The 108,981-nt window shown below is 45.5% G+C and overlaps 1 protein-coding gene across 1 annotated transcript; it reads left to right on the forward strand.

Annotated features, from left to right (window-relative positions):
* Positions 1-28,923: 28,923 nt before the first annotated feature.
* SMOX (spermine oxidase) lies at positions 28,924-84,569 on the forward strand. The gene is made up of 7 exons (XM_075047613.1): positions 28,924-29,078; positions 59,328-59,562; positions 64,076-64,302; positions 72,717-72,890; positions 75,488-76,187; positions 82,617-82,777; positions 84,108-84,569. The coding sequence occupies exons 2-7, from the start codon at positions 59,355-59,357 to the stop codon at positions 84,243-84,245; spliced, it is 1,608 nt and encodes a 535-aa protein (XP_074903714.1). The 5' UTR covers positions 28,924-29,078; positions 59,328-59,354; the 3' UTR covers positions 84,246-84,569.
* The last annotated feature ends 24,412 nt before the right edge of the window (positions 84,570-108,981 follow it).

Below are 108,981 nucleotides of genomic sequence, written 5' to 3' on the forward strand. Positions count from 1 at the left end.
ATGGATGCCTACATTTAGGAAGCTGAGTCCTGCCCCTAGATTCCAGGTAGACACCTAGTGCTAGTGGGGTTTTCATCTGAGAACTGAACCCCGTTCCCGCTGACTCAAAAGGACGTTGACTACTCCAAGCCCTGAAAGAGAGGAAGCATTTCACAGGGCATGCTGACACATCAGCAAGAGGTTCTTTCCTCCCTATCGTGGTGCAGGTGACATATCCATACTGTCGTTGCCTTGTAGGTGATCTTCCAGCTCATTCACAAGCTGCATCCCTTTGGTAACCTGTGTCGTCCCACGAGATGCCAATACCTGAATGCAATTTTGGCTTGCTATAGTGCAACAACTAGCAACGGAAGGTATGTCAGGTAATGCCCTCCCTATGGGATGGGGTTCAGGTATGATGTGTTCCTGGAATCAGTGGCTGTAAACATCCCACAGCCGTGTGTGAGGTGGAAACAGCCCAGAAAAGAGATGCTGCTCTCTGGCCCAAAGGCTCTTTTCATCCACCTGGTGAGCTTGGTGTTGGTTATATCTCTGTTTGTTAGTTTTGCTGAACCAGAATTGAGATTTGGGACCTGCCTTGGTAGAGACATGCTCCCAGAAAAGGGCTTCGGACAGTGATGGAGGGGAAAGATGAGCACCACCGGGTTCCCTTGTAATAATGTCTGCATGCAGAGAGGGTAGCAATAAATGCAAATTTAGTTAAAAGCCTTCCATGCCTGAGGTGGGGGAGGCTCGTTTCATTCCAGTTCCCTTTGGCAGCCGGAGTAAACTTGGATGTTGTCAGCAATAATAAATGTTGCTAAGCAACACGTGATCCCAAATCAGCTTCATCAGCCCAGCCCTGTGGGGAGGAAAAGACAAAAGGGATCTGAGCAGAGAATATCAGCAGAAAACACCTGGTAAGGGGATGGAGGACAGAAACAGCCCCGGTCACCCTGGGGACAAGCCCATCCCGATGCCCCCATCGAGGGAGTGAGGGCAGAGCCAAGGACTGGCTGTGGTTGTGCTTCTCCCAAGTACAGCATCACAGAGAAGGGCAGGGCTGGGCTCCATGCTGACCGGTCCCTAGCGATCGATCCCTTGCCGTGGGCAGTGCTGGCACCTCTCCTCGCTGGCTCGAGGTCTGGTGTTATCATCTCTGGCTCGTGTGCCACCACGAATGTGGCGTTGGCTTGGGGAGAGAGACAGACAGACAGTCTGCAAAAGCCAGAGGCCCAACGACGCCAGCACAGAGCTAGCTGATATCCAGAGGGGTTTTCCCGAGGAAGAATAACACAGGAATCGACCTCTTTTGCTTTTCCATTCCTCTTGGATAAGCAAGCCGCCTCTCCCCATTGCTATAAGCTCACACTGGATGCTCACCACAGCTCATGTAGCAGGGCGAGCACCGGGGGGGGTCACACATGTGTCCCCGAGCACCTCTGTCTGAGTCCAAGCACTTTTCTGCCCTCCCCTGCACTGTCAGTAGCTCTTCAACCTCCTGACTTAGATCCTTGAGATCTTGCTTTAGGCCTGTCTCATTGCAACAGAGACGTAACCGTGCTTATTGACTCCTTCCCGTGCAGGTTCTGGGGGCAGGAGGGAGGATGGTTCAAGGCTTTCCATCCCCATCCTCATCAGACGCATGTTTCCTACTGCTGAGTCTCTTTCTCCACGCCTTTCCTGCTCAGATACATTCATTCCCGGGTGAAGCTGTCTCCAGTGCGGGTGAGGTGCTCGGAACTCTCACACAGGAATTAAGAACACAGGGAAACATCACAACGGCTCTGCGCTGCGCCAGTGTCCCCCGTACCAGAGGACCGGGAGCAGGGAAAGGTCCAGAGAAGGGCAGCGACGGGGGCAGAGGCGTGGAGTGATATTCCTGCAGGGAATAACCAGGTAGGTACTTCTCAGCTTTGAAAGGAGACGACTGTGGGAGGACACAAGAGCAGTCTAGAAAGTCATGGGTGGTCTGGAGAGTGTGGGCAGGGACTAGCTAGTCGCTGTCTCATACAGCTCAAGAACTAGGGGTCATCCGACGAAGCTGGCAGGACAGACACTTTCAGTCTCTGGAAATCCCAGAGGTGATTCCTTCACCTTGCCTGCTTCGGTTGTGTTTCAATTACTTATTAGCTATTCGAGTAAGTGAGATGGTTGCCAGGCACCCCCTACAACATCCACCTGGTGTGGAAGTGCACTTCCCAGTAGCAAATGAGGCTTTAATGCTGCCTTCCAGGACGGCTGCAGAGGACTCCATGGTCATTACATACACTGCCCTAAGTCACTCCTCCTCAGTCGCATCCCCCAGTATGAGTTTGGAGCGGGGCCCGGTGAGTCCAGAGTCTCTTCTCACCCTCTGCAATGACTCATGGCTGGTGAGGGAGGGATCAAAACCCATGGGGTTTCGCAACAGGACTGGATCCTGCGTGATGCAAGAAATCTGAGTTACTTGTCACCCGTTGCGTTGCTGACTTCCTTTTCGCCATCCAGTTTGGTTCCAGTTCTCCTTTGCCTGCTCTCACAGAAGCAGCATGTGTTTGGTTTTTAGCATCGCCGCAGGATATTTTGTTTAAAAACATTTACCCTTGTTTTCCTGGTTGATTTGGTACAGCTTTAGTTTTGGTCCCAAGCCAGCAGTTCTCAAATTGCACCCACTGGGCAAGCGTCGCGGTGTCCTGGGGACCAACATGCATCGTGGGGCTTTTTAAGTGGACACAGCGGCCATGGGTATGGTTTCATGGGCTGCCCAAGATGCCCTCACAGACCCCAGGGGGAGAAATGTTGTTCTCAGCTGTGTAATGTTTTACCTGGTCATTAACCTGAGGAAGTGAAGGAGATGAGCTTTTGTCCCTGGGTAGCTGCATTGTGTCTTCCACCCCAGCAAACTCTCCCCTGGGTGTTCACACCCACCTAATTTGACACACCACTGTATAGATATAGATGGGTTGACCTGTATGGAGCTCTCTGGGAGAACTGATAAAAATGTTTGAGGATCAGAATATTCCATTTAAAAAAAACCCCAAAACCAATACCTGAAAGAAAGTGCATGCAAACAAAACTTGTATTTTTTTCCCCTACTAATAGCATTTGATCTCTACCTGGTCTCTTTCTGATGCTGGTGCTCCGTGCTGACTAAGGTAAATATTCTGCTGGACCTCAAATCAGGGGGAACTGACGTGATCGTTGTGGGCACCTTAATTTCCACTGTTTCTTCTACATTTTTAACATGCAGTCTGTGAACTCTTGCACCGTGAGCTGCTGCAGTGCTGCTGCAAATGGTTGGCAGGGAGGAGCAAGATTTCCACAATGGTTTCTTTGTGTGCCCCAGTTAACCTCTTACCAAGGAGGAGTGAGCGATGGATGTTCATGTCGAAGACGGGGAGTCTTTGTGAAAGGAGTGGTGGCCACTAGAGGGTGGCCATGTCATAGCTGGTGCTGGCCCTGGGGACACTGCCTTCTGGGGCAGCTCTCCGCACTGGGAACCTCATCAGGGTAAAGTGACTTCTGGCTTTGGGGGTGTGACCTGCCCAGGTACAACATTTTTGATCTGAACGAGGTTTCGTACGCTCTGGTGGCTGATGGACAGGCAAGTAGTTTTCGTGTCAGAGAAGGTGTAGAGGTGTTTGGACGTCTGGGAAGGAAGAAAAGGAAAGGTGCGAGAGTTGGGTAGTTGTCTAGGCAGGGCCATGAGTAACGTCATAGCTACTTGCCACGAGTCTCCCGATCCTCTCAAGTTAGGGGTGCCAATGCAACATTTCCATCAGCTCAGAACTGCAACGCCAGTTTTCTAAGCTCCAGGTTTTTCATCTGCTTGCATCATGACCTGACTTCACTTCTAAGCCAACACAAACACTGCTTTCTGGGTTATTGCTTGAAAGCCACGATGCTGTCAGAGAACATAATGAGTCCTCCGCCCCTCACGTTACTGCAGGTACCGGTGGTCGGACCAGTCCTGCTTCCAGCAGATACACTGCATAACCTGAAGGACAGAGTTCCTCAGCTGGAAGTGGCCCTAGGCTAAGGCATGGTATGGACTATCACTGAAAAGAGACAAAATAAATTCTCCCCTCAGTGCCTGGCTCTCTGCAGCTCACCGCAGGTCCCCCAGGCCATCCTGCCAGCCGTGGCCACCTTCCAGCATCCACTTCCCCTCCTCTGCTCTCCTGCTGCGGGATATCTTGTGATAAAGCTGATTTCCTCGTTCATCCTCCCCCCCTGTTTTGACTCTGAACAGGAGCTCTCTGTTCTCCTCCAAGGAGACATTGGCAAAAGAGCACATTTCTTCCTTTCCCTTTAGCAGCCCCTTTCCTGCCCCCGATCTGTCCCCACCATCCTCGCTCCGTCACTTGATGCTCCCTTCTGCTTTGGCTCTTTCTTTGCTTACCCTTCCCCTGGCTTCTGGTTCTCCTCCTCACAGCCCAGGCACATTTTAATCTTTCCCATCTGAAACAACTCTCCCTCGGCTCCCATTTCCTCTCCAGCTCAAGCTGATTGCCACTTCTGTGCACATACGATGCCAAGACCCAGCTCATGTCTTCACTAAAACCTTGGCCTGCGTCTGACAAGACCTCATGGATTTTGGGTTGTGCCCAGCATAGTTAATTCATTCCTCCTGTGCTGTCTTGGTGTCTTTTTTTGAAGCCTGAGGACACCACTGTGTCTGCTGACACAGTGAATTTGTCCCCTCTTGCTTACACACATCTTATCCCAGCCCCTGAAAACTGTGCTATGTCAAAAATCCTGCTGATCCTTTCCGTGCTGTGTCCTCCCCACCCCTCCGCACAGCTGCGGGTCTCACCCACGGCCCTTGGCATCTGCTACCTTCATCACGACATGGACGCTCTGTGGCCGACGACCGTCTTTCTGTACTGAATGGTTCACCCCTGCTTCTGTTCAGCCCACGGCATCTGCAGCCTTCTTGCTTCGTTTTCAGACACGTACATCTGTGCTCTCTCCTGCACTGCTCCTCCAAACGCAGGTGGGGAGAATTTCTTTTAAACATCCTTGTTCTCCTTCAAGTATCTTCTTAAAACGCCACAGCACTGTGATGGCTACAAAATGGAAGGTTCGGGAAAACCCAGCGTTGTCTTTTTTTCTTCTTTGTACTCGCTTTCCTTCATGTTGGTGTCTACTGGTGGTCTCTGACCGCAGGTGCTTGAGTCCTGGGCTTGAGGGGTTTTGAATGAACAGGAGCTTGAATGAACCTGGAATTATGAAGTATCTCTAATTTAAGCATCTCTTTTGCTGGAGCTGTGATATCAACAGAAATGAGTCTGGTTCCTTGGGGTGTCCCAGACAGACAAAGCTGTGGGACGCTGCCTAGAAAGGACACGTAGGTGCTGGGAAGACAGATGGATGTTTGCATGGCAGGCAGGCTGTTATTGCCAGCCAACACCAGCTGGTCTCAAACAGGATCTGCTGGTGATTTTGTAGTTCAGATTGAGCCTCTTAAAGGCTTAGCTGTGTTTGTAGGAAGGGCTGCCTGTGTTTGTACACCCCTGAACACATTGCAGTTCTGTGCTCCGATCACCTCTTTAGATGCTCTGATAATAACAAAGCAGCAGGGAGAGGTCTCACACCAGCTCTGCAAGTTTGTGATTTCTGCAATCAGGGGCAGAAAATACTTGACGAGTCCTCTAACATATCCCACCTTCCGAGGCTATGGATTGGGATCAACACACTCAGCAGCACTTCCCATGGGACTCCTGCCTTGGCTGTTAGAGGTTCCTCATGTGTCAGTGTTTGTAAAATTAGCCTGGCCCTCTGGAGCTGGTTCCCATCCCTGCTGACTTTGCAAACATTAGGCAGACACGAATGTTTGCCCAGCAAAGCACGTGTGAGATCTGCTCTGAGCAGTGAAGACATTGCTTCCTCAGCAGTGTGGGTGCTGGAGATGGTTTGCCCAGCACCTGTGCTTAACACAGAGAGAAAGAGAATAGGGAGAGGTTCATAGAGGATACCACTGCTCAGACATCTCTGCACTGTCGTGTTAGCTGTCCTTGGGGCTTTCATTCAAGGAAATCACCCTGGAGAAATTCAAATCTCCTCTGCTGTTTTTCTCTCCTCCAGTATCCCTGGAGTCTATTACAAAAATACTGGCATCTTCCTCCCCTTTCGAAAAATGCAGCCCTCCAAGACCATTTGCAAACACTGCATGCTGAGTCCTATCTCCTCAGTGAAGCAAGAAGAAATGTGTTACTAGAGCTGCTAAAGCTGCTTTGGCCTCATGGGCTTCCATGTTCATGTGTTTGGCAGCCGCTTTGTTTTGAGCCTGTATGGGATACGCACACCCTCATGCGAAAGGGCTTCAGCTGCTTTGGTCCCTTTTAGGGAGAATCTGAAAGATGGTTCCCTGGTCTCAAAAGACAAGTGAATGCAAAGTGAAGTTGGAAAAGACTTAGGACACCAAGATGCTCAAAATTTGGTAGTGGCTACCATATCACTAAGTAGATGAGGACTCATCAGGCTGGAAAGGAGACATTCTGAGAAGGGTTATGACAGAGGACTATAAATCACTGGGTGGTATGGGAAGGGTGGACAGGGAGAGCATGTTCACCATCTCTAGTTGTACGAGAATTACAGGTCATCAGGTGCAACCAGAAATTGCAAGTCCACAACAAAAACAAACAAGAGGAGGTGGTTCTTCTCGCAGTGTATAATTCAGCTGTGGAACTCCTTGCAACAGGATGTTGTGGATGTTGAAAATTGATGGGAGTTCATAAAGCAACTAGATAAATTCATGGAAGGAAAATTCACCATGGGTGAAAATATGAAAACACTCTCTATGGCACAAGAAGCCACAAATTGTTGAAAGCTGACTTGATATTTTGGGGAAGTATCTCAAACTATTTGCTGTATTCTGACACTCTTCTCTAGACATCCACTCTTGGCCATGGCCAAAGACAAGTCACCGGGATCAATGGACCTTGATGGCCATTCTGATGGTCCCACATCTTTCTACCTGAATACCTGATGGTAGGTTAGGGCCCCCATTACTTTTTAGGTCTCAGGACTTGTGAGGATGCTGCAGGAGTTTTGGTGGTATGCTGTGGGAGTTTCTCCTGTCTTCCACAGGAACCATCACAGTGTAGATAGGTCTAACTGCATCTATACTAGAGTTTGGGCACCTGCAACAAGGCTGGTTGTCATGAACATTTCATTGTTTTCCTGATTCTAATCCACAAGAGTAATCTCAGCAAGGCTTAGACCAAACTTTGTTATTTCTCTATTTGCAGTTTTGAGCAAGTACTTGTTTTATAGCTGAGATACCATCCTGGTTTCAGCTGGGATAGAGTTAATAAGAGAAGCTTTTTTTGCTTTCTTCCCCAGCCTTGTGTGGACTAGAAGGATTGGGCAGATCATGCAGCACCTTTGGGACCTGAAGGCAGTCGCCTGCACTTGTGTATGCTTAGCCTGAGTGCCTCAGTACTAGTAAAACATAAATACGCATCCCGTTCCCAGTGCCCATCCCCAGTTTTATCCATGCCATCTCCTCTCTGTTGACTGTACAGTCAGGCAGAGATGCAGTGATTGGGGTTGATCCACCTGAAAAATAGGTAAACAACAACAGCAAGTGTGGTTGTTTTGAAAGCTGTGCTGGTTGCAACTGAGAGGACGAGGCAGTTGCAGTGTGTGATGATGGGTGGGGAGGGATGAAGCAGGCAGCAATACCTTCAGCAGGTTTTTCTGCAAAGTCTTGGTGCCGTGAAGCCACAGACTCAATGCACGTTGGCATTTGCGCAATGCCATTAGCAAGCGTGATGGATTTTAAGGCAGGTTGTTGTGATCTCTGGCTTCAAGTGTCTCAAAATAGGACTTGTGCTTTGGTCAAGAAGAATGGGAGCTTGACGTAGGTTTTAGTTTCCTTGGAAAACTGGCTTCTCAGCAGGGAATACAGGGGAATCAGCAGGGATGGAAATTGCCACCCTAATTTAAGGACGTGACCAAAGCAAGCTGGGCCATGAACTGTGTGCTGTCTGTGGTCCATGCTAGCTCCGTTCAACTTGGTGACCTTTAAAGGCTTAGCACATTCCCTTTGGCTACCAGTGGGTGACCTATCGAAGCAAAGAAAGAGGCGCCTGTGCCTGGGAAGCTCCAGGCTGTTGAGTTTCCCCATGCAGAGCCTGGCTCTCCTCCCGTTTCCCACAGATCACAAGGGAAGAGGGAAGTCACGATGCAGGCACTCACTGTTTTGACGGCTACTAGTCTCTGCTTTGCTGCAGCTGCAAATTAACATCAGCTTCCCCATCTGGCTCCCCTCTGCAGGGCCAAGGAGGACATTTCATGCCAGAGGTAGCCCGGGACAAGCCGAGGCGTGCACGTTGCTGACAACTCCTGCCCTGTTCAGAGCCAAAAGTGAGAGGTGACTTTGTCCACAAGGTAAGACACGAGGCTGATTAGTTATCCTTGTGACAGCTCTTGCAGATTTGCAGGGTCTGAAGGCTGGAGGTGAGGGTACAAAAGAAAAACTGAAATTTGGAGGGCAAGAAGAATTTTTCTCAGTCCCTGGTGTCCGTACCCTAGGCAACATCATCCCATCGGGGACAGTGAGTCTCTCTGCTGCCTCTGAGCAGCATCAGGGAAGCCACAACTGAGCAGCATTGAAGGTGGTGGTTATTCCATCTAGAGGCCAGTCCCAAGTACCCCACTGGGACACACCAGCTTCAGATCAGTGGAGACCTCCTGTTGCTTGGGCTGACAAGGAAATACTTTGATTCAGCAGTTACCTTCACGTTTACCTTCCCAAGAGCTAAAAGGAAACATTTCTACCCAAAACTCTTCAGATCTCTCTTCCACTGCTCAGATCAAAAATGCCTGCCAGTTCCCAGCCACCCCATTAACCTCTGAGGGAGGGCTAGCGTGGGAGCTGCTCGCTGCAAATGCGGCATCAATTAGCCTGTTATGAGCTAAAGGATGTTATTGGGATTCAGAGGCGTGAAGTTCAGAGGCCACGTACTGAGCTGCCTAGTAACAGATGGAAATTTGGAATAGCTGTAGACTGCAACAAACGGTGCTGCATGTAATATATTTTAAAGTTGAGATATCAGGAGCCTTTGTAGAAGGAGGGCTGACCCAGTGTGCAGAGTCATGGGTTTCTATGTGCCCAAGTGCAAGTTTCATCAGGTAGCATAAAATACTCTTAGATTGGAGGTTTTTCTGCTTTATCAGGAGATGGACACCATGAACAGAGGACTTGGGAGTCCAGGATCCAGTGCGCTGATCATAACTCGGCTTCTCTTCTCTTTAGCATGTATAATGTGTCCTGCCAAGTTGCACTAAGGAGGCACCTGAGGCTAGTTTAATGCATTCTCTTATAATGAGTTAAACCATCCCTTGATTTCACTCCAGTTTAGATGTGCTGCTTGGTCAATGCTCAGGCAGGACATCATAGGCTGAATGTTTGAAAAAAATCCACTTCCTCTGCTGGGGCAACATTTTTTTTTATTAGGCATCAAAATAAGTAGCCAGATTGACAAGAGAGGTCTGTGTAGGGTGGGAAGGACTCTGATATGCTCTGAAAATGTGATCCAAAGGCTGTCATGGTTTGCAGTTCTCACCTTTGCTACACACTGTGCTCAAAATCTGTGCTCTGCTTCGGTGCCTAAGCGAGATCTGAACCCTTTGGACGATGTAGACATCTGTGTGTGATTGTGTGTGGTTATGTATGCACGTGCACGTCTGGCCAGGGTTGCAAAAACGTTGAGTCCTCACAAATTCAGCTGAACTGGCGTGGAGCTGAAGGACAGTCATGATGGTCATTTTCTTTTGTTTTCTTTCAAAAGACCAGAGAAGGATTTGCTTTGGCGTCTTAGCCAGAAGCCAGACTGCACCACCCCAAGTCCTGCCAGGCTCTGCCAAGACAGATGGTACTATTTGGCCTTCTGCAGTCACTTCCATTTTCACCAGCAGCTTTATAAACGTCTTTGGGCAAAGGGACATAATATTGCTTCATGTTATGATACCTGTCAGAAAAAGCCTCCCGGAGACGGTCCTACGTTACATGACTGCTCTCTTGCCCATGGTGGGCTCTGCTGCAGGAAGGCGATGAGTCAGGCTGTGTATTCTGCTCCTTCTGCTGACCTAGAAGGTCTTTGGGAGCTTTCAGCCTCCCCAGTTACTGATCTAACTAGCCAAATTGAGTCCAAACATGGAGCTTTCCCTCCTGACCTTTCCAGCCTTTTCCTGAACCTTTGGTTTTATGCTGCCCTGCTATAAAGCTTAACAACTCCTTCTATAGAAGGCAGCAGAAAGGCTTCAGCAATGGATGAATATGCATAAAAAATTTGGGAGAAATGGTACTTTGTGGTAGGTACTATTTCACACTTACGTGCTAGGTACTATTTCACACTTACGTGCAAAGACTTGCCATTGGAATTAATTTCCCTTACTTTTAGCCATATGAAAATCAGGTATGGAATCCAAACGATACCTAGGCTCAGAGGATGGGCTGAGGCTTTAGCCCCATGCTTGAGACAGTGCTGAGCCACTTCACAGCTTCAGCTGTGGTCTGCATGGAGAAGGTCTTGCTTGCAGTGTCCAAGCCATGTGTTTCACCTGCAGCTGGCTGCTTGCTTCGGTCCGAGTTTATCCATAAAGAGATGGAGGGGGAGGAAAAGGGCTTTCCTCTTTCAACCCGCTCACCCCTGGGATTTCTGCCTCTGCTGCTGAACCCAAACAGCAGCCAAAGGTCACAGTCTCAGTCCTCAAATGTCTCAGAAGAGGAAGTGCTGTACATGCTGAAACCGTCTCCTTGACAAAAAAGCAAGACAAACACTGCAGCTGGTGTTTAAATAGCCTGACCTTGAGTAACACGGGCTTGCCAACTTTAAGAGAAAGGTAAATCTGTGTTTGGGGGTAGGAAGGCAATTGCAGGAGGGAATGGTTTGGCTTGCAGAAGAGGTGAGGGGCAGGTGCCCAACTGCCTAGAAGACCAGGTGTACCTCCACTCCACATGGTGACAGGACAAGTAATGCTGTGTAGGTGCCCAGCAGAGCGTGTATATGTGCATTGCCAGGACCTCTGGGACAGCCAGGCTGGCAGCTGGTCTCCCAGCAGTAGATGTAGGTACTGAGGTTGACCCGGGGGTGAAACCAGCAGCCCACCTAGCATGGTGACAACTGTGAGCTGCAGCTTATATTGGGCACTGATAAAATAACCTGACTGTGGGGAAGTGCTGTCCTGGCCCAAGTTTGTCAGCGCTGGGCTCATGCTGGGGCTGAGGAACCTGTGGTTGGGGGCTGCACGCAGCCTGTGACTTCATTTCATATGCCTTGCTGCCTTGTTAGGGCATCATGTCTTAAAGCATTCAAGTTGTAGATTGGCTCCAGCCAGCCTACATGGTCTCCAGCACTATCCCAGCATGTCTTGCACCATCTGCCATACCCATATGCCCACAGTTCTGTCCAAGGGCACTGAGCACATACCCTGGACACCATGCTGGTAGGTTGTGACACAGCCCTCACAAGGTCTTTGAACTGAAAAGAAAAAAAAAAAAAGAATAATGTCATTTTGTGCACAAAGGCACCGGGCGACCCAGAAGACACTTGCAGCAAGCACAGTTCAGAGTGGACGTGGTTAGTCTCTGCCAGGCAAACAGTATAGACAGGAGCCCACAGCATTTAGCCTGGAGACCAGAAACTGCGTCCTGGAGAGGGTGACTTTGGCAGTACAGAGATAGTCCAAGTTAATTAGATCATTTGTAGCTTGTTCAAGGAGCATGAAGGAGCTATTTGACCTTTCCTAACGGAAAAAGTCCAGAGCCTTGTTTTACAGAATAAAATGGGAAGGTCTAAGCCCTAGAGAAAGTATTTAACGCTCAACAAATGTGACTGGCCATATGGATAGTTGACCTGTAAGGCCCTCGTTTGCAAAAAGAGGTTGAAACAGGGTAATTGGCTGTCCTGGCCTGGTTTTGTTTGGGGGTTTCTGTGTGTTGTCTTGCAATGGGAGCAGTGGGAGCAGTGACAGCGGGAAAGAGAACGGGAAGGGACCCTGACTCCCCCTCCAGGGAGCAGCCACAGCCACCCTGGCTTTTTGATTTAGATGTGGATATAGACAGTATATGTGGTTATAAATGTATAGCTGGCCATGAGTCTTCTGGATAAAAAAAAACCCACCAACAAACAAAACCTTGCATAAAAGTTCCTGGGGAATTTGGTGGACAGCAAGTTGGACATTAGACAGCAGTGTGCTCTTGCAGTGATGAGCCACAAATAACACTGTATTAACACGAGTGCAGGTTGAGGGAAGTGATTATTTCCTTCTGTTCAACACTTGCGAGACACATCCAGCTACTGTGTGTTGTTTTGGTCTCCCTGGTAAAAGACAGACACTGACACAGTGGAACGAGCCCAGTGAAGGCCATTGAGATGGTCAGGGGGCCAGAGTACAGGAGATACAAGGAGCGGCTGAGAGAGAAGGGTTTGTTCAGCTGGCAGAAAGGTAGGGCAAGATGGTACCTTATTGCTGTTTAGAGCTATCTAATGTGAGGGTGCAGAGAAGACAGAAGACTTGTCTTGGGAATAGACAATGGAAGGGCAACATGCAGTGGGCACAAGCTGCAACATGGGAAATTCCAATCACATAGAAGGAAAACCTTCTTCCCCATGAGGATGGTCAAACGTGGAACCAGGGCACTGAGAGGTGGGGGAATCTCCGTCCTTGGAGATATTCAAAACTCAGCTGGAGAAGGCCCTGAGCAACCTGAGCTAACTACCCCTGCCTTGAACAGGAGGTTGGACCAGAGACCTCTGGAGGTACATTCTAAACTAAAATGTTCAATGATTCTAAGACATGTGAATATATGTGTATATAGACAGTACGTGTAGATACACACCTCAGAAGTGATTACTATGTGAGGTGAGATGCCTCCTGGAGTTATCCATAACACCATCACTGTGCAGTGTTCCCTGATCTGTTAGCAAAGGCAGGGTATGAGGGAGTGAGTAACTCACTGTAGTAATAGCTTCTGGGATGGCATCCCAAAATGAACATTGAATGTCACTTCTTGTATCACTGCTCCCTTAATGCTCCTTTACAGTTTTTCATTATTCCCTTGTTCTGACTAACCTAAAATCTGAAATGTTGTTGTGTCCCTCCTGGGCCCCTTTAATTGGGTCACCAGCCTATTCAAGCATGAGTTCTTATCTGGCACTGTAGCTAAGTGATTTGGAGAGGGGGTGAGAGGGGAATTGACTGCCATCTCTCTTGGCAATTCTGTTTCCTCCAGCAAGAGCAGCAGGAGGAGCAAGCCTGGCTCTCCTGGACTCATGCTCCACTCCTTTGTCTCATCTCCATCCACTTCATCTTCTCTCCTGAGGGAAGGCACCAACTCTTTATCCTATGGGAGAAGCTATGAGCCTGCTCTGGCTGCATGCAACACCCCCAGATGAATCCTCTGCTTTTTAATCTGCAAACTCAAAAACCCCCTCCAATTGGCACCAAGTGCTCTTCCAGGACCATGACAATCCTCTGCCACTCTTCACATCAGGGTAGAGACTGCTGTTTGTTTGGTGTAGGGAGTTGGGTCTTTTCCTCCCTTGGGAATCTCTGGTTTCTGGAGAGTCAGCTAGGGTTATCAGACATAACTGAGATGTCTGTCCATAATTGTTCTGTCGTTTTTTTAAATATGTCTGGCTCAGCTTCCTTGTGGGGTTTGCAGTCAAAATACTGCAGCACAGTGCTATTGAACACAGTCCCCAATGCAAAGGAAATGATAAGCCTAAGAAAAATGGCAAGCTGAGATTGTAGACTTCTCACAAATGTCACTATTATTATATCGCTGATAATGTCATTAAAGACTTCAAGCTATGAGAATAACCTGTCCTTTTCTGCCTTGGTCACTATACCTGCCAATATGTGCAACAACTGAGGTGAGGCTTTAGAATAAAAATGTTTCCATTCTGCAAATCAGGGCTACCAAGACCAATAAATGATGCAGGAGTTCTGCAGGAGAGAAGGACTCTGTGCATGGAGCATCTTGAATGTGTTACTTCCCAGGCTTCACACAGCTGATGGTTGTGGGTTACTGTCCCCTCACCCGTGCTTCATCTGTACACATGCAATTGTTTGCCAGAGCTGCTAATCCTTGGCCCTGAGAGAAGGAAAAAATGGGCTTCTACCCTGTTAGGAATGTAGCTTGGTGGGACCATATATCTCACAGAAAGGCATGGCTAGCAGATGAGTTTGAAGGGTTCTGGGCTGTCAGAGTGTGAGTGTAGTCAGCACTAGAAATTTCTTGGAAGAGTAAATTTCATATATGTCCTTGCTGGCTACAGAAATATGTTTTTTCCCTTCCAAATGGAAATCTCATAACATTTTTGTGTGAGGCAGTGCCAAACTTGAGTGCTTCCAGACTCAAACATGAACCCCAGGACCCAGCACTGAGAACTGGAGCTGGTGTGATTCTTGCCAGTTTTAAAGCTGCTATTTCAAGCTGACAAGAACTGTGCTGGTTTCAGATGGTGGCTTCAGGGATTTCTAGGGGTAAAAGAAGGAGCAATGACCTCGAGCAATCCAAACAGATTTAGGTCTACTTAGGTCCTTCAGCTGGATGGCTCCTTGGGCTGCCTGACTGATGGGGCAGTGAAGCTCCCCAAAGGACAGTCCAACAGCCTGGAGATAATGTGAGTTGGGATTGCACCTGTAGTGAGCTGCCCCAGAGCTATGAACCGCCAAGCTTACCCCAATATTTGACTAGGACCTATAAGACAGACTTTTGTAGAAGCCTTGAGCTCATCAAGTCATCAACCTGGGATCCTGATTGCAAATCTACAAGCCTGGCTCCCTGGAAGTAAGGACAAGTCGGTTTGTACAGAGCTCCTCATACATCACATGAACTGGCAGTCAGGTTCCCAATGGAAATTCGTCTTGTCCAGTGGAAACCTCTCCCTGCCTGTGCTCCATCAAAGGTTCACCAAACGCAATGTGTTTTCTCTGAAATGTTCAGCGTTCCATGAATCTGCACATTCTGATGGGAAAAATGTTCGTCTGGAAAATTCCCAAGCAGCTTGACTGGGTCTGCGTGGTGTGAAGCGTGGCTGGGAGTGGGGTGGTGTTGAGAAACGTGACTGTGTCATGCTGTCCATCCCATCTCTTGGGTGTAACCTCATCCCAGACCTGACTAACCTGTCACTCCTGGCTAAAGGCTCTGGCTTTCTGTCCCTGCTCCCGGCTTCCCTCTCTCTACTCAGCTTGTTTCCACAGATGTCTGCCATGGAGATGATAGCTTTATCTTGGTCTCTGAAGGAAACACAACTTCTGTGAGCACACTTTACATATGTATGGAAGAGAAGACCGTCTTCACCTGTGCCCTTCTCTACTTTAACTTCTCTTGAAGCGTTTGACCAACTTCCAGCAGATTTCATGGCAGAAGAGTCATAGATATAAAGCTTTTACAAGTTTGCAGTCAACTTGTACCAGAGTCAGATCACAAGGCACAAATCCACGTGGAGACATTGGGCATTATCAGCTCTGCTGCATATCGAACTACTCGTTCTTGCTCCTCTTCTCTTTCTGTCCCTGCAGGGTGAGTCTGAGGGGGCTAGGGAAGGTCCATGGTCTTTATCCATGGCTGGAAGAAGGAGGCTGTAGGGTTGTCTGTCTTCTGCTTCCTGTGTGGGGTCCATAGTAGCTCTCCCTGACTGTGAGTCAGGCTGGGTCCCTCCTGTTTCCCCTCTGGATGTTCCTCAGCAAAGAAGAGACCTGGTATTAACTGCCCAGGAACCTGTTCTCCAGATCCTGTGCTGGCCTCCAAAGCCCTCTGAGGTTCTGCAGCTTTACAAAAGGAGGAGATGTTAATGTTTCATGTTAATGAAGCACTCCTGGCTTAGCTAGCCAGAAGAGTATGCTGTGGAGACAACAAACATTCCTGCTTGAAAATTCATGTGCTCCTCTAGAGATTGCAGAGAGGCTCCAGGAGTAACCAGCTCACATATTTGAAAGTCATAAGTCAGTCCTTCCTCCTGCTCTTCCCCACAAGCATGGCATTTAACTGAAGTTTTAGGCTTATCTGCTTCTTTCGCATAAAGCACCAAACTGGAGGCTAGAAGATTCAAAGGATTCTGATGTGTACATGACATCATAAAACCTGGGTTCCTCCTCTGATTGAGCAACTGCAAGGGTGGGCTTTAGGAAGGATGCCGAAGCTCAGGACACTCCTGATGACAAGGTGTGAGTTGGCAATGTCCCTCGTCCTAGGAACAAGGATGCCAAAGTCATTTGAGGATGGAGTCCATACAATGGCTCCATTCTGCTGGTGTATGGGGGCTAAATGGTGACTCTGCTCCCAAATGCATCTCTTGAGTCTTGCAGGAAAGAAGGATTTTGTAACGGAGTAGCAAGCCCCTGTACAGAGAGCCAGAGATTTCTTTGGAGAATATCCTGATGCTGCCAAGCTCTGTACCTGCTCCTTTTTGCTGCTGAAGGCAGCAAACTCCAGCCTCGTGGGACCATGGGCTTTCATTTGCTTGTTTTGCTTTGCGGCTCCATGTTAATTGTTATATACCACTGTATATCATCACTTCTATGGTGATTGTATGCCATATCAAGGGTATTACAGTGAAATCAACCAGATTAATGAAGAATGAACTCTGATGCAACCAAGCAAAGTGCAGTGAAGATAGAGCAGTTCGATGCTGTGCTGGGCTGATTGTACTGCCCTCTGACCCTGCTCTTCTGGAGACACGACACATCTGCTCCTCACGCTCTCGGTTTTAATAGCCACCCCCTCCCTAACATCAAAATATGCAGCTGCCTGACAGCACCAAAGAGGCTTTCACAACCTTTCGCATGACAGCGGTGGATGTGGGGAAAGGTGGTGATGTCAATGTGGTTGCTGCAGCAACCCAACGTCAGGGTGCATGCACCCTTTCCAAGAATGTGGTTGTGGTGCAGACCTGACACAGAGTCAGAGCTGGAGCCCTCGGATGAGCTGGGTGAGATCCAGATGGTGCTGGGGCTGTTCGGAGACAGACGTGAATGTGCCTGCCATCCGGGTGACTCCCTCTGGTGCACTGCTGTGGACACAGGGAAAGGACTTCCAGAGAAGAGCTGAGCGTGTGGGGCAGTGACTGGATCTCTACAGTGGCCCAGCCTTGTCCTGGAGAATGAAATATGGGGATCAGCACAATCTTAAACCAGACAAAGCAGGGTGAGGAAAAGGGTAGGAAGGAGCCACAAAGGAATTTGAGGGGGACAAGGGGAATCTGTGAAGGACAGTATGATTAAAGACCTGATCCTGGTGACACACGCCACCTCTGGGAGTGGCCACCAACTAACCTAGGTGTCAGTGGCATTTGACCAACAAGCATTCAGTTTCTTGCTGAGTTGGTTTGACTGGACAGGGAGACCCAATGGCTGAAGAAAGACAAGAGGGTGCTCTTGCATCCCTGACCCATGTCCAAAACAGAATGGAGACCTCCATCTGATTAGAAGAGCTTTAATTAAAAAAGATTGAAGGAGAAGCAGGGTTGCCCAGCATGGTGTCACTGAGCTGGTTAGTCGGGCTGCAGCAGTGCTCGCCACAGGATGGACCCTAGGCTCTGAACGGGTGAGGGATGCTGGCTTATCTCTGTCTTGGGGCTAACAGAGAGGATCTCAGCGGAGGGCAGAGAAAGACCATGAAGCACCAGACACGGGCACTCCCTTCTCCTGGCAGGTTTGAACTTCCAGGTGTAGAGCGTGGTGGGCACGGGGAAGCCAGCACATTGTGATTGATACCATGATTAGACCATCCTCTGCAATCTCCTTGCCGGATCCCTCAGCGACAGGTCTGCAGAAAGGTAGCGCGTCGTATTGCCATGGCTGGCAGAGCTTACAAGGGCCGGTTGGCATGGTTTTGGGTTCTTCTAAGTGCTGCTATCTGGGACCTGTGGGGACCTAGTTGCAGGGCTCATTTGGTCATACAGGACAAAGCCTGTCTCAGTTTTGGCTCTGTGTTGGCTCAGGCTAGAGGTAAGAGGGTGATAGCTGGCCTTCCTCATCAGGGTAGGGGTCTGGGGAGCCCAAGGGACTAACCTTCATGTGTCAGGACCCCACCTCACCCTCCTTTCCTCTGGGAAAAGCACCCTAGTTGTTCTCCTGCTCTCTTCCCATATGCCAAACACAGGAGGTTGCCTTGGTCACTAGACCCAAAGTGGAAGGAAGGCAGTGATTCTGTGGCCCCGTTATTAGCAGGGATCTATGCTCATGGGATCCCTTCTGGGCAACAGATCCCTTTTCTGTCGCATGGCTGGATGTGCTGGGGTGCTCCTAATATGTCCCAACATGCACCTCTCACCTACTTCATTGTGTGACCCAGTGTGCGGCTCTCAGATGCCCATGCTATAAAAAATGGCCATTGCTTAGGCTGCGTTGACCTTACGTGGAGATCATCTCAGCCTTGTTTCTCACCTCCACCTTTACCCATCGCCATGCAGATCTCCTCCCTCCACTGCAGCAGACCCTTCTGGGAGCAGATTTAACTCCTTAATCTGGCAGAACGCTATCCCACTGTCCAGGGACAAAGAGGATGAGGGGAAATAAAGAACACCCTTCTAATGCAGGAAGCTGTTAATTTAACTCATCACATCTGCTAGACTTGGCCCTTAATCTGAAAAGGTACCAAAATGCTTTCTTGTCTACAAAGAAGAACCAGGCATGTCACTTACACCCTTGCATAATTCAAACACATCTCCAGGCTCCCCACTGGATAGCAGCCAGGAGATACTTTGTCTTGACTCAGTAATGCTCTCTGATGTCTGGGATTTACTAAAAAATAAGCATATGTATCGAATTACCTATGTACAGCAAGGAAAAGGTTCAGCACTTTATTGCCTCCTGAACTCACATCTCAGTTCCGTGAAACAAGGGCGTATATTGAACAAGACAGGTGTGCCAAAAGATCGGTCAACAGGCTTGTCAACTGGTCTTGATTTCAAGTCCCCCATTCCATTAGGATCCCAGAGGAAAACCTCCAAAGAAGTCCTCCGCCTTCCAAAAACACAAAGGCAACAGACTGAAAGGGCTTTCTCAGAGTTCCTCTGGACCAATAACTATTAGCCAGATACTCTTTTTTTTTTTAATGTAAAAACCACACTATGCAGGCAATTGATCTGCTGTTTCTTGGTAAGCAAGGATAATTAGATCGTCCTAACTATATGCTGCAAAGTGCTACTATAAATAAAGGTCAAACGCAAGACACTTCCTGCTACTTTTGCTGACACGTGGCTGCCATTTAGTGATTCATAATCTCTACACACGGCTTGGCAAACAGAGAGGATTTTTTTTTTTTATAGGAGCTGTTTTCCACTTGTGCAAGCACAACAAAGCATTTAAAGGGACCCACTTCGATCCAGCTACACAACCAGCGAGTTTCATCAGAAGGTAACTAAGACAAGTAGGACCGAGGTTTGTAGGTTGAACTATGCACAAGAGGGAGCTGATCCTCCACTAGCTATTAGGGGTCTTCAAGCTGAAAAAAAGTTTAAAGCTATGCCTATTTTTGCGTTTATATAACATTTTTCTTCTGTATATCATGCTGCCTTGTGCAGCTGCATAAACACTGATACGATTGAGTGGCAGAGGGGGAAAACGGACGCTGGGAGATAAGAAAACCTGACAGCGTTTGGATAGGATTGTAGTGGGCTGTGGTCTTCTGGTCCACAGGCTGGGCTTTAGTTGTGAGATGGACTCTAATGAGATTAATTTCATTATCTGGACAGGAATAGGAAAAAATTGTACATGAATTAAGCGCCTTTCCATGTTGAGTCTGTTCTGTGGTTTGTACAACGCCTCGGTAGCAGGAATATCACAGCAGCCTTGAAGTACAGCAGCAATTGCAAAAGGTGAAAAAGACCCTTTGCATTTAGGAAGACAGCTGGGCTTAATGTGCTTGTTTCATCAAACAGGCGTTCTTATTTTTGAAGATTTATGTTTAAGTTGTCTAGGACCACAGTTATTTTATTTGAGATGACTTTTGTCTGTTTGTGCAGAAATTATGTGTAAGATTCAGACAAACCTGAAACATCAGGACTTGGAAAGCTGCTGGGTATTTGGATATTTGGCATAAATGCAGAGAAGAGGAATGACTTTTTAATGCGCTCTCACTGTTTCTTAGACTGCATTAGAAACCTGCCTCATCTCCTATTTTGATTTGTTTTAATGACCTGATAAGAAGTTTCCAGTTGGAGCTGGACTGGGACGTATGACCCAGGATGTGTATCTGTGAGCAAGTAATTCCATGAAGGATCATCTTTCACCTTTGATGGTTGGACTATTTCATTTCCTTTCGGTAACCTTTTTTTTTGGTGTGTATTCATGGAAAGTTCAGGGAAGTGGTTTGAATTCTGTCATTTGAGTGAATTCACAAGGCAGTCACTTCGGTGTTTGCATTACAGCCCAGCTTAGAGTTTCCACCGTGTGGGCACCATTTAGATGTGCAGCAAGAGCCAGTCCTTGCATGGGAGCCAACAGCTGAAGGAAACAGGAGAGAAAAAGCTGGTTGGGGAAGGGAAATCTGGAGCGAGCACCTGAGTGGGAGACTTGCAGTCCATGGTCCTACTGAGTGAATCACACTGCTGATGTCATTTATGAATGAATGACATTTATTTAAGACTGTTTCCTGGTGAGGAAGAGGCTCAGCACCACACAGGTCACCAGCCACCATAATGAATCACTGATGCTGTTTGTTGAGCTGAGTCACTTGCATGGACAGAGACCTTTTCACAGAAAACGTTCCTGGGTGAACAAAACCTCCACCAATTCAGTAAAAAACTCCAGGTCCCTTCTTGATATCCTTTGTCTGATGAAAGGAGCATTTTGCTCAGTTGAATGTACCTCCTTCTGAGGATCTGGTCTGTGGGGGTGTCTGGGTGCAGAGCGACCTGAGGTTTCCAACCGGCAGAACAAAGGCAGGGGATCATGTTTGCAGGCTGTTTGTTCAGTGTCCCGGTAACAGGACATTGGGCACCTGGAAACCTTGGCACGCAAAAATTGTGTTTCATTTTCATTTTTCTTTTCTTCTGAATCCTAAAGCGACTGAGGGGAAAAAAAAAAGTTTTAATCTTTTTTTTTCTTTTTAACAAAAAAGCAAATTGTGCGAGGTGGGGAAGAAGTTGTCCCAAGGGCAAATTATCACCTGCTCACTTAAAACCCCCTTGAATATTGGCTCAGAGGAGATAAGTGAAAGCAGAATGTGGCCCTAGATAGTGAAGGAGCACATGAAGATGGTTTGGAAAATCCTGTGTGCCAGGGACAGAGTGGCGTGGGAACAGCTGTCCAGTATCTCAGCCACCACAAGAACTAGTGGCCAGCAAATGAAGTTAATGGGATATGGGCTCCAAGCAAACCCATGGAGGTGGGTCCTCATGCAATGCGTAGCTGAGATGTAAATTTCTTGCTGAAGCATATTGTGGATACAAGAGGACTCAAGAGGTAAATGGGCAAATGGAAGAGAGATATGCTGGGATTTACTAAGCAGACGAATCCCACCAGGCTCAAGACATCCTTTGAGCAGAATATAAAGGAGGCAGGGAGAGTTTTGGGGAAAAGTATCGTATGTGTTTGATCCATCCTTGAGTGCCCGCTCATGGCCCCTGGTTTTATCTATTTTTTTCATCTTGTTAACTTGAAACAACAGGAAGCAGAATGAGCTTAGCCACCAAAGCCACTGCACCTCGTGGCATGTGATTGGAGTTGGGAACAGCATCCTTGGTCACATGCAGCAGGAATGTGTCCTCCACATGTCTCTATCTACATAGTCTCAGGTTTTGAGATGCCCTGAATGCTACCAGAGAGCACCTTATGAGGATGCTCAGCTTTGTCCTCCATTTTCTCTTCCAAGTCCCTTCCCACCTTTATCTGTACCCACCAAAGCAGCTTCCCAGGCTGCATAGACCCTGGGCCAGAGCAGTGTGGCTGTTTTTATGCTCTTAATGTGTCCCAGCAACACCGGGCAGCCAGCCTAGCATTTTGACTGAGATTTTGACGGCTTGCTATTACCAGTTCCCTTCTTCCATTTCTCTTCCAGCAACGCTGGGTAATTTTACCAGTTTTTGTTAAAGTCTTGTTTTGCCCTTCCTTTGGGGATTAGGACAAGGGACCTGTGTCCACAAAAGTGATTTGGGTGCCAGATCCCTGTCAGTGCCTGTCACCAGCTGTAGTGTGCTGCTACCTTTCTCCTTCCCCACCTCAGAGCCAGGCAAACACATTCTGTCCTTTTGGGATTATATCCTTGAGATCTGAATGTCACAGCAGGCTGCATGGTTTAACACAGGAAACATTTGTGCCTGCTATTTAAGAGAAATAAGTTGCTCATGTTTCCCTGGGAACCAGCCTGTCAATCGAGCTTGCTTGACTCCTCTGTCATTAAAATAAAATGTGAAACAGTAAATGGATATGTTGCAAGTTGTGGAAGGGTAAAATGCTACCTGGATGTATTTCGTATCCAAAATACGTACCCTTATGTAAAGAAGGAGCTAAATTTGAGTGCTTTTTCAGGTTATTTAGATGGATCGTTATTCTTCTGGATTACTTTTGTTAGCAGTGCTGTATCTTCACGCACAGAACTTGGAGGCTGTCTGTAAAAAAAACCCTGTGGCTCAGCAGTTGTCATATTATGTCTGTGTGCAGGTTATACCTAATACTTGCTCCCTGGGCCCCTTGGCACTAGTTGCCTCTGCGGCTTGTGTGTGTATCGAGGCTGTGTTCTCTATTATACTCCTTAGCCTATTCCTTCAGAGCTTTTCTCTTCGTCCCAGGAGTGCCTTTGCTTCTCATATTGTGCAGGTTATATGAGGGCTTATCTTCAAGACCTGCGACTTTTAAAGACTGCAGGTTATCTGTGGGGCAAGCTATTTTTAGGAAACACAGTACCAGGATGGCTCATAGCACTTGGCAGCGTACACGTGCAGAACACAAAGGCAGCCTCTGTACTGGGCAGCTTGTGAACTCGGCATCGTCAGGAGCTGAGAGACAGGCACGGACAGACAGCAGGGCACAGCGAAACAACAGGGCTGTTTTGGTCAGCGAGAACGGCTGCAGTCTGCGAGTAGGCATCTGTGGGCATCGCAGCGCCCGGAGCAAAGGCAGGGGAAGGGAGGCAGGGGCTGCTGAGACCGGGATGGAAGCGGTGCGGAGGGCAGGAGGACTTTCAGGATCATTCACTGGCCTTTGCGGGTCTCAGCCCTTGGCCCTTAAGGGGGAACATCCAAACCAGCAAGATATTGGCTGGAAGAGAGAGATATTGGCTGGAAGTACTGCTGTCACCTGGCCAGTGCCAGAGGTAGAAAACGAGACTCGTAGGACTAGTTCTCGCTGCAGTTGCCATTGCTTGTGCTTTCCTCTGTTACCTGCTGTGAGATAAGGCAGGAGCTGCGCTGCTATCATTGGCAAAGCCTCCTCCCACATTTCCACATTCAACCCTGTTCCTTTGTACCTGCCAAATTTTCATTTCCTGGATTCTTTGTGTTCAGAATAGTTTAAGTGATTGTGGTTTCATGCAACCTATGCTGAATTGGCCACAAAGCAGAGTAAAGGTCCATAACTGCTTTCATAAGAAGGCACACTAGGTGAGCTAGGACTTTCCTGGGCGTAACTTAAGAAAGATATGCTAGTGGTGTACAAAATAGCAAAAGACTCGCAGAGAAGTCAGCTGTTTGCTGTCTCTTCCAATATAAGAACATGGGGGCATCAAATGAAGATAGCAAGCTCCAAGCAAATCAAAGGATGTGTCATTGATATGGTTCCTCGGTGGAACTCCTTGCTGCAATGTGTTGGGGTCATCAGTATTTACTTGGGGAGAGCAGACAAGCTCATGAAAACAAAATCCAAACAAGATTACTAAATACAGAGAAACCATGTCTATCTCATGAAGTCCCTGAGCAGAAAGTAACTGGGAGCTGATAGGGGTGACTCTTCTTCTTCCACTTGTGGAGGCAGCACACTGGTCTGGACAGACATTTGTTCTCACCTGGGACAGTTGTTCAGCTGAAGGTCCAGGAAGGATTTGTCTCCCGTGCACTTTCTCTCTCCAGTACGGACAGACAACAGCCTTGCCTGTACTGACTCAGGTTGTTGCCATCATATATCCCAGACAATCTTGCAGCACTTACACAGTCCAGGTAAGGCATAGCAGTTGTCCAAGCTCCTTCCTGAATGAGCCAGACGTTGTGTACAACGAGGCACTGGGAGATATCCCGGCTGTAGGACAGCACAGCCCCCGGCCAGCACGCGGGTGTGTGTTTGTGCGAGGCTGTGTGAGTGTCTATGAGACAGTCCCATCTTTTAACCTGCTTTCTGCCTGTGCTCCAGGGAAAGTATTCCCAATTTTCCTAATCCAAATGAAGCCAAAGGGGTACTTTAGCTACGAGAACTTGCAGAAGTGGAATCATGAAGGATTTTTAAATTTAGTCAGAGAGAAGGTTGTGGTAAGAATAAGTATTTGGGACTTGAAGCTTGATGGATACAAGCTAGAAATAGTGACACATTTCAAGCATTCAGGGCGCATGCTCGCTACACCAATTTATCGAGGATTGCAATGGATCTTCCACATGGAGATTTTTTTTTTCTGTTGTTGAGATTGGATACTTTTCTCAGCAGCTATATCCTTCCAGGAATGCATGTAGGAAAGTGTTAAAGCCTGTCGCTCTCAGGATATTAGAAGAAATTATTGTTTGAGCTGTATCGTTCTGGAAATCACCTTCCTAGAAGGGAATAAGGAAGAAAAAAACCTGTGACGGGAATTTCAGGAGTTCTCCTCCTCACCTGGGCTTGTTTTGTTTCTAACCATAAAGGTGAAATGGATGGTTGTCCTGTGTCTAGATTATCATCACAGGGAAATATTTATGATAGATTGTCAAATGATGACTGAATACCAAATGTCATTATTACTCATTCCCATGAATTACTGCAGCTACGCTGGAATGGGTGGAAGGTGACAAGGCTTTTTAGCAAAGGGCAGACACTCTGAAGTGACTTTTGAAACTGCCTGTAGCCTGAATATACTTTCAAAGAAAGGCTGCTGGGCTTTCAGATTCCCTTTGTAGTCTTGGTAAAGCCTTTTATTGACTTATTGTCAGGGGATTGTGAGGAAAAGGGGAAAAACATTCACAAGAAGCGATACTGTTTGATCTTTGCCCTTCCTCGTTGTGTTTATGATCAGTAGTCTTGCTTCAGATAAAACTTCTAGCGGGACTTTGTATTTATGTCAGAATGTTTCTCTCTCCTGCACCGGACGTGGTTTTGCTTTTTCTCCTGGGAATGTGTGTTTTTGTTTCACTATTCAAGTGTTCCTCAAGTGGGTGAATGAATCATGGAAATTCCGTATTACGTATGGATGGAAAGATAATGAAGCATTACATCTGAGCCCTCACAGTAAGTTTGCTTTGTCTACTTTGCAGGTAAAACGGATTAGTCTCTCTCTAGTAAACAAACAGTGTAGAGGATGGAAAAGTCAGCTGGGCTGTCTGGAGTTGTTGTAATGTAACTATTTAACACAGGTATTTCCAAACTGTACTTAGTGTACTGCATGGGGGAACACAAGCAGCTCTGCAGTTGCACATCGCTGAGCCCAGAGCAGGAGCCAAAATCAGCGCCCAGGAGTCCTAATTACAACGATTCCTGGGTTAGAAAAATTGGAAAACTCCTGTTCTAACCTACATATTTTGTGTTTGCTTTTGAGTTATATTTTAACTTGACAAGGGTCCTGCTAGATGTCAGCGTGCAAGTGGATCCCCCAAAGATTTGAGCATGTTCCAAATTTCTGACATGCAATGAGGCCTTTAGACTGCAGATGTGCTCTTAAAGCCAACTCCGAATCTTAGCAAGAGTGGGCAATTTGTAAAGCATAGCACACCCTGTGGCTTGTATCAGGTGGCTTTGCATTGAAAGATTGCTGACTTCAAGTGGATAACGGCACTTTTACCAACATTTTTAAATCCAAGGATGAAAAACGCTGCGTGAGAGCGGTAAGAGGCAAAGCCTTTTTATGCTGAATATCAGGAATGTGGTGTTTTGGAGCATGGAGGGGTACTGAATGCTGCCTACTTTTCATTTCCACTCCTGCTCTCTTTTCCAGGCAGCTGGATCTTTATTTTTCTAAAAAAAGCTTCATGCCAGGCTTGATCCTCATCTCATCTGACAGTTCTAGGAATGGGGTATTATGTTGGTCAATAAAGGACAATTGCTTAATGGCTTTAAATCATTATTTTGCTTGGCAGAAAAAAAAAAAAAAAGGATCAATCCATCCCATAGGTCCCCTTGACAAGACTTCAAACACCCCCAAAGCCAGAAGTACAGCTTAATATGGTGTCCAGGTATCCTTCTACCCTCCTTGTGCCCACCATGAGCTCTCCAGACTAGTTTGCTAGCCTCCCTTCCCCATTTGAATGTGTGTGTGTTGAAGGACATGAGACCTGAGCTATTTCTGTCCGGCCCTGGGAGATCTTGCTGTAGTGCAAAAAACCCCAACAATCCTCCCAGAAAGAGACCTTCCAGGCAATACTACCATTTTCTTTCTTCATGCTGATTATGTCTCTGGCTTGCAGCTCTTGGCAGTCTTCTCAGGTGTGTTGCACAAGGAGGTCTTTCTTCCTAGCTTGTGGGTTACACTCTCTGGACTTTTATCATTCACTTTGCATTTCATTCATAAACCTGTGGTTCATGGGTTCTTCCCAGGAAGGATGCTCTATTTACCTTGAAGGCCAGCTGCTCACAGACCACAAGCTAAGAAAACAAATGTCAGAGGCACAAAAAGTGCTTATTTTAGGATTTCATCAAATTTCTTTGGAACTACTGTCTGAATATGGCACCAGCGTCAGCCATATCTGTCAATTCCTCCTTCTTAATGCATCAAACACTGTATTAAACATGCGCTTGCAATGCATTTTAGCTTTATTTTCCCACAGGTAATTGCATTTCTATGTACCCTCAAAATGTCTTGCAAGCATGCCTAGGGCTTTTGAGCTGACTGGGCTTTGTTGCCAAATTTAAACTGGAGAAAGAGGGTAGAGCCCAGGGGACCCCAGCTACTCAGAGCTTTCTAGATTTAGTTCAAATCCTTCAAATTGCAGCCAAGCGAGCTGAGAGCTAGTGCAGTCCTGCAGAATGGTTGTTTATTTGCTATGGAGGAAATAGAAGTGCCATTCAGTAGGAATTGGCTCACCAGCTTTCCCAGCTGCTGGATGACTAGCATCTCTCATGGGTCAGCTTCTCTGTGGGAACAGGGAACACCAGCCTGTTCTTCACCGTGGCTCCTCCTTGGCTACGAACAGATGTGGCCTCGATTAGAGGCAGCCCCGGGGGCAGGTATTGCTCAGTGAGATGCTGAGGACCACGGGGAGGAAATCCCGGCTTCCCCTCCGTCCCCTCCAGATAGGTAGCTCCATGTTGGACCATCAAACTGACCCTATTTCCTCATCATCTTGGACTCTGTCCAGTCTGGTGGGAAAGGCTGCTCTTCCCAGCCAACATAACCAACCTCGTTGCCAATTCCTTTTTCCAGATATAGCTGGTTAACACAGGGATATGGCTCATTTCCCCGAAGTCCTTTAATTCGCAAAGCTCTGCTTCCATCTGTAGGCTCGGTGGAGACCCTGTGCTGAGGCTGCATGACATGGGTGAAAGGCCAGAGCTGCTGCTGCTTCTTCGTTAGCATCCCAGTATGCCCAGCTTGGCCCAGCAGTGCTGGCTGGTTCCTGCGGTGTGCTGGAGGGGGACAGCCATCCTTATGGGTTGCAGGCTCAGAAACCACGTTTCAAACACAGCGTGTGGCCATGAGATGCCCGTTGTCCTACACGGATTGTCAAATACTACCGTGGCTTCAGCATCTGGGTCCTTCGAGGTGCTTTGCCGGTATCGATTCCGTCGGTGACAGCGGCAGTAACGGGCAGTCAGAAGAGCGGAAGGTCTGAAAGAAAATGGCCTGCAAACACTGTATATACGAAATGGAAAAGTTTGCAGAGTTATTTAATATCTGGTTGAAGCTGGGAAACCCAAACCCTGTATTATTCTTGCTGTTTTCTCCAGATGTTTCGGCTGGCTAAGCAACCTCACCCCAGTCGTGCAGGTGCGAACCTCCGGCAGGCAGCTGAGCGTGTTTTATAAAACCTGAAACCGCTCGAAGGCAATTTGCAGACACGGCTATTTTCATCCAAGGCGCAGTCTTTTCTCCAGACTTTTTCCTCCAGACATCCAAAAGCCGTTTCAGCCAGCGTCTGTCTAAATGGGCAGGCTGGGGGACGTCTGAGCGTTTCGGCTCTGCTGGTGGATCCTCATCCCGCGCGTCACACAGTGCTCGTTCCTGGTTGCAAACTTTTTTTTTTTTTTTTTTTTTTTGGAAAGAGACTGTCCTTTAATAAAAAGCGCTGTTTACGGGGCTGCTGCTTGGAGGCGAGGCTGTTACGCCGCAGCCGCATGAGAGCCATCGAATTCAGAAGCAGGAGAGCCCTGTCCCCTCCGCTTTAGGGCTCCGAACGCCGTTTCCCAGCTCGTTACACCGTAACGGGATTTTTATTTTTTTTTTTTGCTTTCCCCTGCCTTCGGCACAGGTCTGTGCCCAGGGGTATTTAAGAGTATATATCCCATATCAGCCGAGGTGGTTATGTCTGAGGGGCACTGCGGGCTTAACGCTGGGATCCCCAATGCCGTCCCTCACCAGCCCTGTCCCAAAGGAGGAGAGGAGGATTGATTAACCCCGGGTGGTTTTTTTTTTTTTTTTTTGGTTTTATTTTAGCCGTTTCGGTGGGTTGGGTTTGAGGTTTTCCTTCTCCCGGGCAGGCTACCGGCGGGGGGGGAGAGCACCCATGCGCCTCACAGGCCGCGCCGGGCCGGTGCTTTGCCGGGGGAGAAGCGGGCGGAGAGGAGGAGGAGGAGGAGGAGGAGGAGGAGGAGGAGGAGGAGGAGGAGGAGGAGGAGGGGGCGGGGGGATCCTTAAGGCGGAGCCGGGGCGGATCGAAGGGGAGGCGGCTGGAAAACAGGCCGGGGCTGGTTCTCGCCTCGCAGTGCCCAGTCAGCCGCCGGGAGCCGCGCCGGGAGCCGCTCAGAAGCGGGGAGGGGAGCGAGGCGCTGAGGCGAGCCCGGGCGGGCGGCGAGACCCCGTCCCCTCCGGCCACCGCAAGAGAGAGGTACGAGGCGGGTGAAGAGGAGGAGGAGGCGGCGGCCGCCCCCTTCCCGCCTGCCGGGGGGTCCGTCCCCGTCCCCCTCCTCAGAGAGCATGGCGGGCGAGGGCTCCCCTCAGCTCCCCTCAGGGAGGCACCTGCCGCGCTCCCGCCTCTCCCTCGGCCGACCCGCGGCTGTCAGCGCCGCCGGCGTCGAGGGGCTGGCGGGAAGGCCGGCGCCCACCTCAGCGCTGGTGACCAGCCCGGTTCTCTCCTCCTTCGTTAAAATGGCCAAGGAGGTTTCCCAGCCGGCGGTGGGGAGAGGGTGGCCGCCGTGGGGCAGAGCTGGGACGGGGACGGGGGGGTGTCTTTGCCTGAGGGGTCTGCCCCGCTGCCCCATCCCACGCCGCCAACTCCACAAAATCTCCTCGTAAAGGTGCTCGCCCTCGTTCCTCAGCCCCGAGGAACCCGGGTGGGTGCCCCGCCGAGCCCAGGTGGAGAGCAGGAGGCTGCGGGCGCTGCTTTTATCCCTACCTGCGTTCTTGGGGAGGGGGAGAGGACCACCGAGGGCAGGGCGCCCGCCGGTGTCTGCGGTCGTGTTGGGGGTTTTGGGGTGTTGTGTTGGTTTGTTTAGGTTTTTCGTGTTTTGTTTTTTTTTTTTTTTCCTTTATTTCCTCCATGTGTTTATGTCAGCGGATCGCCCGCACGCGATGTGCGTCTGCGTGCGTCTCCGCTTTCTCTGCCTCGGCGTTTCAGGCGATGACATGAAGAGTAAAGGTTAAGTAGGAAAAGTCACCATAATCTGATGTGTGAGGCGGGATGTAAATTACGAGCTGTGAAAGCTTGCAGTTCATTTGCGTTTTGGTGTTTCTTGTTTATACAAAGCTGTTACAATACTGGGGGCTTGGCAGTTCATACCGATCTCGTGTTTTCAGTCAAATCCATTGACTTCTGCAGAATTGCTCCGTCTTTTAAATCGCTGCGGCAGATGAGGGATTAGTCTCGGACGCACAGTAGCGAAATGCACAAAGCCAATTGTCAGTTACCAAACCTGGCCTCAAAACAAAGCTTTTTAGCAATTTACATCCTCAGCCCCAGAAATACAGCCGCTCAGCTGGATCCTTGCTCTCTGATTACCCCTAAAAAATCGTTTGCATGGTGTATAGGCACGCTGTCTCAAATCCAGTGCTGGGACCAGCTGTAATTGCCCTGATATATTAGATGTAAACACAAGCTTTATGTAAAGTGAAACCGTATGTATCGGCTAATGCACATCCACTCTGTGATCCTGCACAAATACAGTCGAGCCCAGGGCTCTGTCCTTAGCTCACCCTGTTGATCCACTTTTCCCTTAGCCTGTATGACACAGTCCTGTTCCCGGAGTTACCAGATGGGTTTAGTGGAGGAGGAGAAATCAGCCTAGGACCATTTCTGTGTGTTGTGCAAGAATGCTGTGTGTTTTCAGTCTTTTACAAATGTTTTATTGACTTAGTGATAACACTTTGCTCTTCTAGGTCCTTTTCCCTTTCCAGATTGCTAGCCCAGCGCTTACTAATCTTTTATGGCGCTGCTGTGGAACAGATGTACGGTGTTTTTCAGTGAGTCGCAAGGTCCGTAGTTTCAGCTGGCTTTGCCTCTAAAAAGACAGTACTGCCTTTCCCTTGTACCCCCATTGTGGAGTGGGTAGCTGGACTGGGAAACAGATTTGGATGACTACCGAGCCGGCAAAAAAACGTTGGTCTTGGGTCTGACTCAGTGCCTGGATCTGAATCATCACATAGCTGCTCAAATGTTTACCTGGGCATCTTTGGGTTTAGAGGCGCATCTAGCTGTTACTTTGGCCAAACTATATGTGGAAATGGGTGTAGAGGTCTGGGTCTTTTAAGTCCTGAAAATACCAGCTGATTTTGGGTACTGTGGTCGTTTATCCTTCTCAATCCTTTGGCTCAGTGGAGCAGCTGCTCTTGAGCTGTACTGCTTTGTGCCATGCTTTCTTGCATGATGGCAGAGCGTGTGGCCGGAACGCCATGAACACACCACGCGTGTCCTGGGAGCCTCTGTCCTCATCTCTGCTGTTGCTGAAAGCGCTGCTGGATAGCCCTCTCCAGTTTTCACTTGAAGGGCTTTCTCTCTGTTGTGTCTCTTGCACCAAAATGTGCCCTGACTTGCTGTCACAAGTTAACTGTGGTGCCTCTGAAACACAGTCTTCTCCTGAGTGGGGTAATCTCAGTTGACTTGGTGGGGATGGAGCGGTTGAGGTAGAGTTTGGAAAGCTCTGTGAAACTGCTAACATTCCTCACAAGCAGAAGGATACCTATGGTTTATGGGCTCCCTAGAGGACCCTCTGGTCAAAAGGTGTGATGGTGCTCTTTTACGGGTCTCCACCTTAGTCAAGTAGTATGATTTGGGCTTTTCACAATCCTCTATCTGCAAAAGTTAGCGGGACTCCTGCCCATCTCTGCCTCAAGCTTGGAGGGGTATTCCTGCATGTAGTGTATTCCTTCTGCCTGCTACAGAAGTATAGCTGCCTGTCCTCTCAACCCCAGTTGTATTGCTTCATGGTTTCTGTGACTGTAATCCCACAGAAAAGTAATCCCTTTTAATGAAATCTAAGGTTCTCCAACTAATTTCCTGCTGGCCCAAATGAGGGTCTAAGGAGAATGCTGATGCTGACTCTGAAGTATGTGGATTTACTTACTTTGTATGATTGAGTTATATAAAAGAGAAATAGAAATTATTTTCTCTATGCCCTTGACAAATACTAAAACACAGCCTGTTGTATTTCACAAATCTAACTGCTGTCTCCTTCTCTCAGTAACCGTAATTAACAGACCAGAAAATGGAAAAATGTAGAAATATCTTTTCCCAGTGGCCACAAACATTAGTCCTCTCCAGAAGTTAATGAAGTCAAGTCTAAGGAAATTAAATAACTGATTTTTTTTAGCTCTGTTGGTGAGCTAAAACACTGTGTCAGAGTGGTAAGTCATAAATTAGAGAGGTATAAAGATTACCTCTTGGAAACGAAGTTGGTGAAGAATGGATTTGAACTCTTCCTTCTCAAGAGAGCATCTAAACCATCTGACTTCAGGATCTGTCCTGCTCTGCTTGGGTGCAAAAATTAATCTATAGCACAGCAGTAATGTGGGATAGGGATACTAACTCACTATGGCTGGTGAGCAAGGTGCTCTCTCCTGGCTGGTAGGAGCTGGGGCTCCAATCCTCTTGCACACCAAGTGTGCTAGCAGGTCTGTGACACTGTAAAAAAAAAATGAATGCAACTGATCCCTTGTATGATGGACTCCTTAGAAGTGAATAGTTTAACAAATGACATCACAAAACGTTGTGGTGTTTCCAGACCACATTATTGTCCTTGTGTGAAGGAACATGAACATTTTCAGCCACCTGGATGATATGTCCTATTTTCATAAGCTCTTGTGGATGTGTTGGCTTTGTGTCCAGGTGTTCCAAGCTCACATAGAGGACACGTGGGTGTATGCACACTAATATCACTTGAGTTTATAGTAGTCACCATGGAAATTGGTTACAAATCCTTGCTTTTTTTTAAATCTGATCTTTCTGTGGTTTCTTTTTATTTTAAGAAAAAAACCCAGCAATACTGTGGGTGGGAATATGAACTACTTGGCAAATAAAACTTCGTGGCAACTCCCGTTAGCACCATGTGCATTGGGGCACCTGAAGAGCGTGTTGATGTGGTGCAGCTGTTTCATGTGATGTGTGGCTCTACCCTGGAGAGTGGCTTTGTAAGAACTCAAGTTTGAGGTCCCATATTTGTGTCTGTGTAGAGTTGTGAACACATTCTGGGGAGCCTGCAGGGTTCAACTCCTTCCTGCGCCTTCTGAGAGTCCACTGCAACCTGTAATAAAGCCTCTTGAGGTTAAACTTGACACAAGCAACTGTCTCTTCTTAAGTAGGATATCATCAGTTGGTGTTGCACCGGTATTACTCTTCAGTTGTCCACGGTGTATGCTCTTTGTGGAGTTCATGGCAGTGTCCTTTACCTTCACCTGACAAGAGTGTGTCCATCACATCACCAAAATATACAGCATGTTCTTTATTCGTTGTATGGGAAGAAAAGGCTGTGACTGCTGGAGCCAGCACCCTTGAGGGACTGTGGGGTAAGGGTTGGACTGCTGGAGGAAGGCTGCAGGTGGTGGGGATTCAACCAGCAGCCCTACGCTGCCCACCCTGGCTGTGGATAACACAGCATGCGGGTTTTTATAACAAGCTGTTTGCAGGCTCAGCCTGACAGCAGCATGACACAGACCTTTGCTTTGGGAGGTTCACTGTATATACTGGTGACCTTTTCATCTGGAGATCTTTAAATGCAGTAGATTTTTAAAAAGTGGTGTTGCTTTGGTTAATTTTAATCATGCCCTTGGTTTTAAGTGCAATTTTGGTGTGTGGTTGTTTTTTTTTTTTTTTTTTTTTTTTTTATGGCCACTGGAGTTTTTGTTTTGTGACATCTTGGGGCCAGGGACATGAGGTTGTAAGGATGGATGTAGCAGGGAGTTTTTTGGCACCAAGGAAGGCCTGGATTGCTCTGAAGGTAGTGTGAGATAAGCTCATCAGCAGGAATGTAATGCAAGAGGGTGTCAAAAAGCCCCTCCCTGCTGTTCATGTTGGAGTTTGATCCCTGAGCTATTTCAGGGTAGTTCTCTGCTACCAGGCCATCCTTTAAGTCTCGGTAAAACAAGATGGCTATTGTTAGTGCTCTCAGATAACTTAAAATGATGGTGGCTGGGAGACTGCTGGGTCTGAGGGAAACAGATTTTGTAGCCCCGGAGTAGTGATTTACACAGGGCTTTGGTTGTCACATATTCCTTCTTTGGAGCCGTTATCCACATCATCCTCTGAGACCACATTTATCTCTCTTCTGAGAGTAGGAGGATGGAGGGAGAGAGCTGGAGGCCATGGAGCAGATCAGTGGCAGAATGGAGGTCACAGTGAGCGAGGCAGATTCTCAGCTGTGGGGAGCCCAGCGAGCTGATCTGACATAAGTAAAGAAAATTTCAGCTTGTGAGAAATGTTCAGTTTCGGTCACTTGCATTTCTTTTATCCAGTAGGTCTTTAAAGGTCTGCAAACTCTGTATAAAGGCTTGGAAATGTCATTAAAATAAATTTTTTCTTTTTTTCTTTTTTTTTAACCTACTGAGTTCAAAGAAAGGAACTACCTTTTAAGAAATAAGGAAATATTTTTTTTGCTGGCTGATGAAGTAGAGAACTAAATGAGTGTAGATAATTTCTGAAGAATGGATGGTTAGTTATTCATTTCTTCATCATTCATTATTCTGCATAATGCCATATTTTTCATAAGTGTGTCCTCTAGATTTAGCTGAGTGGCATTTAACAGTGTAGGTTGCTGGCATGTTTGGAATGACTGAAATATTGGACAGGATATGATGATGTTTGCACACTTTGAGGGGGGAAAAAAAAAAAAGGCACTTTAGTTTGGATCTTTTCTGTTGTGAAGTATCTACTCATGCTACCTTGTAGCTAAGATATCCAGAAAATACCTTGTGCTAAGCTAAGCAGGTAGTCCTGGCCTATCCCTAAGCTGGGAATTACATAGGAAAGGAGGAGTTTCTTTTCCTTTCTAAGAGTTCTATTCAGTTTAATTCCTTTTGCAGGGCAGGTTAGGAATGGTTTTTCTTCCAAAGAGATTGTACAGGTGTAATATTCAAGTGTGCTAACCTAATGTTTCTGTTGGACAGACAGACATTCAGTCTGAAATAGAATTAAAAATTCTTCTGTCCCATGGGCATGCATGTTCCAGGATGTAGGTGTAACCTCCTGCTTTGATCTCCAATCTTCTTCTAACAGGATTTTCTTTTTTGGAATCAGTTACAGTTGTGATCCCAGAGGACTCTGCCAGGAAGATGTGCATCATTAGTGCGTCTAGGAATCCTTTGGTTGAACTCCTAAAAATCATAGACCCTTTCGGAAAGTCTGGGTCGCTGGAAGGAGTGTCGTTTTGCAAGACCCTGGCGTCAGCAGTGAAACTGCATTAAGATATTTTCACTGTGCTGTCCTGTCTCCGACTGCTTGCTTCCTCTCTTGCATAACTGTTCTCCACCCCCATCAGGGCATAGTCTTACGGGTGACTTGCACACATTGAAGGCACTACTTCTAGTGAAAGGGTTGGTCCTATTCTTGTGCATGTTCTGGTGTGACTGGGCAAGAGATCTTGATCAGGGAGCCCACACACCTGGCAGCAGATTATTACTTATTTTTATAGGGTTATTTTTCAGTTGGATCCAATCCCTGGCCTGTCCCATGACTGCTGCTGTCAGCACTACACAGTCAGTCAGGACTGTCCTTCTTAAGGAGAGTGCAAACTTAGATCTAAGTTTCCTGGGGTTGCAAAACCGTGCCCTCAGATGTGCTGGGGTGTACTCACAAACATGCACACACGTGTGGGTTTTTCTGCCTCGGACCACTTCTGTCATCTTGCTCACTGCGTGCTTCTGCAGACAGACGTGACTGAGATCTTGGAGACTGGCTTTGCATTTACAAGAATGAGCCGGGAGGAGTTGTGGGGGATGCACAAGGAAGCAAAAAGTCCGAAAACCTCTGTACTGCTGAAGTTGATATGTCAAGCTTTAACCCTGAGATAAAGGTTAGTACTTTGGGGCTTGCAGTTTACACTCTGCTGCTTGGATGGTCTGATCTCACAGGACGCTATGTGCCTTTAATTAATGCTTGCAGAAGCACAGTGATTCCAGTAATGTAGTAGACTAAATTAAATGTCCCTTTTGTAGTCATGGGGAGCTCACACCATTGCTCCAGTTATACAATAGCATGTAGTGCCTCTATTTGGACTTTGAAGAGAACTTGACAACGGGCTGAATGTGACCATGGGCTTTAGAGTTAAGCACTGGGTCATTACCCTTTTTGTCCCCCTATTCCCTTGGGGTGGGATCCAGGACTGTGTGATAGACTCCCTGCGCAGCACAGCAGAGCGTTAGGAGGGGATCCAAAGTTTTGATGAGCGCTGCATAAAGTCAGCTTTGCTCTTAATAGCTGGCTGCCACGGGCAAGCTGGCAAGAAGCACTGAAGGTTGCAGATTTGGGGATGCCTGAAAGGTCAGTACTAACTAGGTGTTTCTGCATGAAGAGTTTATGCAGGTGGGATTTCTCATGCCAGGCTCCCAGCCCAGCAGAGAGACAAGGGCAATTGCTGTGCACAGGATCTCGCAGCATTTCTCTGACGTATTGTGGAAATACTAGGGAAGCTCGTGTGCTCTGGGGCTGTTGCTACTAGGTTCTGTTGTCATATTTCTGTTAGAAACAAAGAACAGCAAGGCTGGAAGGGACCTTAAGTTGTCTAATCTGACCTCCTGCCTCAAGACTGGGTCAGATCTATCTAAACTTTCCCAGCAGATGTTTATCCAACACAGTTGTTAAAAGCTTCCAGTGATGGACTTTCCCCATCCTCCCTGGGTGATCCTTTAACATCCTTCACTGTTCTTACCATTACCAAGATTTTCCTAGTTTCTGACTTTGATTTCTTGCGCTACAGTTGAAAATTGCTGACCTCTTGCCCTTTTGTTACTGTACAGAGCGAGCTGTTCAGTGCTCTGCGGTAGACTTTGGGAATGTCTGGGCCGTGTCCTCCTTGAGCTGCAGGGCCCCAAACTTGCTTGCAGTGCTCCATCTGGCACCTACGTGTACTCAGCTGACAGATACAATTTTATAACTCTCATATGTAGACTTTGGGGTGTGATGGATGCATTTTTTTTTTTTTTTTTTTTTTTTTTTTTTTCTGACAGCAGCACAGATAAAGTATTCTGTCATGGAAGGTTTCATTATGGCTTTGTCTCTTGTGACCAGCAGGTCGAGGGAGGTGATTCAGCCTCTCTACTCTGCTCTGGTGAGACCCCACCTGCAGTACTGCGTCCAGCTCTGGGGCCCCCAACGTAAGAAGGACATGGACCTGTTGGAGTGAGTCCAGAGGAGGGCCGCAAAGATGATCAGAGGGCTGGAGCACCTTTCCTATGAGGACAGGCTGAGAGAGTTGGGGTTGTTCAGCCTGGAGAATAGAAGGCTCCGGGGAGACCTTATTGCAGCCTTCTAGTACCTGAAGGTGGCCTACAAGAAAGCTGGAGAGGGACTTTCTATAAGGGCATATAGTGATAGGACAAGAGGTAATGGCTTTAAACTGAAAGAGGGTAGATTTAGATCAGATGTGAGGAAGAAATTCTTCACTGTGAGCGTGGTGAGACACTGGACCAGGTTGCCCAGAGAAGTTGTGGCTGCCCCATCCCTGGCAGTGTTCAAGGCCAGGTTGGATGGGGCTTGGAGCAACCTGGTCTAGTGGAAGGTGTCCCTGCCCTTGGAACTAGATGACATTTAAGGTCCCTTCCAACCCAAACCATTCTATGTTTCTATGACTCTTTACCCAGCACAGAAACAGGGCATATGCTCTTCTTGCTCAAGTGCCATCTCTTCCACAGAGATGTATTATGGATCTTCACCAATTGTTCCAGAATAGTGCCTGTCTGTTGTAAGGTGAAGGTCCTTGCCAGCTGCTCTCACCAAGTCTTTCCCCATGACTAGCTCGATTGCAACTTGGGCAATTGTGCTTTCCTGATCTGACCTCCCAGCTGTAGTTCACGAGTGACCTTCTGTTCTTCCTCCCTGCAGTGGCTATGCTCTATGCATCTGATTTTGTATGTACTATCCCTTCCTTTCTGTGAAGGATACAGTTATTCATGCATTTCTAAAGCTGGTAAAATGCGGCTGTGAAGATTATTTTGAGTGGAGAGGTAGCACTCAAACATAAAACATGACAGAAAATGCAGCAGATAAGCACTAGAAACATTACTTACCAAGGTAAACTGGGTAACAAGCCAGCCAACATTAAAGGAACAATTAACTGTTTGCTTGAAGGTGATTGTTGTTTGATCATTACAGTTTCAGGAATATTATTCCAAACGGCTGTTGTGTGACAGAGACATAAATCTGAGGGCTGCTTGTCTGTCTGGGTGAATTTGGGTCTTGCTGCTTCCAGGTGGACAGATGTCCACATTACACAAAACACTGTAGTTTGCATTCATTGACCTTCTTGTACATCATAGTTGTATCTGTTTTGTCAGGTTTTAGGGGGTTCATTTTACAGGATACTCAGAGGAAGGTGGCAGTTTCATTTGAACTGTATCTAAGTGCTTCACTTTGCAGAGTGCTTCACTTTATTTTGGGAGAAAAAACCCCCAACTTGTCTATGTGTATTGTTGCAGGCATTTTCTTTAGATCTATTAACACCTCTTACACCTTTCAGTGGGAGAGAGTAGGAAATATGTATGAAAGGTATGTCTACATACAGGGAGCCTTTGTCCCGAGACAACCAAAGAAGCTAACACCAAAATGAAGGCTGGTCTGGACAGGTCTGAAACACCTCTTGGCATTGATTCATGTTTATTGCAGTGGGAAGAGCAGGTAGGGAGGAACAGTCTTGATTTTGTTTGTTTGAACTATCACTACGTATCTTCTTTAAATTCCTCACAGTTTTCTTGCAGGGCTTTTGTATGGTAACTTGTATAACGTGAGTCTCCAGTTTCTCTTGTTCTGTGCAAAATAGCAGTGAAAGCTCTAGTGTTTTCTTCCCCACTCTTTTTCTCCCTTAATTACAGATACAGGGATCTTTAGTCATGTGGAAGGTATTTTATTGACAGCTTTTGAGTCTAAAGTACTTGTTATCACTGAACAGGTGCAGAGTGCTGTAGGCTACTGGGCAAAATCCCTTGTTCAGTGTTTCTTCATAATGATTTCTTAGAACTGAAGAGTAATTTAGGGTGCATAGGACATCTGGAGCTCTCTCATCTGACCTCCTGCTCCAAGCAAGGCCAGAATTGTAGGTAGGTTTCTTGTGAACTTTTCTGATCAAGTTTCATACCTTTTCCAGTCAATCGTGGCAGGTTGATGCCATGCTTACTGCTCTCATGGCGAGGAATATTTTCCTCTTGTCTGATCAGAATTTCCCTTACTGCAAGTTGTGCCCATTGTTTCTTGTCCTTTTGTTCATACTCATTGAGAAGAGCCTGGCTCCATCTTCTCTGTAACCCCCCAGTTAGGTAGTTGAAGATAGAAATTAGATCCCCCACTAACTGCCATTTCTTCTCCAAGCTAAACAAACACTGTTCCCTCATTCTCTTCTCTTACATCATGTATTCCAGTGACCAGACCACCTTAGTGGTGCTCCACTGAACTCTGTCGAGTTTGTCAATGTCTTTTCTGGGGTGTGCAGCTAAATTAGATGGTGCTCCAGATGCAGCCTCCTTGGTGTCAAGAAGAGAAGAAGAGCCATTTCCCCAAGCTCTTGGCTATTGTCTTTCCCAATACAGCCCAGCATGTGCCTGGCTTTTGTCGCTGCAAGGGCACACTGCTGATTCCTGTTCACCTTATTGCCCACCAGGACCCCAGGTGGTTTTCTGAAGAGCTTCTCTCTAGCCAGCCAGTCCCCAGTTTGTGCTGACAATGGGTATTTTTTTGTCCCGGGTGCAGGATTCTTACTTCTATTTCTCAACTTCATGAGGTTTCCTTCAGCCCATTCTTCCAGCTTGCTGGGCAGTCCTGCCCTCTGGTGTATTGACCATTCACCCCAGCATGGTGTTGCTTCTGAACTTCCTGAGGGAGCTCTCCATCCTGTCATCCAGGGCGTTAATTAGGATGTTGAACAGTTTCAGCGTCAGTACTGGCTGTTCACTGAGGAACACCATTTGTAAAGGGCTGCCAGTTAAGACTTCATTCTGTTGGCTGCTACCTTTTAAGCTCAATGATCCAACCAAATTTTAACCACCTTGTGTTCTACCCATCCAATTTCTATCCCCCCATTTGTGGGGACTGGTTAAGCATCTCTAGGATGGTCACTCTTAAAAAGATCTGCTAATGAGGGAGTTGCTTCAAAACAGTGAAAAAGTTGTGTTCAGACTGGCTACGTGGAGCTTTTCTATGGGGGAAGTGTGCTGGAAGAAGAGGAGTGTGAAGTAAAAGCACATGGGATTCTAAAAATTAGTTTCTGGTCTCTTTTTCTGTGTTGATAAGGCCATGGGCTCTTGTGCTTTCCATCTACATTGATGGCCATTAGCTTGTTTTTTAAATAGAGATTAAAGCCAGAGTGTTAAACTCAGAAGAGCTAAACTCTGAATTTTTCTTGCTGGATGTAGGAAGAAGGAGGCTTCCTTCAGGCTGTGGCCTGCCTGCTTGCCTGGGCTAGTTTGTTCTTAGGAACATGTCTGTCTTAAATGGATCCAGCTTAATCTCATACCTGGTGGTTTTTATTTTATTGTTCTCTACAAGATTCTTTCCAGTGTGCTTTTATAAAAAGCGTATTAGCTGCACAGCAGTGAGCAGCTAAGGGCAAAACTTTGCAAGGTGTAGCTAAGTGCTTTCCATGTATCATCACTGCAGGCTGAGGTTTGCCTTTATGCATCTGTGGGACATTCTTGAACCTTGCAGTTGTACCTCTCTAAAATGCCAGGGTCTTTTCTGGAGTCTTGCTGTATAGGAAGTTGCTCCCCATTTTTGCATTTGTACCTGTGACTTCTTTTTCTTAAGTATTTCCTCTTGTTGATGTTGCAACAGTCTGCCAAGATCATTTGGAAATCTAAACCTGTACGCCATAGTGGTTGCAGATTCTCCCAGCTGAATCATCTGTTGCGCTTATGGCCATACATTCCAGTCTATCATCCAAATTTGTAATGAAAATATTGCACAGCTCTTATGCCTGGCTGGACCCGCTTTCCAGTGCCCTCCCAATTAGATAGCAAACCCTTGATAATTTTGCTCCAAGAACTATGTTGTCAAGCAGCCATTTTGTGGTGATTACATCTAGTTTATGTTTTCTTAGCTGTATCTTATGGGAATGTCATGTGGAACAGTGTCATAATAAATAAAGATTGCATTTCTGAATATCCTTATCACTTCTGTACAGGCAGACATTTTTTTTCCTGCTGGTGCATAGGTCCTTTGTTGTTCCATAGATGTTTTTTGAAGCTAGAAGGGACCTTGAAGGTGATGAGCTCTGCCCCTGTCCGCACTGAAAGTTTGAATGTGCAAGCCACGCCAGATTTATCAGGAGTTTCGTAACGGGACAGTTGCAATATAATGGCTCCAGGAGATCAATAGGAAACAAACGTGATGTGTTTATGGGTTCCAAACTACATTAAACAATTACTTGAATCCAGTCTTCAGAGCAGCCTTTGAACGCATCCCAACCCTTTTTCTGCAAGGGCTGGAAAAATAAAGAACGTGTCTAATCTGTACCAGATATCAGCCAACAGTTATCTGTGCCTACGTGCTGTTACTCAGATCTCGTTAGCTATCTAATTGGATAATAGGCAGTACACTTCACAACTACATAAGTATATTAAGCTTAATCTGCTTTGGAGCAGTAGGGAGGGGAAGATGCGCTTGGTGACAAATGGACACAAAAAGATGCACAGTGGAGCAGCGGTGTAAATGGTCCTGTGTCCCTGTCACTTCATTTCCAGGAGCTTTCTGAGGCAGAGGCTCTGTATGTCTGCAGCATTTACATTAATATTTGAGTCCTAGAGCAGAGAGTTGCAATATTTTCAGGCTTTGCTTATGTTAGCCAGGCAATTTTACTTTTAAAAGCACAGTTTTTCTAGTGGTTAAATACCTTTCAGAGGTGTCTTTTAATAAAACACGTAGGATAACTTCATCCCTGTTTTTAAATCCAGCGTGATGTAACAGAGAGAAGCATCCTGTGCGTGTCTGGACACTTGGATTTTGCAGCACATTCCTGGTCCTAAAGCTTGTTTCCAGTATGTGAAGATGCGCAGTGGGCAGGATCAGAAAGCTTGCACAGGGATGGGTGTGACTAGTTCTTTACATGGAAGAGAGAAGCTATTTGATTACTGAAATACTTTTCCCTTTCTTTCCTGAGAAGATGCAGTTACTGCATTTACCTATTTTAAAACTTTTGGAGGGGATCGACTCTTTTCAAAGCCATAATGACAACAAAGTCAGACTCTTGTAGAAGATGTGTGTTTATATTTTCCCAGCAACTAGCTTATTTATTGAAAGATGTGGATATGAGCACATTTTATGAGTCGTCACCACCTATTATATTCTCAGGAGAAGGTATCTGCAGGGGATGTTTCTGGGTACAAAAGATCCATCTGCCAAGGGGATCTTCAGCTCAAGGTAATAGGAGAGTGACTATGTGAAACATGTCCTGTCCAAATGTTTTGTGGGTTCCCTTGGGATCGATGGAGGGTTTTGACACAAGGCTCAAGTTGAACCCAACTTTTGGCCCTATATCTTGGGTGAAGTGCCTAGGGCTTTTCACCTTGAGCCTGCTTACCTCATCTAAAAGTTATCTTCAGCTTGTCATGCTGTCCAACATCTGTCTGTAGCAGGCAGAAAAGACAGTAGTAGACCTCTTAATCTTTAAATGTCTTAAGCAAATGTAAACTCCGTTAAGTGTGTTTATCATCAAGCAGCTCGTTTATCAGCTGTGCAAAGTACCTTGTGGTTCATTTATATGGAGGTTTGGAGGATTCTCTGGTGTTTCCTGTCTTGACATCTGTGTTTTTGTGCCTAGCAAAGGTTAAGAGTTAGGCACTTGTCCATGTGAGAAAACTATTCCACTGTAAAGCAGGGTGTGAATTTAAAGCATGCTGACTTTCCCATGGAAAATCTTATTTAATAACAAAAGCCCTAAATCACTTTAATTTTGGATGAAGGGAAAAGATTGCAGGGTAATGGTTTTGGTCCATTTCAGTGTAGACAAACTCCCAAACCACCAATTTATTTTGGATGAACTAGAGAATAGCTGTTGAATGCAGAAGAGTTTTTATAGTTATCCACACCTGATTTAGTGCCTGGACTAAAAGCGTGGTCAGCAGGGAAAATGGTATTTTTTCCAAAGGGTAGTTCACATCTCAGCATCTAAATTACTGGGACAGGCTCTGGAGAGAGTCTGTGTCTTTGTTTTCACTACACAGAAAGCCTGCCCTCCTAGCTGAGACACTGATGGTGGGTAGCTACAGGTAACTGTTCGGTTCCGTTGCTGCGTGCCTGGGACAGATTTCAATTTGAGGCATCCAGAAGGAATACCAGAAAGTTGTATGTTATAGATGGTCTCCCCAAAGTGTTAAATGAGGTGAAGGTTTCTGTAACAATATACACTAATAATACCTTTATTTCCCACCCCAGTCTGCTGTGTATTGAAGTAAACTCCCATACTCAATCCATCATCAACTTTGAGTTGGGCTAGACTTTGACTTATTAAAGGGTGAGGAATGCTCTGTCATATGCAGTTGATAAGGGAAGTCCATATTAAATTGTCAGTGGCCTTTTTTTCCCTTTAGCTTTGGCTGGAAGAAAATAATGGCATAGGTTGCTTTCCTCCTGCGTGGGCAATATCTAGGCATGCCCAGCACTTCCAGGATTGTTTTTCAAAACCAAGGTAGCCATTATGGTGGTCCTGTCTGGCTGCTGCCTGCTGCAGATTAAACCCACACCCAGTAACTTATGAATCAAAAGCAGAACACCTGCTTGGTTGGTCATTAGTGTCTTCTTCATGAAATGTTTTAAAACCAAAACCAGATGTGCAATGCTGTATGTTTTCAAGAATGCAAGGTGGTGAGATTTGTGATGCTTCTTAGCTCTTTGGGAGGATTCATCTTGTGGTTATGGCTGAGCATGGATGAGCTGTCCTTGTAGAGGGATCCACAGTGCTCACAGAGTGAACGTGTCACTCTAGGTCTTTATTAGGGTCTTTAAGCACTATTTTAAGTTTCCTGAGCCTAAGTCATAGAACATCTTATGTCTGGAGTCAAGGCCTTGACTGTGACAGGCAGTCCTTTGGAAAGCTGTGCAAAGATCCTCGTGTCTCTGAAAAACAGCAGCCTGTATTTCAGAAAGGGACATTGTGAGTGAGGAGAACAAGTTTCAAATCACATGTCCCCCAGCAAGTACTGTTCTTTCGATAGGAAGACTTGTTGGAGAATGTTAATTGAGTCCCTTTTTAAACGAAGGAGGCTTTGCTTCCTTCCCAAGTTTTCAAAACAAATTTTCCAAATACAGAGCCTATGTTTCATTCAAGTGTAAATCTTTTCTCTTTAACCTGGAAGTTATCCCAGAAAAAAGCCTATCCATTCACTGCAGGACAGACCCTTGCGGTTGCAGTGGAAAAAAAGAAGTGGATCAAATTGTCCAAACAGGAAGGGAATTAAGAAAAGACTTTGCTCAGTGAGTAGAGCTCTCATTTAAGTTTAAATAGTTGTCCTACAAACTCCACTTTATATCTCTGTTGCTTCTGAAGCATTGCACAATAATTGAAGTGTCTGCTAAATTTAGAAATGACAAATTTTTCTTGCCAACGTGCCAGCCTATCTGTAGGCTGTATGGATTTCAGCATGTAGTTATAGGGCCGATGCAAACAGTGATTTGAAATTTACTGGCTTGTTATCTCTTCTGACTTCCACATAGCTCAGTCCTGGTGGGTATCTAATACTTTACACTGATTCCTTTTCATTTGAGGGCATTAATCAAAATGCTTTTTTGGCACAGCTAGGTGCTAATGCTGTTTTACATATGGTGAAGCTGAAGTATTGAAAGGATAAAGCGTGACATGCTGAATAAAATGAGCTCCCATCTAAACACATTGAAATTGTGCTATATTTTTAGCAACTTAAGGGTAGGATTGTCATTCTTTTACCCCCAGTCACATGGGAAGGCTGTGGAAGAACAGATAAATTGCAAGTGTCCCAGTTCTGGTTTCTACTGTTTACCACATGACAAGTCTTCCTGCTCTGTGAAAAATCTCTTACATCTAAAATCTCTCTTTTTTTCCTCAGCCTGTGCTATTTAATTTTTCTCTTTCTGAGCAATGTTTTATCTTAATTCTGTAAAGCTGTTTGAGACACAGTTTCCTGAAGAGGAGCAATGCAAAGTAAACTTCCCTTTGTTTCAGTAAAATGTCTTAATTATCACAGAGAAGAAATGTTTTTGAGTTCAGGTGTGTCAGGAGGAATGAAAGGCACCTTGCAGAAGTGATAATCCATCATTAGTGTGCATCCCATGGCACTCCAGGCTGCAGTTGCCTGCAGGGCACTTACTAACCTCAAAGCACAAGAAGTCGACTGGTGGAGGTTTTCTGTTGGAATCTCCAGACAAAATTTTATCCTTGGGGTTTGTATTGAGGTTTGCATCAAGGTGGAAACAAAGCCAAAGGTGTCAATGTTGTGTTTTCATCTCTTTCTTCTCCCACCCTTCTTTTGCTTGTCTTTCGTGAGCTGTTTCTGCTCTCTGCTCTGTTTCGGTGTGCCTAGCACTCAGGAGGAAAATCACTCAGCAGGGTGAAATGCTTCTGTTGCTTTACAGCAGGGATGCGTTCCTCTATATTTTTTGTAGCAGTCACCGATTTCCTCTGGATATCTCTAGATGACCTGAATGCAGACAGTGTATTGTTAGGAGAAGGTCTGTGCTTTTGTATTGAAACATTTCTTGTTGTCATATGCAAACCCCCACACCTCAAGCATGATGGGGAAAATGCCTGTCTTCTTCAAGGCAAGCTTCTGGTGGGTAAAAATCTCAGAAAGCCAGTCTGGCAGCCATGGCCCAGACTTCATCAAGATCTCGGGACATGCTTCTTAACCTGAATTCCCTTTCCTTGGGCTCTCATCTGATATGTGAGCGTGTTTGTGCAGACAGCGGGATGGAGAAGACAGTGTGTATCGCAGCGTGCTAAAGGCAGCCCTGGTTATGTGTCTGCTGTCTTAAAGCTGGAGCATATGGTTTGCATTTAATGTTCCAGCAAAGCACGAGCCTGGGAGAAGTCCCCTCAATACATCTCCACCTGGACAGACATGCTTTTCCTGGAGTCACGTCTAGTCTGTTCCAGGCTGAAGTCAGTCCAGTTACTGTGGGAGTAAATCCGTGAGGTGTTTGGCTTTTCTAATTTTGGTTCAGATCCCTTAGTGTTTCTGTTGCATTTAATGATTTTCCCTGTGGCTTGAATGGTAAAGATGTGGTAACTGCTTTGGGGATGGCTTAAAATCAAAGATTCAGTGTGGGTGTTGCTTTCAAATAGAGAAGGAATGATGCTATTTAGAGAGTTGTGCTGCTATTTCAGGGCAGTTTGTTAGGTCTGGGTTCTGAGAAGTGGTGAGAAAAAATAATTGCTTTTGGGCTAGCGTGTCTCATATGGTGTGTCCTGAAATGATCCTCATGTGCACATTGAGTTGGAACCAGTACTGAGCCTCTCTGCATGCAGATTCATTCCCTGTCTCACCCTCCTATTACACAGGATGGGAGGAGAAGAAAAGATTCCTGTTGAAACTTTGCTCCCAAGCTTGGTGCAATGAATTTAAAACCCCAACCGCAGAGAATTCCCAAATGTAATATGGACATCAGTGTTTATTTGACTGAGACCCCATTGTGTTCCGAGTTGTGCAAACATGGGCAAGCTTCCTATTTAATTAAGGCTGGTTTTATCAATTAAGTTTCCCAAACAATCGGAGAGAGAAGGAGGGTAATGAAGATAAGATCGCATGGTTATGCAGATGGGATAGTGTACAGCTCTTTTTGGCAGTCAGAATACAAGTTCCGTAGGAAACTTGTTTGCAGCATTGTTCTGATCCAGTATGCCAGTTTTTTTATTTTGTAACCTCTTTTTTTCTGTAGTTTACTGTCTGTCTCTCCTTCCTTTTACAGTCCTGAAACACCAAGCTTTGTTTCCACAAGAAGCTTAGCAGTGGCAGACACCTCCCAATACTGAACGTGATGGAGGAGCTGGAAATAAGGGGAAGATTCCCACTACAGGGTCAACCAGGGTGTGGCAAGCTTGTAGAGACACAGTAAAAGGCAGGCCAGTTTGGGTCTGGTTGTTGCTTGTCCTGGTTAGCTCAACGGCTAACCTGAGCTATTAACCTTCTGTCTTGTCTGAGGCTAAGACAGCCAAACTGCATCTTGCTGTACTGATTTAGGTTCTGGCCAGCTCCCAGTGTTGATAGGTCCCTGATGGTCTATAGGATGTGGAAACATAGTGATTTCTACCACAGGTGTTAGAATTTGTGGCTAGATCACGATTTCTATCATCAGGGTTAAGAGAGGAATCGCATTCCCTGCAGCAGGGTGAATACCATGCTAGTGTCCTTATTTTCTCCAGTTGCTCCTGATGCGGTAGGAGAGTGTTCTGGCAGTGTAAGCTGTCCCTGGTGATGGAGTAGATGTTGTGGGAAGCCTTCTGTGTAGGTGGGCCCTTGAACCTGTCTCTGCAATCTCCCCAAATAAAGGGGATGCTGATATGTCAGCTACAGCATATACTTGTTCTGTCTTCGGGGGATTTGTTGAGCAGAGGATTTACTGGATTTGCTCCTCTGTTGTGCAAGGAACATGCTGAAGCTGTGCTTTTTGTCGCTGCTGTGAAACTACTTTTAATTGTGTCCTGTGTAATACTGTAGCCTCTAGCACATGAACCACAGCATTACAGTGTTCTGATCTTACTAGCTGCATGAGAAGCGCCATAGCCCAGACCGCATGGCGCAGGGAAGTCATTGTCAGAGCTGCAGACAAGCTAACCAACTTTGTGTGAGCAGAAAAGCTTCAATAAAAAGGGGAAGGAAGAGACTTATGCCTCCAAGACTGTCCCAAAAGCTCAGCCAGTCTGACCGCAGCTGACCCATCTTACCATCACAGGGTGCCCTTGCTGTGTGTTCCTGAAATGCCTTTGTCTTCATTCTCAGACCATTTCTCTGGGAATCATCTGGGGATGGTGACTGCCTCCTACCACTTCCATGGGAGCTTCTGATGGTGGAGGAAACCATCTAGTCCTTAATTTTATTCCCATACTGTAAATCAAGATGCTGACCCACTGGCCAAGGTGTATTCCAGCAGGCTGTCAGAGCGGCCTTTGACGAGTAGTTCAAGATAGTCTGCTCCCATCCCAGCATCTGAGAGCTGGCTGAGCCTGCTGTATTTTCACGGTACCCTTCAGCCAGAGGAATGCACTTGAGAATCGGCTATAGGCCAGCCAATTATTTTGATTTATTTTACTTTCTTTTCCCTCAGATGAGAAGGATTTGAAAAACATATAATGGTGCATTTTATCAGTGAGTTTTAAATGGTGTGATTCATCCCCTGTGTTCTTGGCATGATGTTCTTTGGTTTATTTTTTGGATATCCTTGCAGTTCTGTTAGTGCCAAGCTCTGTATGGAAGTGCCCTATGGCAGACAACCTGCTTTGCCCATATGTTAGCTTTAAAAAAACCCAACTCATAATAGGAAGTCTTATACTGCATGCCAAGATGCTTGGGGCTTGTTAAATATATTCTACTTGTCAACAACTACCCAATTTAAAAAGTAGCCTTGGTGTGAATCAGCTTTGAACAAGTTCATTTGACTCAAGGGATATTTGCAGGCATTAAAACAAGTTGGATCACAGTGGTAAAAATGTGCAGTGGTTTACTGATCAAAAGCACCATCCAGTGACCCTTTTTTATTTTTGTTTTGTTTTAATCTCCTCTAAACATTCAAAAGTACAGAAATTTTCCCAGTTAGCAAATTTTTGGTGACTTTGTAGAGTGGAGGAGGCTTACTGGGGCAAGTGTTTCTGGGAGACACTCGGTGTGTTACTGGAATACTTGCTGCAGTTGATGTCAGTGTGCAGGGATATGGGTGTAACAAGACAAAGCATCCTGACACTTCTTTGCCTGAAGTCAGTATTATTCAATGAGGTTCACTGGCTGCAGCAGCAGATTCCTCACTGGTATATAAATCACATGTGATGTTTGTGTGCTCTTCAACAGGTTAATTTATAAAGTCAGAACTGTGGCACCCATTTACAAAGTGAGCTTTGCTCCCTTCTTGCTCCATCTTTGCTGGCTTGTTGTCTGAAATTGTCTGCCCAGCCTGCTCCCCTGCCAGCTCTGCAAATCATCTCTCAGCGGGGAGGCTAGTCCGCATGTGATGGGTTTGGGAGCTGGTGGCTTGTTGCAATGCTTCCTGGCCCTCCTTGTCTTGAAGACTCAATTAGCACAGATGCTGTTTGGTCCACATTTCCTACTCTCCGTGGGCTGCTGGTCTGATTGCTCAGAGATTTGGACACTAGCTAACTAGCTAACTTTTCTTGCAACACAGCTTCAGATAAGCTGCTCAGAAAATCAGGTGGCAAAGGAGGTGCCCAGTGCCTCTAAGCTAGCAGGAGATCTTATCATGGAGCCTCTTCCACCATCTTTGCTGATTCAGAGATAATTATAAAATGTCAGATTTGACAGTTTATTCTCTCTGTCTTCCCCACATTTTTCCTGGATGGTAGTGTTGTAGGAAGAGGCAAAGGGGACAGCTGTCTTGGATCACACTTATGAAAAATATTGTTTCTTAGAACAATTTTTTGTTTTTGTTGAAGAACTTAAACAGTTCTGCTTCCTCTTCTAGGCCAGCAGTGCAGGACCACAGAGTAGTGCTGTCATCGGAGCCTGTAGCCTGTGTAAGGTCTGATGGCCTCAACTCTGAGATCTAGCAGCTTTGGGCTGCTTCTCATTCATAACTAGTGGACTAGTTTTACAGAGGTGGCTCTGGGTGGTCATCCTTATATGACACAGGTAGGTGAAATGGCTTGCTGGAGATCCCACAGACCATCAGTGGTCACACTAGGAGTAGGAGTCCATTGTTTGTTGTGTGTGCATTGAGGAAGCACAGCTTCTTCCCAGCCTGGGAAGAGGAAACAATTTAGTATGGCCCCATCTCTGTTTCTCCTGAGATGTGAGGAGGTGGTATTTCTGGAAGTGAGGGGGTAAATGAGGATAAGGCTTGCAACGTTTTGTTACAAGAATAAAGGCTAGGCAGCCCAGCTAAGGTCATCTTCTCAGGCTGGAGGAGACCTGAGTTTGGACAGGCGAAGGTTAATGCTGTAATTTCCCTCTGTTTCTTTTGGGATGTGTCCAGAGAAAGAAGAGTGCAGAGTCAGCCTGAAGGTCTCTGCTACCTTCAAAAAACTGATGCCGAGGATGTTTTGGGTGCAAGGCTGCATGTTTGGCATATGGGTAAAACAGGAAGCATTTTGTTCATGCTGCTGTTTAAGAGTATGCGTGGTGTGTTATTAACGCGTTTCCTTCCTTGATGTCTGATCCAGCTCTGCATTCACTGTCAGTCATTGGAGTGGGTCAGTAATTTGTAAATGGGGCTTGTAGATGCTAATGTAAGATCAATGCTACTGAACTGCAGCCTTTTTAGTGCCTCAAGCCACATTTGATGGCTTGGGGTTTTACATGGGCAAATTTTAGTGGATGGTAGCATTTGTCTTCAGTTCCAACTTGTTTTTCTCTCACAGCTACCCCTGTAAATTCCAGCAACTCTCTGGAAATTGAACCATTTCATTTTGGCTTCTGCCTGCAGAAATATAAGGCAGGATACCAGCTGCTCATCTGCAGCAGGACTGCTGTCTTGTTTTTGTGAAAAGCTGTCTGGATTCTTTGTACCACCACAGTGAGAAAGATGAGCATGGTCATCTCTCCATCACCAGGGCTGGGGGGCAAGGGTGAGGCACACAGGATAAATGGGTTGTATTGATGCTGTGGGATGCAGTAGAGAGGGTGCTGCAGAAATGATGGAGATGGTCCACTCAAAACCTGCTTGGGTCCAGGGAGAATTGCTCGCTAAGGTTCCCATGTCCCTGTGCAGCATCTGCAAGGCTCCCGGCTCCAGTCAGGCATGAAGAGGTGATGAGGAGCAAGGGAAGAAGTTGCACTGATGGCAAAAGCAGGGATTTTGGATCTGTCTTGCTTGTTTCAAGTACTGGAAAACACTGCATTCAAGGAGACCGTGCTGGTGATGGTCCTACGTGGACCAGGAGGTTGGAGTAGAGCCTTTCAGGTCTGCTTCTGATCAACACTTCTAGTTTCTGTGAGCTGTCAGAACAGGTCTCCTCTGCCAAGACCTGCTGCCTGCCTACGCCTGCGAAAGAGGGCAGCAGGACTGGTCTGGGGCTGAGTGACTTGCTCCAGCTGCCCACGTCCAGTTGGCAAACCTGTTTAGACTAAAATACTGAATTGGATAAAGCCTGAGTATGAGGATGATGATGAAATGCCGCTTTCCAGGTGGTTTCAGCCCAGCGGTTGGAGGCAAGTTTCCAGCATGTGCAGGCGTAACACGAGTTAACCTTGATCTCGTTGGTGCGTATGCTGTCAGTGACACAGGTTTATGAGCTTGGGAAGGGCCCAGGTATGTACATAGATGGCTGCAGACCATTATCCTGCTCCTGCAGCTCTCCAGGTAGCTGAGTAAACGAGGTGTGTCTGCTTCCGATGCAATAAACCTCCCGTTGCACTGCATACGCAACCTTGCCAGGTTGGTGTTTGCACAACTACTGTCCAAAGGCAGTTTATAACAGCAGGTTTGTTTCACTCACGTATCTGACTGACGTGGAGTACTTAAGTTCAATTAATAATGCTCCTGCCTTCTGTTGAAAGGGTGTCCAGGCTTAACCCGTGCTGATATCAATGGTGATTCTGAAAAGGACTGTGAGTGAGTTTGGCGTGCAATCTTCTGGATTAAAGAGGAGGGGGCTATGTGGAGAAGTTAAAAAAGAGAGATATCTTCCAATTTGACATGTTTACAGCCTGGAGAGCTTGCAAAGAGCATCTTGAAATAACAGGCAGCAAGGATTAATGTGCTTGCTTCTGAGAAGGCTGATGAAAGGGGAAAGGAGGGAGAAGTTATAAAAATGCATGTTTGTTGTGCCAAGGGCCACGGAGAACCACGGCTAACAGCGACAGGAGGTGCTGGTGACAGGCAGTGCTGGGGCAAGCGCAGCAATCTCCTTCCACTTCATTTTTCTATCTACTCAAAGATACAATCTGCTCTATCCTGACCTATGCTCAGTGGACAGCCTGAGTCTGAAGCCTGGAAAGGTGTTAAAGGAGATAAAATTGGTCTCATTAGAATAATCCTTCCAAGCACTTCTCCCTCAGCTTAGAAAAAAAGATGCATTAGAGGTGATAATTGAAAAATTTGTTATTGCAGTTACTTAGATAAAAGTTACTCATTACAGCCATGCAGTTGCTCAGTACAAGCAGTGCTAGACTGCATAATGAGTTAATGGCCTAAACACTGGAGTGTCTTCACATCTTCTAAATAAGTTGCCTTTCTGTTACTGTTGTGGAGCTTTTGCATATGGGCTCTGCTAACAGTGCTTTCAGATAACCACTCTTCTGTATGCAGTTGATGAAATAATAGAGATTATTACATCTATTGAAAAAAGGCTTTTGAAACTCAATCAAAAAGTTTGCTGGGGTTTGTTTGTTTGGGTGTTTTCTTAGTTTTCTGAGGCCCAGCAGATGCCCTGCACTGGGTGGTCTGTGCAAATTTCCATTCCTTAGGCATCACTGGACACCACCTGCATGTGTGCTCTCTATCTCTACAACACTATGCTAATAACGCATGTGGTCATAGACATACAGTTCTGCATCATGGTAGATTCCTGAGGTGCAAATGCCAGAAAGTTTTGCCTTGCAAATCTGCCCTGGACACCTCCATCGAATAGGCAGGAGCATTCCTAGCACCACAGCTGTCTCTTCTGGTGGGATTGGAGTGAAAATGTCTGAGAGATTGGATCCTGATGTAAAAGGTTCAAGCGATATCATATCTGTCTTTAGTGAAAAGTATTTCAACAGCTGATTAGTGTCACTGTTAAAAATAGACACCTTATTTCTGTTCTGAATTTTTCTAGCTTTTGCTCTTGGTTGCTCAATCTCACTTTGTCTCTGCTTAGATGGATTTAATCTTTTGCTGTCAAGTATTCTCTGTTTGTAAACATTTTCAGACTGTGATGACAAACCTGCATTATAAACACATGTGTATGTAGTGCCCCTTCATGTGTTGATAGTATCTTGAATAGTTGCGCTTAAAATAATAAATTTCATTATTAGTAGTGTGTTTATTTCTTGTGCTTCCTTTTAGTCTTTCAACTGAAATGAAGTCTTGTTGTTTTTATCGGAGTTCCTTTCAAACAAACACAATATTGTTGTTTAGGTTTCTGATTAAGGATGATGCTTAATTTCCATCAATTAAAAACCTAGAGGGAATAAAATGATTCTGGTAAGTTTTCGTCTGTTTATGTTGGAGCTGCTTGGTCTGTGCGGTCAGCAGGGAATTTGTTTGTGTTGATGATGCATTTCTCACCCTCCAGACTGGCTGTTACGCTTGTTAATGTGAAGACTGTCAATTCAACACTGTAGAGAAGGACTAAAAAATTCAGGCAAATACTGTGGTTAGGAAAGAACACCAGGTCCTCGTGCAGGAGTCTCAGAATAGCAAGTGGAAGTGCAGCCACTGGCTGCCTCTTCTGAAGGTGCAGTTCCTCTCAACCTCATTTTAGCTGTCAAAAGCTATTTTGAGATCAGTAAGTATGTCATGGTAATATGAGGTGATAGATTGAGTGAAAGAGTCAGTGCTGAGGTCCCCGTGTCTGCGAGTGCATGTCCCTGGAGGCTTCAGGTTGGACTTGCTGTACGCTGGTCCCATGAATGCCCCTTAGTGGCTGCGGATGCATTTTGGCTCTCCTGGAGTGCATCTTGTAGTTTAGTTTCATCCACAAGGAGTGAAGCTGTTCAGCTGCTTCAGTACCACTCCACAGCATGAATGAAAACGTGGAAAGTGGAGGTGTTGAGGTCACTCCAAAGCAAACTCCTGATCCTAGTTAACTGCTAAGATAAGAGGACTCAGAAAGGTTAGGTGATTGTTTTAAACTGGTCTGTAAGCTTCCTTTCAGCTTGTCCATCCTAAGATAGGTATGCCAAAGATCAGTGGGATGGATTACTCCTCTCCATTGCCTGAAAGGCTGCAGACAAAGATACAAGTTGGACACCCAAGTAATGAAATGGGGCGAGAGGAGTCCCACCTGGGATGACCATGATTGTGGTCAGTGGTATGCCAGGAGCTCACAGCTACAGCTCGTGGGTATAAGACAACCTGCTGTGTGATACAAAGTCTGAAGGGAGAGGAAGGTCACTTTTTTAAGACTAATCAATCCTGGTGGAAAAAAAAACCAAAGCAAAAAAACCGCCAACCAACCACCAGACAAGCCTTTAAGCACGCAAGCCTTGTTTTCAGTATGTTGCCTTGCCTAAGTCTTTGTGTCATCACAGCTAGGACAGTAGTACCACAAGAGTATTTAAGTGAGCTAAGAATAGCAGATTTCCTTGAGAAATGTTTTTGTTTATTTTGGTTTTGTGTTTTTAAATTCTTGGAGCCTTGGTGACCTTTTTCTTAAGGGTCCTAGAAGAATAGCCTAATCAGAGAGTATTGTTGTAATAAGGAAGGCAGTTGTGAACTGCCTTAATTCTCTGGCTTTTTCCTTGTGACATGCAAGGTTTTACTGGCAAAATGAGGAAAAAAAAAAATCATGAAGTGGACATACCTCTGAACTTTATTGCTATTGCTGCTGGATTAAAGGTAGAGGAGGCTAGCGTGACATTTGCATTCATGCTGGTTTTAGGTTGCCATTGTCTGTGGGGCCATTGTAACTTAAATAAGTAGAAGGCACTCTGCATTAAAGAGGATATAACCAAAATGTATCTTTGTTAAAAGGATGAAAGAAAGGAATCTGTTCAAAATTATTTCTTAAGTTGTTGCTAGGATAGCAATAGGTGTGAAGTCCTGGTGAGAGCTAACAAGGCTCCTCTATGTGGATGAAGAGTTGTTTCCCTGGGAGCAGTCAGTGGGCTGGGTGCATAACTAAGATCAGCAGAAATTAAGGGATGGGGAGTTCATAGGATTGAAGGGTACAAATGCAAGGAATGGAAACTCATGATTCTGGGTGGGTAGAATGATGTGCATCTTTGAAAAGATATTTTTCTAGGGATTTGCCTGCTGGGAAACAGCAGTTGAGCTCAAGGTTGTTGTTTGTGGGTTGTTTTTTTTTTTTGGAGGGGGGTTGTTTTTAGGTATTTTTTTGAATGAAGGAAATGGATGGTGGTGAGAAGGGATGAATGAAAGGTAGTGGCACCTAGGGAGGCAAGGGCAGAATGGTGGTAGAGACTGAGAAAAGGCAGCAGGTCTGGAAGAAGTGGTTATTTAAATATCATGAGTGAGACACTTAGATGCACAAGAGGTAAGAGGATCAAAGCTATTTTTTTTTAAGACAGAAGGAAGATGTGTAGTTGGATTTTTTTAAATTTAATTTTATTGTGGATAGCCTGTGCCTGTTAGCTATCTCAAAGGAAAGCTATAAGCAAGACAAAGCAGGAGGAATTTTACTGTTAGTCAAGCTATGATTTAGTACTACCCATGCTCTTAGATGGACACAAAGTAAAATTACAGCCTCAGAGATTCACAGTACAACAGCTAACACTTCTTAGCCTGTGATTTAAAAAAAAAAAAAAAAGGAGAAAAAAAAAAGGAAACAACCCTTTTTGGCAATCAAGAAAAAGTACAAAGCCAAACTACCTTTGTGTCAGAGGACCTAGTAATATTCACTGGCTCAAGCCGTGGCTGGTGGCTTGGCAAGTACTGAAGGCAGAACATCGCACATAACAGACCATGTTTTATGTGCTTGTCTTACTTATGAGCCTAACAGAGCGTATAATTGATACTGAAATAAAGTGTAGTGGGGATTCATATATTTATGTTGTCTGTTCTTTTCACGATGGAGTATGTATCCTGGTTGGAAAGCTCAAGCTCTTGCTAAATTTTAATTGCCTTCCCCTGCCGATCATACGGTAGAGGTTGTTGGCTAATTAAGGGTAGCTTCTAAATCAAGATTCTGTACACACAAAATACCCTGTTATTTTCTCATCTGTCTAGGCAGGTCACCTAATCCAATATTAAAATGCTGAAACAGGAGGGGAAAACATTTTCTTGAAGCTTTCATGTGAAGAATTCACATGAGTTTGCCCAAGCCAGGATTAGGAAAGCTGTACTTAAAGAACTGAGCTAAATGGTTCAATTTCTATAGGATGTAGATGGCAGAAAAGATGTTTATTTACTGTGGCAATTAAAATAACATGCATCAAAGTGTTATCTGGAGACTGGATGAGAAGTAGAGAGTGTTGTAGAATGTCTATGGGTTGTAATAAATCCCGAAGACATTTCCAATAAGAGTTATTTCAGCTGTGAGTTTATAATAGCTCACAAATGAGGAAGGACTAGTCAGATTAAGATTTATTTCTTCCTGAAGAAGAGATGACTAGGTTCATATATGAAGGTCTTTAGCACTGAAGAGAATGTGAATGGGGAATGACTGTTCACTGTTTCTTATAACATAGTTTTTGGGGATGTCCTCAATTTTCATTGGATAGCCATTTTGAAACCACCAAAAGGACATTAATATTTGCATAAGGCTAAGAGACTGTGGAGCTCCTCACCACAAAATTGTTGCAAAGACCAGAAGTATAGAGGGATTCAAAAAGGAATTGGCAAATGCAAGGGGCAGAAGTCCCCAGGGTTGTTATGCTCAGAGGTCTGGACATTAGCTCTACCTTATAATGTCCTTATTGGACTTACTGCTGGAAGCTAGTATGACCAGAAGAGGGTCATTCCTCTTTGTACCAAGCCCAGACTCTTCAATATGACTTGCTGAAGCTCTGAATACAGAGATCCCAATGTTCGGGGCCCATCTTAAAAGAACCCAGGGAAATTTCACTTCTTACCTTGTTAGATTAAAAGTCAATAAATAGGCATGCTTGGGCGGGGAGGTAAAGGACTAGTGATTGACAGCACCCAAGAAATGTAGTGGCTTCACTCAGCCTCAAGAGAAGATAAAAATGATGGTGGAAAAAACATTTCTTTGTAGGAAGCCCAGCTCCTTCCCATTGTCCTGCACTAGTAAATAGAGAAAGTGATGTTTCCTTTTTGGTTCAGTTTTTAACTAGAATGTTGACCCTCATCTCTGTGGTGTGTGTTTTTGTGTCTGTTGAGGGGTGGTTTTGTCTTTCATATCAGCCTCTGACTGGTGAGGATTTAACCTACACATCATTGAGCAGTTCCCAACTGACTTCCAGGGGAGGCCCTCCATACCTGGAGTGCCATGTTCCTGTTTATCTTAACCTGTTCTGCAAATCCCCTTTCAGAGTGGATTAAGATAAAAAAGAACAAAACACTCCTGTCACAGGTGAGGAAAGTCCACAAGTGGAATGAATCAGCATCTAAGCCAAGTAGAGACAGGTCCTAAGGTGTCTGGAACTGGAAACTTGACCCATCTCACCAGCTGCTGTAGGGAAGGAGCTTTGCATCCTCCACCCTGCTGCCTGCTCTAGATCTTTACTATTTCTTGTGGAACAGGGAAGAAATTGTTCGCTGCTACTTCTTCAAACTGTTGTACTGGTTTTGAATCCAGCTTGCTCAGAAGTAAGTCCCGTGCCTGATTTTAGCTGCTCACAGCTTTTCCACTTGTCAGATGACCATGATTCATGACTCTTACCATGGACTAGAAAGCATTGGATGCTTGGCGTGTTTGACTTCAGCTTGGAAATAACTCTCCAAACACCGATGTCTGGCTCCCTATGACAAATATCTGCTAGTTGAGATCTGTTGGTCAGGAGATGAAAACAGTGAGATGATTGATGGAATCGCAGGTAGAAGTTTTTAGCATGGCTGCAGCCAGAGCTGGCTCAATGTCACCTGTTCCGTTGTTCAGTGGCAGTTGGAACAAGCTGTCTTGGCAGGAGCAGAGTTTGTTACAGGCACTGTGCTAATCTCTCTTGCAGGTGAGCCCCGATAGGCTGGATTGAGCTGAAGTTGTTCCAGTTGAAACTAAACATTTTCAAAATAGTTGTCAAGAGCTCCAGTAGGACCACTTTACTTTTTATACCACTGCTTAAATCGCTGCTGACTGCAGTCTGGTGTCACCTCTGTTACAGAGAGCAGGAGATGTTTGGTCAACATACACAAATGCTTTAAGATCCCGGAGAAAAAAGGGACTTTCCAAATGAAACCGCTATTGTTGTGTACTTCATTAGTACACGTGATCATGTACTGCAATAGTCCAGCAATGTCTTAAGTGCAAAGGTTTGACTCTTTTCCTGGTGATGCAAGAGAGAAACAGGAGCCTTTGAAACTGGCCAAGTGTTGGGAGAATTGGAGAAGAGCTCAGAAGCTGTATCCAGCCGCTTGGCAACAGGTAGAGGCAGCACACTAGCTCCTTGGATTTCTCTGCGTTCAGTAAGCATTGGGTAGTGAAGATGGTAAGGCTAGGAATTATGTGTAAGCTTTATCCAAATCATTGGGCACCAGCTGATTCAAGGGCCGATGAATCCTGGGCTGTGTGTTTATCCTTTGCAAGTTAGGACTGATGTCTGCTTGGGCCAGTGGAGTATGCGTCTCTGTACTCTGTTTCTTCGTGCTTTTGAGGGCAGGTGTGAACCTACCCAGAGCCAGATGACTAGACACTGACATTCATGTATAAAGATGTCCTACACTGATGATCCCTGATCAAGGTTCAACCTTAACCATGGACTCAGGCCGTGTACTAAAATAAGGTAATGGGACTCGAGAACTAAGGGTATACGTGGTTAAAAATATGACTTCTAGGAGTTTGCAAATTAAAATAGGATACTGCTTGGAGGAGCAGTTGGATCCATTGGGTAGATGGAGGTAGAATTGGACTAGTCAGGACTGGTATGGGTTTGAACCTCTCCATCAAAGTCTGAGGCTGATCCTGATGTGGCAGGACAGTGTTGGCTCCAGGGGCTGCATCATGTGGCTGTGAATTTTTCAGCTGGCCCTTTTTGACTTTCATCAGTTGAAACATTTTTCTGTCTGTACCATTTCTGTAATGATCTGTTTGATATCTGATCTCCATGCTTTGAGCTAAATCCTCTAGTCCCATAGTTATATGATCTGAAGCTTATGCTTTGTGGTTGCCACAGAGGCAAAGTGAAGCTTCATTGCTGTGTTGTTGGCACTGGGGATGCTTGTCGGCACTGGGCACGCGGTTTTCTTTTTCTTTTTTATTTTTTTAAAGTCTTTACCACAAAATTGCCACTTCTGGAGGTTATATAAAGAGATGGGAGTTTCAAAATCCTTTGACTTCTCCGGGAATAGTCTACATGGTACAAGAGGGTGGAGATTTCTGGAGTTTCCAGTACTGGTGCTCCAGGCCAAAAAGTTGTTGCATCCCAGTTTGACCTCAGTTATCCTTACTATGCATCCCATTTTGAAGGCTGGGTCTAGTTCACAAGTTTTCTTTCTTTCCTGCTGGACTTTTTTTTTATAGACTTCCTTAGGATTTTTAACTGCAGAGAATAAGTTTGAGCCGAGTTCACTGAACACGCTTGTTTGTTTTTTCCATAGGTTCCTTAGAAAGAGAGCTTGGACGGCATGCAAAGTTGTGAAATATCTGCAGACAGCACGGATGATCCTCTTAGTAGTGGCCTACGGAGAAAACGACAGCCTCGAATAGTAGTTATCGGTGCTGGGCTTGCAGGCCTGTCAGCAGCAAAAGCGCTCTTGGAAAGCGGTTTCACGGATGTAACTATCCTTGAGGCGACTGACCGAATTGGAGGCCGCGTGCAAAGTGTGAAACTCGGTAAGAGCAGCATTTTGGGTATAATGCGTTGGGCTTGCTTTATTCTGCTAGCAAGGCTTTGTGTTGTCATTAGGTTAATCTGACCTTGGAAATGTGCCTTTTCAGTCAAGGTGCACATGCAAAAGGTTATTTGAGGTTTAATGTTGTCAGGAACATAAAACCTTGGGCTCCTTTCAGGGTGGATGGGTGAATCTGAGCTATCTTGTGCATCTTTTCTGAGGGAGGGCTGCTCCAAACCCATTCTTCTATAAAATAAAGACCTTGGTGATCGTTTTCATTCGTACAGGAAGAGCTCTGTTTAACAGGTCTGTGAGAAGCGTTCTGTGATTAAATAACTGTATTGAGACAGTTTCCACCGTTTTCAAGCTTGACTCTTGACTAGGAGCAGTCAGTAAATCTCCTGGCTAGCAAACGGCTGTTTCTCAGTGACTTACATCACTTGCAAAGGGGTGAGCTCCAAGCTATTCTGTTTCACAAATAGCCCCATTCATTTCCCTAGAACTAATTTACTGTGTAGGGCACTACCCACTGTGAATCAGGCTTCTGGAAAAACCTCTTCAATGTACCCTTTCATCCTGATTTGCAGCTTTCCTACCTCTGTGGCTTCCTTTCTCAGTGTGTAATAAAGGTGCAGACACTGGATATTTTAATCCCATGTCAGTTGGGAGGGCTTGTAAAATCTCTAAATGCAAAACTACTGGAACAAACATTACCCTTTGCAGCACAGTACTCAGTGAAACTTTCCCTGGTATCTAGAAGGGCATTGCGTGTCTCTTCTCCACAGGAGGCAAAATGCTCTTCACTTTTACTGAATTGCCTTCCTGATTTCAATTAACTAGCTCTGTTTCTTGATCCCACTCTATATTTATTAACTTTGGCCTCTTGCTGCCCTCCTTTCTTTTTTTGTCAGGTGCTTACATCACTTACTATATTTTACTTGATAAACTCACTACAGTAAATAAACAGCAGGGTCCTATGAGCTTTCAGAAGGGAAATGAATGAAAGGGCAGTCAGACAAGTCTAATCTCCAGGGTTTGAATAGGGCACTTTACATTCTGCTGAGACTTGGCATAGAGGTTAGAATGGGAAGTGTGTCCTTTACTCACAATACACTGTATTAAAAATAGCCTGGATCATGTCTGTGATAGGAGGGAAGTGTTAAAGGCCTGAAATCTTCAGGGAGTAATAGATCATTTTGTCAGTGCACCTGTGAAATAGTTTTGTTGTACTAGTATTGAGACCAATCCTCTCACCTTTGGGCACCTTCACCAGTTACTTATATCTTTGCTTTTGCTGGGAATCTACCTCCTGTTCATTAACACTTCTTAACTAACACGAGACGAGAGCAGGCTTTTCAGTCTGGTGGGGATCTTGCAGTTTGTAGATGTAACTGTTAGTTGCAGAGCAGAGGACTGGAATCCAAAGTTGATCTTTTAATACCTTTCTGAAACTACAAACTGTCTGTCTTTTCTTATCTTCTGCAAACTATCAAAGTTCTGCTGTGTAGGCATGGACTGCAGTTCTCTCCCAAGGTGGGTCCATGTTCTGACTCCTTGTGCTCATTGCAGATTCCCATGCCAATAATTTTGGAGCTCTGTTGGGTGGTGAAATCTTCAGAAGCAGCATGTACTCGGAACCTCCTTAATCCTGGTACAAGGGCAAAAGGGCAGCATGGTCCCACGGGGTGTTTTCTTTTTCTGTACTACCTGGAGCAGCAAGATTGCACCTCGGGCATGCAAGACCTGCTCTTTTATCAGAACTGGCTAAAGCTTACAAAAAAACTGTTACAGAAGTGGTTCTTCTGGGTCTTCAACACACAACCATTTTGATCTGCTTGTCTAAATGGCATTTAAATGTTAAACTTCTCTAGCCACTCCCCGGTCTGCACACTTGACTAAAGATACGATTTAGATCTGTGGCACCTTCTCAGGGTTATATCCTAATACTTCTACTCTCACTGAGCCATGCCGTGTCTTGTAGGGGACAGTATTTTCCCTCAACTGCATAGAGTACATTGCTACTCAGCACAGGGGAATAATTTGGATTTTCAGAGGTTTGGTTCATCATTTCTAGCACAGGTGAGGCAGAGGGTTTGTGTGTTTGTAGGTTGTGTTTCTTGTATGTGATCTATAACACCTGTGTCTGCTGCAGATACTTCGCCACAGGATGCCCAAGGAATAGTCAGGGCTGCAAAGGGAAATGTGAAAGTTCCCATGCGTATTTAGAAGGCTTGATGCACAACCTGTGCCTTCCTTTGGAAAATTGCTGGTATAGTATATTGTTGTGTATAGGCCTGTTTTGACTGCTGCTTGTGTCTCAGTAATTATATTCACAGAATAGGAAGCAGATTTTTTTCTATTTTTTGTTGTATTGGATGATTCATTCAAAGTAGATTAATAGTGAAACTAAAATATTTTAAGGCCCTGCAAGTAAATCAGCTATCTCTGTTCAAAAAGATGTTATTTAATTTTACACTTTTAAATAATTTATCGTGTAATGTACACTAGGTAACAACTGGCTTATCTGCTTGGTAGTGATGATAGTGAGTTTCTACAGGCAAGAATGACTATTTTTAATTTGTTGGTATTTGATTATATTCCACACAGCTACTGAAGACAGGAGAACTTGGAACACATCATAATTGTTACTGAGCACCAATACAGTGGGACCTGCTGGCATATTTTTTTCTCTCAAAGATGAGGTGCCCTGTAAATAAGGGCTATATACAGGACGATTGTTAGTGTAGCAGAGAGCAAGCTCCTGACATAAAGCAGCAGGCAGTATTCCTGCTGCTGATCTGGCTTGTGATGACTCGCAGGAGGATTGCATTAACAAGGTGACTGCCACATGCAATATTTATGAGCTTTGTACCTTTGGCTGCCAACGTACAGCAGTCATTTCCGCTAGGCTGGGTGCTCTGGGAGTGTATTGGAGTTTGTGGCGCCTTAAATATTCACACGTTTGTGACTTGATGCTGCACACTCTGAAGCACATGCTTTGTTTTAAGTACACGTAGAAATCTTGCGCTCTTGAGTCCTGTAATGCATATTTTGAAGGGCAATCAGCATGCTCCTTAATGATGAGGCGGTTGTCTGCTTGAAAGACAAGATATGTGGAGCTTCCCTTGGAGGCAGTGTCTCAGCTGGAGAGCAGCATTTCTTCGAGCTTTCACCCGTTAAACTTGACTGCATTATAGCAATGCTGCAGTGTCTTTCTGTTTGAGCATATATTTACATGTTAAACAGTATACGATGAGTGGTAACTGCATGATCCTTTCTTCATCAAGCAGCATCCTATTAACTATCCCACTTAATTCACGCACCTCTGCAGAGCGAGCTGCACAGTGTGGTGTTGGCTGGGATGCTGGGAGAACACAGCTTTGTCAGACTTTAAAACAGGTAGCTTTGGACTTCTGAGAATGTATAAAAATGTGGGTGGAGGACATGACCCAGGGTTATTATTTTTAGCACCTCCTTTCAGCCACTGAACATCTCCCTGTGCTATCAGCCCAGTTGTGGCAGCGCTGGCTTAGGAGGGGTCAGAGCCCTGGTGCAAACCCTGTTAGTTATAAGGAAGGGAGAGAGCGGGGCTGACCAAACTCTTTATGTTTTGCAGGCAGAGAGTATAGGTGATGAAGACTAAATGTATTTGGTGTTTAACCTTACAGTGCATCTTTTTAAAGAACCTGATTTAAATTTTCAAAGACAGAAGTAATAAATTATAACCTATTTACTTATTTGGGGAATGGAAATGCATTTTTGTATTGCAGTTAGTCTGCGGTATATTTGTAAATAACATGCATTTTTAATCATAGGATAAAGTTCAGTATGCAGGCCAATGTTGCTATCCCAGGGCAATCCAATTTTTTCCTGTATCTCCCTGCTGTAGATGCTTTTCTTCCTGTGTCTGGGTATCCATCCCCTCCTCTCGAATACAGTGGATATTTGAAGTCTTTAGGTACTCTGTTCTTTCCCTACGACTTTAATATTTATGTAAGTATATTTATATGTCCTTTTTGCAATAATACAGTGTGGCTTCTTACAGCTCTTTTCCTTCCCACACCCCCTTCACTAGTCCATGGCTTGTGCTGCAGCCCAAGCAGTACATTCTCTGCTTTCTGGTCAAGTTCTTAAATGCAGGTTTAGAGAAGATGTTTTAGAAGGGCCAAGTAGCAAGGATAGAGCAGCTAGCAACAACCATGATAAGAACAGGGAACCCAGAAGATTCTGAATTTCACCTCAAGTATCAGAGGTGTGTCACTGTGATGTATCTTTATTGGAAACATCCCATCCTTCTAGCACTATCTAAACTTGTATCCTGAAAGACTGGTTTGAAGGACACTGGCATTGCCCTTGTCTAATAAAGAAGGCTCGCTTAAGTGGTGTTCAAACACATGGTGTCCTTGAGGAATTGTTCTGGTTTTGCACATGTACATTTTATTTAGGGTTGAGTGTGACACGCTTTCAGAAAAATGGGCTTCTGTAACTAGTCTGCTTGGTTTACTCTCCTGCAGGGCACGCCACTTTTGAACTGGGAGCTACGTGGATTCATGGTTCACATGGAAACCCAGTCTATCATCTAGCAGAAGACAATGGTTTACTTGAAGAGACTACTGATGGTGAGAGAAGTGTTGGACGGATCAGTCTTTACTCCAAGAATGGGGTGGCTTATCATCTTACCAACAATGGGCAAAGGATCCCGAAAGATGTGGTTGAAGAATTCAGTGATTTATACAACGAGGTTGGTATTCAGCTGCTTTGTTGGTTTGTAGATTTGCCTGAAACACTGGGACCCTTGACAGTTTTAACGTTCTGGGTATTGGACGAAGCTAGAAAACCAGTAATGTCTTTAATTTCTTTGCAAAAAATCAACACTTAGTTTGCTCTCATTTGCATAACTATACCCCATTTGTCCCTGATGTGGGATTAACTCACTGTTGTTAGGAAGAACAATCTTTCCACATTTGTCATCAATTTAATCACTTCCAGCAACTATTGCTGGGCAGATCCAGTCATTGCTCTAGAAAGTTGCTACTTAATTAAAAGGGTAAAGGAGGGATCAAATTACTAAACAAAGTAGAATGTAAAACCTTAGCAACAACCAGCTAAATATTGTAGCCCTGTGACATTTTATTGACGTGATAAATACCATAGTGTGCTGTGTAGTATGCCAAAGTCAGCAGAGTATCATAGGAACTGCAAGTTTTCTTGCATCAGAAGGAAAGGAACATCTTTTCTAGTAGACTCAGACCAGTGTGGGCTTAAATTCAAGGTTATTTTAACTTCTTTTGCTGTATGTTCAGTGACCTCCTCTTCAGTTTAGGGCCTCAGTATGTGACAGAAGAGCCAAATAGAAAAAAAAAAAACCCAACCAACCAACTACCGATGCAGAACCTAAACCCACTAAATAGATGCCTGCAGGACGGAAATGAAAATGCATGTTTAGTGGAAGGATTAACCTCTGCTAAAAAAGCAATTAGGTGATGTTAGACTCACAAAAAGGCCAAACTTACTTTCATTTAACGTGGCACTGCTGCTGTCATCCCAGTATTTCTTTCAGAGGGAAAATGGGGTTTCTTACTGATTTGTGTGTTGAACATGTGTGAAAGATTGGTATTAGTTTGCCCTTAGGTAGAGTGAAATGAAAGAAGGAGGTTTGCCAAAGTTAATTATAATTATTCCCCGTATGTTTTTTAATGTCACTTACGAATTACATTCAGGGGGGTCAGTGCAGAATGTCTAGTCCTCCAGGTAATGTGATCTCACAGTGGGTTATATAAAATGGAGCAAAACATTGTTATTTTCATCAGGCTGTAGCCATGCCTAAAACCTTCAGATTATCATCTGACAGTGAACTTCACCAGTATTTGACGCTTGGCTAAACACACACTAGATTCAGGTTACTCTTGCATACTTTATGTTTAAAAATATGTCCATGAGCATTTAGAAAGCCACCAAGAGAAAAGTCACTGTAGCCTGTAAAGAATTATCAAGAGTTGAATGGGCAGCAGAAATGGGGATTATTTTTTTTTTTTTGGTCTGAAAAGACTTCTGACACTGCCCTGGGTCTCTGAACTGGAATCTGTGATGGGGTGGTACAAAATCATTTCAGTTTGAGAGAGGGGTAGTAGGAATTTCAAAGAAGCCTCATTATGGAAGGAATTTAGCAACCTGTGGCAGGGAGGGAATTCTTCTTGGACAAATGCAGGTGGGGATAATTCATCTGAACAATTTTTCATATTACTGGATTGAAAACAGAACCAGAGCCAGCCAGGAAAAAAGACAGGTGAGGTGTGTGTGGAGCAAGATTAACAGTGAGTAAGACTAGAAAAGAAAGAGGCAGTATGTGAAAATACTGCAGTGAGCAGCATTATTTATGTAAATGGAACACCGCCAAACTGCATGCAGTGCTTGGTGATCATCCTGTCTCAAAGATGACAGGAAAATCTCCAGCAAAGTGAAGGTGTCAGAGGCAGGCAGACTCTGAAATGAGAAGAGAATACAAAGATGAGAGCTGCTTAGCTTTGAGGTACAGCCAATATGATAAAGCCTATAACAAGGTGCCAGTGTTTTAGAAATGATTAATTTGGTAAATCTACCCTTTCTTTTAAAGCAAGAGAAAGGGGGCAGCCAGTGACATGAGAGAACAACACATTAAAAGTTAATCTTCTTTGAGCAACACATAATTAGCTTATCGTTGCCACAGGATATCTTTATCGCTAGGAGACAGAAAAGGCTTTCACATTTATGGATTGTAAAAATGTCTACAGCTACTCTCTGTGATAAAAAAAATATGTAAGGGACAGCTTAAGCCAAGACGAGGACATCAGCCAACCTCTACTTGCTGTTGCTGGGGAGGTGCTTTCTCTGTTTTCCTTCAAAGTGTGCTGGACTTTCTTGCAGGGGCAGCTCACAGGTTTGTTGATCTTGTCCTAGCCTCTTCAGGGTGTCAGATTGGATGATCTTTAGTGATTTAAGACAGCTGACTGTGGTTTCTTCCCTGTGCTGCATAGGAAAAGTGGGAATTAAGGCGAGCTATGTGATCTCCTGAAAAGCTCCAGTTAAAAAAGACTGTATGAAATACAAGTGCCCCGGTGGGTGAGCAGTCAGGAGCATGTGCAGCAGGTGTGTAGATTTGGGGACCTTTTACGCTGGCATAAGGTGCAGAGAATGTTTCTGTTCACAAGTGCTGAGTCTGCCTGGTGCATTTCTGTTCTGTGTTTTGTTAAGTTCCTGACTTCCCCCTGCATTTTTTTTTTTTTTTTTTATCATTTTCACTAAAGTCCATTCCATCATTTTTCTTCATCCTGGCTGGCCAATACTCTCTTGCTTTAACTGGTGAAGAAATGGGTGCTGAGGAGGAGCAGTAGGAATTTGATCTTCAGTTCTGCATCTCTGTTTTTTTGAGGAGGCAGGTTTTCTGGGAGGTTTTGTTAAAACATCTTGAAGTTGTCCAGGATGAAAAGCCACCTTACAGATCACCAAGTCCTGAGGTCAGACTCCTCTCTTGCCTTGTAGGAGCTCCCCAACCCTTCTCAGAGTCTTGGGGCAGCCTGCTGTTAGCAATCCCACCATCATGTCATCTCATCTCTCAGGCTGCATCTCCCACTTTAGAAGAGGCTGAGATAGCAAAGGCTGTGACACATGCTGTCCTGGCTTGAAAAGAAAAAGAAAAACAAAACCAAAACAACCAAACAAGACAACCAGCAACTGCATGATGGATGCAAAGCCTAATCAGGGATGGAGCACTGGCATTAACAGTGGAAGATGTATTCCTGAATGAACGGGGCTAAATTTGTCACAGTTTCAAATGCCTGCCCTCCCCTGCACAGCCGGCTCACTTCCCATGCACTCACACACTGCCCTTCTTTCGCTGCAGCAGCTGCCACGTGCTTGGGCTCGAGCATATGCCTCCAGCTCTGTTTCTCCATCTGTATCTCTCTAGCCCCAATTATCTTGTCATCTGGACACCAAATTCTAGTGAATGCAAAGTGCAGAGGGTCTCCCTCGAGTGTTCCACTTGGGTATGTGGAGTCACTGAAGCTGGAGCCTAGCAAGGTGAAGTCTCTCCTCTGTGTGCTGAATTTTCCTGGTGTGAAAGGCAAGGCACTCCAGTACTTCCAGAGCTTTGCCTCGCTAGTTCATTTGGAAAGTCCTTATGCATTTTCCGGGCACTTACCCAATCTTTTTTGGCTGGCGGCTTCTACTTCAGTACAAGTTTTGCTTCTTTTTGTTTGCAGTAGCCTGAATTTTTAATAGCTGTAGGGATGCCTCACAGAAGCCTTTATTTGGGTACAAGAAAGCCAGCAGTAAGACTGCTCAGCTCTTCATTTCTGTAGCAGAAGTGTCCTTATGAGAGGCTGTCTTGACTGAGAGACTGTTGCACTGCATTGAAGCCGGTCAAGATCTATCACAAGCTTGTGACCGAAGTGACCCGAATCCTCCTCCGTGAGAGCACTAGAAAACTGAGCAATGCCTGCAAGGGAAGGTCTCCAGTCCTGCAGAGCAGCTACCTGGATTTCCAACCACGCATTGCCAAGCGATGCACCATGAGAAAGGGCATCGAGCCTGCTGTTGGCAGGACAACTCTCCAGCCACTGTTGTTTTAAGACTATCCTTCTTAGATTGTGTACTGAGCGGGGCTGGAGCTGCCCAGGTCATCGCTAGTCCATTTGGTCAGTCTCTCAAAGGAAGAGGGCACCAGCATTGGAAGGGTGCGATGTCTGTGCCACATATTCATAATCTTCCCACCTTTCTCTCTCCACTCCTGCTAGGATAATTAGGGGAATCCTGGGGCTGGGGGAGGATTTTTTGCCTCTGCCTGCTTATACCACATCTGCATGACCCTCAAAGAAAAGCGACAGGAGTGTGACCTTTGAGGGTAAGGTCTGCAGCTTCAGTGTCTGTGTGCTTATAACTGCTGGGAAGATGTGAATAGGGACAACCCATCTCAGAGTTGCTCTTCTGTCCCTGGGAAGTCTTCATTTCCCTCTCCAAAGAGGTATTTAAGGCCATCTCCCAGGTATTTCTGAAGGGTGGGAGGGACGTGGTGAACTTGACAAGCTAAATGCAGGTGAAAAATCACACTGCTTTGCCTGCCCAAGAATTTCACAGTCCATCGGCCACCCTGATTTAGAAGAAGTGCCTCTTTTACGTAGGCTTTTCGATAAGGACATGGTCCCTAAAGACCTGTTTCACAGGAACCCTCCCTTTAACAATCAGCTAATTAATGGCCTTGTTATCTGTCAGCTTTCTCCTGTGTGCTGCACAGCTCCTGGGGGAGGGATGCAGCCAAAGACTGACAAAAGTTTTCCACCCTTCTCACCCCCACCCTGTGCTGGGCTTCGTGCCATCCCCAATTAAGCTCGAGTGCTTTGCCTTGCATTATCATAGAAAGCAGGACCAAAGGGCCACTGAGAGTCACCGTTCCCTCCCTGCCCCTCTATTGCACTGACAGATGTCTGGCCTGGTAACAGTGTGGACCTATCTCCATCGAGGTTTTTTTACTGACCGGGGATTAAGTCACTGCAGTTTTTAAGCCAAGTGAGAAAAAGACAATGCTACGGATCGTCACCGGCGCTGACAGGAAGGAGCGTGGACTGGGATGTGCTTTCCTGATCTCCTTCAGTGCTGAGAAGCTTCTTTATTTAGATTTGTTCTTCCTAAGAGACTGCCTCTTCCTGTGGTGGAAGAGCATGTATGTAGTAAACACGTGTAGGTGGAAGCCTGTAGGTAAGAGAGGGGACATCCCTCCTGGTGGAACTCACGTTTTCTGCAGAGACCCTGGTTGTGGGATGCCCCAAAGCTGGTCAGAAAGAAGACAGAAGATGTAAGCTGAAGTGAAGCCATTTTGGGATTATGGCCATTCAATTAACTCCTTTTAATTTCTGACTTTCAGCCCCGTTTCCCTGCAGGATTGTATGTAAACCCTCAGAATTAGGGAGGAAAATCTGCTTAGAATGAATAGTCACTTGAGATGTTCTGTGTCTTTTGCTTCTGCAGATGGTTCTTGCAGACAGGCTTCTAGGGCCAGTTGTTTGGCCCAAACCCAGAGGAGCTTTAGAGTGAGAAGTGATGAGGTCATTGTGCTGGGATGTGAGTTTGCCAGTAGTAGGAGCTGGGAGTTGATGGGCTGTCCTTTTTTTTTTTTTTTTTTTTTTTTTTTTTTTTTCCCTCCTTCCCCCCCCCCCCCGCTTGTATCAGGTGTGTGATAATATAAAAGGGAGATGAGTCTGGACTGTATATGGTGTAGCTCTCCTTGCTGATGGGCACAGTGCTCTCAGTTTGGATGCATGGATATTTTGTAGGGTTAACTAGAAAATGAGCAGAATCTTTCAGGTCATTCTTGATGCTATGTTTCACCAGGATCTTTGAGATAAAGCCCACTTGAACTCTCTCAGGAACCCTTCTATCATCACATCATGATGAAATGTTTGAAGGAGAATGTGTTTTCAGATCTCACAAATGCCTGTTCCCAGTGACTTCAAAGGTGGTCCCATAGGGATGATGATGCTTTCTGTTATTGTGAGCAGTTTCCCACCTGGGGAAGGAACAACTCCAGACAGTACAATTCAGCTCTTACTTCATTGGAAATCTACCTTAAATGAGGGCTTCTAGTAAACCTTTTCTTACACAGGATAAGAACCTAGTTTCTTATACAGGATGTGTTTGCTGCATGTGTACATTGAAGAATACATTTTGAGCATCTTTTTGATTCTTTTATTATGACAAAGTATCTCTTAACGTAGGACTTGCTGTTGTTTCTCCTTTTGCTTCTTGCCTACAACAGCTTTGCCTTCTGTTCTTCATCAGATGGTTTGGCACGGCCAAGAAAAGAAAAGCAAGGAAATAACAGGGATTCTGAGAAAAAAAAATAACAAATCCTGATGGTGATTATACTTACCTGCTGTCTGATCGATGGGATTACATATATAGGAAAGACTTGACTTGATGTTTACAGCACACAGAACTGTGCATTTCTGCTCTTTTCTCTGTTGGGCAATGAAGAATACAATGGTTAATAAAAACATACCCATGGCTCACTTAGCCTTTTGGCCAAATGGTAGCTGGGTTTTAACACAGCTTTGCTTGTCTTGTGAATGCGTTATCTGCTTATAGTGTGCAATCGGCTTATGAAAGCTGAGCTGCATTATGCTGACGCAAGGTCTATGCAGCTTGTACTTGCTGGAAGTGGTTTGGGCCTCAGAAATCAGTGGACCTGAGAACTGTGGGTTGTTGAAACTGCCAAAGAGCTTTTAGCATTGGGGAACAGAGAAGGCACTATTTCCTTTCCTTTGCTGGAAGCCTTCATTTCATATAGGGCATTGGTCTCAATCTTTCTTGTCTGGAAATCTCCTTGGAAAGGCTGTGACCCAATCAGTGTCTGCAATTCTCTTCTGTCTTCACCAGTTCCACTCATTTTTCTTGTGATTACTACTTCTCTAGTTTTGTAGTTTATTTTCCCTTTTTTTCATTCATTCACCTATTTTCTTCTTCAATTTCCTTCTCATCCCTTACTTGTCTTTATCTACTCATCTTCCTGCATTCACTCACAGACCTGCTTCTACCACTGCCATGCATTTTCCCTCACTACCTCCCTTTCCTTATCATCTCTTTATTTTGCCTCATCAAATTCACTTCATTCCTAAAACCCAAGAGAAAATCAAGCTTCTGGAGAGAATTGGAGTGGGAAGAAACTAAAATATGGTGAATTAGCCGTATCGGCAGAGAGTGGGAGGCTCTAGGAGCCTTTGAAGGAGAGGCTGCCACAGTTCTGCCAGCTTCCTAGCAGGCATTTACTTTTGAGTTGAACTTCTCAGTATGTCCCAGTAATTTGTCTCCAAAAAAGGATCATAAGTTGTAATCAAACCATCTTTGACAGGAAAAACTCACCGAGATGGGATCTGGCCTCTCTACTTACAAGAGTACTGTACACCCCTGTGGCAGATATAAATAAGAAGGTGACTAATTCTGGACAAACAAGTCATTAATAGGATGAGTTGCACTTCTGGGAGGCCTCTTTTAAAAGCTTTCCTGTGTTAAAAGATTCCTTGGAGTTTTTCCATGGAGATGAAGGGCCATGATTCAACTGCAGGCTCTCCTGGTAATATTACAGACAGAAGTACTGGTTACTCCAGACAGCCACAAGCAGATGGCCAACGTGGATGGTGGTTTTCTTGTTTTTAAGTAGCTTTTATGGTAGAAAACTGCAGTGAAAGAAAGATGTCCTTCAAAGAGGAGTGATTTATTAGAAGGGGATATTTCTTGTGGGTCGTCCTCAGGCTGGCTCCTGGAAGGGAACTACTAGAGATGTCACGGTTTTCCATGGATCTATACCTGTCTCATGCTCAAGTCAAATGTGTGTGCATACAAAATTCCTTCACTAAGCCTGCGTTGGTTGCTTCCTGTTTTTCTGGGGACAACAGAAAAGTAACTATGAAACTGAATTCCCCCACCCTGGTAGATTCCTGGGCATTATTGCTAAATAATGGAGAGGGTGGAAGGGCTGGTTCCAGGTTAGAGCAGTCAAACGTATGGGCCCTGCAACCTGGGATTGCACCTGAGAGACTGAGGTGGGAGAAGAGCTGGTGCTTTATTGTCAGATGCGTGCTTGAGTTCACTCCTAGTAGACTGGATGGACATTGGGGCCAAGTTAGGCTGTGACACTGCTCAGCAGAGCCAGAAATTACACAGAACAAACCAAAGCCTGCTCTGCAGAGGTGCTCTGCAGTCTGCGGTTGCTTAGCTTACTGATCCAGCGGCAGTATCTAAACAGCTGGTTGAATGATAGGCTTTAGCTCCTGAAAATGGCAGGAATGCCTCACTTGGTCTTCTGCAAGTGATAGAACGGACATGCTCAAATTAAAAAATAACTTAATAATAATACTAACTTAATGACTGTTGCAGGTGAGTAAGGGTGGTTATCTTTGCCTGGAGGGAAGTGTTGCTTCCTGCCTTTGAACCAGCATAGCTGTGGGTGCAACTTGACATGGTGTTGGAGCAGTGTGCACAATAAACTTCCAAAGCTGATCTCTAAAGTTGGCAAGAGAAGGTGATCTGAACGTGCTGGGTTTGGATGGAAGCAAAAACATCCTGCATGGGGCTTGGATTCTGCTGTGAATCACATTGTCTGTCTTTCTGTCCTGTCTCTGGCAGGTCTATAACCTGACTCAGGAGTTCTTTCAACGAGGTAAACCAGTCAATGCTGAGAGCCAGAATAGTGTGGGCGTCTTTACACGGGACGTAGTGCGCAAACGTGTCAAGGCCGATCCGGATGACACAGAGGCCATCAAGAGGCTGAAACTAGCCATGATCCAGCAGTACCTTAAGGTGTGTGTGCATGTCATTGGTTTTTCTTGTTTTAACTAAGAGCAGACAAATCTTGAACCTCAGACACCTGGCTAAGCCTTGCCCATCACTGGGGAATTGCTTTCTGTGGTCACTTGCAGCTGGGGCAGTTTGTTTTTATATTGACAACTTTTCCTCATGATGCATATCCAAAGACAGTGGGCTGCAAGAAATAATGCCTTTACGCCTTTTTTTTCTTATCTTAAACTTACACCTTTCTAATTAGAAGGGGTTTTCCTAGGCCTTGTTAAATTTTCTGGTGTGATTTAATGTTTTCTCACCACCTGAAGCTACTTTATTGTCAGGTTCTTTTAGTAATGTTTTGTCTTGTGCCTTACACTTAGAATTCCATGTTCCTACCTGAGTGGTTTTTACCCACTTCTGCCTCTGTCCATATCTCGGAGACCAGAAGAAATGTAACTTTGATACTAGTAATTTGTTGAGGAAATCCCTAGAAGGCATTTTGAAGGTAAAGCAATAAAATCAAAGGTAGATTGTATAAACCCACATCCCAACCATCTTTCCTCATGGCTTCCCTAGTTCTTTTTATCTCCTTGATGCCTTGGACTAAATGACTTCTCTGTGGGATGAGGACTTAATGCTGCATCAAGCACTCCACAAATAAAGTGTAACAGTCATTCCTATTTCAATTATAATGACTTAAAGGCATATGAAATGAGGCAGGGGAGGCAAGCAGCACTCTGTGATGTGGGTAAGTGTATGGTATTCACCATTTACAGGTGGGAAGCGAAATAAAGAGAAATAAAGACTTAAAGAGTCAGTTTTATCTCTCTGATAAAACTGAGATTTGAACCCAGGCATCCTGAGCGCTGTTCTGATATCTCAGTGTCCTGACCCAAGTGCTTGTATCACAGGGTGTCTCCCCAGCTGCCATGTAAAGACTAGTTATTTATCGTGTTATCCATGTAACATCACCTATGCAGACAATATTAGTCATTTGATACATCTCTGGTTTTCCTGGTGGTTACTTCTGTGGTTGCTACAGGTTGCCACAGCCAGAGACTTTTCTGCAAGTCTTGCAAATCCCTTCTCATGTGTAAATACTCGAGAACAACAAAGCTTCTGATACTTAAGACTATCAGATCAGAGTGGTTGCTGAGAGAGTGGGGATTAACTGGTGTCTCAGGCAAAGTATAGGCTTGGTAGTTGCCTGTTTTTTCTCCCTGGCATTTTTCCTTCATTGTTGAAAGAATCAAATAGTCATTCATCACTGTTTGTTATCTTTATAATGTGGAGTGTCCTGTTGGAGCATCCAGGCAGGATGAGCAGCCTGTTGCGTGACCTAGGGTGCAGGGTTTGTATTGTGGGCCAGCAGAAGTGACCCTGGGTAAGTGTTGGAGAGTGCTTGCTCAGCCATCAGATGAGGTGGAACCACAGCAGACTCAGAGGATAGGTCTTCAAGACCTAGCTGCTGGCAACCTGTCCCAGCAGTTGTGCCTGCTCAGTCTTCCCTGGAGTCATTGGGCAATGACCAGGAAGGGGCAACCACTTGTTTGTCAGTACAGTCACAGGAGCAGCCTGTGAACTACTCAATACAACTTTTACTTGTTTGCTTGACATCTTAGCCCAGCACAGGGATTCCTGCCCCGCACCAGGATGCTCCACAGGGAGAGGATCTACACTTGCCAGGCTTCCAAACATGGTCATTAAAGTGTGGAAAGGCCTGGAATAATTGGCCAAAGGGTGAGGCAAGGAATTGTAATGTTCCCTTTGTCTAAAATGCTTAAAGAATTACAGTGTGCAAATCATTGTGACTCCGGTGATTTGAAGATTTTAAGATCACTGTGTCCCATGCATCAGTATTATCATTAGAAACTTATCACAAGACAGGCCAAACATCCTGCCTTTGTTCCAGGGATTGTTGGAAGCTATGGCTATACCTAATACTCCTACAAACATTAACCAACAGGTCCTGAATCTAAAGCTTTGATAATCACATCAAGTGAATCAAACGCAAGTGTCTCACATCTTGGCATTTCCCTTTTCTGTCTCCTTCAGTTCCTTCTGTGCTGGGTCCTCTCACCTCTGGCAGATTGTTAGCTTGCTGATTGCTGACTGTTTGACAGCATGTTGAAAGCTGCAGACAGCAGAAAGAGCTGCCAAAAGTTTTTCATGGCTCCTCATGGGAACATTTATTAACATTGGAAAGAACATCTGATTAACATAACTCCAGCTTCTGTTGTAGAGGCACCAAGTAGCCAGTCCCTGACCAGTGAAGTGGGTTTGAAACGATAGAAAACAGTCAGAACTGTAGCTGAGAATCATGCAGAAGCAAAGACATCATCTCTGAACTCTGGATGATGCAACTGTGGCCGATGCAACACAAGCTGATGCAGCTTGTTACAATGACAACATGGTTTCTCTGGCTGGAGGGAAAGCTAAGGATTGATTTTGCCAGGTCCTATGGCCAAACACTTCTTTAATAGCAAAAATAATGTGGTGTAAGAGTGGTATTCAGGTCTCCCAGCTTGTGCAGCTCCTCTGTGCCCTTGCAGTGTTGTACTGTGGCAAAATGAGTTGCTCTGTGGCAATGTTGCTTTTGTGTTGCTTTTCCTTAGGTAGAGAGTTGTGAGAGCAGCTCCCACAGCATGGATGAAGTCTCACTCAGTGAATTTGGGGAATGGACCGAAATCCCTGGGGCTCATCACATCATTCCTTGCGGTTTCATTAAAATTGTGGAGATTTTGGCCCGCTCCATTCCCGAGTCTGTCATTCAGCTCCGCAAGCCAGTCAAGTGCATCCACTGGAACCAATCAGTCAGCAAGGAGATTGAGAGGGTGGCTGACCACAACAGTGACCTCCCCGAGGAGGACAAGGGCTCCGATGTCTTCGTAGAGTGCGAGGACTGTGAGTTCATCCCAGCTGACCATGTCATTGTGACTGTGTCCCTGGGAGTCTTGAAGAAACGCCACGAGAGCCTGTTTCATCCCCGCTTGCCCGAGGAGAAGGTGATGGCCATTGAGAAGCTAGGAATCAATACGACTGACAAGATTTTCCTGGAGTTTGAAGAGCCTTTCTGGAGTTCTGAATGCAACAGCATCCAGTTTGTCTGGGAAGATGAGGCAGAGAGTGAGAGCTTGACTTATCCTGAGGAGCTGTGGTACAAGAAGATCTGCAGCTTTGATGTACTCTACCCACCAGAGAGGTACGGCCACGTCCTGAGTGGCTGGATCTGTGGAGAAGAGGCTTTGATTATGGAGAAGTGTGATGATGAAACTGTGGCAGAAACCTGCACCGAAATGCTACGTAAATTTACAGGTCAGCCATGCTCTGGTTCCTTTGGTGAGTGGAGAGGAGAGGGAGAGTGGGGTTGGGCTGTTGAATAACCGCTAGGAAGGAAATACACTAAAGTAATTTTTAGTTCTTTGGCGTTTTATGTCCCTTTGAATGGGCTGTGCATGTGCTTCCAGCATACCTCCTGCTTGGGTGTTCCTGAAAGCTATTTATACAGAGGGGCTGATAACCAGCTCAGGAAGTGGTGGGCAGAAGTGCTTGAGGATTCCACATCCTCTGCTTTATTTAATCACAAATAACTCTTCAGCAGCTGGAGCTGTCTGACTCAGTACTCCTGAGGACTGATCTCAGCTGTGGAAAGCAGCATAGCTCTATTGGAGCCAGTGGAGTTGAACCTGTTTACATCAGCTGAGATGCAGTGGTTGAATCACATCCCTGACTTCCATTTAACATGAGGCTATATGGAAATCTCATTGGCCTAAATTTTGACGAATCCATCGATCTCGGAGAGTTTCCATTTCTGGGTGGTTCACCTAAATCTTCCTGGACTTCACAGGTTTCACATGTACTGAGCACACATCACATTAAAGGCAGCAGTTGGAGCAAGACAGATCTTATGTGTATTATGCTGAGAAAATCCAAGATGAAATCACTAAAGGTAGTAATATTTGAACAAGCTGGGCCTTAGTTTGTCTGCAGTCACTTCTCTAGAGCTTGCATACATTACCAAGGAAAGGGCTTTTTTTTCTGTGGAGTTATTAGAGACCCTCTGATGGGAGACACTGTATAAGTTCAAGCATAAGGTAGTAATGCTGAAAGAAATAGTGATTGACTTATTGGCAGTCTTGAAACAAAGATTTTGGATTTATACATAATTATAAGAGCAGTGTCCTCCAAGATTAGGTGTATTTTATGCTATTCTACAGATGGGTCCTATGACTAAGCTATTTATATCTGCTTGCTAGCTTGTGTTAGCCAAGTCTCAACACCCAGTGGGTTTCCATCCTTACCTCTTGTCCATGGATCTCTAATTAGCTGGAGAAATTTGCCTTCACAAGTGTAGCTTTCCTCTGTGCTTACAGAACATTTGCTACCGACAATGCAGAGATTTAGAGAAAGGATTCTTGGGAAGTTGAGGACTACCTGCATAACTGGCTACTGCCAAAAGAGGTTTTACATTTTACTACTCTCTTCAGAAATCATAGGGTATACTTTGGATTCAGAAACCCTAGTGCAGTGACCAAAACTGAATCCTTGGTTCAGCTTGTTCAGTGTTGCATTTATGTTGGATGATGAACCCGTGGCTCCCCTGCAGCCTGCAGAGAAGTAGGATGAATCAGTCAATGCTGGACTCTGGGCAGCTTCCCGAGCTGTTTGTTTTCAGCGGTGTTGGGTATCCCTACGTTGTGTTGCAATGTCAATACATACATGCCTTCTTGCCTCCTGACCTCAGCAGGCCAACTGCTGCCCTATGCAGGCGTAGCAGGAGGCTATTCTCCTCTTTATGGCCAAGTTGTTCCAGTGCTGATGTCTCCCAGAGTGTATAAACAACCTTGTTTGTTGCAGCTCTTCTTGCTTAAGATGTCTTATTTTTTAAAATGCCTCGATTTGTCAGTGGGAATTTGGCTCTTTGGGTCTTTCTTAGTTTGGCAGATAGGAGTATACTCTCCCTCTTCCTTCTTGGGCTCCTTCACTGTTATTGTTTACATGTGTTGGATGTTCCTTTCTTCCCCCCAGGATGGAAATATGTTGGCACTGGGTCGTCGGTATGTGCTGCAGTTGCTGTTCCAGCTGATACTGCACCTGGTCACTGTCCATCAGACTCTTCAGCAGTGTGAGCTCTGTCTCAGCCTTCTGCTAATCCTGGGTTATCTAGCCCTGGAGAATTTTAGACTGAATTTACCAGGGCCTTGCCCTGCAATGAACTTTTTGTGCATAAGCTGAGAGGTGGCCTTTCAGCTGCTCAAAACTGCGAGAAGAAAACCTGTTGTTGGAGCACCCATTACACAATATGACCTGTTCCACTTTCTGCCCCCAAAACTTGTTAGTTTGTAGAAAACCTTTTTGCAGATCTTCCAGGATGGCCTTGCTAAGGTAGCTGGGTTTATCCTGTTACCCTTGCTCCCATTTTCCCTAGCAAGTTCACAGAAGAAGCAATACCTCAAGGGTTGTCTGGACCAGGTGCCAGGCAGGCTGAAACAACAGAAGCGTGCTCAGCTCTCCACACACCTACCATCTTCTCCACTAATCTGTTTCATTGGGGGTGGGTTAGACCAGCTGGGAGGTGGCTGTGAAAGGACAAAGCAGCCTTCTGTCTGTGATCTAACTGTAGTTATTTCTGAAAATGAATGGACTCCTCTGGTCCAATTAGCACCACCAAACTCAGCTTTTAAAGTGTTTCCCACCACCCAACTTCATATAAGTCAGCTAACTGAGTTGGGAAACTAGTCCTCCTAGGGTCCTAAGCTCAGTGGAAAGAAAGACTCTTCCATGAGGCAGTTCAGATCTTCCATATGTCAGTTGGTGCTCTGTGACATCTTCTGAAGAAGCTTTTCTATACTGGGTATAGAGAGAGCCTTATATTCAGTAATGAAAGTAGGTACTATGAGCCTTTTAATGTTCACTTTGCCTTTTTGTAGCTTTCATGTTCTGGTTATAAAATCCCTCAAGTTCTTATTTCTTACTCTTCTGTTAAAGAATTAATGCTTTACCAAGTAGGTTCCCATCTTCAGCTGTGTTTTCCCAGTCCATTGCTCATGGAGTCCTTTGCTTTGGCTTCAGAGGGTGTTAGACCAGTCCTATGTTAAAACCATTTTTTAGACTCAGTGTTACTTCACACTGAGAATTCCTCTCTGAGAGGAGGTGATCTGCCTCTGTGACCTTACATTTCACATGCAGGTTAGTGTTGCGGATTATCTGGCTTTGCTGTGAAAAGCTCTGAGGATTGTTCTAACCTAAGAACCATTGACAATTACTGGTTTTCACAACTGGATGGCTGAAAAGCGGTGTCCTCTAAATCTGATTAAATGGGATACCTTCGAACAATTAAAATTCTTGCTCTGGTTTCTCTGTTGGCTAAGCTGAGAGTGTTAGAAGCCTGAAGGCAGTAATTGCAGGTGTGCTCAGTTCTGAAGGACTCACTGATTGTCAAGCTGTGGCTGGAGATGCCCTGAGTTGTCCTCCCCATCTTTCAGCTATTTCTCTAGAGGGGAATGGATCTCTTTTGTTCTGCATCATATCTACCAGCCCCATGCCTGGGATACCCTAATGTCTGGTGGCTGTAGGTGCTAGTGTGTGGGTAGTACCACAGATCTCTGTTGGCCTTGATGGGCTCTTAGGTACCTTGCTCACTGGTAGGCAACTAAATTTGGGTGTCTTAGTTTAGATCTGAGAGTTGATTTTATGATAATCCTGTGTCTTATAATCAGCCCCATAACCAATAAATCTGTGTAGCCACACCTCCCAGTAGCTGAATAAAGATGAGATTGATTGAGGCACACAGAGTTATCTTCTATAGCTTCACAAGTGGAAATCTGTGGCATAAAGATTGTGCCCTCCTATTTTAGTGGCAGCTAAGATCCTTTTTTAGCCATTTTATCTCTCTTTGGAAACTTAAAAGTTTCCTCATCTGTATTAATTGTTACTTCTATCTGCAGGGAAAGGCACATGTTTACCCATCTATTTAAGGGCAGATTGAGAAAGTCCAATTAAATACATTCCTTGAATAAGTGTGGCCCTCCCAGTCTTTCTAGATTCTGTCTTGCAAACAACAGTTCAGGATCAGAGCTTGTGTTACATGTTCCTGTCTGACCTTCAACCAAGCTTCTCCTGTGTGCAGCAGAAATGAAAGCCTCCTGATTTTTCTCTTAGAAACAGCTCCTCACATTAAAAGGTGCATAAATGCAGAAGCGCAGGGGCACAATAGTTGCACAATGGACACTTGGATCATGTTCACACGGTCTGATGTGCTGGAGGACCTTAAAGGAGCTCACAAGAGCTGGTACATCTGCACCACACAGCGTAGTGCTAGGTAAGGAGACTGGCTTCGGTTCTGGGAGCTGTACAGCTGTGTTTTAATGCACCCAGGCTCCTTAGCCCTGCTCCATGCTGGCAGCTGGCTCAGGCGTCTCTGCCTGAAGCTCTGCCATCTGCCCAATGCCACATGCTTCATGTTGCTGTGCTGCAGTTTCCCTTGTGATGAAGTTGCTACATGAAGAATAATTCCCTGGCGGGAAGGCTGCTGTTCACCTGCTTGTATACACAGTACAAGGTCATCCATGGGAAACACTAGAGAGAGACAAAGCTGTTGCTTTTACCAGTTTTAACAATTGCTCTATTAAATATTGCTGGATTTATACAATTGTTGATTGGGCTAATGATTCCACAAACCCTTTCATTAACAAATTTCAGTCTTTTAGCAGATCTGTGGCCTTATCTGCAGGCTGACAAGCCCTCATCTCATTGCTTGTAACACTGTGTTCCTAATGTTGATCATCTTTTTGTCAACATCTTACTTGCTGACTCCTGTATTGAAAATCTTCTGGGTACCTTGACAGTGGAACATGAGAATATGTGCCAGCTACAGAAGAGGCACCACCAGCCCACTGCAGAGACTCCTTTTATTTGAAAATCCATTGTGTGATTGTTTTTGTGTAATGCAGTGTGATGGATGAATGCTTTTGCCCTGTTTGGTGTTGTGTTGTCTAACAGCTTTCATGGTGTGTTCTCCTGGGTTTTCCCACAGCCCTTAAAAATAAAACGTGATAACTTACTTCCTTGACGCATCTGAGAGCTCCCTGTTCTCAGACTCCCTTGGGCTTTTCACTTCCATCCCAGGCATTCCTGCTTTGAAGATTCTTGGGGGAGCATATTTTAGAAGCTTTGTTATGCTAAGTTCTTATTCCTGAAACAACATTCATTTGTAGGATGTGTTTTGTTTGTAGGGTATATTTATTTGCTAGTCTGTGCCATATTTTGATCTGGGGGTTAGTGGTTAGAAAGTGTTCACAGTGTACTCTGGCAAGCCATCCAGGTGCCTTTGCTCTGTTTTAGCCTTATATTTCATAGTTCTGGCTGACACATGATACTCCTAAAACCAGTAGCTGAACCTGGGATGTAACCTGCTCCTGATTTTAAGGAATTAAAGGCATGACTAAATAATTGTTTAGTAGGACTAAATAATGTAGTGCCTAACTAGTCTTTACAGTTGGATGTCTCCCTCTCTAAGCCCTGATGAAGAAAGTGGGGGAATTTGGATCATCTTCATAGCAGGCTAAACATGCTGAAGTGTTACAGAGTCAGGGTCTGAAGCGGGCACAGGAACTGTGCAAGATGTAAACATGTTTCAATTACTCTTACTTCTTGTGCTGACAATCTCACAAACTCCAGTAGCTGAACCTTGCCTGGCTATGGGAGGTTGCCTCAAGGGTGGGTCTCAGCTGTCCTGCAGAGAGAATTTACCTTCATTGCAATTCTCCATGTCCCCTCTCCCTATTCTTCTCCTGCCAAGCCAGATATGATCACAGGACACCAAAAAAATCTCGGTTAATGACGCTGAGATGGTCTCAAACCAGCCTAGCAAGAGGCTTTCCAACATATGACCCTCCCTATTTCAGTTCTACCGGAGGCTCTTGTGGAACCAGCTGGTGAGCTGCTTTGGCTACAGTCCTGGATCCCATGTGCTCCTGTACTCTTTGGGATGGGGACGATGGCTGATGATGGCCCTATCATTGGTTCCCTCAGGTGCCCCTCACCTTTAGGTCCTATATCCTTTTAGCAGTGGAAATCCTACAGCAATCTAGAAATCCTACTTCCAGCCTCAAAAACCTTCTTTCCATACCATGTGCATCCCACAAAATGGGTCTGTTGAATTTTAGGTTAATTATGGGGAGCAACTGGGTAGCAGTTGGAGTGAGTAATACAGGTTTTGAAAACTTTCTGACAGGTTTTCCTATGCACCTGCATAGTGAGGATTTGCCTTCTAACATCCTTATCTCCATCCCTGTTTGGTGGCAAACCTCTCTCACAAGACTACCTAAACATCCAGTTTAAACTGGGCACCCAATTAAATACCTAGGTGAGATGAATCATACACTTGATCACCACCATGGCAAATGAGACCAGGAAATGTTCTGTATTTTCAAACAAACTGTATCCAGGGTTCCCTGAAGCTTCCCAATCTCTTAGGAACATAAGCATTTTAATGATCTTTCCCAAAATGGAACGCTGCAGCTGAGATTAAAAGGGATGCTATTTCTGTTCTATAGATATTTACAACTCAGTAATAGAAAAGAGATATGTTTTAGGGCCTCTTTACTGTAGCGTGCAGGCTCTGCTAGGATGTATTTTCAATAAATCAGACTGAACACATGCCAGTCCGCAACTTGCATAGCCATCGTCATGTTTTCTTTGAGACACGATCTTACTTTTTGTCTTCTCCTGCTTTCCACCCAGGGAATCCAAACATTCCGAAACCTCGCCGGATCCTGCGGTCCTCCTGGGGCAGCAATCCCAACTTCCGTGGATCCTACTCTTACACCCAAGTTGGGTCTAGTGGGGCTGACGTAGAGAAACTCGCTAAACCACTGCCTTATGCTGAAAGCTCCAAAACTGCTGTAAGTATGGCCCCAGTCAGTTCTGTGGGAAGATGACTAACATGATGGTGGGCAGCGGGTTTTCTGGGGGGAGGTTGAAAGAGACAGGTTGGGCCTCCAGTAGTGTGTTTTCCTTTTTTTTTTTTTTTTTTTTTTTTTTATACATACCCCTCTAGACAAATAATGTATGTAGGATTTTACCTTTAATGTTTGGAATCCCAACATCTCAGGGTTTCCCACATCTCTCTCTGAAATTATCGAGAGCTGGGTATCTGCGTGACTTTTGGAATTCTGATCTATGTGTTTAAAGACCATTAGCCTTATTGGCCAGTTCAAAATTCCCTAGGAAAGCACGTTACTCTGTTTTAAAGCATAGTCTGAATATGTAGCATTAAATGCACGATCCCTGCTAATGGCTAGGTCTGAATGTGTCAGAGGTGCATATTAGGAAATCTTTCTGTGTTGACAGTAGAGGGTGAGGGAGGCCCAGTCCTTGGCTGGGGGACTCGTGCATTGGCAGGAGACAATGAATTTGCTCCTCAGACACTGCCTTTGCTTTCTGAATATAGCATGGAGAACAAGAGCACACATGGAGATAGTTACCGCAGCTCAGCTGATGAGCAGTAACGTATTAAGCCAAACTTGCCCTGTCATTCAGGGTTATTTGTCCAAATCCAAAGACAATGGCTGATGAATATGCAGCCTCCAAGCATCTGCCCAGTCCATCTCCTCCATCCAGAGCCTGACCCCACCATGTAATTTTGTTCGGCACAGAGTTCTATTAAAAAAGGTAGCAGGAGCTTTAGGAATCTTTCTCTGTAGTTCTCGGGGAAGAGACGTACCTGCAATTCCTGCCTCAGAACTGAGTTGGCAGCAATTTTAGCAAGCACCTAGCTATTGATGTAAGAGATAAGACACTGTGTCTCACCCTGTGGGTTTTGAGACATGACTATTTTTCCTTCTGAAACTGCAGTCCAGAAAAATAAATCCTTAATGCCTAAAAGACTGAAGCATAATTTGGGGGACCAAAAAGAGGAGTCGACAGAGAAGTAAGGTGTTCAGTGACTCATGCAGATTTGTTTGAGGTCATTGGAGCTAGTGTCTGGCTCTATGATGGTGCCTCAGCCCTGCAATCAGCTCCGCGTAGCAACGAGGACAAGCTTGACCTTGACAGACCCATGCTGTGCCTGTCCCCGTGGTGCACCACGTCAGCATTTCGAGAACCAGCACTCTAAAAAGACTGGTGTCAGCTCTTGGGGATGTGGGAGGGCACGGAAAGTTTTTTCTTCTTTTAGCCTCGCGTCTGCTTTCCAAAGCTGCTGAGCTTTTCTGCTTTTCTTGTCCTCTCCAGCCGATGCAGGTGATGTTTTCAGGGGAGGCCACTCACAGGAAGTATTATTCCACTACCCACGGTGCTGTGCTTTCTGGGCAGAGAGAGGCCGCTCACCTCATTGAGATGTACCAGGACCTCCTGCAGTGCCGGAGCTGAAGGGCCCCATGTTTGTGAACACCACCAACTCCTAAATCCTTGTACAGGTGTGTGGAGGGGTTCTTTTTTAATTTCAGTTCACAGTAGAACAGTCTCTATCTTTTTCTATTAAAAAAAAAATGCCCCAACTGTTTAAAAAATTAGTCATCAATAGCTTCATTTCCGTGTGCTGTATTGTTAACAGGGAAGGGTGCTCCTTTTGTCTGGTAAACTGTTTCTTTGTCATTTTAATTCTAACTTCACTTTTGGTGCCTATCATATTTTTTTTTTCTTTCTGTATTGTAAGTGCCTTCTATACTAAAATAAATGTTGTAATAAAAAGACTGGGTGCTTTGGTACTTCCTGGACACTTCACTCAGTAACTTGCAACTCTTCTATTCAATGTTACAGAAATAGGAGTTTTCTCCCTTCCTACAAAGTTTGGAGTAGGAGGATCTCGAGATAGATCTGGATACTCAATGTACCGGTTTATCTTAACTGTTTGTTCAAAGAATTGCACCTTAGAGGCACAGTCATTGCCTTGTACAGATTAGCACAGAAATCACTATGTATCACTATGTATTTCACTCCGTGTCACCTGTCTATCAGCTTGTGTGGGCCTTGGGCTTCAGGAAATCTGCCTATAATTTTGTGGGGGAATTTGTCTTCCCTCTGGGTTCATTCAGCCAGTCGGGGAAGTTATCAAAGGAATGGCAGTGCTGCAAAGCAGAAACGCACAGCCTTGACAAAAGCAGCATTGGAGACTGTGTCCGCATTTGGTCTGGAATAGTATCTTGGCTTTGAAAGGAGTGCCCCAGTCTTTCCCACTTTTCAACAATTGGTTTGGTTCACAGAATGGTTTTGAGGTGTACAAGTTAGGCTTCCCTCTAAGGAAACTAAACCAGGTACGCTTCTCCAGGAACTCCCCAGGTATGGTGCAGCCTGTAAAGACAACATTGAACTCTAAACTATCGCTTGTCCTTCACACATTCTTGAACCATGTTGTGGAAGGAGCATTCATGCCTGTGCACCAGACTAAAGTGCAAAGTAAAATCCCCAAACTACCTTAGTAATGCAGATACAGCTGGAGTGTAGCCTACGGCTATAACTGGGGCAGCTAATCCAAGTGGAAAACACCATGCAAACTTATGTGGGAGTGTGGGTAAGAAGGAGAATGATGAGAAGCAGCATTCTTGAACTACCTCTGTGCTGAAACTCTGTGATGAAATCTTTTGTTGGACAGCAATACCCAAAATAGGTGAGGTTTTCACCCCCCACCCGCAGAAAAGAAGGTCCAACTGTCTGAATGACAGCATTGATGCTGAAGAGTTTTCTCAGGGAGGTCAAGGCCATTCCCACTAGTAAGGAATTTTGAAGGAATGTAAAAGCTTGTCTCAGTCATGTTACATCTGGATTAAAAATATATTTTCCATGGAGCCTACATGTAATACCTGACATGGGCTTCAATTAAACTTCTTAAATGCAGTTATCCCAGACTTATGCTTACTCCAAATACAAGCTGGGCAGCCCTGGGTTATTTCTGAAGTGTTGAGACCTTAGGATACAACTTGGTAAGCTTAATTTTCTCTGTGGGGGTGCTGCATCTCACACTTGAGTGATTTTTATTTGTCCAAGAGGAGGTGGCACCCCAGAGCCTCTGATACACAGTGAATACCCCCGTGTCCCTCCCTGTATGTTCAGATTGGGCCCAGTTGTGTATAAATGTACTTGGTTTATCAGCAAGATTAATTCTCATGTTAAACTATTTCTGTAATAAAGCAAAAGGCTGGGAGACACTGCCAGACCAGTCAGGGGCAGAAGGCTAATCAAACAGATGTTCTTCCTTCCTTTGCTTGGGTGGAAGCAGTTTCTCCTCCACGTTTGGGCAGAGAGGCCAGTGCTGCTGAACCACGAGAAGACTAAACACCGGTGCCAAGGATAAGGAATGCCTGGCAAGGTTTGTTTAGGAGCCTGCCAGCTCCTCTTGTGTGATCTGGAGAGCACATCTTCATCTGAACAGCACCTCTGGCAGTGACACCTCTTGCAGTGACCGAGTAGAACTGCTTCAAAATTCACTCAAATGCGCTTGAAAAAATAGTTACACATAAAGTTGATGAAAAAGGGAAATTTAACAAGAAAAAGCTTCGAAAATTAACTCGGGGTCAATGAATAAAAGTAATGCAACAAGGCTGTCCTAATGTGCACCACCTAAAACTTTGGGAAAATGTCCAAGCTAAAACGTACCTTCTGGGTGGAGAGACAAACTGGTTCCCCGTGGAGCCTTAAGGTAATCACCTATAGCAGTCTGTATGGAAATAAAAATTTCTGATCACTCAGTGTAAGAATTACATCACGTAAACATGCTTTGCATGGAAGAATCTCTCAGAACTGTGGTTTTCCTGTTCCAGCAATGTAATCTGGACCAAAAAGGTCTGGTTAATGCAAAGCTAACAGGACTGTGGTAAGTGAGAAACCACCTGTGTGCTGTATTAAAGCTGCCCCTCAGTTTAGTGAGAGGATTCTCCATTGTCACAAATAGGCTTCCTGAAAAGAAACTTGTTTATTTTTAAAATGGGTTCTAGTTTTAGTCATTGAAGCATATGCATGTGTGTTTGTGCACATGGTTTGTTTCCCCCAAAGAGTTTTCTGATTGTGTAGGCAAGTATTTTCTGGGACATATGTTTCTTCGATAAACCATAAGCCCAGTGGTACCATGCCAACTTCCAGTTATGTCCTGAAGACGAGTTGGGTGCAGAGTTGGGAAACCTGCAGGCTTCACAGATCATCAGGGTTTGGGATCCCCTGAACTGTGTGGGTTTAGAGAGAAGGCTTTTCAGAACTCGTTCTGCCCTTTGAGCCTCGACCCAGTTCAGCAGCACTTGGTGCCGCTACAGCAAACGCAGAACACGTACGTGTGTCTTCTGCACCGTCGGGCAGGGATGTTATGAGCCATGGTGCATTGAGGCCAACAGCTCCTTTCCGAGAGTGGCATTTCATGCTTTGGTGTCACCCAGGCTGACACGTGTGTCCTCAGAGGACGCTTTCTTGCTAGGAGGCTTTGTAGCATGAGGGTTTGAAGCTCAGCTTTTTGCTTTTGGAGCCTACCTTCCAGCAAATGGCTGTCCTCACTGCAGGGCTAGGGGTTTAACCTGAGTAATGTTTGGCTCTGCTCTTCCCCTGGGTTAACAGCTTCCATGAGGACTTGTGTGCAATGTGCCCTTTTGTTAATGAGTCCGTTTGTTGCCTTATGCTTTAATTGCATGTCCTCCAACTTAACAGGAGTACTGTCCCCCAGTCTAGGCAGCCCCTGAACTGTGCAGATGTGTGTCAGTAGGCACAGCTGTTAGTAACTAGCAAGGTTTTGTCTTGACCTTGTGAAAGGTGCCATCTGGAATGAGAAAAAACTTTTTTTCCTTAGAGCTATAAATCCTGTTCTTTTTTGAAGTCAAGCGAACGAAATGTAGACATCAGCATAGTTTTAAAATGTCTAAACAGTTTCCAAAAATAAAAAAGTTTGCAGGATGAAGAAGACGTGTCTTTAGCTGTTGCTTTATCTCTCTGCATTTCGTTTATCCATCTGGCTGGCTGCTGGCCAAGGGTTCATGCAAGGAGTGAAGAATGTGTCTCATTTTGGCATCTGCTACCCCACGTGAAGTGTGCGTACTCTCTTTGTGCTTTTCTACGAAGGATCTGGGGTGGGAGTCACGTTGCCTAACTGCACCTATTTAGAAGTGGGATATCCAGCTGATAACTGACTTACAGAGGGTCCTTCTAGAGACAACAAAGAGAGGGAAGGGGACAAAGAGAAGGGGAAAATCCTCTCCAGAGGGTGAGTCAGTGCATCCCAAGATAGATGTCTGGAGAGGAGGCACCATCTTTGACTGACTCTCTCCAACCTCAGCTAAGTTGTGCTGATTCTCTACTGTTGTGGGGAGGTGGATGCCTTCCTGGCTGCTGGAAAGGACTGCAGTACGTTGATTTTATGATGTTTTTCTCCATTTTATCTCAGAAGCAACCCCCTTTTCATGGTGTCACTGAGTTGAGAGAAAGTTGTGCTGTGGGAAGAGAGCACAGTGTGCTTGAGTTAAGGAGAACAAAAGATAAAAAATCTGTCCAGCTTCAATCACTCAACTTTTGCCAAAGCTTAACATCAAGGAGCCAGAGTTGATTTCCCAGAAGCCAAATCTATTGCAAAGTGGAAGCAGAGGAGAAAACCAAATCCTTTGGGCACATGAGACTATGACCCAGGAAAAGCCGAGGGGTTGCTTTCTCCTGTGGCTTCTTTATCATGGGATATCCAAGAAAAGCTGCTATGCTGGTAATCAGGGTTTCAAAGCTCCTTTTTCTGCTTTGTGCAGACAATATGATGATGGTGTCTGCTTTTGCTAACCAGGGATCTATGTCAGTGCTCGCTCGATTGATATGTCTCAAGGCACATTGAGAATTGAATGTCTCAGGACCCTGGCTTTTAATAAAGGGTCTTCTCTCCACAGCTTGTTTCTCTGTGTGCTGTTCAGCCTTGGGTCCTGGTGTACACCCCACGAGCAAGGGGTGTTGTCCTGCTCTTATCACCCGGTTCCACGGACCTGCCATTGCCTGGAGAGGTTCGCATGTGCTGGAAACGTGTGCGTGGGCAGGTCAGTGAAGGAGGAGAGGTGAGGGGCAGTGCTGAAGGCTGGACCGAAGCTTCACGCATCCTGGCCTGGTGGTGGTTTTCATGCTCCCTTCATTTGGGGGCTTCAAGTTAACATCTCCCTTCCCCACCAGAAAAACCTTGCAGGACAATCCCACTTCACCCCTTCACTCTAATGCCTCCGTCACCAGCAATCCAGCCTTTAAAATGAGGCTCAGGTTGCTCTCGGAGGCACTAAATATAGCAATTGTTTACTAAGAGGTACTTAAAATTAGCAGCCTCCGCAGCGGCGAAGGCCACCCTGAGCATGTGATGAGCAGAGGTGGCCCTGGCATCGCCGTGGGGCTCTGTGACCGCTTGTGTGACCCCCCCTCACTCTGCTCTCCCTTCTCCAAAACCTGCAGCGTCCTCTCTCCTGCCGTACCCGCCACACGCTCATCGGTAGGATGAAGGTTGGTAGAAAGCAGACATGGGTGCTGTGACGGTAAGAGGCACCTAATTACCCAGAAGTAATTAGAGAGAGCTCCTTCGTGGCCGGCTGCGTTGGGAAAGCGGTAAGTGGGAAAGGCAGGCTGCTGGCAGAGGTCAGTCTCCAAACCTTTTGGCTTAACATCCCTCCTCGCGCAAATCGTTACCAATCTGCAGTGAGCAGAGAACCCCGTTAGCATCATCGTGTGGTTAAGCCCAAGTCAGTGGCACTAAGTGGACACTGTAGTTGTCCATGCGGCCACGCACAGAGGGGACCATCCGGACAGCATCCGCACCAGCGTCTTTAAGGCTCCCAGCATGGTTTTGTGGATGTTCGCAGTGTTTAGCCCTTTCCCCCTCACCCTGCGGGAATGGTCCAGGACCCATGTTGGTCTCCGAACTGTGCAAGTGGCCACAAGCCAGGCTGTACCAGAGGATGCTAATTATACAACAGTGTAAAGGATGGAGTTTGGTGCCCAGGAAATTTCCCTGGTGCTGATTTCTTTGCAGTAGCAAACACAGACCCAAAGTGGAAAAGGAAACTGGGAGATTGAGACACGCAGCAGGGATTAAGGGAGGGGACAGGAAGGAATGGCAGCAGCTTGGGCTGTACCTCTGTGTCTGACCGTACCATGTCGCTGCCTTGGCTTGTGCATATTCCTCTGATTTTGCTGCTGCTTGGGGCTTGCTGCAGCCTTTGTCTCCTCTTTCTCAGCCCAAGCATCTCCTCTTACAGAGACTTTTTCCTGCGTGGAGATGCAAAGCTGGAAAAAAGAAGGAAAACCCCTAGCTTTCTGCTGGGTGCCCTCAGGACTCATCTGCCTGAAATTGAGCACGTTAAAGCCTGTGGGTTTTGTTTGCCTCATCTGCAGTGACTAACACCCCTCAGCACATCAAACCGGCTTCTCCACCATCTCGGTGCTGTGGGGTGAAACAAAGAGGCTCCGGGTGTCCAAATCAGGTTTAGAGTCACGTTGGAGTTATTAGATGGGTGCCTGCAAGATGGACAAACTCAGCAAAACAAAAGCGCTTGCAATGAGTGGATGCTGAAATTGCAGGTGGTTAAATGATGAAAAAAGTGTGTCCCGGCTCGGCACTTGGTGGGGTTGGGTATTTTCTCCTCCTGTGGCCATCCCTGGGGTGAGACCTCTGACTTCTCCACAGCACAGGCTCTGGGGGACCTTCTGCAAACTGAACATAATGCGGGGAAAGGTGATTTTATGCTGCCATCTTGTGGCATTAAATCTTGTCTAGAAATATTAAAAATTAAAAGAAATGCGTACATACGCGTGAGTGAAGTAGAAGAGGTGGGAGCCCAGAGGGGTGAGCACAGCCACGGTCCAGGGAACGGGTGGTTTATCAGGGAGTTTTGGATCCAGTCAATGGGGTTGAAGAGCTCAATAAACTGAGATGTCCTGGGGTGTCTGAGACGTCCCGGGGGGCTGGCAGGAGCTGCGGGAGGTAGGTGTGGGTTTGTCTAGTCTGGAGAAAAGGAGACTGAGGGGTGGCCTCATTGCTCTCTGCAGCTTCTTGAGGAGGGGAAGGGGAGAGGGAGGTGCTGAGCTCTTCTCCCTGGGATCCAGTGATAGGACGCGTGGGAATGGCTCGAAGCTGTACCAGGGGAGGTTTAAGCTGGACATTAGGAAGCATTTCTTTACCGAGAGGGTTGTCGAACACTGGAACAGGTTTCCTAGAGAGGTGGTCGATGCCCCGAGCCTGTCAGTGTTTGGGAGGCATTTGGACAATGCTCTTAACAACAGGCTTTAAGTTTTGGTCAGCCCTGAATTGATCAGGCAGTTGGACTAGATGATCGTTGTAGGTCCCTTCCGACCAAAATGTTCTACTCTTATCCTCTTTTAAATCAGCGTGAGACCGCATCTCAAGAAAGTTAAGGCTTCACTTTTAAGTCAGCTGGCTTCAGTTGTACCATGCTGATTTGTGGCCATTGAAGATACAGTCCTCGGTTTCTGACATCAGAAGAGTTGACGATACTTCAGCAATTTTGGGGAAGACGGGTTCTCTGTGTGGGTGTAAGGCCCTCAGCTGAGTTGTAGAGTACCAGATTTAAACTCCATGTTCTGCCTGCCACTGTGAATTTTATGATGCAAAAGGGGCATGGACACAGACTCACTAACTTAAAATCTTCCTCAAGTAAGTGAAAGGGAGCTACAGAAAGAGCTGCTACAAAATATGCCCTTTTCTAATTGCCTGAAATTGTTTTTAAAAACTTAAGAAGTTCAAATACCTGAGTTTATACTGTTTAAATTGCATCTCAGTAGAAATTGTAACTGCAACATTAGAAAGATGGAAGAAGCTGGATGACCTCCCATCTCTCAGAGCCCGTGGTGTGAGGCTGTTTGTGCTGTGGGATCCCTGGGAGCCCTAGAGACGATTATTTGGTGTCTTGGGCGACGGCAGTCCGCCTGCTCCGTATCTGCTTGGCCCACAGGAGCTTCGAGGTCGGTATCATTGCATGACTATAGCAGCTGGCACGTGAGCCTCCACCTCCCCCAGGGTCTTCAGGTGTCCCCTGGTGGAAATAACGGTAATTAATCAGGTCCTGCACGAGGGTCCGAGAGGGATGTGCTGGATACGGAGGATCTCCATGAGTTGCAGGGATGTCTGAGAGCTCAGCACCTTCCAGGATCTCCCTCTCTCCTCCCAACCTCTTCCTCTTCTATAGTCCTTTGCTGGCTACAAGAAAAGTTGGTCACACCTGGTCATGGACTGGTGACCGTGTGGACTGGCCTCCCTTCTCATGGGCCAGTACTGGTGACATCTCACAAGGGGTGAGCAACTGGCACGAAACTGGCCCAGACAAAGGACTCTGATCCCAGCAATGCCAGCTTTCTCCAATGCAAAAAAAAAAAAAAAAAAAAAAAAAAATTGTGAAGCACTGGGAGAGATTTCCTAACCCCAGTTAGCCTGGCGGCTTCACGGCAGGGTGGTTTGCTTTGGGTGTCTGTAAGATAAGTGATGTGAGTGTGAGAGCAGCAATAAAATGAGCAATTATGTTCGGAGGAGAAGCAACAGTGTCAGTTTTCTCACGGGCAGCATGGCCCTGACCAGGATGGCTGCCAGAGGGCAATTTGCAAGATTTTTGGCAAATGAGCGTTGCCTAATGGAAAGGCAACAGCACAGGCAGTGATTCAGGGTCTGGAGAAGTTGATTTATAAGGGGAGAGATTAAAAAAAAAAAAAAAAAATAGCAGAGCTAAATATGTCGCGTTTGGCTGGGCAGCGGGTGAGGGCTGAGCTGGTGGGAGGCCAGGAACGCCGGAGGAGTTGGCGGGTGCTCAGGGGAGGATTTGTGACCGTCATGGGCAGCGCGGCTGGGTGCAGGGGATGACAGCAGAGCAAGGAGAGGGCACGCAACCATCCTGCCGATGGGAAGGTGCCTGTGCCAATGTCTGCAGCAGTGCTGTGATAAAACTCACCAGCTGAGGGCCTTAAATCTCCAGGAAACTTTGGTACAGGGACATCAGTGCAAAACCTCTCCTTCCCTGCCCTGGCTCTCTTCATTTAAAACGAAGGTGGAAACTGTAAATTTACCTGCTTACAGGTAAGCAAGCTTCAAAGTCCAAACTGGTGCTTTCTCCCTGACCTGGGGATGTTCAGGCAATCTTGATAACACCTGGACTTGCTTGTGCTCATAAGTATGCCCAGAAATCATTGCTTCTTGCTGGTCACGCTGCTGTTTCCCAGGTGAACGGGTTGAATATTTACCCACTGTTGTGACGACAACCTTTGTGCTCCTGTGTGGTAGGAAGAGAAGAGACTTACACAAGGCAGGAGCTGTGCTCCTGTCCAGTCCCACACTTCTCCCCTCTCTGGCCTGGACCATACCTGCCTGCTCCTTCCTAACCTGAGCATATATGAACCTCCAGCAGTCATAGAGGGACATCTGCTAGTTGAGTCAGTGACCTTGTGCTGCCTTGCTCATGTTTCTGGACACAGCAACGCTCAAGGGGAAGACAGCAGTTGACCCTCACGGCTGTCGTGTTAGATCGTACAAGGGGTATTTTGGCCTCATGGCAGAGATATGGCTGCACCGGATCTTGGTTCAATTTGCAGTCAGGAAAAAGACCTTGTTTTGGGCTGTCCTCCTTCTTTATCGCTGGTTTGCATCCATTTGTTGGGTGCCAACGCTCACGGCTTAGCAGGAGAATCCACCTCGTCCTGGCATCTCTGCTCCTGGATCACTTTCTGCTCCCAGTGAAGTTTCTGCTGAGGGGCCATGGTCCAGGAGGATGGTCTTTAACTTGGCAGTGACTTTCTGTTGACATGTCCCTGAGATGGTCCCTTGGGTTGCTCTGCAAGCACAGCCAGAGTCTGAGCTGGACCTGCTGGCATAAAGCTAGACCCAGGCCCCTGTTTTGAGGATGTCTATTTTGGGTTGACCACCCCAGAAGCTGGTTTTGGCCTGTCAGAGCAATTACCTGGTGCACACCTCGTTCCCTGGTACCATCCCTCTTGAGGGCCCTTCGATGTAGAGAGGGAAGGGGTCGTAGCCTCTGTGAGTTGTACTCGGGTCCTGTCTTTCAGAAACGTCCCATCACGTGTCTGCAACGTCCCAAGTGGCTGCCACGGTCACGTCCTGGGCACACGCTCGTGCATGTTGGCCCCTGCTTATGGTGCTGGTTATACCCCATCCTGCTCTTCCATCACACATCGGGTCTCTGTCAGATCCTGGTACCTTCCTCCTTTGCCCAGGTTTAGGGACAACTTACTGGAAAAGTTCAGCTCTGTTTTGTTTTGAAAAGAAACCTACCACTGCGCCCCTTTTTTGGCTCATTTCATCTGAAAAGTTCAACAGCTCCTCTGCTGAGGGTGTGTTTGTCCATCTTCTTCCTTATGAGAGGGCTCTGGGACTCATCTGTACGCAAACAGGAACATTTGGTGCACCGTCTACCCCCTCCTACACCAAGCATCCCTTTTGGATCTTAAAAATGGCCCACCCCCAAAATAAACTATGGTTTATAATTTCCGTTGCCCTTTTGATTAAAACACCCGTTTAATTCCCATATAGCAGCCGTCTGATGGGACAGTTGGAAAGGGCTAGGTGATTTTCCACGACCTTTTCATGATGCTGAGCCCACGGAAGCCTTTCTGCTATGACTTTTAAACAGCAAAAAACTTTGCCATCCCCAAAGAATAGGAATATCAAGCCGCCTGCTGACACAATCGGCTCTAAATGGGCCAGGCTTTCAGCACAATCAGGATGGAGGAACGACAGCTTTTTCCTGTAATACCTTTTCAGACAAGGATTAATTTTAGGCTGACCATCTCTGCTGCCTGAATCACGTCTGGAGACGATGCAGTCGGTGCATTGTGTGTGGCCCTCTTAGCAAGGGACGGCTTTTCTGTCCTGCACCTCATAGGACCACGTTTTCAGATGGAAAAGCTGTATTTGAACTACTGCACAAAGCCCCACTTCATAAAAAGAAGCACTAAGGTATCCCCACTTTCAGATAATGTGTCCTCTCAGATCATCTGCACACAAACGAGAAGCAGCAGGGTAGGGAGAGAGCCAGAACAGATAACAACAGGTCAGAGGTGAGTGGAAAGGGTGGATTTGGATAAAATGCCCCTTAAATTATCCGGACCTGTATGCAGTTGTCACTGCAGCTGAGTTACAGTTTTATTTGCTTGAACTGAAAACTCTTGGTAAATACATATATATATATATAAAAACCCTCATATATTCATATATGTTTATATATTTATATATTTTTATCTACATAAAATCACAATCACCCTCACTCCCAGGGCTCTCCTAAGCAAGGCTGCCCAGGCATTGGACTTTGTGAAGTGGCTGCATGACCTTGAACTCCTCAGACCAGCTCTGAACTCATTTTTCCACCCGGATCCCTTTCCAAAGCTAGCTCTAGCCCTGCACTCTCCACCCTCCTTTCTATTCCCTCCAGCCCGCGCACGGTGTCATGTCCTTGCTATGCGGTAGCGTCACTGCGGCCACGCCTGTTACTCCAGGACAAATATTTCCACTGGGAAATGCAAGAGTGGGAGAGAAGGAATTTTGCTGAGCCAAGCGAATCTCATCACCGCTCACTCCTGCTCTGAGGACAGCTGAGACGTGTTCTTCTCGACCCAAAGCAACCCACCTCCATTCACCCTGGGTTGGGGTAGGTTCCCTTTTGCTGGAGGACTTGGGTCAGGATGGATGTGGCCAATCCACCGACCAGTCCTTCCAGGGGACACAGAAAGGAGTTCCTCTGTGGATAAGGAGAAAGAGAGAACAAATAACAAGGTAATGTAGAGAGAAAGGGGAAAGGATGTGATTTTGGAAAAGAGATCTCCAAGGGATGAGTGCTCTGAAGACAGTGCCAAGCATGCTAGTTGCTGGATGTAAATAAAACCAGGAGGAAATGCAATTTTTCATCACCCTGAAAGTGTTTGATATATGGGCAGATGTTTTTGCACTGCATTTCAGTGAGAAATTTTCAACCTCTTCCTTCGACCTGAAGGTAGATAGCCATGTCTTTTGAAGATATTTCTTTTTTTGGCATGTTCCTGATCCAGCGCTGGATGCAGATTAGCCCTTTAGCTTAGGAAGATGCGCCTGTGGAGGCAGTTGTTTATCAAAAAGTGGGATGGTGGGAGGTACCCAAAGCTGCCTTGTGATTTTGATAAAATAACACATATGCGTGTCCGTCTTTGTCCTGCTGCTGCATCCCGATGTACCTTGCCAGGTACAGAACCTCCAGTCGTCTGAAGGGGAACCGCATCAGGCAGGTGCTGTGCAGGGCTGCGCACTAGGGCCAGGGCCGTGCAGGTGGGATGTCTTCGTTGCCTTCAGACCCGTGTTCCCTTTCTATCGAGGTCCTGAGAGCAGAGCTGACCTGAGTTTCAGGCAGACCTCCTAGGAGCAGGGGATGGCGTGGAGTTACTGTCAATGACTATCCATGTGGCTGTTGTCTCCTGGGCTGCGACTAAGACAGAGCCTAACCGTACTCGAAATGCACAGGAATATTTATCTGAGTAGGAAAATATCAAGTCTACAAGTGTGGCAGTCACAAGGAAGAGCGAGACCCATTAGGGTTGCTAAATACATGGAAACAGTGCCTGGATTCAGGGATTTTTCCTTTAGGATCAGGACCTTGTGGCATAGCAGGTAGGTGACCTGCACTGCAACAGGGCAGAAAAAACTGCTTTTCCTGCTCCCTTCTCCCCATGGACCACTGCACTCCTACCCCTCCGTGCTTTGGCCCATCTGGGAAGAGGAGAAACTCTGACCAGGTTGCAGGAGGATTGAAGAGAGAGGTGAGGACAAGTGGTCAGCATTAGATGGAAAACCTCTGGAAGGCAATGTGCTGAAATTAATTTTTTTGGGAAGCAGATGGGTTTTAGGAGGTTTCCAGCAGCTCCCTCCTCTGAAGGCTGCTCTCTGCCCAGTGCTGAACTGCCCCTGTGTTGTGGATATACTCATAGGGATGCTTTTCTAATGTAACACAAAGTGGCTGACAATGGGCAAAGGACTCAGGTTTTGATAGCTTAAAAAAAAAAAAAAGAAAAAGATAAGCAGGAAAAGCTTGGCATTTTATACTGGGATGCAAGTCAAAGAATCCGGGGCCTCATCCAAAGCCCATTAATGATAAGGGAAAGACTCAGGATGACTTCAGGATATTGGGGTAGCTGGATGGCAAAGGGTTCAGATCATATAGACACTTAGGAGCTAATCCAGTGGTGATCTGCCTTCTGCAATATGGCACCATTTCCATCCCTGTCCAGCCAAGTCTGATTTTCTTACATACTTCCCTTATATTACATGTTCTTTCTGGCTTACCCAGCCCTTTGTATTTGCTGGGAAGAAACCCTATTGACCCAAGGACGTAGAACAGGAATTATAGGAGGTTTTAAAGCCAAGCCCCAGATAACAGGAATGGTTTCATTACAGAAGCTCACAGTAAAACACCTGGTCCTGATCTGTGTGCAATGTGGAACACGTGAACTGTATATAAACTGAAAGGTTCCTCTGATACTGGGAGTCCCTCTGTGGAAACTGAGAAGGATAACTGGAGAACACGTATGACTTAAATCCAAATAAATGTGTGAGTGGGGTGCGTGCTGGAGGTGAAGGGAATATAAAACTGCCGGGCACTGAGACTCCTCTGACCCTCCCTGGGCTTCAATAGAAAGGGAGGAGGCTGAGAAGGTAGACAAATCTCAAAAAGACCCCTGCAGTCTCTTTTTGGTCTCCCCCTGAGGCATTATTAGCTGAAGCACTGCCCCATGCTAATATTTCAGCACAGTTTTCAGAGATGAGCTGGCTCACACTTTGGTCTCTTTGCTTGATAGACCCTGCAGTTTTATTTTTGGGGTTAAATGTAGATGAAGCGGGCATGTCAGGTATTTGCCTTGTAGACCTCCCTGCAGACCGTCGAGAGAGAAAGCCAGCCGTGAACCGCAAATGTCCACAGCTTGTCTCAGGAGGCCTTTCCTGGGGGGGTGGATTGTCTGGGCAGGCATTTCTAAGCAATTTAAATAGGACTTGATTGACTTACTAAGGAAAAGAAGCAAGGACTGGGATAGAGGGAAGGTTACATTTGTATTCAAAAAGCCTTAAGGTGAGACTAGGAGAATTACAGGTCATCCCTCCTCCCCAGTGTCCTGGGGAACTTAGTTTGAAATGATATTTAAAAGCAGGATAATGAAGTTTCAGGGAGATAGCTCACGGTGGGAGAGCATGGACCCAGCAGCTTGCAGAGAAGGAAGGTCTCACAGGGGGAACTGCGACTCAATGACCGTGTCAGGAAAATGGTGGATGAAGGAGACTCGGTCCACATGGTGCATTTGGATACCCAGAAGGTCTTTAACAAGGTCACACTAAAGAGCCTCCTGAGGGAGCTAAGGGGTCACGGGATGAGTGGGAAACTCTCGTCATGGCTCTACAGCTGTCCTAGGAGAAAGCAAAGAGGAGGATTAAATGGTCAATTATGGCAGAAGGTCACAGTTCAGTGCTTAGTCCCAGGCGTGCCGTGCTGGTTAATGTGCTGCTACATGGCTTGGAAATAGAGGCAGATGAATCCACTGATGACACAGAGCTAATTTAGGTAGTCAAAAGCAAGGAGGAACTTCAGAGATGCCTCAACAAACCAAGGGAATTAGCATCACCGTAGCAAAGGAAATTAAGCACTGATAAAATGCAAACTAACGCAGAAGAGAGAAGAAATTAAGCAAATCCTGAGCTGGATGGGATTCTCAGATAACCTGTGCCTGGTCGAGAGTGACACCTCTGTATCAGGACAGACAGTTCAATAGAAACTTCTTTTCACCCTATAATTGCAGTCAAGAAAGCAAACCAAACAGTATGTTTTGTAAATACTGAGATGCTGACTAATACCGATAGCACCTTCCCATAAAAATCAATGTGTAGTCCTGAAAAAAACTAATGGCAAAGTTGTTCAGATGGTGGTAACTGGGATCCAGGACCTAGGGACGACTGAGTCACTGGGAGAGACTAAAACCATTCTCATTATTTACAGCACAAAGGGGCTTATTTTGCAAAAACATATGAATGAATACAGACTGTTTGATGTCACAGAATGCAGAAGACCACGGGTGTGCTGGGACTTGTTGTCCTGCAGATTGAAAATTGAAACAACTCCCGGGATGAAGTTACCTGCCCGGCTCTCCTTCCAGAGGAGATTGATGAGCACGGCGGTGAGCCCGCATTGCCTTCCCACACTACCATCAATATAGCACCTCACGGGGCCATGGCATGGCAGGACCTGCTCCCACTGTCAAAAAGAGTTGGATTTTTTTTTTTTTTTTTTTTTAATCTCACATCCCTTCCTCTCAGCGCCTGTCATCTAAAAATGCCAGATGGACATTGACGATGGCAATCCCTCTGGAGCCCTGTGTCTCCCTGGTGCAGGTTGTTTGCTTCTACGAGCCGCAAAGCTGTAGAAGTGCTGCTGCTCTGACCAAATGCAATTTTTAGATGCTTGATCATAAGCACTGGCCTTTTTCCAGAAAGTCAAAACCTCTGGTAACAACAGCCATATGAAAAATTTGACAGCTTCTCTGCATATTTTGAGTCATTCATGGAGGGGCAAAGATACACTTTGCTGGCTCTTTTTTTCTGATGTAGGCACTTACTGGTGGATCTGGTCTCAATTTTGTCCCTTCATGTATGATTATTTAACTTTCTTCACTGATGAGATTGGGCAGGGAGTTGGACTCGATGATCGCTATGGGTCCCTTCCAACTCGAGATATTCTATGATTCTATGTGGGTGCGATCAAAATGTTGAAATCCCTCTCATGTACTTGGCAGGGAACTCAACCCACTGGGGTTTCTCTGGCTTCATCTGGTGGGCTTTGGTGATGTCCATGTCACATTAGGTCTTCAGCAGGTCCTTGAGTGCCATGTCTGTCCAGTAGAGACACAAGACAGCTTTCCAGATCTTGGCACTGCTGCCTCATCCTACCTCTGGGCCAGGGCAAGACCAGAAGTGCTCTGTCACCTTCGCTCCTGAGTTGGAAAAAAACATAGTGTGGAGATGATGGGGAGCAAGGATTGGGGTGTTCATCACCAAGGGTGATGCCCATGTTATGAAAGGTTCCAATTAGGCAGGAGGGCCCTGTCAGGGGTCACACAACCCTCTTGGGATTTGGTAGGTTGGTTGTGCCCATGCTTGCTCACCCTACTTGCCCGTTGGTTGCTTGGGCTATGGTGCAAGGACACTGTAAATCTTGCGAAGTTTAATGAATTCCAGGTCATTAGTGTGGGTACGGTGGAGGGATGGTGGCCTGGAGCAGATGTCCTTGCTATGGTGGAGGTGAAGGTTGAATTGCATGCTGGGGAAGGGGGGCTTGGAGTGGGGAGGTTTTTGCATTCCCTGCCTGAATGAAGGGTATTCTGACCACGATCAAGATTTTTAAAGGGGGTAGAGAGAGGAGGAGAGATGCTGATGAGGTTCATAACACTCTGGTTAGAAAGAGATCTGAGCCAGCCCCAACTAAATGATTCAAAGCACTGGGAGAGATCACAGCAGGATCAGTGGACTTTACTAGAGGAATGCTTACAGGAAACCCTCCTGGTAGATCAGAACAACTGTAAGATTTATATTTATTTCCTTTAGAGTTGATTTTACCACCCTAGATCAGGGTGCTTTGCAGTTAAGTGCTGTATTTTGGACCTTTGTTGAACTACAACTATTTTAGATCAGTGCAACAGCCTTTCAGTAATTGCCACAATTTTCTTCTTAGCTCAGAGTCATTAAGGAGGAAGATAAAGAGAAGAGGGCCATGAGAAATGAAGTTGGGCACCTCAGCAGTGAGAGGCAATCAGTGTCACAGCAGTCGCAGGTGACCAGGGACAAAGAAGATGGAGGTGTGATATCCACGTGAGCTAACCTCTGCCTTTATACAGCTAAGCAGGCACCTCCGCTTGCTCTGCTTGAAAGGAACACTTTCCAAAGAGAAAAGAACGGGGCGAAGTTGTGGAGAATAAAAAAGGGAGAGAAAAATAAGTTTTTCTGAATAGCTGTGTACATACATAGAGAATACGAAAGCGCTTTTATCATAAACTTCAATTACAATAAATAGACCATTTTATGTATTCACTAGGGAGGTCTAATGAAGATAGTTTAGCATAAAAGTGACTCAGTCTCTCTATGTCTAGATGCTTCTGAGTACACCCCATTTATTTTCCACTTCTAATGACAAATTTCACTTTCAGTCATCAGCAATTTTTTCTCACTGATGATATTTACACACCTTATGTTTTGGAGTGAGTCAAGAGAAATCCAAATGAGACTGGCATTTTTGGTTAAATTTCACCATTATCTGGGCAAATGCTGTCTGTGCTCCCAAATGGTGGTGGGTCCTGGCTCCCAGACCCTGCTGAGCTCAGAAATACGGGCTCTGGGAGATGTTGGCTGTCACCCACGTGGGGTGTCCCGGAGAAATGGGTCACAACCAGCTCCTGCTGTGCACCGCTGATTCTTCTTCTCTCCCCTGGTCCCCCCCTTGGTGAGACTCAGACAGTAAATACTGGGGTGTCAGGGTGGGAAGGTCTTTCCCTTGGACGTGTATCACTTGACCTCAGTGCCCTTTTTGTCACTGGTCCTTCTGGTGACAGGACAGACGGAATGAAGAGCTATAACCAGTCAGAACAAAGTTGGGTGATGAAAACTTAGGTCATTAATGATTTATGAGCAATGTCGGGGTGCAGGGTGTGCCGACCTTAAGAGCACATCCGAAATGAAACAACAGGGACTGTGTTTTCCCCTTGATGTAAACAAATCAAAACCAGCAGGGAAGAGCATTTTTACTTTTTTATTACGTTTTTAATATTCTGGACAGTGGCCAATGTTTCTCAATGAAGTGTCTTTAAAAAAATGTGCCCAGCCAGCTCTGAGGCTGTTTGAGGGGCGTACGTATGGCTGCTCTGCAGCCTGATAAGAGCTGTTTCTTCTAAGGCTATTCAGGACCTCTAATCACGCCCTCCTGTTGCTTCTCTCCAGAACAAAATGACCGCTGTAAAGCTCTGTGCTCTGCATGTCATGGAAAAAAGGATGGCATTTCTCACTGGAGCCTCAGAGGAATTTATCCCAATTTAAATGGTAACCTACAAAAAAAAGCATCTCCTAAAGGCGAGAGCTGGAAGCCTTGTATGCGCTCCATTTTCCACAGTCGTAGGCTTGAGGAACAAATGAGGTTGGATGTCTTAATTTCAGCCCCTTGCTCAACATTGGGCCAACTTCAAGGTTGCTCAGGGTCTTGTTCAGTCTAGTTTCTAGTATCTCCAAGGATGGAGGCTGCACAGCCTTTCTGGACCCCTGGTCCAGGGCTGTACTGGACTCAGAGGAAATCTTTCTTTCTTTGTATCTAGTGGGAATTTCCCTTGTTGAGCGTATTGCATGCGAGGGGAGCCTGGCTCTGTCTTTGCAACCCCATTAGAGCAGTGCAAACAGTTGCCCACCTAAAACCTTCTTTCCTCCAGGCTGGATGAACCCAGCTCCCTCAGCCTCTCCTTGTGTGCATGCTCCAAACTCCTGACCGCTGCCATGGCCTCCTCTGGACCTGCTCTCCAGGTCCCTTTGCACAGCAGCCCGGCCTTCCAGCAAATCAACAATCCTCCCCAAACTGGTGGATCCTGGGGAATTGCCCAAATATCTGCTGATGCGTCAGAATCAACGCCCAAATGTCTCCCCTGGATGGGGAAGCAGAATACCCGTTTAACTTTTCTTTTCTTTTCCTTGATTAATTATTTATGGCCTATGCAAATGGAAGGTCATTTTTTTTTTCTTTTTACTTCTTTTCCTTTTCTTTTCAACTAGTGGTGGTATCCTGGCTGCTCTGTTTGTTCTAAGACTCTCAAAGCACGAGGTTCATCCAGCTCCTCCTTCAGCCTCTCTCATAGTGAGCTGCAGAGCAGGAAGCCTTTTTCTCCTTTGTTCTGCACTTAGCTGAGAGGTTCCAATTTCATTTGAAGATATTTCCAAATCCTTTTTCAGTTATTTTGGTACCTGATCCCTCCATTAGATAGTACCTCTAGAGGAGACCTAGGGGTTGGAATATTTTTAAGATACATTACGTATTTGTAACCTAGTGCAATTAAGGATTTTGTTTTTTCATATTCACCTAAATTATTACTTGGAATAAGCTAATTCATGCAAAGCCTGAGTTGTATCTGTTCACTGCCCATGACTTTTTTTTCTGTGCTGCTAACAGTATTTTTAGGAATACATTGGCACAAGCACCATTTTCTTGTTTAAAATAAATATATGGCCCTTTTACTTTGCAGTTGCCTGTCACATTGCCTTTTGCTCTTAGGCTGGCCGTTGCTCCCATGGAAAAAAGTATTTGATCTGGTGAAGTTGGTATGTGACGCATACTGTACAAAGTATCCATACATTAATGGCCTTTGCAAGTTCCTCTCAAGTGATATCACCCATTCCTCTTCCTCTTCTCTTTCCCTTATAGTCAATATTGCCTTCTTTTATGAAGGTTTCATAGTGTTTACAGTCTTGTGTCTAATATTCAGCAGTCTATCCTGAAAAACTTCCTATCTCTCTAAGCCTTCATGGCATAAGGCAAAAGGTCTATCTGGTTTAATAACTGGTGGAATAAACAAAGCAGCAGAAAAAAAAAAAAAGGTATGATTAAACAGTCATTTCTCACAGTGGAGGGAGGCTATTGGAAATTGCCTTAAGGTAGTGCTGGGTCCCATAATAGTCACTGTATTCCAAAAAGATCTGGGAAAATGTGTAAATAGGTTGGTGACAGTTTGCTGACAATCCTTCATTATTCAGGGTAGTCAAAGCTAATGCTGAATGTGAATATTTGTGGAAGAGATGTCATGATATTGGATTAGCAGGTGGTGAATTTAATACTGATGAATGCAAAATAATGTAGATGAGGAAAGAACTATGCATAGGTGGTCATGCACTGAAAAGTAGTCATTAGCATTCAGGAAAGAGATGCTGAATCTTTGTGAATAGCTGAAATGGAAACCTCAGATCTGTGTTCAGCGGTGGTCAAGAAGGCCAATAAAATGTTTGGAATTAATAGGAAAAGAATTGAGAATAAAGAAAAGTATCATTATGCCGTGTGCATGATGACGTTGTGCACTTAATGACATCCCTGGTGGAACTACAACTGAAATAGTCGGGTTAGCTTTGGCCACACGCTCTCAAAAAGGATGTAATGGACCTAGAAGAGATCAAGGGAAAGAAAGCATTAAGAGGTCTGGAAAAACTTTATATACACATGGGCTAAATAGGATAGGACTCCTTCACTGGAAAAGCGATGGTGAGGATGGACATGATGGTCTGTAAGCCGTGAATTAATTACACCCATTTACAGATAGCAGATAGGGAACAGTTATTCATCTCATGTCAGAGTTCAAAACTGGGAAGCACTGGGCAGCCCGTCTACAATGGACAGAAGTTACTGCCACAGGGTAAATTGGACAAGGAACGTAGAGGTGGGATAAGAAGGGGATTAGAAAAATTCCCCCATCTGAGGCCCATTGGTGACCACTTCTTTACTTGCCCTGAGTGTCAAAATCCAATTCCTTGGCTTAAAGAGAGGACAGATAGAGGGAGAGACCTCTCAAGCTGTAAGTCAGGTTCCTTTCTCTGCTAATAAATCCCTCCAAAATAAATATCTAAATGAAAAGAGTAAAAAAAATAACTTGCCTGGCCAATTTCCACCAGCTAAAAATAGCTGCGGGGGCCCTTGATAGAAAAATGTAATGCAAAGAAATTGGATGCTAAAAATAAAGTAAGAAATAAACAAATTGCTCAGGGAGAGGAGAGGAGAGGAGAGGAGAGGAGAGGAGAGGAGAGGAGAGGAGAGGAGAGGAGAGGAGAGGAGAGGAGAGGAGAGGAGAGGAGAGGAGAGGAGAGGAGACTTTTCCATCCAGGTCCCTTTGGGTCAGCGGCAGATGCCTCAGCCTTCTGTATTTTCTACTTTCAGCAAAACAGGTGCAAACTTTTGGCAGTTTTTTGAGCTCATCAGGGCTTGCCAAGTCAGGCAGAAAAACATTTATTTTTAAGGCCAGACAGCATATTTTGATAATTTAGCCTGACCTCCTGTATAAGCAGGGCAGGAGAGCAGATTTTTACATCAAGCCCATTACTTGTCCCTGAGCCAGAGCATGTATTATAAAATAATTTTCTCTTTTCTTCTCTCCCAAGTTTTGCTTTTCAAGAACCCCTCACGCCTTGGAGAAATTTTCCTCCATTTGTTAATTACTCCCCGTGCTCACTTTGTTTTTAATTTTAATTTGCCTAACCTCATCTTCCTGCCAGTGGATTTAGCAGTCCTTTGCCTGTTGAAGGAGAGAGTCCTGCTTACCCAGACCCCAGGAGGTCACTGCTGTGGATGTGGTCTGGAGAGAGGGGCTCAGCTGAAGTACATGTGACTCTCAGGAATAGCACTGTGCCAGAGGAGAGATGATCATTTAGAGACTATTAAGAGAAAGTGGAGACTAGAAAGAAAAGCTAAACCTCGTCTACTAGTAAATTAATCAGTAGGGGAATGTTTATTCCCCTTTACAGGCAGTTTGTTAACACAGCCCCTTGCTCAGTTTAAAAAGCTGGAAGTGCAGTTAATACCCAGGGTGCAATCAGGAATAGGTGGCCAATTCACAAAACTTGAAAAAAATTTTTTTCTAATTCCTTCAGGGGTAGAGTGGGGGGAGAATATATGGAACAGCATAGAATATGGAATGATATGGCTCAGAGTAGCCTCACATGGCTCAGATTGCCCCACAACCTGCAGCAGGATCCATCCTATCTAAAATCTAAGACAAATATTTGTCTGAACTCCAGTGATGGAGAATCCACATCCTTTCTGGGCAACTGATATCAGTAATGGAATATTAGAAAACTCATTCTTGATTTCTGCATCACCCACATGGTGATTCAGCGGCTGCACTTAACACGCTGGCTTTTGGGTAGAAGCTTCTGGCTCAGGAGGAGGTGGGGGACAGCCTGGGTGTGAAGTCAGCCTCAGACAGAAGAGTGCTTTTGCCATGAGAGCACAAAAATGTATTTGAAGGATAAATTCCATACACATATATGTGTGTATCTGTGTATATCTATGTAGACATATCTATTTATACATATATATGCATATATATAACTATATAAAAACATATTTACCCACTGTCAAAACCCCCATATGCTAAAGCTTTGAGAAGCAACATTTAAACTTGCAAGCCTAAACCAGGTTAAAAATGAAAGGGCCACAGCAATCAACATTAAATTGTATTTGTACTGTGAATCATCTGTTGAAGACTGTAATAATAAGCATGCATAAAACAATGGCAATTTACTCACAGATTAACAGTACTGCTGTCAAGGTAGCAAGGCTTTTAAACCCGTAAAACTACCTTGCTGTGATAAAAACAGGGTTACCCAAGGGCATTCCCTTTTTCCAATAATTCGCTGAGAAATTCCAATCTGTGTCAAAGCAACTCGTAAATGACAAAGAGCTTTTGGGATAACTCAGTGCAGCTATAGTTTTGCCTTGCATGTTCTAATCGGTGCACGCTGGGTCTTTTTTTGTGTTCCTGCCAGGTTTCTGTATTTCAAACACCTTCCGTGAAACTCTGGCAATGAAAAGTCTGCATTTGACAAGGAGAAAGGCTCTTGCAATAGTATTCCTCTACTAATCATGCCACCTGAAGCCTCCCGGCCATGGATAGGGCTAGGCTTTTGGACTTTCTCTTTCCAAAAACACCCTCCTGCCATAACAGAACTAAAATTTCTGATCCATGTGTTATTCTATCAGGCTTTATAGCAACCACAGATCGGCTAGGAGAGAGCAGTGGGGTTTGACTAGGCAATGTTGTGTCTCCGAGCAGCGATGCTGCTACTTAATTATGGTCAGATTTCAACGAGATTTCAGAGTCAATGATAGTCCTTAGGGATTTTTTTTCCATCCAGAAGGTAGCAGCTGTGGAGGAAAGAAGAGTAAATATTCAGCACAGGAGCTGGATGGAGCCTTGATTTTCTGTGAAATACCCAAATTCTTTCTTAAGGTCTTAGTGAGAGTTTTAGCATGGTCAACTGGACCTATCATGGGCAGAATCCCTGCCTTGCCTTAGTCTTCTTGAAGGTAGAGGAGAGAAGTGCAGGAAGTCCAGCAATGTCCAAACTGTGTGAAATGTGCTTTATGCTGTGTTGTGAAAATGAAATTGGAGAGCTGGGCATAATAAATGGTAGGTAATGTTTCCAGAAAATGTATAAAAATTATTTTTGATGTCTACACCCTATCCTCCAAACCCCAAGACATCTATTATCCACCAGCATTGCACACAGGAAATCTTTAAATTTGGCTAAGTTTGGTTTATTGAACAGAACAGAACTGAACATTTTGCTCTAAACCCTTTTTTTTGGCCTCATGAGATTTCAAGATAGGTTACTATCTCTGACTTGTCCTTCCCACCCTCTTGGCAGGACTCTGTCTCCCAGGATGCCGTAGGGACTGGGTGGTGTGGTCCATCCTGCAAGTCAAGCATCGATGTGACTTTTGATGATATGTTCAACCGCAGTAAATATCCTGTGTCCTCTTTTCCTTAGGGAAAAGGGGCGATCAGACCTTCACTTTCTGTCTTTTCTTTGCTCCCAGCTTACAGATCAGGTCCTTCTGCCATGTTCCTGAGTCAATTTTGCACAACAGGTTTTCTGTCCTGTGTCCTGGCCATGTACAGATGTCTTGGATAGCTTAGGATGGCTCAAATGGCATGAAACATCTACACTCAGGCAAAATTTTTCTTGTTCTCTAGATCTCCGTAATGGAGTTTAAACATCTGGCTCATATTCGGACATGTTATTGGAATGCAGATGTCTTAATCCATCAGCTGAATCCCACTGAAGGTACCTAGGAAAAGCAAACCTTAATGTCACTATGCATGATGTGTGTCCCCATGGAAGGGCATGTAGAGCTCAGAAAGTGGAAAAGAAGTTGAAACCTTTGTACGAGATGGCTGAAGTTTCTTGGGAAATCTCTGGGCAACTCCCAACCCTAGCTACGAGACTGTCCTCTGTGGAAAGATCTTAAAAATCAGTCTATTGAGGAGAGGGTTTTCAATTTCTGAGTGGTGTTCAGTAACAGAAATTTCCCTGCGGCATTGGCAAAATGGTATAACCTCATCGATTTAATGTGCATTGGAGACTAACCTCGAGCTTTCTGTATATTTTCTCATTTTAGCCTATGGGCAGAATAATGTAACTGTGGCATGGATGGGCTACCCAGCATGCAGGTGAAGGGGACATACAAACGGCTGTACCAGTTCAGAGCCTGCATCCTTCTAGCTGAGTCCCTGCTCTCTGACAGTGGAAATTTCGGGAGGGATAGATGGAAAGAAAAAGCCTACAGCGAAATACTCCTTGAAATATTCTCCCAGATGACAACAGTCGCTGCCTGTTGTGGTTTAACCCCAGCTGGCAGCTAAGCCCCATGCAGCTGCTCAGTCCCCCTGGGTGGGATGAGGGAGAGAATTGGAAGGGTAAAAGTGAGAAAACTCATGGGTTGAGGTAAAGACAGTTTAGTAGGGAAAGCAAAGCAAAATAAGGAATTCATTCCCAACTTCCCATGGGCAGGCAGGTGTTCAGCCATCTCCAGGAAAGCCGGGCTCCATCACGCTAAGTAATGGTGACTTGGGAAGAGAAATGACATCACTCTAAACACCCCCCCTTCCTTCTTCTTCCCCCCCACTTTATATGCTAGGCTTGGTGTCATATGGTCTGGAATATCCCTTGGATCAGTTGGGGTCAGCTGTCCCAAAAATGCCTTGACTCTGTGTAAGCACTGCTCAGCAGTAAGGAAAACATCCCTGTGTTATCAACACTGTTTTCAGCACAAATCCAAACCATAGTCCCACACTAGCTACTATGAAGAAAATTAACTCTGTCCCAGCCAAAACCAGCACACTGCTTCGGGGACTTCTCAGCTCAGAGATTATATAAATGTTTCCAACAGCCCTTGAGGGACTTTTCTGTCATGAAGGCACCTAATTGCTATTCTAACCCCTACAGACTTTTGGCAGATGTAATATCTCGTGATGCGTTCCACCATTTAAATATGCACCATGTGAAGAATTATCTTGCTTTGTTCATTTTGATAATTGGGTTTGATGTCATTTAGTTCTTGTATTATGAGAATCAGTGATCAGC

Source organism: Buteo buteo, chromosome 1 (assembly GCF_964188355.1).
Source record: "Buteo buteo chromosome 1, bButBut1.hap1.1, whole genome shotgun sequence".
In the NCBI taxonomy this organism is placed as follows: domain Eukaryota; kingdom Metazoa; phylum Chordata; class Aves; order Accipitriformes; family Accipitridae; genus Buteo; species Buteo buteo.

What these genes read in the sequence shown, in the direction of transcription:
- SMOX (XM_075047613.1), top strand. Translation starts at nt 59,355, where the DNA reads ATGCAAAGTTGTGAAATATCTGCAGACAGCACGGATGATCCTCTTAGT. An exon ending in TCAGTGATTTATACAACGAG is followed by an intron (nt 64,303 to 72,716) that starts GTTGGTATTCAG and finishes TGTCTCTGGCAG; the next exon opens with GTCTATAACCTGACTCAGGA. An exon ending in AATGCTACGTAAATTTACAG is followed by an intron (nt 76,188 to 82,616) that starts GTCAGCCATGCT and finishes CTTTCCACCCAG; the next exon opens with GGAATCCAAACATTCCGAAA.